Raw genomic sequence first — 117,884 nt, 5'->3', positions numbered from 1 at the left:
GACACCCAGAGACCCCCATCCCGCTCCGAGCCGGTGCCCAGCACTGTCCCCCAGCATCTTCCCTGGCTGGGTACGCAGAGACAACCCCCAGCCTGCACCCTCCCAGCTGGGGACCCAGCGCCCCCTGGCACCTTGTCCCTCGCGTACCCAGAGACCCCCATCCTGCTCCCGGCTGGCACCCAGCACTGCGCCCCCGTCCAGATACTCAGAGACTCCCGCCGTTCCCGGCTGGTGCGCACTGCCCCCGCCCCCCCGAAATTACCCTCCCCCTGGCTCTCCCAGCCCAGCCCGCCGCCGCTTGCGGCACGGAGCCCCGCTCACCCCCGCGCCGCCCGGCGTAGATTTCGCCCCTCCCTCCCCGGCATCCCATCGCCCTAGTAACCTGATGCCAAGCTCGGGCCGAACCACCCGGGAGGGGGCGCCGTGCCTGGCGTCCCGCGGGGGCTGAGGCTGCGGGGGGAAGCGCGGCCCCGCTCAGGAGGACCCGGTCCCTGTGGGGGTGTTTAGCGGGGGAGAGGAGGGGAAGGCGACCAGGATGGGAGCCAGTGGGCTGCTCCCCCCCCTCCGGCCCGAGCAGTTGGTGCAGTCCGGGAAGATGGCAGATGGATACATTGTGGCAGGTAAATGTATCAGTTTCTCTGGTTTCCTTGCGGTGCCTACCGCTCCCCGAGCCCCTTTCCTCCAGCGCCGCCTCGGGGCTGCTCTAGCTGCAGCTTCCCCACCTAGTCCCGGCAAGGCCTCACTGGCAGCCCGCAGGGCGGCAGCCCCTGCCCTGTGTGTGCCAGGATGGCCTGATCCGCCGACCCCTCCGGATTCGTGACCGTGTAACTGAATAGCAGCACAAGGGGTTACTCCAGGAATCACCAGGCTAAAGAGTCTCTGGTTGGCAGAAGCCCGGCCCAGGCAGGGCTGTAGCTGGGGAAACTTTCCTGAACAAACACCAGGCTCGGCTGGCATCAGATTACCTAAGAAACCAGAGTGCCATCTGGGTCTGGATACTCTGGGGAGTGATGGCTCAGGAACAGTTCCTAGAGCATTGTCTAGATGGGTGGATTCAAAAGCTGTGCCTTGCTTGCTGAGCTTCAGACCACTTCTCATTGAACCTAGGGTAAGATTATGGGGGAAATGAGGTGAGAAGGGGGTTGGGTGGCAAATGTGAAATTCCAGAGTTAGGGCTAAATTGTGTCTTATTTAAATTTGATTTTTAAGGGAGAACTGGCCTGAAACTGACAAGATGAAATTCATGAAAGAAGGGCAAAGTATTTCACTGAGGAAGGAAAACTCAAACACAAAATGGAGACTCAGGGGTTAGGCAGTAATCCTACAGAAAAGGGTGGGGGAGGGACTATGGTGGATCACAGATCCAGCAGGAGCCAACAGTGGGATGCAATTGCAATAGGGGCTAATTTAATCTGTGATGCATTGATTGGGGTACCATGTTACTCTGTAGCTTCACAACTAACAAGCAGTCCTGTAGTATTTTAGAGATTAACAAATTTATTAGGATATGAGCTTTGGTGAGTGATGAAAATCCAACATTGAAGAAAAGGGCCTCACCCACAAAAGTTCATGAATTAATGCGGTTGTTAGTCTCTATGGTGCTACAGGGACTGCTTGTTATTTGTAGGGTATTGGATGTGAGACATAGATGTAATTGCCCTGTTTTGTTCAGCACTGGTAAGGCCTCATTCTGGGCACCATACTTTAAGAAAGATGTGGACTTATCTGAGGGAGTCCAACAGAGAAGAACAAAAATAATCAAAGGTTCAGAAAACCTGACCTGAATATGCTTGTTTTTGAGAAAAAAGTGGACTGGGGGGGAACCAGATAATAGTCTTCAGTTGTTTTCAGGACTGTCAGTAAGGAGGACTATGATCAGCTTTTCCTCCTTGTCCACCCAATGACAAGACTTATGTAGAGTCAAAGGCCGACAGCATAACTTTCTGAAACTGTGGATTGCTCATGTCTGTGATAGCTGCCAAAAATCTTAGTAATCCAGTTTCTGTGGGCTCAGTTAGGACTCATTGTCACCTAAAGTTGACACATGCTCTAATTGTCTTTCAAAGCTCAGTCTTCAGGACGAATACCTCTTTAAAAAGTCTCTGAATTATTCTCTTTAAAATTACGCTTAATGCTGCAGGAGGCTGTCACTTCGGACATTCATTTTGTGTTGTACACAGCCATAGGGCCCTCAGTGGGGGTATAATGTATTTATTATTATTTTTGGCTGTCTGATCTTCTAGCCAAGGATACCTGTAATGCCATTCCCACCTGTATACATGATAATCAGATGACTTTCAAAGACTTGTAAGGTATGTTGTTTTAATGTCATTAAAGCTGTCTGTCTTCACCATAATTTTTCTTAAATTAACCAAAAAGAGTCCCAGGAACCTTCATTCCACCAAAGACTTTCCAGAAGGGGAAGCTGGCAAATGTGGAATAGAGATTTTCCTGAAAGCACAGTTCTTTTCTCAGGTGCACACAGATAGCAGCATATCTTACAACAATCCTTCCTACCTATGTATATCTCCCACTGATACCACCAGCAGGGAGAACAGCGTGCCAATCACAGAAGAGACTTTTGCTCAGAATTTCTAGCAATAAGGTGATCTGCCATCCAGCTGCCCCACTGGACGTTGTCCACTGAGAACTAAGTACATCTACACTTGGAGAGAGAGGTATGAGTCTCAACTGGAGGAGAACACGTGCACTTACTGTCATCGACCTTGTGTGCTAAAATGTAAACTGTAGCCTCTGCAGTATGATTCATGGGACAAGCTATACATCACAAGGCCATGCCCATCAGAGCCCCAAGGCACAGGGTCTTCTGCAAAAGCTACATTTGTTTTTAGCTCACTGGCTCTCTGAGAGCTAGCGTGGGTATGTCTCCTCCAGCTGTGAATCACATCCCTAGCTCCAAGTGCAGGTCTACCCAAACCTGCTCATCACTCCAGTATGACATGACAAAAGGAGCCGTGTCTCACAGAAGGCGATTGCACTGAGTAACTTCTCATTTGTCTAATCATATTGCCCCCATCTCTGTAACGGCTCAGCCCTTCAGGCATTAATTAATGTATGCTCACAGTCGGTGTCCCCTGGAAGCTGAGTGCTTGGGTGACCCAGCGGGTTAGCAGAGTGCCCACAGCCCTTATTTCTATTGGTTGTGCACATCTGCATATACCTTGGTGCATGTAACAACATTTATTCCACTTATGGGTGGAAAAATAGAGGGAACATTGCTCACAGTCCCCCTGAGATGCAGGAAAATATTATCATTCCTGCTTCTAGAGAGGGAACTGAAGCTCAGAGAAATTGAGTGACTTCCCCAAGGCCATGTGGTAAGTGTGTGGCTGACCTGGGACTTGAACTCCACTTGCTGGAATTCTAGTTTTTTCTATAACTGTAGGATCATCTCTTATGGTATTGCTGGTGTTTCCTCTTCAGGAACTCTTCGCTGAAAATGGAGGATGAGGTTAGCCTTTGGAATGCTGTCCTGTGTGGACCAAAGGCAGCTTCACGTTAAACTGTAAGACTGTGTTGTTCTGATCTCCAGCAGTGTTTTGTGGTTTATTGTTTATGATGTGATAATGCCCACCCTGGGTGACCATTCATGTCTGTCCTAAAGGGCTGAGAAAAGTTTGTCTTCCGCCAAAACGGATGAGACTTAGGGTTATTGTAAGTCACCCCATTCTGGTCTCTTTCACAAGCCTTCAGCACCAAGAGCATGCTGGGAGGTGGGGACAGTGACAGGTGGGGCAAATGGCACAGTTGCCTCAGGGCCTAGCAATTTAAAAGGGCCCAGAGCTCCATGTGGAGCAATCCGGATGGTGCTGATGGCTGAGTGAGGGTGGCATGGTGCAGTCTGGGTGGTAATGAGGACTGGCTGCCCCCAACCCTGCGCTTCTGCCCCAGGCCCCACCCCTTCATGGGCTCCCAGAACTGAACTTCACCTTCACTGCCCAGGGCCTAGGAAAGTCTGTTGCCAGCCCTGCTGGGAAGTTCTTGTAGCTCATGTTGTTGTGGAGAGTCTGTGCTCCTCTGGATATGGAGCCTCTCACATGGTAAAGGGCCTCTCTGGCTGCTCATTTACACCACTGGCTGTTTGGATCCCTGGGTGTTTTATTGTATTTTTCCCACAGCCCTGGGCTGCACCTTCGGTGACATGCCTCCAGGAGGCGCGGCACAGAATCTCAACTCTGGGTGCTGATGCCAGACTAGTGAGCAGCCTTTCCTACAACTCCCTGTTCTGTACCTTCCCATGGTATTCTCTCATAGGTGTGAACCCAGTTCAGCCCTCATTTCCTCAGCCATCACCCCTAAGGAGTAGAGTGCACCTGAGTGCTCTCTGGCAGATGCTCACAGATGTGCTGACTGGCTCCAGAGAGAGTCACGTCCAACACTCTTCATCTGGAGGGAATAGGGGATTGGCACAGAGCCTTTGAGGGAGGAAGAGAATCCAACAGACCACTTTTTAAAAGCAACTTGTGATTTGGATAGAAAATTTGAGCTTTTCTTAGGCTTTGGAGTTTTCTCATGCCAGCTGTGAGATGACAGGTTCTGAGCAGGCGGTTTTCTGAAATGAGTTTTATTTTCCAGATGAACATTTACTGTAGCAGACGCCTAGAGGAAGAGGTGACCTTCTCAGCAACAAGATGAGTGAATGGCAAAGGATTTTTGTGCAAAATCTGGCTATTCCTCCACACTGCCAGAGGAGACGACATCCCCCGAGGAAATCAACAGCATTTCAGTGTGCCCTGAAATATGTGGAGGGGAATTTAATTAAGCAGGTAAAGAAATATTCTGTCTGCCTTGTGGAAGTGTAGCTCCCATAACCATCTCTCGTTGACATTCTCCACTTGGATCAGAGTTCTAATTTTTAAATTTTCATAATAACTATTTAGGTTTGTGGAAGGACCTTTCCCCCATCTGGCACAATTTTCTGGTGCATTCTGGGGCCTTTTCACCTTTTCCTGGATATTAGGTGTTGACCCTTCTTGGAGGCATCTGGTCAGGCAAATCCTCCATTGTCAGCAATGTAACATCATGTTCAAATTACTGTAATTTTTTGGGAGCTGTGGGTGGGGGGATGCTGATGGGCAAGAACAGCTCCTCCCCGGCCAATAGTGCAGGATCTTCAGAGTAACACAGTTGATTACAAACAGGAACACTCATACCAAGGTAAGGTGCAGTGGATCTCCCTGCACATACCCTTTTGTTGCATCTGGCCCCAGAAAACACAATCTAATCCAGCAGTGGGCAAGCCAGGCTAGTGAGTGGGCTGCATGAGTGGCTTTCCTTCATCTCAGTGGGCTGCAAGATTGAAGTCAGGCATGTGTCCTAGCCATGACCCTGACAATTAGATTAAATACATTCAGCGGGGCTGACAGCCACTACGGGCTCAGGGGCAAGTTGTGTGTGTGGGGGGGGGGGGGGGGGCTGCTTTGTACACCACAAAGGGTGAAGACTTCGTCGGAAGGGGATGAGGCTGAGAGCAGTGTGTCCTTAGTGCCTGTTGATTCACAATGCAACAATGCTCTGGAAGTTCTAGGAGGGTTGGGGAGGAGTAAGTAAGTGCAGGGCCCCCAGTGTGTAAGAAGTGCTGTGGGAGAGGCAGGGAGGGTGTGTGTGGACCTCATCTGGAATGCCGGTGGGCTGCAGGTTGCCCAACCCTGATCTAATCTCTGTGCTAATTAAAAATGCAGCTTCAAGAGAAAGAGATTCTTAATGTGAGTTATCGGACAGATCTATCCAACTTAACTCATCAGAGCAGCTCTTACCTGTCTGCGTTGCTCTCATGAAGTCAGTGCTACTTTCACCTGAGCAGGGTAAGTAGCACTGACGTGTCAAAGTGAATGTCCTCAGGGCGTGTTTTCTCAGCAAGTGCCTCCATATACTTGAGTCACTAAGCTCTGGAAAGGGACTAACAGTTTGTTCTCGTTATTTACTTTGTAAGAAGAAATGCTCAGACCTGCTTCTGATCAGTAAAGTATAGTTTAGAAAATTAAACTTAAAAAATTCAAGAGTCAGTGTTTATAATTACTGAGCCTCACAGCAAATTGTATTTTCTTTCTTGGTCATATGCCATTTGGATTTGGTAAAGACTCAGCTTTCCCCAAGATCGGAGATAATGAAAGTGAAGGTCAGGTTCTGAAGGGCAAAATCTAGTCACACAGATTTTTGTTGTTATTCTTATCTGCTAATTTGAAGAGATTTTTTGTTCTGCTAGCTGGAAGGTTCAGCGAGGTGGGTCTGTAGTAATAATGGAAATTTTAAGCAGAATTACCATTGTCCTCCCTTTCTGAGGATTTAGAGAGGATTTTAGAACTAGACTGGAACATTTTTGTAGGTTTATATTTCAACAAGCAAATGCAGTTGGAGATGTTGTACTACGATTCTAATAATTTTAATAAAACATTCAGTGGGCTCGGGGATTGGGCCACTAAATAATGTCACGTTTGGTTTCTGTTCTTCTGAAGCTGACAGCAATATTGGATGTGAAAGGAGACTGATAGCTAAAAATCCTTTATTTTAACTATGGTAAAAAGATGACCTAGTTTTATTTTATTGTTAATATTTTTTGATAAATTCTTGGCTTCAGATTTGTATAGCTCCTTGTGTTACTGTGAAGAACAGATATTCTGATTCCAGGCCCAAGGCACTGCAGGGTGAGATTTCCAGAGCCAGCTAAGGGAAGTAGCCAGGCTTCTAGCAATATTCCTGGAAGCTGTCCCTTGGTTTAGAGCTGAAAATCTCAGCCAAATTTCACACGCTAATTCTGAACTCTGATGAGAACTTTCTTAAGGAGACATGTCTCTTGGCCAGTGGTTTTCAAATTCTAGTCTCTTGGTTAGCGTACCACCAGTGGGGCTGAGAGCCCCAGCAGACTTGGGGGTAAGGAGTGGGGCAGGGCTTGCTCCAGACCTTGGAAGAGGCTAAGCCTCAGATGGCAAGCGGCGGGGCCAAGTCACTCAGCCCTTAGCGCCACCTGGACCATGTCGCTGGCCCCCAGCCTGTGGAGCAACAGAGTGATATGCTCCCCTGGTCTTTTCAAAGGAGCCTGGAGCTCCTGGCTGCCCCCACTGCTGCTGAGGTGGTGGATGGGAGTTCTGGTCCCTTTGAAATGCTGGGTCCCTATACTGCTGTCCTACATCCCCCATCGGAGAGTCTGTGTACCACCTTCTTAAAAACCTGTTGTGAAATGAAACTCGTATACTGTCCCACCAGTATCAGAGGGGTAGCCGTGTTAGTCTGGATCTGTAGAGCAACGAAGGGTCCAGTGGTACTGGTACCACAGCTCAGGAATCTCTGCTCTAGAGGTTAAATGTTTTAACATTTGTTTAATTTCATTACTGTTTTTTATTAACTATTGTGCATTTACACCAGGGGTCAGCAATCCCTGGCATGTGAGCTGATTTAGAGTGGCATGTGGTGGGAGCTAAGCCTGCCCCTTCTCCCCCAATGCAGCATGAGGCTGGGCTGAAGCCCTTACAAGAACATGGGGCTGTGGTCAGAGTCCCCGCTGGGGAGCACCTACTGTGGTGTGGAGCCAGGGCCAGAGTCCCCACTGCACCAGGGTGCAGAGCTGGAGTGCAGGGTTGGTGCTGTCACGTGGTGCTGCAGCTTGGCCCCTGCCACTGGAGTCAGCACTTTTGTGTAATTGTGGGGGAAGAAAAATATTCTAGATCCCAGCAAGAAATGGCCTTTTATACTTTTAAATTAATCCTTGATAAAACAACACTGGGGTCACAAGCAGGCTGCTCTACCAGTCATAAGTAGGCCTGTTAGTGACTTTAGAAAGTATCATGGGCACTTGGCCCATACACAGAGATCAAAAGGTCACATTTCGGCACCCCGCCTCGGAAAGGTTGCTGACCCCTGATTTACACAATTACCAGTTTCTAAATATATTTTAAAATCCTTCTGGTTTAAAGAGATTCTCCAGTGCAGGCCTTTTTCAGTACCACCACTGTGTCTTGGTAACAGGAAAAGAAAGCACCACGATTAGAAGAACTGATCCTTAGCTGGGAGGCAGGCTAAAGTTACTGGTTCATGATCAAAGACAATAAAATAATCAAGTACTGATCTCAGGTGTTCTGAGAAAAAGCCCTTTGAAGTAAAATTCACTTACAAAATTCAAGCTTGAAAGAGGCTCCAATTGACAAGAATAGGACAAGCAGGGAACAATTTCTAAAGCAAGTGTTCCTTCCTGCTCTCCAAAAACATCCCCTTTGGAGAATATCACATCTGGTCTGTGCTTCACTTTGCAACAGGGATGGAACATAAGAAGAATTACTTTGTTCCATCTGAGGCATCTGGCATTGGCCACTGTCAGAAGACAGGACAATTGGTCTGGCTCCAAATGGTCCTTTGTATATTTTTATGACTATAAAGGACAAAACGTTTTTGAGAATTGACAAAATACTAATGAGCAGAAAAAGCCTTGTGGAACTATCCCAAATAAGACGGTTGCTGTCTGAGCGTGATAGGTAGCCAGTGTAATTGGTGTTTTTTGAGGATGAGGAAAGGGAAGTTTGAAATCATTTAAGAACTTTTTGTATGATTTTGCTTAATTCTGTGGATTGTTTGCAAAGTTTTCTGTGATGACTTGATTTGTTTGTTGTGTGAAATTTCTTGATTAGTTGTCATGAAGCAGGTAAATGGTTTGGTATTGCTGCTGTTCCATGACTGGATGAGTATCCAAGCCCTTCCGGCATGAACACTTACAGAAACAGTTTTGAGATTCACAGTCTGTACATTTTTCTGCCAGTAAAACTGGATCACTTTTTATCCTTTTTAAAATCCCAGCTTAAAATGTGTTTCTGCTGTGATGCCCACGGGTCACTCCCATCTGGCATTGGTTAGGCAGCTGTGACTCCTGTTCAACTCTGTTGCTTTTGTTACCTCACTTTCCTCTTCATCTGCACTGCAGTTGTCTGCCTGCCATGTAGCTTGGAAGTAATCTGGGGAAGGATCTGTCTTTATTAGGTATCTGCCCAGCACAATGTGACTCCTATCTTTGATTCAGGTTCCTATAGGGTACCATACTGCAAATGATACATCATAGCAATAATCATGGAAAGCTTTGCAGAATGGAAATGCAGAAGAGACATAAGTGTGACTGAATTTCTTTAAGTGAGTTGCTTTGATCAGGCGTCTTTGGTAAATGTTTTACATAATTTGCCCACTACGCATGTGCATTACACCAAATAGATGCTTAAAATTCATATGCATAAAGGTTTGCTTGCCAGTCCTGGGATTTCTCACTGCTGAGAAAAGTCACTTTCTGTTGTAGAATGACCTCAGTATCTGAGTTCACAGACAGGTGTAGCAGTACACACATATTGCAGGGTGAGACTGCCTGGCCTAGAAAAGTGCTGCTTGTCTGCACACTGACTTTATGGGTTGTATGTGCTGAACTATTGGACTGTAACTGTCAGAAGATAATGTCTTGGTGTTTTTTCTTTTTAATTATACTCAGGCTGTGGCCGCACTAGCCCCTTCATGGTAATGTGGCACTTTATAATATGCTAATGAGGCACTACCGGGAATATGCAGTGCCTCATTAGCGTAAAGGAGGCCATGTGTGCTTCGAAACTGCTGGTTTCAAAATGCACGCTGCACATGTAGCTGGGGGCCTTTCGAGACGGCCCCACTGATTTCGAAAACCCCTTCTTCCCAAAACCAAATGGGAAGAAGAGGCTTTTGTAATCAGGGGGCCATTTCAAAAGGCCCCAGCTACACAGGCGGCGTGCATTTCAAAACCGGCAGTTTCAAAGCATGTGGCAGCTGCCATTATGCCAATGAGGTGCTGCACATTCATGGTAGCGCCTCATTAGCATATTCCAAAGTGCAGCATTACCCAAGCCCCTCTGAAAGGAGAGGCTAGTGTGGCCACAGCCTTGCAGTTAGCTACTGACTATTATTCAGAGCCATTTTGATAAGACCAAAATTCTCAGTCTCTCTAATATGTGTAGGTACCTTTCAGTGCTGCTGCAATCAGGAATTCTTAAAGCTCCTCCTTAGGGTGTTTATTCTTATATTGCAGAGAGTGCTCGAAGGCTTGTCTGAGGTTGAATACCAGCTCCGCCTGTCCCTCTTTGACATCACATATCGTCATTTCTTTGGGAGAACATGGAAAAGTACCCCAAGACCTCTCAAAGTTGTGCCAGGACAGCTGCCCAAAGTGGTTTTCAATGAGGTAGGTTAAGAGCAGAGAACACAATTCATCTGAGAATGCTCAAACCTATTGATGGCACAGGGATGTTTTTCTGGATGAGCATAGGCTGTTTTGCCAGAGGAGAAGCATAGTGTTTCAGCCACAATGCAAGCAAAGCGTGACCTGCTCACCATAGCTCCAGCAACTGCCGTAAGTGGGGTATGACCCTCAAATGAGGCAAAGGGCTTGTCTACGTGGTGGAGCAATGCTTGCAAGAGAGTGATTTCTAGTAGGCCCGTGTGCTGTGCTGGAATTGGCCTGTGTAGATTGGTGATGGGCAATGTAGGCTAGTGAGTGAGCTGCATGAGTGGCCCTCTTTCATCTCAGTGGACCACTAGATTGTCGTAACCAAAACAGTCTCCTTGGGCCGAGTAGTTTTGCTAAGTGCACTTGCGTACCTAGAATTTTCAGGATTTGAACTGTAGCAGCAATGGGCTGGATACAGACGGAGCACAGGGCTCTCACAGTCAAGGTTGTGTGCAATCAGCAACCATCTCCCTTCACGCGCCCTTGCTTTAAGTGCATGCCACTTTAGTAAAACTGGTAGGAAAAAACTGACATGAATGACAAGCAGAAGAACCTGGAAACACTTTACATGGGCAACAGTAAACCAAATGTCTCATGGGCCACACATAGAGACCCCCTCATGGACCTCATGTGGCCTGTGGGATGCAGGTTGCCCACCACTGGTATAGACCCCTTTACTATGTGCAATAAATAAAAATCACACATGACTCAGTGCAGTGCTTTCCATGGCCATTTCTGCACAGGCCACTTCCTTCGGAAGTGACATGCTAATACAGGGAGTGAAATATGGTAATGAGGTGCAGATGTAAATTTCCTGCACCTCATTAGCATAATGTCATGTGATTTGGAGTCCGGAAGACCATTGTTCCGGACTCCAAGATGCCGTGTAGAAGCGCGGCTGCTGGGGGGGTGCTTCCAGAAAGAATTCTTTCTTCTGGAGGCCCCTTCTTCCTGAAAATTTTTGGAAAGAAGGGGCCTCTGGAAGGTGGATTTCCTTCTGGGGACTGCACTTCTACATGGTGTTTTGGAGTCTGGAAGAACGGTCTTCCGGACTCCAAATCACATGATGTTATGCTAATGAGGTGTGGGGAATTTGCATCTCTGTTTCCTCATTAGTGTTTTGCTCCCTGTATTGGCATGCCACTTCCAAAGGAAGTGGCCTGTGTAGAAATGGCCCATGTGCATAGTGAAGGTGCCCTTTGATTTACCCTTGGAACCTGTGTGTGTGTCAAGTACTTGATGTGCCTGCAGCCCTACCACGAGATCTAGTGCAGTCCTGGTCACGTTGGATAGAGGCTAGTGCAGGTACAAGTGCTTTGCAAGAGTAACCATGTGTTTCACACGGTGATCCTGACTTTGCTGACGTCACCTGCTCATTAATATAGAAAGACAACAGAGAGCGGGTAGCCGGTTCAGTCGCAGTCTGTCTGTCTGTCTGCATCTATGGAAATCTGCTGCAGGCTGCATGGCCACAGTTGCAAAACTGGACACTTTTTTACCAGTAACACAGGTGAAGTGAGCAGGAAGCCGTCATGGAGACATACAACTGAGGTAAAGAATTCAGGATATAGACATCAGACCCATTACATACCGTCAATAAAATACCATTGGTACCAATGGACTGGCGTAAATAATGAGTAGTAATCATGGGCTGTTATGCTCCTGAATGTTAGAAAGTAAAAGAGGGTATTTCTATCATAAATCATGCAGCTCTCTTCTGACAGTGTAACCTCAAAGAGCTGCTCTGAGTTGTAACACAAATCTGCTGGATGCTCTTCAGACTGTAATGGAAGGGCTCTTTTCCCCTTCAGAACATAATCCCTGCACGTTTTTACAGGTAACTATAATAAACTGTGAATCTCCTGCTTCATCTCTGTGCTCCATTTGCTTTCTAAGCTGGAGCTACTTCCAGCCTTGCCCAGCTCTGGCCTCCCTGACGAAGTGGGTTGTCACCCACAAAAGCTTATGCACCAATAAATCTGTTAGTCTATAAGTTGCCACAGGACTTCTTGTTGTTTTTGTGGATACAAACTAACACAGCTACCCCTCTGATACTTGGTCCGCTACAGATCCTTGGGAGGCTATTTACCTCTCTCCACTGTGGAAATTGACCATTTACTTTTACTCTGTTTATCTTTTAATGAGCTGTTGATCCATGAGAGGACTGTCCCTCTTACCTGTGACAGCTTACTTTGCTTAAGAACCTATCAAAGGGTTTTGGAAAGTCCAAGTAGACTGTGTCCACTGGATTCCCCTTGTCCACATGTTTGTTGATGCCCACAAAATATTCTAATAGATGGCTGAGGCATGATTTTCTTTTACAAAAGTGTATTGCCTCTTGCTCAACAAATCATGTTCATCTATGTGACCAATAATATTGTTCTTTACTATAGTTTCAATCACAGTACCTGGTACTGAAGTTAGGATTACCAGCCTGTACTTGCCAAGATTACCGCTGGAGCCATTTTTTTTTTAAAGAGCATCCCATTACCTGTTCCCTAGTAATCTGGTACAGAGGCTATGTAAGTGATAGATATGAAATTGAAGAACTAGTAACTGGTATGTAGCCTGAGTTCCTTCACTACTGTTGAGTGAGCCTGCTCCCTTATTGCTGGTAGGTTCCTCAATTTGTTCCCAAACCTCCTCTACTGACATGCAATTTGGGGCAGTTCCTCACATTTCTTGATGCCTTAAATGACTGCTTCTTGGAGCAGCTAGTACAGGAACCCACAAGGGGAGAGTCGATTCTCGATCTAGTCTTGACTGGAACGCAGGATCTGGTCCAAGAGGTAACTGTTACTGGACCGCTTGGAAATAGTGACCACAATATAATAACTTTTAATATTCCTGTGTTGGGAAGAACACCGCAGCGGTCAAACACTCTGGCATTTAATTTCAAAAAGGGGAATTACACTAAAATGAGGAAGCTAGTTAAACAGAAACTAAAAGGTAGAGTAATTAAACTAAAATCCCTGGAAGCTGCATGGAAACTGTTGAAAGACACCATACTAGAGGCCCAACTTAAATGTATACCCCAAATAAAAAAACACAGTAAGAGACCTAACAAAGAACCACCATGGCTAAACAGCCATGTTAAAAAGGCAGTGAGAGAGAAAAGGGCAGCTTTTAAAAAGTGGAAGTCAAATCCTAGTGAGGAAAATAGAAAGGAACATAAACACTCCCAAATTAAGTGTCATAATGTAGTAAGAAAAGCCAAAAAAGAGTTTGACGAACAGCTAGCCAAAAATTCAAAAAACGATAGTAAAATGTTTTTTAAGTACATTAGAAGCAGGAAGCCTGCTAAAAAAGCAGTGGGGCCCTTGGATGATAAAGATATAAAAGGAGCGATCAAGGAAGACAGTGCCATTGCGGAGCGATTAAATGATTTCTTTGCTTCAGTCTTCACGGCTGAAGATGTTACAGAGGTTCCTAAATCTGAGCCAGCCTTTTTAGGTGACAAATCTGAGGAACTCACTCAGATTGAAGTGACATTAGAGGAGGTTTTGGAATTAATTGATAAGCTGAATAGTAACAAGTCTCCAGGACCAGACGGCATTCACCCAAGGGTTCTGAAAGAACTCAAATGTGAAATTGCGGAGTTATTAACAGTGGTTTGTAACCTATCCTTTAAATCCACTTTGGTACCAAATGACTGGAAGACGGCCAATATAACACCAATATTTAAAAAAGGCTCTAGAGGAGATCCTGGCAATTATAGACCGATAAGTTTAACATCAGTACCAGGCAAATTAGTAGAAACACTAGTAAAGAGTAAAATTGCAAGGCACATAGAAGAGCACAATTGTTGGGCAAAAGTCAGCATGGTTTCTGCAGAGGGAAGTCGTGTCTAACTAATCTATTAGAATTCTTTGAAGGGGTTAATAAACATGCGGACAAGGGGCACCCAGTGGACATAATATACCTAGATTTCCAGAAAGCCTTTGACACGGTCCCACACCAAAGGCTTTTATGTAAATTAGGTGGTCATGGGATAGGAGGAAAGGTCCTTTCATGGATCGGGAATTGGTTAAAAGACAGAAAACAAAGGGTGGGAATAAATGGTAAATTTTCACAATGGAGGAGGGTAACTAGTGGTGTTCCCCAGGGGTCAGTCCTGGGACCGATCCTGTTCAACTTGTTCATCAATGATCTAGAAAATGAGGTAAGCAGTGAGGTGGCAAAGTTTGCAGATGACACCAAGTTGTTCAGGACAGTCAAAAGCAAAAGGGATTGTGAAGAACTACAAAAAGATCTCAGCAAACTGAGTGATTGGGCAGCAAAATGGCACATGAAATTTAATGTGGGTAAGTGTAAGGTAATGCATGTTGGAAAAAATAACCCAAATTACACGTACTACATGATGGGGTCAAATTTAGCTACGACAGATCGGGAAAGGGATCTTGGAGTTATAGTGGATAGTTCTCTGAAGACATCCACGCAGTGTGCAGCGGCAGTTAGTAAGGCAAATAGGATGTTAGGAATTATTAAAAAAGGGATCGATAATAAGACAAAAGATATCATACTTCCCCTATATAAAACTATGGTACGCCCACATCTCGAGTGCTGCGTGCAGATGTGGTCTCCTCACCTCAAAAAAGATATATTGGCATTAGAAAAGGTTCAGAAAAGGGCGACTAAGATGATTAGGGGCTTGGAAAGGGTCCCATATGGGGAGAGGCTAGAGAGACTGGAACTTTTCAGTTTGGAAAAAAGGCGATTGAGGGGCGATATGATAGAGGTATATAAAATCATGAATGGTGTGGAGAAAGTGAATATAGAAAAATTATTTACCTTTTCCCATAATACAAGAACTAGGGGACACCAAATGAAATTGATGGGTAGTAGGTTCAAAACTAATAAAAGGAAATTTTTCTTCACACAGCGCACAGTCAACCTTTGGAACTCCTTGCCCCAGGAGGCTGTGAAGGCCAGGACTCTATTAGGGTTTAAAAAAGAGCTTGATAAATTTTTGCAGGTTAGGTCCATAAATGGCTATTAGCCAGGGATAAAGTATGGTGCCCTAGCCTTCAGAACAAGGGCAGGAGATGGATGGCAGGAGATAAATCACTGATCATTGTCTTCTGTTCTCCTTCTCTGGGGCACCTGGCATTGGCCACTGTCGGCAGATGGGATGCTGGGCTCGATGGACCTTTGGTCTGACCCAGTATGGCCATTCTTATGTTCTTATGTTCTTATTTGAGGCTTAAAACGGAGTAGTTGGGGTGTGGAGCTAACCCCCCACGCCCTCTGCAGTGAAGACTGATTCAAAGAATTCATTTAGGCTTTCTTCAACTGCCTTGCCTTTCCTGAGAGCTCCTTTAGCACCTCAGTCATCCGATGGCCCCGCTGACCACATGGCAGACTTCCTGTATCAGATGTAGTTAAAGTATTGCTGTTATTAGCTAGTTGCTCATCAAATTCTGAGCTGCCCTGCCTAATTATACTTTTACACTTGTCTTGCCCAAGTTTATGCTCCTTTCTATAGGCCTCACTAGGATTTTTAACAGGTGCTTTTTTGCCTGTAATTTCCTGTTTTACTCTAGGGTGTGTCTATACTAGCTGGCTACTTCAAAGTAGCTGGCACAACGTTGGAATAGTACGCATCGCACCTACAAGTGCCGTGACCTATTTCGATGTTGAAATCGATGTTAGGCAGTGAGACATCGAAATTGCTATTCCTATCTGAAGATGGGAATAGCGCCCTACTTCGATGTTCAGCGTCGAAGTAGGGCATGTGTAGATGATTCACATCCCTCTACGTCAAAATAGTGGGGTCCTTCATGGCGGCCATCAGCTGAGGGGTTGAGAGATGCTCTGTCCAGCCCCTGCGGGGCTCTATGGTCGTTGCATGCAACAGCCCTTAGTCCAGGGCTTCTGGCTGCTGCTGCTGCTGCTGCTGCTGCTGCTGCTGCTGGGGGTCTGTGCTGCGTGCACGGGGTCTGCAACCAGTTGTTGGCTCTGTGGATCTCGTGCTGTGCAGGCCGTGTGTGTCTGGGAGGGGCCTTTTAAGGGAGTGGCTTGGGGCTTTGATGGCCCCTTATTTTGACGGGGAGCGTTTGTGTGTGTGGACACTCTGCATTTCCTTCCGGGGCAGCTCCTTTCGATGTTCTCTGTTGTTACTTTGACATTGAACATCGACAGCCCCAGCCCTGAAGGATGTGTAGATAATACTCATTGAAGTAGCCTATTTCAATGTTCTTACTTCGAAATAGGCTACTTCAACGTAGTGTGCTAGTGTAGACGTAGCCCTAATGTTTAGCCATGGTCCTATTAGTTTGGTCCTTTTGCTATATTTTGGTGGGGGGTATACATTTAGTTCAAGCCTCTGTTACTGTGTTTTAAGTGGTCTCCATGCAGTTTTCAGGTATTTCATCTTTGCAACTGTTCCTTTTAATTTTCATTTAGCCAAGTTCCTCATTTTTGTATAGATCCCCTTTTTAAAGTGAAATGCTACTGTTTTGGGTTTCTTTGGTGATTTTCTCCCTAAAAGAATGATAAATTTGATTATTTTAGGGTCATTATTACTGATTGGTTCATCCATCAGCATCTTTTGGATCAGATCCTATGCTCTACCTAGCGCTAAATCAAGAATTGCCTCTCCCCATGTAATTTCTACGACAAGCTGCTCCAAGAAGTAGTCATTTAATCTATCTAGAAATGTTATCTGTGTGTCCCTTCCTAAAGTGATATGCGTCCAGTCAATACGACTGGTTTCTATGTCCACTGGCAGTCCCTTTCCTTCTTCAGTCCCACCTGCTTCTAATGATTTTTCTTTCCCATGTCTGGATCCATCCATCCATCCATCTGTCCATCCATCATTTCTCCCTCCTTCTGTTTTTTTGAGATGAGACAGCCAAGTTGTACTTTATCTGCTTGAACATTTAATCCTAGAAGATGAACATGCCACTGTTTGCATAGGTCATAGAACTTTGTTTCATTGCAAGGTTCTTAAGCAAACTTCACTTTTAAGTGAACAAAGAAGGAATTTTTTAACAAGCATAAACTAGTTTCTGACCTTTTAGCAAAATAAGCTATTTTCTGAGCAAGAGAGGTTATATCCAGCCTCAGTCAATGCAAAAGTGCTTCCATCCCTCATGCTGCCTTGAAGGTATGGACCAAACACATGCTCTCCTGGAACAGAATAATTCAGAGCTGCAGAGCACCTGTTTTTGTGGAGACATTCACCGAAATAGTTTAAGTAAGATTGTTAGTTAGTCATATAACAATGTGACTCTTTTGATGTTTGTACTTTAATAACATGACTATATCATATTTTCTGTTATGAAATGTGACTGTTTCTTGCTCCAGGGATAACATCCTATAAGGAGGCGCAACTCCATGGTGTAGAGAACACATATACAAAGTGGATGAAGATGGGTTGCACCAGATTATTTTAAAATAACAGTGGGGAGAAGAACACTTGAAAATATAAGACAAAATGCTTCCCTTGAGTTTTAGATGGAACGTAATCCACTTTCTAGGTTCTAATTTCTATGGTTCAGTTGTGCATATATAGTATTTGATACAATCTAGCTGAGCCCAAGTGTTTATTGTGCTGGGGATTTGCTTTTCAGAGGTGCTGGTCCCACACAGCTCTAGCCACAAAGGCAGAGAGCTCTTGATGTTCAAAACAGGCCCTGACGGTTTGCAGGATCAGGTGTCTTTGGTTGTGCATGTTTTCCTCATTGATGCTTCCGTGGGGCTGTTCATTTGTCTCCATTTGGATACCTGTCATTCTTCACAGAAATTTGCACTCACTCCTATCTTTTTATACACTGAGAACAATAACAATTCTTACAAATGAAGTATTGAATATGGCTGTGATTTGTTGCAGATGCCTCATTAGGAGACAATTATGTCTCTATTATGCCAAATCAGTTTCCATTTCAATACAAAACACAGGCCTTTTGTTACTTCAGAAGTTGGACCAATAAGAGATATCGCTTTACCTAACTCTTCTCTCTATGTTCGGGAACCAACAGGGCTACAATAATATTGTGTAGTTAATTTCGTTTTGTCTTGTGTTATGTCTGAGATCAGACAACAGAGGGCAGTGGTACTCTAAGAATGAAAATGAATTCTAAAGTAAATTAACAACATTCTTCAAGCATAGCAGTGTCCTCTCATTACCTTGACAGTTGTAATTCATAAAACCAGGGTATTTCTTTATTTTTTTTTTAACAAATTAAATCAACTCAAAGAATTTTCACCCATTTGTATATTAGATAAAAATTTGGAAAATTCTGTAAAGGCAGACTTTTAGAGACATGCCTGGCGTAAAGACTTCAGTGACTTGGAGTAATAGTTGTGTTTTACAAATATGTAAGCCACTGATCCAAGATGAAATTCAGTGTCCTTTTCTCTGATGTAGCTAATTATGTTTGCTTTCCAGTGTTAATGGTAAGTATTGCCCAGGGTGCAATTTCATATAAATTAAAGACTCTAATGTCTATAATTTAAAAGAGTTTATCATCAGCTTCGATTGAGTTGTGTTATTGGCATATACATTACTTGCCTGGCTGCTTGAATAATTAATCAACTTAATGTCTTGATTTTTAAAAAAGTTTAAAACTGCACCACTAAGGCAAACATAATGCATTGTATGGAGATAAACACCACCATTTAATTCCCTAGGAGATTCAAGGTACCTTTTCTCATTGTAAACTTTGTCTCTGAAGGCTATCAACTAAGTTGCATTTATGAATTGTAACTTGGTATGTGTGTGTCTCCTTTATACAATTAATTAATTAAATGCAAAATAATAATTTTAATGCACCCTTATCCCGTAAAATCCAGCACTCATATTTTGGTACCTTATGTTGAAATTCTCCCCCCTCCAAAATAAGTAAATTATATTGCACATCCTATATACTTTACAGTAGGTACTTATACTGCCTAGATTATATGTGTACTCTTATCTTTTTAGGAATAACCTACACAGAAGCACAGTAGAAAATACTACATAATTACCATGTGACCTAATTTACATTGCGGAGAACACCTTAGATTTCCAAATTACCTTACCTTTAAGTGCTTGATTTTACAATTTTAGTATTGCATTAATGCCTCATTTATTTAACTGATGTTAAATTTAATTGACCAGTTTTTTTACCAGGGTTAAAAGGACACATCTGGCTTAGGGTTATTCTCTGCTCATGATTTACCTACTTTATTGTGCATCTGGATTTGGGGAAGAAGGCTGGGCAGTCACTGATGGTAAATTTGAAGTTGTGGGCCTGAGGGGCAGTGGAGCTGTCCGTGGTAAGGGGAGGCAGGAAAGGAGTGGGATTTTAGAGAAAAGATGGAGCAGATCCTCACCCCTTGAGTAAATTGTCCGAGCTCCAGTGACACCAGTGGATCTCTGATAGTTTACACCATCCAAGGATCTGCAACAAGGAGTTCTGACAGGGTGGTTTGACCTTAGGGTAAAGCACACTGTTTTCAGGGGATTTACCCCCTGTACTATGGATAAGACCATAGAGTCCCTCGGGCTCAGCTCTGCAGCCATGCGGAGTCTTAGTGACCTCTACAGAAGCATGCAGGGGTCACCTTGTGCTGGTCTCTCTCCAGCACTAGGGCTTTTGACAGCAGCAGCAGCCACACCTGCGGAGAGCCAGGAGAACCTTGAAGGAATGGAAGTGGGAGAGGCAGGGAGCACATCAGTGGCTCGTTCTGTCATCACATACGAGTGGTAGCGAACACCCCATAGTAGGTGAGGTCATCTGCGGTGTGAGTGCAGTGGGGGAAAATGAGGGCAACAGAGCCCAGGAGCAGAGGAGGAGGAGGAGTTGGAGCTGAGGTGCCTACTGAGGCTGGAGGAGAAGCAGAGGGTCTAAGGGTCACTTTCATTCCAGGAAATTGAGACTTAGTCCATCTGCGGAATAGAGGCCCTCTGTCCACTGAACACCTCTCTCATCCTGAAACCAGCAATCTAGGGCTCCCCTTGGGCACCTTGGCCCCTCTTCCCTGCATGTAATGCCTGGGACTCTGCAGGCTGAGGAGAGCCCTATGTCAAGGCCTGCTAAAGGAGGGGAACAAAATGGAGCTTGTTTGGGAACTTTGGGAGGTTGTTTTAAAACAAAGAGCTTTTAACACCAGATTACCGAGGGAGACATCGGAATTAGAATTTATTTTCAAGTTTAGTATCTATCACCTTGGACTCAACAAAGATCTCAATTGTCTTTCGCTTTACAAGGACAATTTGCCCACCTTTGATATTCACTGTGACCTCAGCTATCCCACTTAATAGACACTTGCAGAGTCTTCTTTTCTTCCTCTCTCCACCACTTCCTTCTGCCCTATCTAGCTGATTTATCAGTTTTTTCTTTTTTTTTTAATCTTTTTTTAAAAAATTCTCTTTCTCTCAGTTATCGGTTATCAGTATTTTCCAGATCTGAAGTGGGTCTGTCCCACGAAAGGTCATCACCTAATAAATAATATTGTTGGTTTTTAAGGTGCTACAGGACTGCTTTTTTGTCATATGAATGGGGAACCCCACTGTGCCATTGGGAGAGAATTTGATAGTCCCTGAGTTATTTCGTTTGCCTGGGAAAGAAGTGGTTTTCTTCTTAAATTGCATCTTTATTCACAAACGGGGCAGGCCTACTGATTCCCACAAGGAGAGGTAAGGTGACCTAAAACCTGGCATTCAAGAGGTCACAGACATCTGCAAGGAGGATAGGTCAAGATTTCTAAACGTCTCAGAAATAGCATGTCATCTGTTGCATACTTTAGCTAGTGCTAGTCTTGATGAAAATTGAAAGCATGGTATGTGTGCTAAATGACCCGTGTGTGTGCATAACAGGAAAGCTTTAGAATAGAGGGTGTTTAAATGATTTATTAATCTATTTACCCCGTTATGTAGTGTAACTGTCAAATATAGGTAAGCAATGATGGTAAGGTGAATTAAAATATCATCTATTCTGTTACAAGAATGAGCCCTTTAGAGAGAACTTGCTGAGTCTGATTTGAATTTTCTAATCCCGTAATTCTAACTGATGACTACAAATTCATAATTCTGAGTTTATTTAATTTTTTTTCTCCTCAGGGAACTCATCAGCTCTTCTTTATAATTGTTGCCAAGCTGTCTCAGCAAACAGTTATCAATTTTGTTCACCTTCTGGAAGTATAATTGTTTCTAGCTAAAATAAAGTACTGGTATAGAGCTGAAGCCAGTCTTCTAATGGGGGAATGCATTTCTGAATTGTGTGAACTATATGCAGTTTCTTGTTGACGTTACAAATGCAATGAGGTACAAAATACCAAAATAAACAAGTACGAGTGATGCTTAATTTGCATCTCGAGCAATAGCAGGGCACCTGCTTCACAACCCAGAGAAGTTTAGTTGGCTTCCATTCTATTAGACCAAAGGTGTGCATATGCGTGAACTGTACTTGTTTTGTCTCCCTGTACCTCCATTGTAATTCTTTTGATTACTTCAGTGTGAATCAGGAATCGCTCCACTGTGAACAAGAAGAGAATGAGTCCCTCAGTTCCTACATGATATATTTTGAACTCTTGGCTGTATGAGACAATGTCTTCAAAGCTTTTTCTCTGGCAGCAATTGCCCTCTGTCAGTTTATTAGCCTAGGAGCTGGGCATAGCTTAAATCTCTACAAGAAAATGCAAAGGGAGGGAAAAAAAAAAGGTCTAGAGAATTAGAGTGCGATGATCTCAAGGTGACCTCTCATTGGGAAGATTATTGGTACTTCATAGCAGCGTTTAAAGAAGAGGAGTGTGTTCGTAAAACTTTTATTGGCATTTAAGGAGACAGTGGTAAACTTTGTTTTATAACCAATCCACTTTAACAACTTCCTCATTTTTTGCAAGCCAAAGCATAATTCTCTCTAGCCCAGCCACCTGTCAGCAGTTAGTGGTCATTAGTTCATCATTTTGCAATAAAAGTTAATAGAATAACGATTTATTTCTCTGGGATGATATTTTAATGCCTTTCTCTGCTATCCCTGCCTGACAGTCAGTGATCACTGTAGCTGTTTTCTCTGTGATACCACGATGATGACCATTTAATAGCAGGATTACCCAGCTTTCAGTCATACCACAGGCAGACACCCTCCTGTCCCCCAGCCACCCTGCTCCTAGGTGCATATCATACGCCGTTCCTCTTGGAGAGCTTGGTTTCACGTCGGCACAGGCCTTAACTTTTCCAGGCACTTTGCTTTTCTAGCCTCCAGCTCACAATGGTATCTTCAGGTCCATTGAAACCTTTGAACCCTACTTGTGTGTAATTTGCAGCTTAAGGATAATGGTGTCTCATTGACTGGGAAAGCAGGTCACTTTCACAGTGCTGCTCCTTCGCAGAGGTGGTGGCATTTAGTAGCGTTAGCCCAAAATGTCTCAATAGAAGTTGGTGAAACTTAACCTGCAACGTGACGGGGGCTTGGTGTTGTGCCCTCAGTTCTGTAGTGCACAAATCACTTCTCCCCAGGAACATACGAGATCTGGCTTGCGAGGACTTGGCGGCACCGTTCTTGACACCTGCAAGCAAGGTCATTCCTCCAGGTCAGCAGAATGTGTACCAAAGGGGGCAGTCAGCACTCTGTGGGTCTTTGACACCTGACGGTGCTTTCATCTGGAAGGTTATCTCCTCTCCACACTGAGCACAAGCCCTGTCTTCCAGCAGTCCTAAAACCCTCTCCAAGGCAGCTAAGCAGGAGTGTAATGAGAACCTAAATAGAAGACTGTGTGTAGTCCCAGAGGTAGCTGTGTTAGTCTGTAGTTTCACAAATAACAATCAGATCTGTAGCACTTGAGAAGGGACGCAATAGCAGTTTCAAGTGCCTAGAAGAGTGTGACAGGGAGAAGGGAGAAAAATTGTTCTCTTTGGCCTCTGAGTATAGGACAAGAAGCAATGGGCTTAAACTGCAGTATGGGAGGTTTGGGGTGGACATTAAAAAACTTCCTAACTGTCAGTGCAGTTAAGCGCTGGAATAAATTGCCTAGGGAGGTTGTGGAAGCTCCATCACTGGAGCTATTTAAGAGCAGGTTAGACAGACTTCTGTCAGGGAGGGTCTAGATCGGGGGTCGGCAACCAAAACTGCAAGAAGAGCCACTGTGTCCAATTCGGTGAAAACCTCACTAATTCAGGAGCTGCAGTGTATGTGAACATTAGATGGTCCTTAATAAATAATGTCAAACCAGACTTTTTGTGACCCCTGTTTTAAGAACAGCACACACACAATGATTTGTAATGTGATACATATTTACTGCAGGATGCTCACAAACTTTTTACATGTTTTAATTCCTCACACTTTATGTACGTGTTTGTCCCACTGTCTTCCTGATTTTCACTTCCAAACCCTCTCTCTAGAGGACACAAGGGGGAGTTATCCAGCGTTTCGAGATCACATATCATTTGCTGTTTCGATACGAGTTGTTAATTTTTGGGCTTTTAGATGTTCGCCATTTATCAAAAATAATCAGGAGGGTTTTTTTGTTGTTTTTGTTTACCTTGCAATTATAGCATCTGTAGTCCTTGAAGAGCTGCATGTGGCTCCGGAGCCTCAGGTTGCAGACCCCTGGTCTAGATGGTGTTTGGTCCCACTGTAAGTGCAGGGCACCGGACTCTATGACCTCTCAAGGTCCCTTCTAGTTTTTGATTCTGCTCTGGTCTAAAATCTGTCCTGTTCTTTCCTCCCCGCAGACTCTCTATTTCCACACCTCTTTAAACCACCCCAGTATTGTTGCCGTGGTGGAAGTGGTGGTTGCAGCCAAGAAGCGAGAGGGGACCCTCCAGGATCTGTCCATTGGGTTTGGAATCCTACCCCTGTTCAACAGCAAGTCAGAACCAAGTGATGTGGCCACAAAGGACAGAGGGTAGGTGTGGCAGGCTGCAGCATGAAGGAGGAGACACACTCCCCGCCGGCCGCTGCCTCTGCCTCATATCCCCCCACCATGCAATAAGCAGGACGCCCTTTCCAGGTGGCTGCTTCTCTTTGTTTGTTGACATGGTCAGGCTCACTGTGAACACCCATTGTGGCTCCTTTTATATACTGGATCCAGCTTACCCCCTGGCCATTGCCCTGGGGAAGCTTCTCAGAATGAGTAGGTTTTGAAGGGAATATCTATGTCTGCTCCTTGGGGAATCACTCTACAGCAAAGGACCTGGCACTTCAGGATCCCACCCGCTTTCCCTGCTCCGGGCTGACAGAGCGTTCGTGCGACTGGAATGGGGCTTGGCTGTGTACTAAGCAATAGAACCATGGTGAGAAATTCACTTTGGACTGTGACCATCTAATCCACCCCATTTGGTTTGTGCTCCTCTTTCATTCTAGGCTCAAGCTGTACCATGGGACACCACGAGCACTCCTGCATCCCCTCCTCCAGGACCCGATAGAACGTAAGAGCATACAGAACCACTTCCTACTTTCCTTCCTTCCCATGTGAGGCAGTTTCACCTCTGCTCCTTTGTTTGCTCCATGTGGCACAGGCTGTTTTCTGTGTTAGTGCCTCAACCTTCTGGCTGCTCAGCTTCAGGGTTAGCTGCCCAAGATGGATCAGAAGAAAAGTCCAGAGAGAAGAGTGCTGGATGGTTGCCATGAGATGAGCCTGTTCAGTGTGCCAGGCTGATTGAGGCCACGGCCAGTTAATGCTTATGGGCAGTTGGCTGGTACAAACCAAGGCTCTTTGTCATTGCTAGGGATACCAGCAGCCTCGCTGAGGTGCTCTACAACATGGTTGTCAATGGCTGTCATTCATGCAAGGCCCCGTTGCTGGGGTGTAAGGAGAAGAGAGGCTTAATTTGTGCTGCATCGGTCAAATCCCATCTCAGGACAGCATGGAACATTTGGGTCATCCCTGTAGAGAAGGATTCCCTAACCACATCTCCCACTCACACATAATCCAGCACCGCAGTGGCTCCTATGAGGGCTGGGCAGTTGAGCTCACCTACAGAGCTCCTAGATCACTCTTGAGTTTGCTATAGGCCCTGAGGAGTTCTCTTAGTATGCTACAGCCAGAAGAATGAGAGCGCACCCAGGATTTGAATCTCTCTCTCTCTCTCTCTCTCTCTCTCACATAGAAATGAGCAGCCTTCACTACAGAGCAGGCCTGTGTGTGTGTGAAGGGTATGAATGTATCTTCCCCCTCCCCCATGCCATATCCAGTTTAATCTCCCTTCCTTCCTGCTGCATTGTGTAGGGACAGCCTGCAGGGCATGATGGGGGAACTCAAAGCACCCTGGGAGCTGTAGTTCCCTGCCTAGAGAGATGACCCTGAAGCCAGGAAGGGACTACATTTTACAGCATGCCCTTGGCCTCTAACAATAGGGAAGAGAGGCAGATGGCTGTTTTGGAATATTGCTTTTCACTTAGATGTTACAGCAAAATCCCAGAGGGTAGTTTCTATAAAACCCTTATTACTGTCTAATGTTTAGCATGTTATAGCAAAATCACTTTACCAATCTGTTTCCACTCAGATTTAACCTTTCTTAAGCGCACTCACTACATGACTATTTTCAGCTCCTTTGTGCTTAAAAAAATGCAGTCCAGATTTACAAAAAAGCAGCTCTCCCCACACACTCTGAAACTCCTTCCTACAGGCCTGCAGAGCCACCCTGCTATTTAAGTTGGAAAGAACCAGGATGGAAAAATGACTAGCCAAAGCACAGCAAAAAGCAGTTGTGAAGGAAGAAGGGATTCTTCTTCCTGTACTTGGGAAATGGTCTCGCAATGTGTCTTGTCTAGTGCCCTGTCTGCTGTCAGAGCTGGAGGAGGAGCATGCACAAGTGGTTCCAATACGTCTATGTACCATCAGGCTATAGTTCATTCCCACTTGTGTAAGGGCTAGTGTTGGATGACCCATGCAGCCCTCAGCTGACTGGCTCAATCAGGCTGGTCTGGAGACGTATACAGGCAGGCAGATGGGGAACATAGGAATGTATGGGAGAAGGATCCTGTGTGCATGCTGGCAAGAAAACCTGACGCGGCAGTTAAACACAAATGGACTTCAATTATTTATACAGACATATTGATTGAGCAGAGCTCACAACGCCTGAATAGTGCATTATAAAATATTCAGTACAAGGACAAGCTGCCTTGCAAAGCATGTAACGAGGACCTTGTCCTTCTGAACATGCCTGGCTCCTGTTCCTTTGGGCACTGGTTTCCTGAAGGTTGTTACTGGAGATGAACTATAAGCAAAGCTGGGCAGCATTTGATTGTCCTGGGAACCGTTTGGGTCATCCTAGGAGAGAAGGAAGCAGGAAGCAGGTTGAGTTGCACCATCACCAGAGCTGCTTTTATAGAACAGTTTTTTCACAAGCTCTCCAGTGCCTGCATTCTTCCACCAGGCTGTTGTCCTGTTTGCAGAGATGAAGGGTCCACTCCAGTGCTCCTTAGAGTCAGTGGAAGACTTCGCATTGCATTTCTGCTTCCTTGGCCGCATCTACACGTGCCGGCTACTTCGACGCAGCGGCGCCAACTTCGAAATAGCGCCCGTCACGGCTACACGTGTTGGGCGCTATTTCGACGTTAACATCGACGTTAGGCGGTGAGAAGTCGAAGTCGCTAACCCCATGAGGGGATGGGAATAGCGCCCTACTTTTAAGTTGAACGTCGAAGTAGGGCACGTGTAGCCGATCCGCATCCCGCAACATCGAAATAGCGGGGTCCTCCATGGCGGCCATCAGCTGAGGGGTTGAGAGACGCTCTCTCTCCAGCCCCTGCGGGGCTCTATGGTCACCGTGTGCAGCAGCCCTTAGCCCAGGGTTTCTGGCTGCTGCTGCGGCAGCTGGGGATCCATGCTGCATGCACAGGGTCTGCAACCAGTTGTCGGCTCTGTGGATCTTGTGTTGTTTAGTGCAACTGTGTCTGGGAGGGGCCCTTTAAGGGAGCGGCTTGCTGTTGAGTCCGCCCTGTGACCCTGTCTGCAGCTGTTCCTGGCACCCTTATTTCAATGTGTGCTATTTTGGTGTGTAGATGTTCCCTCGCAGTGCCTATTTCGATGTGGTGCTCCCCAACGTTGAAGTTGAACGTCGACGTTGCCAGCCCTGGAGGACGTGTAGATGTTATTCATCGAAATAGCCTATTTTGATGTCACTACATCAAAATAAGCTATTTCAATGTAGCGTGCACGTGTAGACGTAGCCCTTGTGTGCTAGGCAGAGCCATGCTTTTCTTTTGCCCAAACCAGGGATACGCAGGGGTTTACGCTACTAGGGTATTGATGGGGATTCCAATATCTGCAGCTGGCAGAGGGGGAGAAAACATACACATAAGCAACAGGTTAAATTAGGGGAAATGTTAATTTTGCAAAACCTTGCTTGGAAGGTTTTTATTTTGCAGATTGAAACCCAGGGGTGTTTGGTTCTTGGCCCCATTGAACTAAACTTGCATGGTTGGAGTGTGGGGAGCCAATGTGGATGTAAACAGGTGGCTATGGTTTTTGGCCACCTCTGAAACTGACCATTCAGAGAAACACGCTGAGCAGTTTCAGCAAATGTCAATTCACTTATTCCACAGTTTGCTCAAAGGAAACAGTCAAGGGTGTGAATTTAAAGTAGCTTTCAAAATGAACTGTAACTGAAAGAAAACGTAGGAGTTCAGGCTTGGGTGCTGTTCTACTTGTCAGATTGTTTTTACCTGAGTTAGAAGCCAGTTAGCACCTTTTGCTTGTGACATGGTCTTTGTAGTTTTATTTCCTAACAAGAAAAACAATGATCCCTGTATGAGCAAACAAAGCAAATCCATGTCCACTAATGCAGGGACTGAGCCTCAGCAGTACGTGGCAGAAATAGGTGTTGTGATTGCCTGGTGTTGCTGGTCAATAACCATGTCCGAAAAAAGATGAACGTTAGTTCAAAGTGTGACTGCCCCTTGGCAAGCTGTCTGGGCATTGATGCCTTTTATGGAGCAGGTGCCATGTGTTCATTTAAGTTTAAGAGGAATAACCTGTATGTGACTGATGTTCCTTTCCAAGTGCTCGGGATCTGGGATCTTAGAGGCAGTTATACTGTGTCACTTAGGAGGGTGTTTTTTAGGGACTGTTGTAATGCCTTGTGAGAGAAGTCCACCAGTAGCAAATGCCTCTTAGCAGCATGAGAGCAGAGACCATTGGAATTCTGGAATTCTGCTAGCACTCGGGAGATGCTGGGTGTCAGGGTGTGTAACACTCATTCCTGCGTTTCAGCTCCAGAGGAGAAAGTGAACCACCACCACACTGTGTTCCTATCAGAATGAATCTCATAATAAAAAGACATGCTTCAGAAAGAGAAAAGGGTCACCCTTTGAAATGCATGAATTAACTGCCAGGAGATGTCCTTTCGCTGTTCCCTTCTCGTGAGTTACTACAGGTTGAACCTCTCTAATCCGGAATGCTCTCATCCGGCAACATCCGTAATCCAGCGTGATTTTAGTTAGCTGGATGACCACTTACTGTGGGTGTGGCTAAGTTTCACGTGGTCCCATAAAATTTGTTTCTAGCCACCAGTCCTGGCTCTTAGTGTTCTGTGCTGTTATTTAGCTGTAATTTGCCCTTAAATGTTTTCTAAGAGCCCAATAAGCAGTGAAAGTGTTGGTAATAGGCTAGACAATATTGACCTCCTGTGGTTCGGCAAATTCTCTCATCTAGCACCAGTCAGGTCCTGAGGGTGCCGGATTAGAGAGGTTCAACCTGTACTAAGTTGATACAGGGAAGTTCAGTTACAAGCTAGTGTCCCAGGGAGCCTTTGCAAGCTCCTGTGGATTAAGCTTTTGCCTTTGACTGGGAATGAAGTTGGCACAGGATTATTATAACCCCCACCAAATCAGCTCTGTGCAGGCCTCTTCTTTTCAGAGGGGAATTCAGATGCTGGTCTTTTGAAGATATGTCTAGATAGGGACTTGCATAAAAGACACAAGATTAAGGAGAAACTTAAACAAGAGCTTGCAGTTGCAGGGCTATGGAGGAAGAGATTGGTTCTCTTCCTACTTCTTCACTGCTGAGTAGGAATAGCTCAAGTCATTTTAAGCTTAATCATAAGCTTCCAGAGCCTGTACATTGTTTCCACTTACCCAGAAGTTGCAGTGTGAGGACTTGTAAGCCCAGAACTGTTATAGCGTAGCATGACAAGTCTCCATATTAATTAATGAAGAAAACTGACTTTTTAAAAATAGGGGTTTCATTGCTGATAAAGTGGTCATTGAATGATACCTTCATTGGATTGACTTCTCCAGTGGGGAGCACCGCTGGGAAGCTGTCTCACTGTACTTTCAGATATTGCATAATGTTCTCTCTTCTTTAGAGAATAAATACATGACCATGGTTGAGAACATTCACCTTCAGTACACCTTACGGCTTCACCCACCCCTCGAGACCATGTCTCACCTCTTCCCTGAGAACATGCTGGTGTCTGGGCTGCAGAAGATTCCTGGCTTGCTGCTAACACATGGAGAAACAAGTAAGGGATCCCTCCATTCTGACTTCTGCCTGTATAAACCACCCCCTAGGGCAGTAAGGTTGGCACTGCATGCTCTAAACAATCATGCTCATGAGTCGTTCTGGACTCTGCCCAAATCTCTGCCCAAATTTGTATTATTCTGGCGTTGGTCTGCCAGCTCTGTGGTTCAATGGGACCTGATCTTTACCGGCAGTGCAGAGCCCTCTGAACTGTCTGAGAAAAGTCACAGAGAGCTCACAGAGGCAGGAGGGATATCTGGAACACACACCTACCAGCGTGACCCTTGTGGAATGGGAAGACAGGAGCCAGTTTCTGGTTCCCTGACCAGGGAGCAGGCGAGGGGTGGTGGGAATGGAGAAAAGGAAAACGGATGCTGAAGGAAGCTCGGAAGGGTTATTGCTGACCTGCTGGTCACGGAAAGCACTGCACGATACAGTGCATTTATTTATAGGGCCTGATTCCCAGCCACTGCATGGTCACACAGTGGGACCAGCTCCCTGAAGGCCAATGGGCTCATGCTGTGGCAGGCCAAGGGAAAGCCAGGCCCACTGACTTTACATGTACATGCATCTTCTGTGGCTGGTGTGTGGTCAGACCAGGGTTGCCAAATGCCCCAGCTGCTTCTCAGTACCACACAACTTGCGTGCTCCAGCTCCAGTGGTGGAGCACAAGCAATCTTCGGCACAGCCCAGCGGACAGAGGCGGATGTTTCCTTGGCACCTGAAGGAGTAGTAGCAGGGCAGGAGGCAAACGGGACCCTAGCAGGGAAACGTTATTGTTTGCTGCTCTTCAGTGCTGGTACTTCAAACGGGAAGTGAAGCGTAGCCAATTCGAGAAGTCAGGCTGGCACTGCGAAATAAAGCAGAGTGGTTCCTGGGGGCTCCATTTAGAGAATTCTCCATCTGGCTGGTCGTGTGCTCGTCCGGGGGGTGTCAGTGGGAAGGGACTGCCGGGGAATGTGGCCTGATTACATGTGTTTGCTCTCTTCTCCCGCCACACCAGCTCCATTGCCAAGGCGCTGCATAGCTGCAAGCAGTGCCTACAGCATGGAGCGCGTGACGCACAGTGTGTGCTCTTGCTGGTAAAGTGCTGGCAATTAGGGAATATCGATGAGAAATGGAGTCGTTAAAACGTTGTGCTGGCCCACAAAAGAGCCAAGCGACGCCACGTCTGAAAAATAAACAAGAGATGCAGGATTTCCACGTCAGCCCCCTCTCCCAGCGGCCATCTCCGCCAGAGTCCCTTTGACTCAGCTCCTTGCTCAGGTGCAGCCAGCGCAGAACAGCTTGCAGACGAGTCTGTTGTGCCTGCTCATCAGCAGCCTCAGGCACTTCTCCAGTGGGCATTTCCCCTGGTTTCTTATGGGTTTCAAGCAGAAGATGGAATTGTTCCGTTCCGCTATTGTTAAAGGCAGCAGCTTTGAGAACACAGTGTTTTACATTTTCATCCTTGGTAGCCCCTTTCCAAGAAAGGAGACAGTTAGGGAGTGTTCACTTGTAAAGGGCTAAGCTACAGAGCAGCTGGGAAGTGTGTTATGCAGTAATGCATAATAATGAAAGGCTGGAGCATGTCTGGATAAATCTCCATGGATTCCCTTCTCAGTGTGCCCCTTCTTCTGGTGTGGGTGGGGGTGGAGTTTGCCCCCCTTCCCACGGACAGCCCAAGGAAGGCAGCCAAACTTCATGGATCTCACCAGATACTTTCTGAGGTCAGAGCCATCAGATCAGCATCATATGTCTCTGCACCGGGTCTAGCTCAGTGTCCCTTGCATGCGCCCTGTGACACTCTTGGACTCTCCTGACCACTCCCGTGCCTGGGGCCCTTGGGCTGGGACTCTGCAGAAAAGATAATGTAACCCCAGCTGCTCATTTTTCACCCCTAGCCCCACTGGGATGGACAGTGGGACTATGTGCAGCCCTACCCACTTTCCCCTGTGCTGACCAGCGTTCATGTGGCCTTGGCACAGGTGGTACCATCTAAACTGCTGAGCCCACTTCCTTCCAGGTAGGAATGGGGTTGTGGGTAGAAAGTCACATTAGCCTGTCTGGGCTAATTCCAGCCCGTTTCAGTTCCTTTGACCTGCCAGTAGTCAAGACAGAGGCTGACTCCCCTCCGCCATGCTCCGATAAGGGTTTAAATGTTTGTGACTACGTGGGTCCTCCTTCAGTGAATGCCGCTGGACTCCAGCAGAAAAGGGGGTGATTGCGACCTGCAGCCATGACCCCAAGCAGACAGGCAGCCTGTGTTCCTGCCGGGGTCTTTTTCATGCTCCTTCCCTCTGCCTGCAGAGAACATTAGCTCAGTTTTGGCGGGGGTAGCAGAGCTGGCTAACGAACAGCACAATCAATTATTCATCTCTCACTGCTGTAATGTAGCTGATGCTGGTAAATCGAGACACTGCAATAATATTTTATCGCTTGCTGATTGAACATTGGAACTGCTCAGGCAGTTTTTACGAACCAACATCTGCTTGGGTTGCTGATGCCCGTGTCAGCAAGGCAGAGTTGGAGCTGGTTGTCTTAGGCCAAGCTATGTTATTTTATTATGAGTTATATGGGGAAATCATTGACAAAAAAAAGTCAAGTATGATGGTTTACAGTGTAGCTGAGTTCTTTGTGATTTTACAGTAAGATCTTACGTTCATTGCTCAATCTTACAGCCCTGCCCTAAACTGCCTGGCCTCTTTTAATAAGGGCCCTTTACCTTGGATGTTGGTCCAAGTGTCAAAAGTGAAGTTAGTGCTGGTTGTGACTGAGCACATGTGAGGGGTTGTCTTGCATCTCTTCATCATGGAAACAGGTCTGCTAAGTGGTGGGGTTAGACAAATGAGGTGAGTGAGGATTGCGGAAGAAGGCCTATAGGTAAAAGACACCTTTGATTTTAGTGTCCAGAGGTGTTTAGTTTTCCTTTCAGTTTGCATTTGTGGACCTGTCCTGACAAGTGCAGTTACAGAGCAGAGCCTGGCCAGGAGGCAGCCCAGGGGTCAACAGCTGCCATGGCAACTGGACTGGCTGTTCTCCGGAAACGAATGTACACCCAGCGAGATCTCCTCAGGGACAAAGGCGCCGTCATCAGCGAGGCAGCTCAAGGTAGGGCTGGGAAGAGGAGCTTTCAGCAGCCAGCCGCCAGGCTGATGACTGCCTGCCCCCGCAGTTGAGGGGGAAGGTCTGAGGGCTTCCAGGGAGAGACCCATCTTGGTAGCCTTCCTACAAAGCCTCTGAGAATGGCACACAAGAAAATAAAGCAAAGTGCTCTGCCTCCTCTTTCAGTGTGGAGGAGGATAGGAGGGAGGGAAGAGAGAATCATAATAAGTGGATAAGATCAATCATAGGACATTTTTGAGAGAGAAATGGGAGAGGCAAGAGCTCAGGTGTCCAGGGGGTTAGTCCAACAGTGATGTGTCATCATGCATTACAGCCCAGTAATGCAGCTGAGTCAAAGAGTCATAAACATACTTAACAGACTGTGCTGTTCAGATGCTGAGAAAAGCCCATCAGCAGCCTAAACGCAGAGCAGCCCCAGAGGTAGCAGCCCCATATCTGTGTGTGCAGCCTGCACTGCCCAGGCATCCAGAGCCACTTCTGGGAATGAATCGTCAGCTGGCATCTGTCTCCTCCACAGAGAGAATGAAAGCCTGGGGACATGCAGGATAAATGACCTAACTCTGGGCTAATCTCCTCTCTGGGGAGTCAGCTCTGAAGTCACAGGAATGACACAAGGGATGAGTTTGTCTCAGTTGTGTTTTAAATGACTGTGCAGAGGCCTTAAAATGAATCTACAGGAAAGGGAAAGCAAGCACCATCTTTAATGTGTGTCACACCTTTCATCAGAGGATACAAAGTTCCCAATGGATATTAATCAGCTGAGACCCTCAGTGTTTCTCTGAAATAAGTCTCATTTTCAGCTGGGTAAATTGAGGCATTAAACAGATTAAGTGATTACCAAAGGTGTCTTGGTGAGTCAGTGGCAGAGGAGGAATTATGGCCAAGTATTCCCTGTTCATAGTTCCCTGCTTTCACTTCTAGACCTATTTCCTCTTTTATCAACATATCACATCAAAGGGAAAGAGACTGTGTTGCCCTTGGGTAGTACTGCTTTGAGAAAGCTGGACTCTTCTGGTTAACGTGTGTCCCAAGCGCTGTGTTTGAAGCCCCAGGCACTGCTGCAATAGACATAAACAATCCCAGTGAAGAGCAGGCCTGTAGGAGTAAATGAGGAGTATGGTTTAAATTGCTTCACAGAAAGAGTATTGAATAAAGGGAATAAATTGCCCTGAAAGGAGGCTGAAGTGTAAATTGTTAGAGACACACCTCAATTTGTTCTGGAGGAGGAGGAGATGCAAAAAATGGGCAGAGGATTTAAGGCAAGAGAAAATAAAAGGCTTTCAGGGGCTGCCAGGCATTCCTCCCCTTTTCTTAAATGATTTCCTTTCTTAAAATCTTAAACATCCCTCAGGAGCTGAATAAGCTTGACTGACAGTGAGCCTGGGAAGTTGGACTATATTATGCTCAAATATTTACAGTAGCCATGAAATATGTAGCTTAAAAGCATTTGTGATTTCGGAGAAGTCCCATTGTGAAGCCCTGATGAGAATGAATTGTCCTTTTGGGGGTGGGGGGAAGATTTGGTAGTGTAAAGCTCACCCTAAACTCCCCAAAGCCCAAGAACATTAATTTGTGCTAATCTGAAACCTCACACATGTCTAGCAGCCCAGCAAAATGACATGCATGGAAATGATGACTTGGCTTGTTTAAAAATGCTTTTTCAATAGCTTTCTTGTTCCCAGGCTTCATGCACTGTTTTGCTTTTATATATGCCTGACTAAAAGGACCCTGGGGTCACCCTCTGAACTGGGATTTCAAAGGACAGTTTCTTCCCAAGTGTTTGATCTGCTCAGTTGGTGGACAGTTCAGGGCTGTAATTAACCATTGGAACAGCTTGGATTTCCAGGGATATGTTGGATTTTCCATCACTTGCGGTCTTTAAGCCAAGACCTGTTCTCTTTCTAAAAGAGCTGCCCTAGCTCCACCAGGAATGATGGGTTTGATGCAGAAATTAGTGGGTGAGGTTCTTTGACCTACGTTGTGATGGATTTTGGATGCATGTCATAAAGGTTGCTTTAGGCCCGAACATCTGTGAATTGTGCTTGTGGAATCTACTCAACTGGCTACTTGCTCTTATAGATTAAAAAGGTTCCGTAATGTCTAGCTGAAACTGTTCCTTTCCTTTCCTTAGATGTTTTTATGGGGTTAAGTATTTTTGTAGTATAGAGTACATTCTTTGGAATGTTTCTCTTTCGCACAAATGTATTTATAGCTGCTTGCCTCTTTAATCCTTAAAGCGGACAGAAAATCATTTCAATCTAGTCCCCTATTTTGTTAATTGCTTCTCTTCCTGAGAAATTGCTATAGATGATTGATAGACACTTTAATTAGTTGGTCAGTTAACGGAGTCTAGGTATATGTCTACAGAGCAGTCTTATTCCGAAATAGGCACCCTGGAATAGCTTATTTCGAAATCATAACACGGCTGCACATAAAAATGTATTTCAAAATAGCACTTAGCTATTTCAAAATACATAGTTTAAAGTCATGGAGCCTATTTTGAAACACAGCCATTGGACGCACTATGGCTTATTTTGAAATAGGCGCTATTCCCTGTCTTAACAACACTTTCGAAATAGCTACTTCAAAATAGGCGCTATTCCTCATGAAATGAGGTTTACCCATTTTGAAATAAGACAGACACTATTTGGAATTTATTTCGAACTAGTGGTTGCATTGTGTAGACGCTAGGTTAGTTATTTTTAAATAACATCTGTTATTTTGAAATAACTTGCTGTGTCGACGTATCCTTGGAGAAGTCTTTACAGCTTGTACCAAAGTTATCCTTATTCATGACATTGCCCTGGATAGAGGAGGTTTGGCAAGGGCAGTGGCAGCTGATTTTGATCCACTGAAGCCTTACTGACTTTTAACCATGACTTTTCAGAGCTCTGTATTCAGCGGTGGCTTTGTGCCTAAATCCATGTGATTCAGGAATGTTAAGTATCAGAGGGGTAGACGAGTTAGTCTGTGTCTTCAAAAACAGAAAGAAGTCCTGTGGCTGATGAAGTGGGTCTGCCCAGGAGAGCTTATGCTTCAAAATATCTGTTAGCCTATAAGATGCCCGACGAATGTTAAGGGATAGAGAGAAGATCATCCATTCTTCAGTGGTGACCTCTCTGCTTAGACGACCTGTTGAATAATAACGTCCCTGGATGCCTCTCCTTGAGGACTCAGCATTGTGTTATCAGAAGCTGTGAGCTCTCCAGACCAAAGGAACCCCCTGCAAGAACCACAGCCACCACATGCAGAGCATGACAACGATGGAGTTACAGTAACACCCTGGAGGCTGCCTTGTGAGTGCATTACTAATGACTAGTAAGTAGCCAGTAACCTGAAAAACTGGAGTAATGTCACTGTAATGCACAGCTCTAAGGAATGTTCTTTTCTGTTCTCTCCCGTTGTTCCTGGCTTTTGCCAGCAGGAAGGACACAGCATTTTCCAGAATCTTCAGATAACGCCTCAGTGCATCTCCCACTCTCCGAGTGCATCCATTGAGCTCTGTCTCCAGCTGAAGACCATCAGTCCCATCTTGTGGCTGATGAGGGGAACTGTGTTTTGCGTACTAGACTCACTCAGAACCTGGATCTGCCTGCTTGGTTTCATTTGCAAATTCCACTACTCATCAAACAATTGGCAGAACAAGCCATCAAGCCAGGACATTGATAAGTCTGAGAGGTGCCTTGTAAAGAAAATTCAGCACTCTGGTTCCTTCTTCTCCTTATTCCTACCCTGTACACCTGAGGGCCTGATGTGGGCCAATGGGGAACCAGTATGGCAGGGAACATCAATACTAATGCAGGGGAAGAATGGTTCTTTGCTTGGGGATGAGGGATGCATTCAGCATCCTTCTTTCAGACACCAGCTGATGACAAAGGGCTGTGCATCTCCATGGCTCAAACATGTACAACTAATCTGCAACTCAGGGTGCATCAGGTAGCTGAGTTATAACAAGGTGTTCATTGGTTTGACAATGTTAATTCTGACAACACATTGTTCTCACTCCCTCAGTACTCTCTTTGATCATGTGCCAGGCTTGTGTATCTCACTTGCCCAAACACAGTCTCCAGGAATGTTCTCTAATTTTTTCCATCCGCATGCAGAATAAATTTTTTCTGTGCACCAAGGCAGGTGAGGATGTGTACCACCAATAGAAACCCATGAAGCTGGTTGGGGGCACCCTGCAACGCAGCAGGGCAGCTTCTGGATGTCTCTTTGGTGGCTGCCCAAGCACTCAACTTGCAGGGAACTCTGTTTTCCTGCTGCTGAAAGGGAAATCCAGTGGCGCTCTGTGCAGCCTCTCCAAAGCTGTGGTTACACAGCTAACAATGCATCACCTCTAGTTGTCACACTCACACCGTCTTCAGCCTTCATCAGCCAGCATGTGATCAGCTGCAGGCTGCTGGGGACAGCCTCTGAATTCTGCTAGCAATGGGAAATGGAGCCATTTGTGGATTGAAGATGATGATGATAACAACCACTGCTTTCCTGACTGCAAGTGAGCAAGGTGCACACCTAACTTCAAGCTCATGAATGACTAACTGAATGAAATTAAATTAATTGAGAGCTGAGATGTTAAAGGCAATAGAAAGGACTTCCTGGGATTCAATCACAGTTTTAAAGTTAGGCATGTGCTTATGTGTCTGTCTGCATCGTGGCCCTGAATAATTTTAGTTAGAGATATTTGTAAACATCTGACCTTGATATAAATGCAGCAGTCATTACCAGTCCCCAAAACACAGGCATGCAGCTGTTCATCGTGCCTATTCCCTGTTGCTTCTCTTCCAGTTACTTAATCCATTCTCAAAAGCCTGACAGCATCACTGAAACAGGCTAGTGATTTCTTGCTGTTTGGTTGTCAAGAATAGCTTTGTCCTGAAAAGTTAACAAGTGCCTCTTCTTTCTGCTACTCTCCCCTCCTCGCCTTAAGCAAAAGAACTGAGCAATAAATTCGGCTCAAAAGCTAGACATAAAATAACAGGGTGGTCAAAATTGGTTTAAAACGAGCAGTTTAGATAAAATGTGCCCTGCAATTTGGTAGACTGACTCCTCGGATAACAGAGAAGATGAAACCAGGATGTTATATTTGGTTTCTCAAATTGAATTAAGGAAGATTCTGCTTTCGCTAGCACTAATTGTTTATGAACTGCCTCATTCCTTACAGGTCCCACAACTCTGACTAACCACTTTCTAGCCCTAAGATACTGTGTTATTGAATTCTATTGTCATGCACTTTATAGATTCCAGGTTTTGCTTTTCAGTACACAGTGTAGGTTTGGTAATGCTCAACTGTGAGTGGTGTGGAGGAGGCTAAAATCTTATTCAAGCGCTTTTCTCTGGAAAAAAGCTCTCAAGGAAGGTGTTCCTACCCCTTAATTTTTGCTTAGACTTCTCAAAACTTGCAGCCCACTCCAGTTCATGCCAAGTAACAGTGCTGACCATAACCAGCATTGTAACTTGCTTAGTCTTATATTTTTAGGGCAAGAGAAAACAAGTCAGTGCTGCATAAAATAAAAGGGATGGGGTTCAGAATACTTGTCAGGGGCTTGTTGGATGGGAAATATGTAGGAGACATTCACCTTAGACTAAACTGTACAAACCCTCCCCTAAAATGTGGGGGCATTGGAAGTCAGAGGAGCTAACCTGTGAGGAAGGGTTATGCGTCCAACTTTCTCACGGCAACAAAGGGATATTTATATGCCACTTAAAACAGTATCGGTCATAGTGAGGAAATGGTTCCCCTGGTGGGACTCTGTAGTACTGAGATCCATGGAAATATGCATCCACAAATGGTTAATGAGCTAGTAGCAGTAGTAGGCATCCTTCAGTCTGCATAGACTATGGATTGCGCCCTTTAAAGTTTCAATTGAGGATTTCATTTACAGCGTCTATTGTGACTATAAAGACCCACACGAGAGTGACAGTCCTTGCTGCATCTGTTGCAGATGTGGTGGGTGTCTGGCAAGTCCTTATTGTGCTTTCTGTGCGCTTGCTTCTCCTCTGCTAGCTGTCTGATCTTCATCTCGCCCTTCTGAAGGCCCTTGTGTAACCCCTGCCTCCATCTGCTGCGGTCATTTGCTAGTTCTTCCCAGTTGTCCAGCTCGATGTCTACCTCTCTGAGGTCTCTCTTGCAGACATCTTTGTAGCGCAACTGGGGGGCGTCCAGGAGGTCTTTTGCCAGAGGCTAGCTCACCATACAGGATGGCCATGTCCACAGGATGAATGATGGAAGGATTCCAAAAGGTTCATGAGCTATGTACATAGTTAATCTAGCAATGATCTCTGAATTTCTAAATTTTCATGAAATCTTTGTGTCTTGGCTTAGGTGCTTGGAAAGGTCATGGTTGTAGTTGTCAATGCTAGGGACTGTCTGTTCCCATTTTAACCATTTCTTTTCTGTAGCCTCCTATTTTGTTGGCTTTCCTGTGACCCTCGGTTCAAGCTGTGCCTTTCTTTATCACCGAGCCTAGCTCAGCTAAGTAGCATTACCACCTGCACCACTACCTGAGTGCAGCCAAAACAGAGGCAAGTATGGGGTCACCGAGTTTCAGTTTTATTTCCAAACCTTGGCTTAAAAAACTGTCTCCATCTGCGGTGTCACTTGAAGCTGTGCAGAGTCTGTGAGTGCAGCGTGGTGGAGTTGGGTTTATTCTTTCTGGCATTTCCCCTCAGGCAGGCTAGCTAAATGAAATGTAATGCTTTACAACACTGCAGCTGCTGGGCTGGATTATCTAAGGCATGTGTGTGTCTTCCTATCCAAAGGACGCCAGTGTCATCCCTCCTCCAGCAACTGCCGGTAAAGTCAAGGGGGTTGATCACAGTAATTCTGACAGGTTCTCTTAAATATCCACTATGTCAGTGCTCCTGGCTCAGAACTCTTTGACAGATTTTATTAAACTTGGGGTGGCAAACAGACAGTCTGGATTCATGGAGCAGGTCTTAGCTGTGTGATTCCAGACTCTATATTAATTCAGGTGAATGGTTATCTTGGGCTAAAGGAGTCTCTCCAGTGATATAGTGACTTTCTAGAACAAAGTCAGGAGAGAGATAGACAACAGAGGGCTGTATTCAGTTTACATCATCCTCATCTTGTACTTGTTTATTGGCTAATCGGGAGCAGAATGTAGATTTCATGGTCTGGGAGGCATTAGCAGAAGTGTTGAAAGCAGGACATCAGAAGTAATTCTTCCACATTACTCTGTGTCAGTTAGGTCTCAGAGGGAATACTGTGCCCAGTTCTGGGCACTACCTTTACAGAAAGATGTGGAGAAATTGGAGAAAGTCCAGAGAGGAGCAACAAAAATTATTAAAGATCTAAAAACTATGACCTATGAGGAAAGATTGAAAGAACTGGTTTGTTTGGTCTGGAAAAGAGAAGACTGAGAGAGGACATGATAACAGCTTTCAAGTACCTAAAAGGGTGTTACAGTGAGAAGGGAGAAAAATTATTTTTCTTAACCTCTGAGGTTAGGACAAGAAGCAATGGGCTTAAATTGTAGGAAGGGAAGTTTGGGTTGGGGAAAAAATTCCCAACAGTCAGAGTGATTAAGCCCTGGAACAAATTGCCCTGAGAGGTTGTGGACTCTCATCACTGCTGATATTTAAGAACAAGTTAGATAAATATCTGTCAGGGATGGCCTAGATGCTGGTTGGTCCTGCCGTGAGGCAGGGGACTGCACTTGATGACCTCTCATAGTCCCTTCCAGTTCTAGTGTTCTATGATGCTATGTTTGGAAGTAGTGACCTCATGCATGAGATCTGAATGTACCACATGCGTATAACAAGTGGTGGTACATCTTGATGGGGAAATAAATAACTGAGGAAGGTACTATTCCAGGGAACAAGTAAGTTTTATGGTTCCACTCTCCAGTGTTTTTGGCTGTCACATATTTCCCTCTTGTCTTTTCCTTGAATATATAAGTGCAAGTGCATTCCACCCGACTGGCACCTGAGTATGGATAAGCTGGCCTGCTCCTCCTAGTGGTGCTCTGTCTCCCTCCCAAGCAGGCACACAGGGATAATTCAATCTGTTGTGGACATGGGACTCCCCACTTTCATACCCGTTAAATGATCAGGCTGACTTGTTGGTTTTCCTAGCGTGTTAGACTCAGGATGGTCCACAGCAGATGTACGAGCAGGAGGAGGAATACAGCTGGGTTTTCTTTGTGGCTGGAGAAGAGTATAAGACGTGAAAGGAAACTAAGCTGAAGGGGTAACAGATGTTCCTTTGCCTTGATAATCTACTTTCTTTTAATGACTAGTTTGCAGAAGTTGTTGCTGGAGGCACTTTGAAGGCGAAAATAGATTTCTCCTGAAGTTTGCATTTGTTTATTAATTTTAGCTGCGGAAAGAGAAGAGCTTGTTACTGAGAGCTCTGTGTGAGAACCATGAATTTCAGCTGTATTCTCTGCTTTGGTCTGAGAACCGGATTGAAGAGCCAGGCTGGATTTTGGGATATTTTTACCTTCTGTGGATGACTGCACTGTAACAGATGTCTGGATGTCTTTTCAGATGATTTCCTTCGAAAACCCCACCTCATGAAGTCCGTGACATGGTACTTGGATAAGCTGTCCATCAACCTGTACCCTTCATTAGAAAAGTTTGAGGAAGAGCTGCTGGATTTACTCAACTCAGATCGATTACTTAAGGTACTGTAAATACCACAGCAACATTTCTAACTCCTTTGTCATCTGGGTATAGTTATCATGGCAATAACAGACACTGATAGGAAGGCTTTCAGAGAGATGCCTATTAATAGCTTTGCTTAACAAATGGATAAATCATTCCTATGAATCACTTTGCCTATCATTGAAGTGCAAACTCTGAGGTGAAACACAGGAGCTGCTGCACAGCAGTTCGGAGCCGGCGTGTGTGTGGAGTACCCTTATCTCACTGAAGGGCTGGGAAGGGAAGTGTAATATGATGGGTCAAGTGAGAATCTGGCCAGGACTAAGGGAGTAAATTCCCTATCCTTGTGGGAAGCACGTCAGATCAGGTCTTGCACCCTAGGGTTCACATCTTTTTCCACACTGTGCCAACCTCCCCTGAGCCCAGGGGTGGGCAACCTGATGAGTAATCTCATTGCAGGCCACAGGGCATTTTGCTGATGCTCGCTGTCCACAGGCACTGCCTCCTGCAGCTCCCAGTGGCCATGGTTCAGTGTTCCCAACCAATAAGAACTATGGGGGCAGTGCCTCCTGGTAATGGGGGCCCAGGGAATGTTGTCTGCCACTTCCCACAGCTTCCACTGGCTGGGATTGCAGAATCACACCTGCTGGGAGCGGGGAGGGGCAGTACCTGCAGACACTCAATGTCAACACAATGTCTCACAGACCGCAGGTTGCCCACCTCTGCCTTAGCCCAGTGGTGGGCACTGGCTCAGCCCTGGCTGAGAGCAAGTAGCATGGCCTACTGAATGGCCACTAGAATTTCCTAAAGCACCTGGACTCTCTCATACTCCCTCTAAGCTGAGCACTTGGGTGGCCGCCCAGGAGAGATGCAGGTGGTGCTCAGCTGATTAGCAGAGCGCCAAGAGCCACAGCCGGTGTTTCTACAGGTGGTGCACAGAACACAATGTATTCTGCCCATGGGTGGGAAACATTAGGCGGAACGTTGTTCCCATTGTTCCTGTAAGGTTCTGTCCCAGCCTCACTTTGGTCATGGTACACAGCCCAGGAGTCTTCAGCCACAAAGTAGAGGTTATTGGCAATAAACGGGAGCCAGGGAATGCTGGTGCTGGCATGCCTTTTTCTGGCAGGCTCCTCCCATTTGCTCTGCTGAACAGGAGGAAAAGTTACCCCTCTGTCTGACTGCAATGGCTAGCTGGGCTACAGCTGGCCTGAGACCTGTAGCCAGACAGCGGACAGGACGTGTACTGAAGAAGCCTTTGCTCTGAACAGCTGAATCAGGGTGAGGTTGGAGCAAATGCCCAACCCCTGCTGTATGTGGAGGTAGTGCAGGCAGCAGAGATGCATGCATAGCTGTCAGTTTTGAGAGCAGTCAGCAGTCCAGCGAGTGTGGTATTGGTATTGTCTGCAGCCAAGCTATCATGCAGCATTTGTGATATAAATCCTGGGAGTCCCAACCCTATTCTTAAAGCCCCAGATGGCTCAAAAGGAGGGATTAGGGACAAGTGCTGAGTCCATATTTAAACTAATGTTTCAGGGACTTACAGGTCAGCCATTTCCCCTGGTGTACAGCAGTACCCTGGCCCAGGGAGGAACCATTTCTGCAGTGCTTCCCAGACATTGACTCTGGGTTTCTGAGGTGGGTCAGAGGGCTGCCCTGAGACCTGGTCTTTCAGTCCTTCAACATTGGCTCCTGGTTTTCATGTAAAAGGGTATTGGCTAGCAGAGAGAAGCCAGGAGAAGCAGTTGCCCAGGGTTTGCCCAGGGTGTTTTCGGGCTGTCTGGCTTAGTTCAAGGGGGGATAAACTTGAAATGGTTTTTCTCCTTCTCACCATAGGCCTACCAACAGGAGGGGTCTGCTTCTGCAGTGCCCAGCGGCAGCACCTAGAGCCCTGGACCTGTTAGAATTGCTGCCAGAGAGCTGTGTGGTGCTCTCCAGAGCCCCATGCTGTGTGCTCCGGCCGGCTCTGAGGGCCGACGGGGCGTGGAGAGGGTGCATTGTGGTCAGTGTGGTGCTGAAGGCTGGCTGCCTGAGGCTCTGCCCTCTTCTGCATAAGGCCCCACCCCTTCTGCCTGAGGGCTCGCCCCTTCCAGGGGTCCAGAGCTGCCTCTGGGACATTGCCCAGGGGCCTGGCAATCCTCTCAGTTCCCTTGTTCTCACAATTTCATTTTCTTTCTTAGGGCTTCCCATGATCACTTGTTTAGGCATTTTTCTGCCTGTTTTACACACAGCGCTGCAGGGCTATTTTCTCAGCAAGCTTTCAGAAAGCCATACTGCGGAAATGTGGGACTTGCTGGAGGCTAGGAGGGGGGAAGTCACAAAACCCACACCTGGAAAGCTGGAGGGTGGAAAGCTGCTTTCCTCCCCAGCTTTTGAAGTTGCTGCTTCTGTTTAGGAGTTTTCACTCTTTATTTTTCACCCTCCTTTGCTAGATGTCTCAGCCAACTCATCGTGTTGCAGACATCCAAGGACCACACAGTGCACAATGAATTCTGTACCCTGGAGCCAGATTTGCCACCCTAGCACATGCCAGATGAAAGTCACCCCTGTGAAAAGCTCCAGACATATTCTAAGGGCATATTGGCTTTGAGCCAGCTCTCAGCATGTGGGTCAACGACTGCCGATGAGGAGCACAGCGCATGCCACGCGCCTCCTGCATCCTGCCTGCCCCCTGCATTCCAGAGGAACTGTGGCGGGAGCTGTGCCTGTATACCAGAAGCCCCTGGAGCAGGCCCCTATGCCCACTGCCCACATGGTGCAGCAACTTACAGGCCAGGCCCAGTCTGAACCTGGGTCATTGCCTTTCTGGAGTGAGTTTGCCAGCTCTTGGCACTGATCCTGGGTTACCAGAGCCCTGCCAGCTGGTGCACTGAGACACTTTGCCTGGCTCATTTCCATGGCAGTACCCATCTCTCCCTGCAGCTCAGACCGTAGCACCGCTGGCTTTTTATTACCTTGTAATTGAAACCAAAGTTTTCTTTTCTGGAGTATGCTGCAGATGAGATTAATGAAAAAAGCCATCTTGGAATAGGAGAGCTCTTCTGCACGTTGGGTATGTCATTGGCTGCTTTGGCTCTGGGGCCTCGCCTGCTTGAAGAGGTGGGCTCTGCAGTGCCATGCCTGCTAATCACTTGAAAAATTTCTGAAATAACTCCTCCTGCTCTTCACAGGCCCAGTCCTCGGAGGTGCTGAGTACCCCGACTCCCGGTACAGACAGTTAGAGTTGAGGCTGCCCAGTATCTTCTGGGATAGAATTAATAAAAGCTGATTGCTGGGCCCCAAATGCTTCTACTATTCTGATTCCGACATTCCTATCACTAGGAACCTCCAAACCATCCTTTCCTTTAAAGCAGCCAATCAAAAGCCACATTTCCAGAAAGAAGTTCTCTGTACTCCCCCACCCCATGATTTAAAATAAAATCCCTAAACTCCGGGAAGCTAAAATATTGCATGTTTGCACGATGGACTGTATTGTCCTCTATCTGTGTCCATCTTACATGACAGCAATTTACCACGTACCGTCCTAGATGACCAAGAATGTGAAAGGTTGCAAATTAGCCCAGGGCCAGGATGTTTTTGGGTTGTGTATTTCACAACAGACACAATACTTTCATTTTTTTCTTTTCCACAAAAGTATTTTGAAAACTTTCTAAAACAAGAGAGACAAAAAGCAGGTGATCACTTAAGTTTTAAGGAGCAAACCAAGAAAAATTATGTTAACTCCATTGCTTTGTTTTTGTATAGAATGGATACATTTATACAAATGGCACTAGCACAAGATTGCTTTAGGGACTATGTGCTAGTTTTCCACCATGAAGGTAATTTTATTATGTTTGAACATTTTACTTCTTCGTTTTCTTTTTCACCACCAGGCAGCTGTACTCTGTGGTTTATGTTTTGAATATTCAAACACTAATAAGTTGTAGTTAGGTCATCTTGTTTTGATTAATGGGAAGATAAAAGAACTTTAAGATTTAATGTTTGTTTTCAAATATCATATAATTTAGTAAGCAATAATGACTGGGAGGAAAATTCTTGATTGTTTGTCATATTTGCTGTGGATTTTCTGTTAAGATTAAACACTTTAATATCTAGCAATCACTGTAGGGCAGGTTCCATTTTTGTGACTTTATGATTAATTGTCTAAATTTTCCTGTCTGATCTTCCAAATGCCACTTTGTTGGCTAGAAGCATGGGAGCTGGGCAAACAGCAAACATAACTCACAAGAGAAAATGGATTTGCAGTGCTTTGCTCCATGTCCTCTTGGGACATCTCCTGTTTGAGGGCTTTATCTCCCAAGGCACTAAGCACTTCACCCCGATCCATTGAAGTACTTTAGCATGTACTGCAAGTTAAAGGCATCCACTGGATGCAAACAGTACTACTTGCATGCTCAGCCATTTGAAAAAGGAAAGGTACACATCTCCAAGGCCACGGGCGGGCATCCCTGCTGGCCAGATCTGGGAGGCCAGGGTAGATGCTGAGCACTACCAATGAAATGCATAGCTAAGCACTATGGGTGCTCACAATTTTCATGCAATGGTCTTCCTGCTGCTCCCAGCAGAGATGGAGATGGGCTGGGACTTTGGAGGCTGAGAGCTGCTACAGCCGTAACAATGGAACTTCTGCAGTATTGTTCCACTGCCATATTTTGATGGGGGAAGGGAAGTAGAGGGATTCCTTCCTCTCCCATTGCCTCCTCAGCCAGAGATAAGTCCTGCTCCCAGCCCATGGCCCTGTGTTTCCTGTGGGTTCATGACTGCAGCCTGTGGTGTAACTGTGGCTCTGTGGGCCTGCTTCCCAGGATAGCTCAGCAGTGAATGTGAGTGAAGTCATCATCCAGGAGCGGCGCCTGCACATTGGGGTCCACAACGGCCTGCGCTTTGTTCAGACACCACAGGTGGCGGTGGTAGTGCCGGAGACCGAAGTGGCCCGGGGACGCTCAGCCAGCTTCCATAGGAAACAAGGCCCCAGTGCCAAACCCAGGTAGGAGGCTGAAGGATGAGCAAGTGTCAATGAGGGGCTGGTTTTGTCTGCCCTTGCCTGCCCTAAGGTGCTCCAAGCCACTCAGATGGGCTGCAGTCCATGAGGCTGGCACAGCAGAGGCCTTCCTGCCTGCATACCCTGGATTCCAGTTCTGAGAAATCAGGATTGGAAACATGGGTCAGGCCAAGGGACCAGGTTCATGAACAAGCTCTGGGCCCCATCCTGCTTGTTGCTGAGTTCCTTCCCATCTACAGAGGGAGCTGAGGAGGTTGCAGAATTGGGTCCACTCTAGCCACTGTGGCTCAGCTGTCCCAAGGCTCTGAATGAGTTGAGCTTATCTGAAAAAGGCGCATGGTGTTTTCAAGGTGGAACAAGCGTGGGTGTTTGAGAGAAGAATGTTCCTCAGGGGCTGGTAACAGTTCACCCACATTCTTTTTGCTGTTCTAAGCCTTGACTGGGGAGCTAAAATGTTAGTGAATTAACTGACCTTATAGGAGCGTCTGTAGAAGCACTTTCCCAAGGTCTGGATCAGATTTGCTCATAGATTGCAAGATTTTCAAGGTAGGGACCATGATTTTGTTCTGTGTTTATCTAACCCCTATTATGAGGGAGTCCTGGTTCATACCCAGGGCTCCTAGATGCTTGCACAATACAAATAACTCCTAAGCATTTCTATAACTGTGCTTGTGCTGAGTGCCACCCAGTCCACACAGAGCACCAGTGAGGAATGCAGTGCATTCAGGGTCATCTGGAAGCTGATTTTCAGCAGGACAGTCGTAACCAGCCCCTGTTTAATCTGTAGTTTTGTTACGTTCCAATGCAGCATGGTAGGTCAAGCTCTGGTTTTGAGAAGCCGCATTCATCTGACTGAGATGGTCCGTCACCCGGCATTCGCAATCATCTTCCAGCTGGAGTATGTCTTTTGTGCCTCAAGTGGAGCTGACAGGAAGGTATGAATGACTGTAACACTTAGGATGAACATTTTCTGTTAGCTATTGTGTTCTGAAGGATCCAAAGAACTTACAGGCTGTGCATGTCCAGCGTTGTTGACATTCCTTAACTAATTACATATCGTATTTTCCCAAAAGGCCACAAACAGCTTCTTGACACTGTTCTGGTTGCTTGGTGACATTTTTAATTAACATAAATCTCTATCGGCTAGGCCAGAATGCTACTGCGTAACTATGTAGTCTGACCAAGTTTTCCAGTCATCTGTTACTGAGACAATAGACGAATGGCTCCTTCTGAGCTATTCTTAGCTGGTGTGTAATTAGTGCAGGTATTTCAGGCACATGCCATCTATGGAAAAGTTCCTTTTGGAAAGGTTAAGACATTGAGCCCTGTAAGGAAAAATTGAGTCATTTCTTGCTATTACCTGGCTTTTCCCGTCATTGAAAAGTTGAATTGTACAGCAGGTCATCTAGCCGGGTAGTAATTTTAGCCCCTTCAGCCCACTAAACTAGTGTTCTTGGACTAGACGAGAGAAAAAATTGAACAGACAGATACTCGCAACTCAAAATTATAGGTTACATGTATTGTAATGAAGCCATTCTTCTCAGAGCTGCATAGATATTTCATTTTATCACCAGAACACACTTAAAATCAAGCTCAGGAACAAGTGTGTAGAAAGTTTCTTAATGCAAAAAAGGCCTGAAGTGATAGGCTCCATGTTTTAGCTTGACCTTCTGCTAAAGTGCACAGAATGATTCAGATAAAAAATATATGTTGTGCGACACCTGTCATAAAGACAACTTTAATACTACAGTGTAGTTTAACCTGTTCTATACAGGAGGTGCAGTGATATTTTAAATTAGGGGAAACCTGTTTTCAAGACTCCTGAAAGAAACCTTTTGGAGCTTTATGAATCATAACTGTGTCACAAATTTCAGGTGTTACAACCTCCCCCGATAAGCATATATACACTGTGCTAAGGTCTCCAGTAGTATTTGTGATGACTTACAGCTGTTTTGAGTGTTACATACTGCAAGCAATTTGTTAAATCTGGTGGCTTTTAAGCCTTCTCTGAAATACTTAAGCCCTGGTAAGCTGTTTTGTTAGTACTGCTCCTCTTACCTTGCTTTTGAGGCTGTATAATACTTCATGAAGTCTCTAATAGAATTGTTTCACCTTAACAGAGTACTGGATTCAAATGAACAGCCAGACAAGGGTCATTCTTCTGTACAGAGGGGAAGTTGTGTATCCCCAAAAGGAAGATGTGGCTTTGCCCAGAAGTTGCTGAGATTGTAGGCCAGAAAGTTGTTAAGCCCTTGGTCAGTGTCCAAAACTCCCACTGGCCTCAGTGTGTGCAGAGCCAGCTTCTTTCTTCTTACAACTTTTGCTATTTCATAGCATGCTCTTGGTTTGGGCATCTGTGCTGTGTGGGCTTAAGAGTTCTTATCTCACCCTGCTCAATTTCTGCATGGTTCAGGGCTACATGCTTTCTTTGGTTTGTCAGCTGAACTAGAGGTTTTACTCACTGTCACACATAACTCCCTATTGATAATTATTTCTACCACAATTGATCCTTTTCACTAATACAAATGATCACGGGGTCCTAGGTGTTGAAATTGCACTTGGCAATGTTCTGGTTTTCCTCCCTTGCTTTTCCCCACAATTCAGCACTCCTGAATAGCAATCTATTTACCCAGTAAGTGCATCGAGGAAAAGAAAACAGTTTTTTAAAAAATTATTATTGCCTACAAATCTCAAATTTGCAACATAACAGACATTGAGCACAGACCTGAAGAAAAGCACCCCCAATAAAGGGGTCCTTCAAAGAGCACGCAACAGACTTTTCTTTTGGTGAAAATGCCTAACAAGACTGATATTGCTACTTATAGATTCCTCTGCTTTTATTAATTACATTATCTACTTTGATCCCTCTGTGTCTCCAGTCTTGCAAACTGGAAATTTTGACTAGATTTCTCAGGTTGGCCTTCAGTGTTCTGCAGTTAGCAGCTCTGACTTGGAGAACAGCTCTGATTGTCTCACTGTGAAACTACCTGACACTTCCTTATCTGTTTGCCCGAAGGTCACTTTGTTTTGTGACAGCAGCAATGACTTCATTCTCCTGCTGAGCATTTCATGCCCTTCTCCCTGAATCTCCAAAGCCCTCAGGTGATGGCTTCTCCTACCCTCTCTAAACAAAGGCCCAGAGGATAAGAGCTTTGGTTTCTCAGTCTTCAGTTCATTCTCTTCTGTTAACTTTATAGGCCTGCAGTTAAATGTGGAAGTGGCTTTCTAGTCTATTTTATTCTAGGTGCTTGTAGGAACAAGTCCAGTCAAGGAGCTAAATGTGCTTTGACAGCTGAGTAGCTTGTGTGGCACGCCACTTTATTCCGCACCAGCAGATTGCTGTTGTCTGTTTACCCATTGTCCTATTCTGCACCTAGGCAGTGGCTTGAATGTAGTGCTCACCTGTTCCTCGGTGTCTTGCATGGCCTTAGGAATGTCTGAGCAGTGGGACTGGAAAGGAATCCTCTGGTTGCTGATGAGCCATATATACACTTAAGCTGCTGGAAAGAGTCACTAAAGGCCACTTCCACTCTTTTGCCTAATCAGCCATCACCTCCCCCCAGGCTCTCACCTTTCGACATAAAAATGCAGCTGCTCCTTCTCCATAGGTGGCTGCAGATATGAAAATTGTCTGGTGAGGCATCCCATGAATACTTTATATCTCAGAGCATTTAGTAGTGCCTGAGTTGTCACACAGGCCATTGTCGGCTAATCAGACAGCAAGGACAAGGCCACCAGGAATAGAACTCACAACCTGGCATGGTTACCGTGTAGGTTGGAAACTGCACTAACTCTGCAGAGGAGGAACTGTCAGTGCTGTTCTGACTCTTGGGAAGCATGTGGCTTCTACACAACATCAGGAGGAATCTAGCAAGATAGAGAGTGAGCAAAGGAGCAGCATCACTAGCTCCATCCCTCATGGATATGTCTAAAATGTCCCATCCTATCTCCCTGGACCTGCCCCCACCAGGCTGTCAGGCCAATAAGAGCCTTTCTTCGCTACTGCTGAAACGAGTGCTGAGTGAGGCTAAATGTTAAAAGTGGCGGACTTATTTACCTGTTCATGTCGTTGAACGCAATAGCTGTATGCTGTTCTGTCCCCACTTTCATCAGCCAAGTAGAAGGTTGTGTGGCAGACCCGGTCAAATGGGCTACCAAAGTCTAATGGAAGGTAGATTTACTGGCCGCTGGGACTTACAGCTACAAGGCAGCCCTATTTCAAAATAAGGTATTTTGAAACAGCCATTTTGAAACTACACACAAAATGTATTTTGAAATAGCATTTCTGGACACACAGTGCTATATTGACATACTGCGTTTGGAACCCATGATGGCTCATTTGGAAATAGTGCTATTCCATGTCTTAATAGCGCTTATTTCAAAATAACGCACCCATATTTTGAAATTATTTCAAAATTCTGTGTGCACAGTGTAGACGACAGCTATGTTATTTCAAAATAGCTGTAGCCTGGGTGAATAGTTTTCTGTTCTCTGAGCAACCAGGCAGAGGCTGCTGCAAGTCCATTAAGTCAGGCAAGTACCTGGGGCTAATTTAAGAACTTGCCTGAAGCAGCTGGTGAATTAGAACACCTGCAGCCCATTAAGGACCTGCTGTGTCTAATTTAAAAAACCTCCCTTCCAGGAGGCCTGGAGGCCCAGGGCTGGGAGTGAGGAGGTGCACTGGGGAAGATTGTGTCCAGGAACCAGGAGAAAGGTACTTGGAATAATTGATTGGGGAAGCAGCTCAGGGAGAATCTTCTGCTCTGGTGAAGGAGGAATTACCACCTGCTGCTGCTGCCATTAGGGTTCCTGGGTGGAACCTAGAGCTCAGAGTCAGCTTGGGCTCCCCCCAGCCCTCCCTGCACCACTGTGGAGGCCATCCCCAGAAAGGGGAGTTTCGGACTAAAGAGGGGTTCATCCTCAAACTCGTTTGACTGGCCTGTGATGAGAATGGCTCAGTAGGCTGTGACCCTGACTGCTAGTGAAGGGTGAGAGGCTATGCTGAGGGACTCAGCAAGCTTCTGAGGCAAATACTGTCTGCCTAGAAACACAGGGCCACCCGGGCATAGCCGGACCTTTGCCACAGGAGGGTTAGTCAAATTAAGAGACATAAATCGTATTAGCTGGGAACTTAGTGGCTTGTTCTTTCCTTGAATGATTCATGCTCTTGACATCTGTGCATGAATCCATGCTTCAGTGTTCTCCAGGTAGTCTGCACAGCTTTCCACTTGTTTGATTTAGTCTATTTGCTGTTCATTCTATTGGTCACTCAAATGGTTCATTCTCCAGGTCTGGGCCACTGAGCCATCTTAAAAAGGAGTCTAGCAAATAGCTCTTCCTGCACAAAGGCATAAGTATATGAGAATCAGGCGTTCTCCAAACAATTGTGTGAGCAAAACCCACTTGTGTCCGTCTTTTCCTGGAGTGTGTAGCAAAGTGGCGGGAACATGGCTGACCTGATGAGCACTGCAGAATTTGAACACACATGCACGAACATAGCTTTTCAGGAGTCACCCCACTCTGCTAGAGAGTGGTGGTTGTTTCTTAGGGGGCTTGATCCAACTCCCGTGGAAGTCAATGGGAGGTTTCAGCTGGAGTCTGATCAGGCTTTTAATGTAGATCCCTTTGTGATAAAATCACAGCTAATTGAGAATCTGACTCCCACCTTGTGTTGATCTAAATATTTAATGCTATGCTGGAACATTATGAAACATTGAGCGAAAATTACACTTGACTATAAAGTATCTTTCAGAGTCAAACAATAGCTCTTTCTGTAGCTCCCATCTTGCTTCTAAAGAGCTGTTTCTCTGTAGGGCAGGTAGGCAAACATCGCCCACCAAAATGACAAAGTGCTTTTCAATGGTCCCTCGTGAAGTGGCACAAATGGTTTTATGCAATATTTCTAATTATATGTTATTTTTTTCCTGCTGTACATGAAGCAACTTAGCCTGCAGCAGTGCTGGAGTGCTCTGGCAAGCTCATTTGGAGAATATCAGCTTTTAAAAAGTTAATTCTTCTTTAGGTTTTAGCACAAAATTGAATTTTTGCACTATGAAAAATAATTCATCCTTCCTTGGTCTTTTGTTAGATCCCTTCACCCTATTTGTGAGTTTCACTCTGACTGTTCCTAGGAGTCCAAAATCACCGGACTTCCCCTACTTTGACTGAACCCCCAGTGCTGGTATCATGCAAGTGATCATACATTATCAGGACAAGTGCACACATTTAAATGATGGAATCCAGTTTTTGCAGTCCAGATTCTGGAGCAATAACAAACTGTGGCCAGCAGAGAGAAAGCTTGTTCATTGCCTTTGATGAATTCCGTGAGACCAGTGTTGTAATGGGGGTTCATGCAATAACTTCCTTTCCATACCAACCCCACACGTGACCTCCTTGTGCCCTAAACCATGTGATTGCCTGATCCCTAGGCACAACGTTGAATGGGGGGAACTGAGTTTATTTCAGTGGGATAAGACTTCACATATTGTGGTGGGAGTGATGGGAAAGGATCTGAACTTTTTCTCATCTGTCCCCTGAATAGCAAGCATTGGCCATTTCCGGCAGCAGGACATTGGGCACGATGTGCCAGTGATCTGATGCAGTGTAGCAGCTACATTCTCCCCTGCAGAGGTGGTAGTTTTTCATTCCTTGAAATACCGGGTAGGATAAGGCCAGTTTATGCTATATAAAAATATCTGATGTTAGGGACTGAAATGTTCCTTAGGAATGCTTTAAGCTTTGTCTTCGTCACCTGTGTTGGTTGCTGGGCCTGGATTTCATCTCTTAGCAGCCATGCTTTGGAAGAAAGGTCTAGGCTTGCAATGGGAGAGCTCTCTGCAAGGTGTGAACACTAGGATAGGATTGTGTACTGCAGTCCTCCATTTTATCCTGGTGGTCTTGAACCCTGGAGGGATATGAGTGTTTGGGACTCAGGCTGCGACAGGAGAATTTGAGCTTCATGGAGAGTGCCAGGGGGTTTGAGAAGCCGTTAGGTTTTGGATGTTTGTTTGTTGTGAATGGATTTTAAATGTGTGTGTACTTAGGACCCGTGATGGTTCATAGTCAAGATACATAAATATGTAAAATAATGAATGAGTCAATCTTTAGGAGTAAAGAAGACAAGTCTAAACTTTTTATCACAAGGAGAGGTCAGGTACAGCCCACGGTAGGTTATGTTTATAGTCTTTAAATCTGAAATAAGAACATTTTTGCTTTTTGGTGACGTATGTAACTTTTTTTTTTTTTGAGTTTTCCATCGAAACAAAGCTCACTAATGCAAGATGCCCTTTTACAAGTCCAACTTCCTGTAATAACTGTGTCTAATACCTTAATAGAAGGTAGCCACTAAAGTAGAATTATCCAGTGCTTTGCATTTCTAACTCACTGTTAGAGTGTGAGCACATAGGTTTGCATTCAAATGATCCAGCCCTGAGAACCAGCACTATCTGGATGAGCTGTTTTTGCCTTATTTAAGTAAATTGAGGCCCTAATGGCTTGGATAAAGATGATCGAATTCAGGGAGACAAGGGATTTTAAAATGGTCTGTTTTGCGTGCACTGCCTGCGGCCGACAGCAGGGGAATTTCATCATGAGGAACTGATAAATTGCTCCTCTTGCCCTGTTCAATGTATACATCCTGACCATCTCTCTCTCAATTTTCTAGCACCGGCTTCAACGTTTTGTGCAGTCTGTCACCAACAGGGATCCTTTACTATTCCAGTCATTAGGTTGTAATAAGAATGTGCAGCTTAATCGATAGCAATTGATTTGTTATGAGTCCCTAATTGTCCCGCTAAGATGACTGTGAGAGGGTCATTGATAACGCAGTAAATGTCTTCTCTCATTAGAGCTGTCCAAAGCAGAACTGGGAGGGAATGGATATTTATATAAGAGACACGTGCCCTCCTGGCAGATGGGATTTGTATTGATTGAGAGAAGAGAACCATACAATTGGAAAATTAGATATTGGCTCCAATTAATTCAAAAAGTTAAAACCTGAGGATCTGCAGAGGTCTGGGTGTCTGACTGCAGATCTGTATTTATTTATTTTTGCAGTGATAAAACCCCTTACATTTGTTTGAGCCTAAGGTCCCGTTCTCGGTGTTGGTCTAAGAAAATAAAGACTCGGCGTGTATTTCGTTCTGGGAGAGAGTGCCTGCCTGAGAGCTCTGTGGGCAGAAGTCATCTGCTGAGCTGTGGAACAGGTGTGGCACATGCAACAGCAGCATCATGCTTTTTCCACCTTGTCTCTTTCCCAAGGTACTTTAAAGCTGTCCTCTAGGGGACCTGTTGAGCCTCCGTGGCTCAGTCAGTCCGTGCCCTCCACTAAGCCTGCTAAGAGTTATGGTAGTGTGGGTTAGTGCTGTGGTCTCTTGTACAATAGGGCCTGGGCAGAGTCACGTCTGTCTGTGCATCCAGAGACATTCTCAGGTTCATCCCAGTAACTTCACAAGTTCCAAGGTGATACTCCAGAGAGCTGGGAATTGCCGCCATGTTCTTCCCACCTCTCAAGGGGAGATTTTAATTTAGCTTTTAAATAGTTTGGCCAGACTGCGTGGCTCCAGGAAGCTGGTCTTAGATCTAGTTCTGAGGGGCCTGAGGTGTGTGGCTGCACTATCTTCTAGCTGCTGAGAAAGCTGTCTCTCCTCACCCACTCCATTTTGGCTGGCAGCTGATATGGGCCAAATGAGAGGTAAAATCTTCCCAGTTCCATTCTCTGATGCCTTAGGCAACAAATGGAGATTTGTGAACACACCTGCAAATGCTGCTCAGTCTTGTGCTTGGAGCTTGCAGTCTTTGAGGATGCTGGCAAATAACAAATCTTCAACCACAGTTGCTACTCTCCCGGGGCTGTGCGGGAAGGGGAATTCATCACCACTTCCTGCCTAGGCCATAGAGTCTTGCTGCTGGCAGAATAAACCCAGTCAAAAAAATGGAGCCTCTGCAAACTTCTTCAGAGTTTCTCTGCCCTTGTTGTCATCACTGAAGTGCTGAGGCTACCTGGGGCTCTGAACAAGGCAAAGAAGGAGGAAGCCCTAAAGAGTTGTTTGCCACAGAAAAGCTTTTGCTGCATGGCCCCAGTGGGTGTATTGCTTTCAGAACGAGGTGATGGGAAGTGGTTGTTGCTGCATGGGCTTCCAACAATCCAGAAAATAAGAAGGGTGGGATTATAGCATTGGCCTAGGAATGGCTAAAGCTCCTGTTGGCTCAGGCAGGCGAAAGGTTAGGACAACGTGGGGGCTTTTAAATATGTCTTGAGCCCTTTCACATGCCCATGACAACGTCCCTCCTTTCAGCCATGACTGCAGCAAGCTCTGTAATATGGAGGCAGGTTACCTGCCTGCATCTCCCTCCTTTGCGGTGTGCCAGGACGCTGGCAGTGCAGCTCTCCCTGCCTACCAACTTCACACATATGATACAGACTGGAGCGTCACCTCATTTAGCCAACCTGTGCTATGTGGGCAACACTCTGTCCTCTGCTGCCCACCGAGAGTCTGTGAAAGGGCTTCTGAGCTTGAGAGAGTGGATTTGTCTCCAGCTGACATGCCAGTGTGTGGTAAACCATCAAGCCGGGACATCCGCGGCTTCAAAGTGAACCCAATTAACCTCTGAACTCCCTTTATGCAGAGCGGTTAATCCCCAAGCCAATCTCCATGCTAATTGCAGGGTCCTCTGTACCATGAGCAGCACTTTGCAGGAAGCTCCAAGAGGGATTTCAGACACTTGCAGACCTGTAAGCTTAATTTTTATACATACCCCTCTTTACTGCCTGATTTTCAGGAGAGGTTTTTTACACTGATTGTCTGAGCAGAACCCTTTATCAGCTTTTTTAGCATACATTTCCCCATCTCAGAGTATCTCTTCTGAAGCATGCTATTTATACTGCCATTTCCTTGCAGGAATTAACATTGTTTTTAATGGTCTCACTGATCCTTGCATCAGAAAACAAATCCCTTTGTCCATGCAGGACAATGTGTCATCATGGGGAATGTTGTCCCACTGATTGTGGCAAGGATGACAATGCCTCAGCAGCATTAGTCCTGACACGCACATTGTAAACCCTGATCTGCAAAGTTTGTGTTGTCTCTGGGTTGAAATTTGGCTTGATTAGCAGTGTTCCTTCCAGGCTGAGTGGTTGGGTGACCACCCAGGAGAGATTCAGGTGTTGCCCAGATAATTAGCAGAGCACTCACAGCTAGTCACAGGGGCAGCATGCTTTTGTATGGGTGGTGCACATCTGCACGTCATCATGCATATAACAAAATGTATTCCACCTGTGGATGCTAAAAACAGGGAACGCTGCCAGATAGCCACAGTGCAGGTGAAATGGAGCTGTTGTTTGTGAGCCTAAGGTATGGACAGTGTTGCATGCTGTTAATCCAAAAACAAAGCGGGAAAGGCTGTTTGGTCATGTGACAGAGTATGAAGTACAGTTCTCACTTAGACTGATTGCAGCAGTAACACATGGAAGAGATTTGTTACACGTCCCTTGCGGATAATGCTGTAAAATAAAACATTCTAGAGATAAGTGTGGTCCAATGGTTAAATCATGGAACTAGGAGGCAGCACTATCCCCAGCTCTGCTTCTGAACTGATATGTGATCTTAGACAGCTGATCATGTTCATGCAGATATGCCCAGGAACAAGCATGAAGATGACACAACCAAAAATTTGTGCTAAATCTAAGTGTTATAGTCTCCGATTAGCAGGAAACAAGCTATTCCCAGTTCTTCATGAGGGATCAATGGCTCCTCTTAACACAGAAAGATAATATGGGTACTTCTTATAGAACTTGCAAATTCAGTGATGTGAAGAGAATACTTTACATTATGAGCAGTGTGGGCTTAGAAAGACAGATAACTTGCTTTAAAATAGTACCCCTCAAAACTGCCTTAAAACAAAGGAAGCTGCAGATACAATATTGAAGTCACAAAGGGAAATACGTGACTACAGGGCAGAATCCTGGGATAGCAGATGATATGCATTTTCTGAATGGTGCCCTAATATTGGAGGACTGCCATTCATAGTCCTTTATTGTGTCCCTTGTGTTTATTGTTGTTCAGCTGGAAAAATTACTGTTCAATGTGGTAGAGGGGAGAATAGGGTATCTCAGCTTCCTGTAACACCCAGTGTTCACATGCAGTGATTTAGGGCTCTTCAGATATGCAATAGCAGTCTGTTCAATATCAAGAACTGTGTATCTATAACTAGTAGAGGCCTAGACATATAAAATATTTGCAAATATTTGCAACTGCAGTTGAGATGAGAGGGCAATTTCTTTTCTAATATTTATGTGTTGTGCAGAAATATATATGCATTCGTGTTCATTTTAGATCCCGGCTTATGATCTGGTATGCTGTCCATTCTGACTATTATGTGTGGTTGAAATCCAAACACACAGAAAACCGATATTTCAACTGGCCCGTCAGCTGTGATGAGGTTTCAGTGAAAGGTGGCTAAAGACAGCTGAATGTCACCATTCTGTCAGTAGAAAAATGGAATGGCCAATTCCTGTTTGATTTTGTCTTGTAAGTTTTTGACCTTCTTAGATGACAGTTGTATAGAGTGAGACAGAGATAGTCATGACACAATACCAAATGTTCTTCATCTTTGCTTATTTATGCTTTCATCTGTTTTTAACCCTAGGCATTGTCCATTTCCTCTTTGATTAAAGCAGCCTATATGCATTCCATCCGATGGGCTGTTTGGAATCCTTTGCTGGACTCGAGTTCGATGGATGTGACCGTACCATTGCAAGGAGGTGCCCAGCATAACCCCAGCCATGTGTTAGTTTATAAGATGCCTCCCGCCAGCATGAGCTCTGAAGAGGTAAAAAGAAGCTTCTTGGGGCTCTCCTTTATAAAGGTGCAAGAGAACCACCTTGCAGGCCTTCAGTGGTCTCATGACTCAGCACTTTCTCATTCTTTTAAAAGCTTTGTAGAAGAATCTTGCTAAGTTGCCCAAACCCAGTGCAACCCAGCCGTTAGGTGAACACACCTGAGGAAAGAAGTAAAAATAATGCATCACAAAAGACTCATTGTGCATTTACTGGATCAGCTGTTTAGTATTCATTATTTATGACAAGGGCACTATCAGATACTGTGTTAAGTTATTTATTTTGGTAGTGTCTGGAGGCCCTCCATCACACTTGGAGCCATTGTTGTGCTACATGATGTATGGAAAAATAGCAGGTGCCAATTCTTGCTCTGACAAGCTTGCACTTTGTTCTGTATGAACCCTCCCACCCATAGGAGCTGTTATTGGATATTAGAAAGGCCAAAGGGAAGCCACCAGTGTGCAGTGGCTTAGTAAAGTCCTGTGGTTAGGGATGCATAACAGGCAACCAGAAAGCAGAACAAGCAACTGGGGTTGATGCTGTCTGTACAGAATTCCATTATAACAATGGACTGAGCCGTTTGCAGTTGCACATTGTACAGGGGAAAAGCCATGGCGCTGCAGCCTGTGCTCTGTTTTAACTGTAAGTAGAGTGGGAAGATGTGTGCATATTACTTAAACTTTGTTACACATCACAGCCAGTGGGGTTTGGGATGGGGCAAGGAGAGTTTGCAAACATTGTTGAGTAGTTTTACTAGTCCATTCTGTTGCACATACAGTCTTTTCCCAGGACTTTTCATGGCTCTAATTGGGAAGTCTGAATGAAGATTGGTTGACGCTGCATTTAATAAGATTTGGGCAAGGGTGCAGGCTTTTGACAAATATATGTTCCTCGATGATTTTTTTATAGTTTTAACCATAATTGGGTGGAGGTATTGCCTGTGAGACTTCAGAATAGTGTAAGAATAGGTTCACTGCTAGCCGTTATTGGGAGCAAGAGCTGTGCAAGGTTCTGGGCAAAGAGAAAAGGAAACAAGTTTTACTTGACACATGACTGGCCTGTGCAACTCATTGCTGCAAGGTATCATTGAGCTCAGGAGCTTAGGAGGCACTGAAAATGCAGAAGATGATAAAGAAATTAGTTTGTCTTGTGGGTCAGCTTTTTAACCACACACACGCTGCCCATCTCCCATTTTAACCCTTCCTCCAGCATTTGAGCGTTGGCAGTTTGACAGGTTAGGAGCTAGATTCTGATCTGAAATACACCATGGAAATCCATAGGAGAGTCTGCTCCAGTTCATCAAAATACAGTAGCTAAAGAATGAATGTTGTGTGCTGCACAGCACAGTCACACCCATCCATTCGAAATGGAAATGGAGAAACAATAGAAAAGAATTGTAATTAGTCAACACAGTGCGGGCCTTGGAAGGGAATGCCTGGAATGTGATTGTGTGCCTCAGGAACTAGATGAGAATGAATCCGTTCCGGCTGGGGGCTGAGTGCATTTCACTAGCTGCGGATGGAATGATTCATGAGAGAGAACAAAGTAGCTACAGTCTCCCCTTCCCTTTTTCTTCTGAGCGAGACAGGACTCATGCTCGTTGCTCAAAAGGAGATTTGAAGGCTATTTTACATGTAGAAAAGGTTTCCCTTTAAAGGGAGTTTTAGATGCGGAAGACTTTGGTCTGTTTTATTACAAGAACACAGCAGCATTCCAGTCTAATTAGCAGGACCACCCTGGGAAATGTGCAACATGCCTTTTTGGGGTCCAAAGTGTTTTTTGTGTAATGCAGTAATGGGAGAACTGCTGCCCCTTTTTGGTAACTCCACTGGTGCCAGGGACTGTTTGGGGAATCATGCTGTGCATTAATAAATTTGTTCCCCAAAACACTTGCCAACATGTTGCTTACTTCTGTGTTTATCCAGCCCTGTTTACTAGAGCTCTGTCCAAGCGGTGGTCTTGTAGTGGAAAGCCAAAGTTTACTCTTGCTCTAGAGAACAGGTTCATGAACCGACCAGCGTGTGTGAAAAAGTACACAAACAACATTGTGATGCTGTAACATGGCCAGAAACCAAACCAACCCAATTGTACATAAAGTTGTTTGTATAGAGGAGACTTTTCTTTCTTCCAACAACTCCAGTTTGTAGAATCAGAGTTACAGTTTGGGTCGTGATCCCATCCTACCTGAGATTTGGAGGACAGTTTGATAATTTTAGAGTTTAGTGTCATTTCACAACCCTCTTTCCTGAAGAAAAATAACTTTCAGGCAGAACTCAAGCTTTCTAGAAACCCTGTTTCTTTTTTAAAAAATAATCTATTGCTAGTTCTGCCCCCAGTTGCATACCATCAATTTTTTATTCTAACTGTTGGATGCATGGCAACAGAAGTCTTTTTGTTCCAGAAAGCAGGTATAAAGGATAGGCAGAGACCATATTTTTTTTCTGAATCTGTTTAAATTTCAGGTGAAGCAGGTTCAGTCTGGCACTGTACAGTTCCACTTTTCCACTGATGCAGAGGAACATCTTGGAACGTTTACAGATTCCCTACGTAACATCAGAGAAGAGCCAGTACACTCAGCGAAGCCATCCACACTATCTCTGAGTGAGTGTTTTCCAGACTGGTAACTTTCAAAGCACATTGCATGGCTTCAGTCTCTGCTCAAAAGAAAACACACATGCATGCACAGACTCCACAGCAGTGACTGAAGCTGATTTTCATGTCAGTTGTCTTTCTGGTATTCTCACTTTCTATGCTGCTTTTAAATGTGCAGAATGCAGCTGCAACAGTATAGAACTTGGGAACATATTGCCTGTGAAACTGCAGGATAGTGTGGGAGTTGGTTCCTTGCTACTCTCACTTGCAGGAAGAGCTGTGCAAAGTTATGCACAGGCTCTGGGTGGAGACAAATGGCAATACTTTTTACTTCACACATAACTGGCCTGTGGAACTCACCGTTAAAAGGTATTGTAGAGGCCAAGCGCATAGGAGGATTTTAACAAAGGACTTGGCATTTCAATAGACAATATGAACATCCACGGCAGGGTAAAAACACATTGACAGGGTATAACCCTACATGCGTCAAGACATAAAACCCCCACAGTCTGCTGAGCATTAGGGAACAACAGGTTGTTCCAGGGTGTGTCAGCATGCGGTCTCTTGCATCTTCTGCTGAAGTGTCTGACCTGGCTCCTGTTAAGGCAGGGTACTGGGCCAGGTGGGCCATTGGGGCCATTTGGCAGGGCACATTGCTACATTGTATAAAACTGGGTGAGCCTGTTGGGGGCTGCTTGGTGCAGAGACAAAGGACCAAATCTCTCCTGCCTAGCCCATGCCTGGGAATGAGAAGTTTGGGCAAACTCTCACTACCAGCTCAGCCACCATGAGGCCTGACCACAGCTGTGCGACGGACATGAGCATGTGTTGGTCATTCCCAAGCCCTAGGCCAAGAGGTGACACTACCTTCAGGCAGGCCTCCAATGCGGGAGGAGGGGAGTATGGCCAGTTGCCTGGGGCCCAGTGATTCAACAGTGCCTGAAGCTCCAGGCACATTGAATCACAATGAGAGCGCTATGCTCTGCGTGGGTTGGTGAGGGAGAAGGGAAGAAAGAAGAGGGCAGTATAGTGCACTCCAGGTGGTGCATTGAGGCTGGATGGTCCAGCCCTGCCCCTTCCATCTGAGGCCCCGCCCCTCCCAGTCACTGGGGAATAACTAGTCTGTTGAGAACTTGAGGTTTTTATGAATGTGGGTGACTAGGGACTATCTCCTGTTGAACTTGGGAGAAGGAATCTGCAGGGCAGGAAGTCTGTGCAATAAAGTTTCCATCCCCAGTATCTTCAGACCAGCATGGGCTGTGGAGATGTGAACGCTTGCAGCCTCAAGGAGAGGCCTTCTGACAACTGCCTGAATTGTATCAGTCCTGTGTAACAGCAGGATTTATTTCTTTAAACCTTGGCCCTCCAGGTGGTTTGAGTCATTGATGTAGGCTGAATAAACAACCTCATTTAACGGTGCTTGATAAGATGTGAAAACACCACTTACTTAATCAGCAAGTACCTGTGATGCAAGTGTATTCCGTTCCAGGGTCTAGCTGAGAAAAAAAATGTGTAATTATGATCTGTGAACCCTCTTTTCTTGTCACTTAAACACAGGGATTTTACCTTGAGCATGAATCAATTTAACAAAGAAGGAAAGACATCCAACCTTTTCTAGATAGAGGGAGGGCCTCACTGTTCATTAGGAACACAAGATAATCTGGAAGAAGTGGTACCCTAGAGATATTGGGTGCACATATATGCAGCTAAAATAGACTATCGGATAATAGTTTCAAAATTATTCTGCCACATTTCTCCTATTGAAGATGGTGGTAAAATTCCCTTTGACTTCACTGAGAGTTAGGTCCATTGTGAGCATTCTGAACCCTGGTCCCTCTAAGCTCCTGTTTTCTTCCACTGCTGCTCTTTTTTCTGAGATTGGCTCAGCAGAACGCAAACCTAATATGCTAGAATTTGAGCTGAACTTTCAAACCCACAGTATTGGACTGGGTTCAAAATTAGGCAAAATGAGCATGCGCATTTCAGCAGCGTCTCCTTATATGGAATGATGTAATGGATAGTTTCACCATGGGAAGTACTGTAAAACATTTTCCTCGTTCATTGAAAGTCACTCCTCTCTGCTGTTTGGAATCTTTTTCAATTTATCTATGGGTGTGCTAAGCAGATTGTGCTCCACTGAGCTGCCTGTTTAAACAGCAATATGTGAGTTTATTACCTTATTAATATGGTGGTGTTACTGATGTCTAAAAGACTATTTGTATTTGAGGAACTGCCAGAAAAAGTCATCTGTTAGTAAATGTTTTACAGCATAAAGCATCAGCTTTAACTTGTTTGTGCCTGTAGGGTGGCTAGCTCTTGTCAGGGAGGGTGGCTGGCCTTCCCTGGAAACAGAGGCATGTATAATCTGCAACAGCTGCTGAGTAAAGTAAGAACTTGTGCATGCTTGAGAATCTCTCCTAGCCCAAAAGACCACTGAGTGGAGACCTCTTTTTCTTCCCTGTCTTCTGGAGGCTCTATTCAAAACCAAACCACATTGTCATGCTTTGGCACCTGCTGAAACAGGGACATATCCATATCATATCTCAGAGCTGCAGGGGGGCCTTGAGAGTTCATGGAGTGTGGTCCCCTGCTCTCACAGAAGGACCAAGCACTGTGCCAACAGATACATTTTTTCAAATCTAACCTGTCCCAGGCCCTTGAAAAGCCCTCTGAAGGGTTGAGCTCACAACCCTGTGTTCACAAGGCCAATGCTTTAACCACTGAGCTAGACCTCCCCCTTAGGTGTTGGTGTTGGTGTTGGTGTTGGTGTGAGCTGGGCTTCAGAGCAGCTTCCCGTTGCACTTGGCGTGGGGACCCAAGAGTGTTCATCGCAGGTGTGTTGTGAAAGACTCTCTCCCATTGAACTCAAGCTGGAGGTTAATCTTCCCTTGGGAACAGCACAGCCAGACCAGCAGCGTTTCTACTGTCCCCCAGGGTCAGGGAGAAGGGTGTTGAGTCATTGCCCCTGCACACAGAATACAGGAGTCTGTTACTGAAATAGCATGACAGTATAATGTAGCTGATTCATCTGTTGGTACCTCACCATGTAAATATATATAATGTGCCTGTACAGCCTGACTCTGCTGTATGCATTTAATTTGAACTTATTTCGTCAGGGTCCCTCTAGAGCTTTCGGTTAAACCTTTTCCCTGCGTTCTCCCTCAAGATTCAAATGCTGTTACGTGTTTCAAGTCTCTTGTTAAGTTATGACTGAAACCCTCTCTGCAGGAGTATTTTACAAGCTGCTGTGGCTCCTTCGGTAACCCTAATGATATTGTAGCTGTCAGCTTACGCGATGCACTTTGACTCACAAGTATGACTAATGCTCCATATTGTGCAGTAGCATTAGAGCAGGGGAAAAGTGGGCCAGGGTGTGTGTCATGAGATCCACTAGAGGGCAGTCGGGCCACGGGTTTTGCCTGGTGAAGAAGCTGTAGAACTCTCTGGCATGTCACAGGGGGGTGGGCCGGCATTTAATAGGTTTTAAAACAGAAATCTTGAAAGGGTCGGTGGAAGCTTTTTAATTGAGGTGTTTTCTTGGGTGCATTGAGTTAGGTTCTCCTGCACATAATCGCAGGCCTTTGCTTGAAGTCTCTTTTTATAAAGGCAACTAAGCTGGCATTAATGGGTATAATTAAAGGGATGACATTGTGGAAAAAGGAGAGGTAAATTCATCTGAACATGTATTTCCTGGGCCATTTACTGCAGGGAGCAGAATGTGAAACAGCGCCATGCTGCTGATTGGACAGGACCATGCTCTAGCCCAGGCGTGTCCAACCTGCGGCCCAGGGGCCGCATGCGGCCCTGGACAGCTAGTAATGCGGCCCCACAAGATCGTAAACTTTTAACATTATCATGTGATTTATATACATTAACTATATTATATATTTTGTACGCGGCCCAAGACTATCTTCACTCAATGTGGCCCAGGCAAGCCAAAAGGTTGGACACCCATGCTCTAGCCAAAAGTCTGAAAAAGCAAAACAAACAGAAAAACCCAACCTAAACCAAAACAAAAGCAAAAAAAAAAAAAACAAAAACCAAACCTACCACCTGGCAAGTTGGATGACCTCAGAGCCGCAATGATAGCACAATATGTAACCAAGTGAAAACCCAAAGTGCAGACCCTGGGACAGCTCTCTCTCTCTGTGAGGGCCTTGTGGGAGTGGCATGACGTGCTTGTGAAGTCTTCATCCGGGCCGATGTAGGTAACATTTTGCTGACTGGGCAGAGTTGGCATAAGCCAGATTTCCTCTTGCCTGAAAGAGGGTTCTGATGCCTGCCAAGTGATCAGCTCCCATCAGGTCGGCATTAGTGGTGTTCATTGTGTCAAGGGAGTGCCTAGGAGCCTTTGTCATGAACCCCGCTGTGCTTGGTACCTCATCAGTCAGAACAAAAGGACAGCCCTTGTTCCAGAGATCTTGCAGTCCAGGTCAGGGATGGGCAACCCTGAATAGTGGATGGGCCATGGTCCCTCCTCTCCCTCAGTGGGCCGCAGCAACTCACAGCCCTCTTAGGCTCCACCTGTGATCCCCTGGCTGCCCCCTTCCCCGTGTGCCTCTCATGTACCTGGGCTCCACAGTCCTGTACTCCCAGCAGTTTCAGAGTGTGCAAATTGTGTGGTTCCACTTCGTCCCCTTTCCTTCCCCTCCCTCCCAGAGCTGGAATGATGCCAACAGCTGATTCATGGTGTTCCAGCTGTGGGATGGAGGGTGAGGAGCAGGTATGGAGCACAAATCAGGCGATTCATGGCTCCAAAAGCCCTGGTAGGGAGGGGGAGGCGTGGGAAGTGCAGGGCTCCAGTCCCCCAGTGCACAAGAGGTGAGTGGGGGACAGCATGCAGACATGGGGCCCAGAGGTCACAGGTTGGGGCCCCAGTAGGCCGCAGGTTGTCCACCACTGGTTTAAGTAAATCGAACACGATTCTTGGTAGGAAGAGGTGGTCCACTGAGATGAGGTTGTCTCATGAAGTTTCTACATACTTCTGCCTGGGGTTTGCACATTAGATCCCATGCAAAGGGTCAAGGTGCCACCCTTCAGGGTGACCACAGTTTGGGGTAAGTTACTTTGCAAGACTGTACCCTTTGTGGCTGATGGAATAAGGCCTCCCCAGGAGACCCTCACAATTTGTTGGGGAACCAGGAACTGCCAGTGAGAATTCTTTCAGAACAGGAAAGACCCTCTTACCCTTAGTTTGCTACATACCAGGACAGCAAGCAGTGCTGTGAGGGTAGCATTCAGGTGTCCTCACAGAAGCCTTCCCATCAGTTATGCAGAACAAGTGTTCAGAAATCCCACTGGCAGATTTTAGCCAAGAAATACAACCTATCCCAGCACCTGTAGATTGCACTGACTTCCCCCATGGGCCTGGGAAAGGCCACGTATCGTTTGTCTCAGCCAGGTGTATGTGTCTGTCTGACATGCTGAGCATGGATCTGAAAACCTTGTAGACACAATGCGTTGTAAGTTAGCTTTGGCTTGAAAACCTGCCAAGAGTTTTTAATAGAAGCAATTCTAACTTCTGGTGTCTCAGGAAGAACATGAATCCTCCTGCTTGTTTCCTTCAAATTACTTGTGTCCTGAAGCTATTGGCATTTATCAGGCACAGGCTTATGGTTCTACAGCCCTAAAAATGCATGCCTTCCCTGTTCTTGCTTCTCAAGAGTGCTTTACTTGTGCTCTGAGCAAACCTAGTGACTGGTAGGGAAATAGATCTTGTTCTCGTACACAAGGAACGTGTGCTGGGTACTCTGCAGTAACTTCCCTGCAGGGGGTTGGTGATGCAAACTTCCACCCTAGAATGCAAATGGGTATTGTTAGACTATGAGCAACATGTGCATTGATCACATCCTCTAATGCATGTCAGAATTCCACAGTTTCAGTCATCCCATCAGAATATATTCCCCAGTCCCTGTCCTTCCGAGCTTTGCACCTTGAGCGATCACTTGACTTTTAAAGGAGACTAGCGCAGACCTTTGGAAAGTATTGTCAGGTTGTGCAGCTCTTGACAATGACATTTACTCTAAAGAACACTGTCAACATTCTTACAGCTCCGTGCCTTTCACGGCTAGATTTTGATAATGTCAGTTGAGGATCTGGTTTCTGCTCAGTCAGCAACTATAAAGTAGCAGTAATAATAATAAACCTGGCCTAATTCTGCAGTCTGTAAACTCCCATTGGGAGTTTGGCTTGATTATGAACGGCCAGATTTGGCCCTAATATGTTGTATTCTTCCTTCCACCTCCAAGGAGCCCTGCAGTCATTTCCAGAATTAAGAATTATGTAAGAAATGTTTCACCTGTCTCGAAAATGCAGCCACTTCTGGGGTTGAGTGCAAAATCTAAGAGCATATAGTATCCCAACATGACAGCCTGGAATGGCGAACAGAGAAGCATCCCCTATCTGATAGAAAAGGGACAGCTTAGCATGCATGTCTGTCTTCATCTCGAAGACACAGCCCCAGAAATTAGGCAGAGTGACTTGTAACTCAAGGATACTTCATGCAGAGACACCAGACCCAGTCTGGTCCCCAGAAGGGCTGTACCCACCCTTACACTTCTGCTCTCTGTATCCGTCAGCTCAGTGTTCGGCAGGTGTAAATGTGTCTTTTGATGTGAGTGGGTCCCTGGCTTAGAAACTTTTGTGTTTCAGGCAGCATCCCAAGACTTGTTAACCTTTTCCCTCTCCCTGTCTTAACTGTGTGTTTAGAAACCTTTCCCCACTGTGCTCCTCTGTATTACTTGCTGAGAACCTTGTTATTTGGTCTCCTGAGCTTTTCTTAGTTGCTTGTAGACTATGTCTGGTTATGTATAGTAATGAGACCTTAATTACATCTATTCAAGGAGAGTGCTGCCTCCTAAACTGCAACTAAGGAAACTGGTTCTACTGCATTGGGGCGGTGGGGCTGGGGTTGGGGTGATCACAACTATTTGTAAGTTGTTTCAGTACACACTTCTGGCTGCCTCTAAAACCATCACCATCCTCAGCCCTAACTTCCTTTCTTCAGTGCCCTGTGGTGGAACCTGACTGGTACAAACACAATGGCCCAAGTCTTTCCTGCCTTATGCACGCCTCCGAGAGCTGAATAGGACGTTGTTGTAAAAGGGCCTTAACATAAAGCCAACCTTGTTCTGTCTGATTCACACTCTGGTTCTGATGTGGTGCCCATCCCTGGGGACGCTGATTGGTATTTGTGTTCAAACCAAGCTGAGACATTTATTTTATTGCCTTCCCATTAGTGGCATTCCACCGTTTCTATGCTCCTCCCCTGCGTGAAAAGCATGGGAGCGTTCCCTCTTGTGCCTACTTGGACTGGCTCAGTAGTCACTTTCTCTAGCTCTACAGCAACATTTGCTCAGCTTCCTTGGATCAGGCAAAATAATTTAGTGCTGGTCACAACACCCAGGTGCCCTGGAGAACTTTCAGACCAACAAGCTGTTTCAAAGTCTAATACAGAACATGCAGGTTGTGTGATGAGACGTAGTTGCCTGTGAGGTGCACTTACATCAGGGGCAGATTCTTCCTCTATTTCCTGTGTAAGTTTGCAACCAGGTTCTGATCTCTGCTGTTTATCACTCACGCTCTGCAGCTCTGCCATTAGCACCTGAACCTAGAGGTCTGTTTGCAGGGGCTCGCCTTTAGTCTCCAGGTTCTGCAGCCACGGGGGAGAACCTGCCTTGAAAATGGCTGCAGCAGTCTCTCTTCTGTTTGCTGTTGCTTCACCAGTTCCTATTTCCTTCCTGCCAGTGGCAAGATACATTTGGGCTGATAGTTTATAATACGGAGGAGGTCCTTTCTGGTAAGGTGAGTGAAGAAGGATGAGGGGCCAACATGATGAGGCTGTTGCTTCCATAGCAACTTCTGAGGCATGTCTGAAAAATGCCTAAATGCTCAGAGTCACTACAGTTAAAAATCAGGTGCCTGGGGCAGAGTTATTGTGCCAGAGTTTTCGCAGAAAGGAGGTGCTGCCGCCTTAGAAACCCTGGCTGCCCTGGGGTTAGGAGAAGCTGTCATGCTGGGTGGTGTGGAAGCTAGGTCTACTGCCCTGTTAATGTCCTAGCGCTGAACCACCTTTCTCCCGGGCAGGTTCCGGTTTGGACCAGTCTCCCAGCCGCAGTGAGGTGCAGAGCCCATTTCTCCAGAGTTTCACACCGGTGATACTTTTGGGTACCCAGTGGAGAATTGATCCCTCCTACACTAGTTCTTTCCACAAAATGACCCTCTTTGGCCTGTGACTCCTCCTCCTTCACCTCATCCTCTCCCTGCACAGTCAGCTGCTTGGGCTCCATTTCTCCACCCTCATTGTGCAATCCAAACCCAACACATTGCTCTGCCTGAACAGCAGCCGGTTACTAGGCAACAAGCTCATCACATTGGCCCCTCATCCTTCTCTGCTCACTACTTTTCAGGTTGCTAACAGATTCTTTCGGTTCAATATGAGCAGGTACCTTTCTGCATCCCATAAATTCAGCAAACTTACTGTGCATTTCTCATGTTGGTGGCTTTCATTACACATTATGCACATTGGCTTTTTCATCCTTGAGCAAACTCCTCAAGTTTGCACAATTAACATTAAATTCCTATTAGCATTTATTGAAGCTGAGGCGTCTTTACCCACAATAGACTCCAGAGTCTCTGTTGCAGCACAGCTCTCCTTCCATACAGCACCTGTCTCCTCAGCATAGACAGGAGGAACATTGCAGCTCTGCAGGCTTCCAGCAACACCATTGCAACCCCCAGTTTATTAATATTCCCATCACTAGCCCTAGTGTAGTATTGCAGACCCACCTTCATACCCCTAGCTGTGCCTAGAGAAGCTTCTGAAAAGGTAAGATAGATCATTGCGAGATGTGAGAGACTTCAGTAATACCCCAGAATTGTGTCACGTAGGGTGGAACTGCCGTAATCACCCAGCAGCCGGGTTCCCTGTAAGCAGAGTGCTTGGGTGGCCGCCGAGGAGAGATTCTGATGCCACCCAGCTGATTGGCAGAGCACCCACATGTGGTGCACAGCCTCACAGGCTCAGTGCACGTAACAAAATTTATTCTGCCCAGGGATGGAAAAATTAGAAGGAACGCTGTCCAACATGCATGTATATTGCAAAGCGGTACAAGATTCAAACTCTGTCTGCCACTCCTGCCACACTTATGTAGGCAGTGCTGCTGACTCACCATGTCTCTTAAACTTGTGTCACCTCAGTTTCCTCTCCTAGAAAGTTTGCCCATTTCTCAGGGGTGCTGAGGGCCACAATTAGGCAGCCGTTAGCAATAATACCTGATGTATGTTTCTATAGGAATTGGGTGCTGGATTTCTTTGAAAAATCTGGCCCCCTTGTGTTGGGGTGTTGGATGTGGGTGGAACAGAACAGAACATGTTCCCCCTCCCTTCTCTGCCTATTGCAGCTGCGTTCAGGCCATCATATGGTGGGGGAGTTTTTTACGTGTCGAGTAATGATGCTCTGCTCTGTAGTGCCAAGGGCAAGGTGCCAACAGTAGTTCTGGCTGAACATGCATTCTGAGCTCTTGTGCCCTCTTGCGAACAGCTCGCTGCATGCGCAGGACATACTGTGCACCCAGCAAGCAGACAGACCTGCTTGGACAATCTTGGTTTTTAGAGAAGGGCCTGGCTGGGATATTTGAACAGCTGGCCCCTTCCCCTGGAAGGGCACCTAGACATCCCCTGCCGTGTTCATGTCAGACAGAAGCTGGAAGTTGGTGCAAATGACGTTGATTATGTGAGGCAGCACAGGTGGCAGTTTTTCTGATGCAGTGGCTCACGGTGTAAAGCAGCAGAAGATGGAAGAGACCACCACACAAACAGACTTGGAGAGAGAACCCACCAATCAGCTTCAGCAGTCTCCAACCTTTGCCTGAAGCCCAAAGGCATGCTGAAGCTCTTAGTAGAGGTTTTTTTTTTTTTTAAATCCCTCCTTGTTCCTTTTAAAAAGTAACATCTGATAGCAGCAAACCCCTTTCTCCCGAAACAAGGTAGCAAAACAACCGACAGAGACATCCTTAAGGTGCCTCTTTGCCTTGGGCTTAAAAGATACAACTCTTTTTGTCCCAGGGCAGCTTGCGGGATGAGTCCCCAGCAGTGGGAATTATTGCATAAATAAAAAGGACACTCTGTGCTCTGATGTGCTACCTAAAGGGCTACCCAGTCATTCCAATGCGTGGGACTGAGGGGCACTTAAAAGGGAATTCTTGCCACCGGACTTAGCGACCTTTCCTTTTTGAAAAGATCAAGGGGACATCCTCATCTGAAAGAGCTAGTGCTGTGCATGGCTAGAGCCCCAGGGTTGCCTATAATGGCCCACAGGACGGCTGCTGTTTTCAGCTCATTTATTAAAAGGGACATTAAGATTAAGCATGCTGGCAAGCATCCGTTGGATTAATTCTTCAGCAGTTCATTGTAGGTGTCTCATGGCTGCAGCCCCTGTTCATTCACTGTAATCAGACTTGATGCTTGTTTTACCTAGTTAGAAGCTGATAGTAATTATAAGTGCACAGCAGCACTTAGTACAATCTGTTGGGTTAGATCTGTGTTAAAGATAATCACTGAGGCAGCATGTCCTTCTCTTAAGCCTGAACTATGTTTTTTTCCTAGCTATTCTTGGAGGCAGACTGAGCAGATGTTGCACATAAGCTTTGAAGTTCTCAGAAATACAGTGCTTTTACATGAAACATTAAAACGAACAGTTGTGAAAGAGGCTGTGTGGAAGAGATAATTCTGCCTCCTAAACTGGGGCAAAGACCTTTCTATTCTTGTCCTTTTTACCTCATTGGATGTTTTCTCTCCCTCTGAGACTCTCCTCAGAACTCCATGGTCAAAGAAGGGTGGCCAAAACTCCCATCAGCCTGATTACATGTTGTGCCACAAACGGATGTCTTTTGCTCCTTACGCGATAGATGCAATATGAAACAACCGACTCAGGCATATTGAGCAAAGTCCAGATACCAGTGCTGCGCACACAATACAGCAAGGCCCAGCTAAACACCAGCTGCTCTGGCTAAGCCCTGCTGGTTTCTAAAACACAGAATACAGTGAGAGCCACTAGAGGGCTCACCAAAGCTACGGCTACACTACAGAAGTCTTTTGAAAGAAGAATGCCCCAAAGATCTCTTCTGAAAGAACTTCTTTTGAAAGAGGGCATCCACACACAAAAAAGCAGATTAAAAGAGTGATCTGCTCTTTTGAAAGAGAGCATCCACGCAGCCTTCACTCTTTCGAAAGACCAGGCCAGGGATCGAAAAATCAGGCCCCATGAGGACTGCTCTTTCGGAAAAAGGGGTCTGCAGAATGTTTACACGTGTTTCCTTTCAAATGAAGCCTTTGAAAGGGGGCACTCTTCCTGAAGTGGGAAAGAAAGAGCAATTTAAAATTTTGAGAAAGAGGGGGCTTCTGGAAGGCTAGTTTCCTTCTGGAAGATCCCTGTGGGCTGTGCGTCTACACATGTATTTTGGAGTCCAAAAGAGCTGCTTTTGGACTCTGAACCACATGCTTATATGCTAATGGGGCATGGGAAATTTACCTCCACGCCTCATTAGCATCTTCTGGATGGCTCATTACCATGCCACTTACACAAAAGTGGCACATGTAGACACAGCCTTTGTGTGTAGACACTGTGGGATCTGTCGAAAGAGACCCCTTCTTTTGAAAAATCTTGCTAGTGTAGATGCAGCCCATGAGGTTAACAGGTTGATGTCCAGGTCCTATAGACCACCCCATCCCTGCTGTTTTGGGTAGCGACAATCAGACCGCTGAAATTTAACTGAGCTCTCACCTTTGCCATTGCTAGAGGCAGGCCAACAGACCTGGCTGCATGGAGGACTGATGGGAGACGCTCTAGCTTGCACTGGTGGGGGTGGCGGGGGTTGACATTCTCCCCAGGTTTTGTTTCTCTCCCTCCTGGTACTGGCATACGGTAGAGGTTGCAAAATGCTGTAAGTGAGGCTCTTCCTGGGGTGTATGCAACCCACCCAGAGCAGGAAGAGCAGAAATCCCCCATGCAGGCCTGTTCTCCTAAGACTTGCAGGGCAGTCTGACAAACCTAATGGCTAAGATACTTCAGATATGATGTGGAAGAACAGCAAACGCTTGTTACTAAGCCATTACCAGTAATTGCAGAGCTCCTGGGCAGACTTGGTCCTGCTATACTATGTACCATACTTGTTTCCTCCTATGTTTATCGGGTGTGCAAGGTTAACAGCTGTTAATATAGTCTCCGTATCTCAGCTCTTGCTACGCAGCACTATCCTTAAGGGGGTGCAGAACCTGGGACAGTCTTCCCTCCCCACCCCAGGTCCTGCCTTTTCCTGCCTCTGCCCCTGTCCCTGCCCTGCCCCCCTCCACCTGCACTCCAGCCACTTCCTGTCCCTGTTCACCCGCTTTTGGCTCTCACTCTATCTCACCTCTTCCTGCGCCTCTGTTTTTCCTTCCCACCATGCTCCCTTCCCCCAAGCGACATGGCCCGGGGATTACCGGGCTAGTGTCAGCAACAGGGTCTGAGCCCCCCTTCCCGCCCACTCACCACCGTGGTGGGAAGCAGAGTGCCCACTTTGCTCCCCCAAGTCTGGGGGAATGGAGCAGGCCGGGGTGTTTAGCTTCTTGCTGCCGTGGTGAAGTGGAACGATTCGGCTGGGAGAAGACAGAGCAGAATGGAGCAGGCTGCTGGGTGGCTTCATTTTCTGTGGCTCCTGCTACTGGTGAGCTGCAGGCTCAGTCCCTGCAGGTGACGCCAGGCCCCACCAGAATCCCCCAAGCTGCTCTGGGTCCTGCAGGGCCCCTGGAAGCACAGAGTCTATAGCAACCATCCTGAACTGACAGCTAGAGGTCTGTGTCGCTGATCTAGTGGCTTATGAACTGTTTAGCAAGAAACCTCTTCCACTCCTTTCACATGTTGACGACTACTGAGCCTCGTGACTTCTAATAACAGCCCTCTTTCATGGCCAAATCCATTGTCATCAGAAGAACACAGTAATTTAGGCCTAAGGGAAACTCGGTAGTTTCTTTGGGAAATGTTCCCAGTTAAATAGTTTGGCTTTCTCTAATTCACACATTCCAGCTAAGTCTCAGTGTCTCTAGAAAACATCTGTGCTTGGAGTCTATATGGAAGCATTTCTTATTTAATAGAATGGCAAGTTCATCTACTGCCACAGAACAAGTAGACCAGCCAAAGACAAACACAGCAAAACTCAGGTAGTTTCAGGGCATGAATGTACAAACAGATGAAAATAGTGACAAGAAATAATAGAAGAGACCTGAAAAACTCAAGCATCCCAAAATGTTCACATCTCATTAAGCAATCCATTTAGCCAGTATCATATCTTCAAGGGAAAACTCAGTATTGACTAGCAATAGACAAACTATGTTTTACATCAGGAAAGCACTGGCAGATTTAGCCAAATTCTCTTAAAAACCTCAGTGAATCTGGAGAACTGCTACATATTTTTTTCAGGTGACAGTCCTGTTGCAAAAGTAAGTAGCCAAATGGCTGAAATACAGAATTTCACATACCTGAAATTAAGTGGCTTCACCAAAAAGGAGGAAGAATTTAATCAAAATAAGTGAATGATAATTAGGAATAATTTAAAACAATTTACTAGATGCACAAAAAGCTGCAGTCCCACAATTGTGGGAGAAGCTCATGCTAGTTAAAAAACTGACCAGTTTACAGAGAAATTGAAGGTAGGTATAAAAAATAATATATAACACATTCAAGAAGAGGGAAGTAGGTAGTTATGAATATAAATCAGAGGCTAGGAATTACAGAAAATTGATAAGGACTCCAGGGAACATTAGGAGCAGTCTATGGCCAGTACAGTTAACAACAATAACAAGGATTTAAAAAAAAATTTGCAACACAAAAAATATCTGACAATGGTGTTGGTGCATTACTAGATGGAAATGGTAGAATTTTCATAATAAGGCAGAAAAGGCAGAGGTGTTAATAGATATATCTTGTCCTGTATTTAGAGGAAAAAAACAGATGATCTAGTTTCATCATATTGTGATAATAACACTTCTCTCCATTCTGCTGGTGTCTCTGAAGGGTATTAAACAAAAGATGCCAATTTTAGTTTAAAATCAGCAGGCCCAAGTAACTTGCATCAAAGAGTTTTAAAAGAGCACATTAAATGGATTAACAACTGGCTAACTGGTTGGTCTCAGAATGTAACTGTAAATAGGGAATCAGCATCCAAGAGGTACCTTTCCAGTAAAGTGCCTCAGGGTATGGTCCACACTTTACCTTGTCTCTGCTTCCCTATAGGTGCACCCTCTTCACCCCAGCTGTTGGCTTCCACTCAAGACTATCCTCAAGGACCTGGGGTAAGCGTCTGATGGTGCAACATGTGCCCTCTGCAGTTGCCTTACTCAGAGATTAGATTTAAGCATCAATTTATTTTGGTAGAATGAGTCTTTTATTCTTGGAAGGGAATTGGGGGAGGGAAATGTTGGAGCTGATTTATTTTTTAATATTTATATTTGCAAATTGGGTTACATGTGAAGGTTCTGAAGGTGCAGTTCCCTCTGGTGTAACTTTAGGTAGTGAATGGAGTGCGACCATATAGGAACAGGGTCCAGTCACTACTGATAAATAAAGGGAGTTGAGTCTGACAGAGAAGAGTCAGGAAGCAAAGCAGGGGGCTCAGGAAGGGTAACGTGATTAGAGTGAGGGTGTCAGCTGGGGTTATTTGAGTAGCCCAGTAGAGGGGGAGAGGAGAAATTTATAGTCATCTGCAGAGAGAGATGACCAAGATTTAGGCTACCGTAATCTACTGTTGAAGATCACTCAATGAAAAGTCAGCATTGCAGAAATCGTATCTGCATATAACACTGCATGAGAGACTGGTGTTGGAATAGCCAGTTCTGCTGCTCATATCTCTTTTATCGTGCATTTACTTTGTAATGTAATGGTGCTTGAGAATAAAAATTATAATTATAATAATATACATTGTAATATAAATAAAATAATATAATATAAATTATTCTTTTATGGGTGTTGGTTTGTTCCAGATCAATTTTTTCCCCCATCAATAAGGCCCTGAAAAATACTGTTGTGGAGAACTGCCTAAGTCGGTAGTAACATGTGAAATGTCCACCCACAGACATGATTAGTGAGCACACTTGGAGAAGTCCAGCGGATAGCAGCATTTCTTTGAAAATAGTTGTTTTCATGTAGTGAGATCCAGCTCACTGAGTTATGCTGATATCCCACTGGGTCTCATGTTCTATGGTCTTTGTAGCCAAACTATAACAACTTCCTGCTATAACCTATAGCCCCCTCTAACCTGAGTCTCTCTCTAATGTGCTGGACAGAAATCTGTGAGCTGTGCTTAGTTCCTAGACTTTTTATTCTTCAGGGAGTCATTTGCTGTTGCCTCAGTTTGCAGGGTTTTGTTCTATTGACAATGACAGAGAATATTTGCATGGATAGTTGTCAGTGTTTAAGGCTACATCCAAACATCAGAAGCCTGCTTGTTGTTTTCCTTCTTGTTAGAGAGATCTCTACACAGCGATCTTTCTGAGGAAATTCAGTACTTCATGGGTGCGTCTTACTAGATTGTTTGATCTTCCCAAACGTTTGCAAAACAACATAAAGCACAATGCAGCATCAGCAGCTAAATTAGGAAGCATACTTCAGGAACCTCTAGAGCCCATAAATGTCTGAGCTGTGCTCGTGACTGACCAGAACAGGGGCAAGTCAGTGCAGTATAAATGTGTGTCATTCCTGACCACTCACATTTGCCCAGACCATTTAAAATAATCTGCCAACACGTCTTGGAGTTTGTGGTGCTCCTAATCCAGTGAGCTCTTCCACAACCCAGGTTGCATCATGATATTTCATCCTCCAGCCGCCCCATTAATAGAGTTAACATCAGCAGCTTCATTATGATTTTTTTTTTTCAGTTGTCAATGTCACAGTTGTCTGCATCACCACGTTCTCCTCCCGTAAGCCCCTCAACCAAACCCCCGATGCAACGGCAAGCCGGCTTTCCGGTCCCCCGCTCCCCCGGAAGGGGCCAGCATGGATGTGCAGTACGGGCTCTTATTCAGGTTTGTGTGGTGGCCCAAGCATTGTCTAGCCTTTGTTGAGAGGAATACACACTCTGCGTGTGCATGTGCCTGTGCGCGTGAGGTGTGCATGCTTGTGCACAGATACCTCTACAAGAAACACTAGGTGAGTTTCAATTCCTATAGATTTTGTAACCAAATATTGTGTGTGTGTGTATGTATGCGTGCACGCACGCACGCTCAGGAGCACTTTCCTTTACAGAGAGGCCCCCCCAGGCTCTTGTGGTGGGGAGGAAGAACTCTGGGGTTCTGTCCATTGCCTGTGTGTGCCCTGCCCAAGACCTGTGCATTAGAACACATGTGAGACAGGAAAAGTGCTGCTCATCTTCTGCTCGGCTGAGCAGGGCCATGACGACAACAGATGGGGAACTGGCCACCTGTCCTGCATCTGTTTACGCCCCTGCTGCCCTGCCAGGAAGAAAAGTAGTCATTGGTGCAATTGGAGCAGCCTGGCCAGGGCAGCTCCTTCCATGAGCACTGCCGAGCGCTGACCCTCTGGAGACTGTCAGTTTCACAGGGGCACCCTTCTTTGTCAACAGGAGCTCCCAGATGGAGGTGGTGGCATAACTCACCTGGAGGTTGACCTCGGTCACAGCTCCTTGGCCCTGGATTCCTCTGCAAGTGACCAGCTGCAGGAGCTGCCTTTCGCACCTGTGCATGCTCCGATTGTTGCCATGGGAACACAGAGTGGGAGGTGAGGTCCAAGGCAGGGGTCTTGGTGGCTGGAGTGGGAGCAGGTGACCTCTTGCCTGAATGATGCTGACACACGGGGCTAGAGTTCAGTGATGTTCAACAGTCCTGCACCTCATGTGGCCTAAATGCATCCGACTTGCAGCAAATCCACTCTGGCAGATGCTCAGACAGCAAGATGGACCTGGCAGAAAGGATCCGGTTTTCAACAGTGTCTGGGTCTGCAAACTCAAAGCCCTTTCTCTTTCAGCTCCAGCTCTGTCCTCACTCGGGCCTCACTATCACGCTTGCATGCTGCTGGTTTTCCGGAAATCCTTGATTGTAATAAAGAGCCAGCAGAAGTTGTGGACCCTACTGACCCTGTGAACGTCAACCCCCAAAGGGAAGAAGCTGACTTCTTGCAAAGCAATGAAATCATTTTGCAGTTCCTTGCCTTTAGCAGGTAATGCCCTGAAATCCCACTGCCCCATCTTCAGGTTGCATTCATGTCATCTGTCACAAGAGCATCCATTTCCATGCTGCTCTTTGACTCGATGAATCTGGCGAGACACATACCTATCTCCCATGCCTTTTCCTCAGGACTTTCACATTGGTTGGCCAAGGCAAGTGTGAGCAATTGCCACAGTAACAAAAGCACCAGACGTGACTGTGAGAATATGAACATTCCAGTTTAGATGTTGTTTTTTGCGTTGGGCCAGTTCCAAATTAATTTTTTAAATTTACATTATCCAGATTGTCATTTAAAACTAATTACTGAGTAAGTCCTTATTTACAGAAATGGAAGCTTCACTTGGGAAGGTTTTTCTCTGATGGTGGTTTTATCTTGATTATACATCCTTTGTATATTTACCAGCGACTGCAGCATAGTGTAATTCTGAGACTAAAATACTGTTCCCACCTGGTCTTGAAGCTGGGAATTCTGTGCCAAAGAGCAGAAGTCATATGTCCTACCAGTTTACTGAAGGCAAAAACAAATCTTGTCCTTCCCATCATGGTGGCTTCAAAGGAAGCCTTCCAAACCAGCTTGAATACACTTTGTATCATGGACTTTCTGCTTCTCAAATGGTTTACAAACACTTGCAAAGCAAATACAAATTGCTGGGTCTGTTACAAGTGTACTTAATCCGGAAATGTTTTTTGTCTTTTTTGGTAAAGGATTTCACAGAATGGCCTGGGGACCACGTGGCCAAAGACCATGTATTTCACCTTCCAGTTTTACCGTTTCCCACCTGTCACAACACCACGATTGCAGCTGGTCAAGGTGGACCAGTCTGGGACAGCCAGTTCAGCAGCATCTTCCTATATCTTAGTGCAGATCAACAAAGATGGAACCCTGAAGAGTGGTAAGCAGTGGTGGCAGAAGGGTGTTTGAAAAAGCAGGAATATTTCACCCCTTACCAGATGGTATGTCCTCTGTGAAAGTCTTGGGGGTTATAGAATCATAGAACTGGAAGGGACCTCAAGAGGTCATCAAGCCTAGTCCCCTGCACTCCCAGCAGAACCCATCACCATCTGCAGCAGCCCTGATAGATGTTTTTTCTAACCCACTCCTAGGTACTTGAATGTTGTTATTGTGAATACATTTGAGACCCCAACAAGAATCCATCTCACATCCCTTTGTTCATAAGGCTAGTGTGCTAACCACGGAGCTATTCCTCCTCCTCTAAGGTTCAGTTATTGGTTGTAGCCAATTGTATGGGAGTTCTATGAGCTGTCCAAATACTACACAGTGTATGCTTGGGCACACAAATACCGGCTGTTGGCCAGATCCAGTTCTTCTGTGTTAGCCGCAGGCAGGCCACAGGCACTGTATTTACCTGAACCTCCACAGGTATGGGTGATCGCAGCTCCCACTGGCTGTAGACTGTTGTTCCTGGCCAATGGGAGCTGCGGGAAGCAGTGTCCCAGTCCATGCCACTTCCTGCAGCTCCCATTGGCTAGGAACAGCGGTGCAGGTAAACATAGCGGCAGCCCACCATAGGCTAACCCTGGTGAACCTCCACCATTTTATTGCCCACCCCAGTCTATGCAATGTGATAGGAGACCTAGCAGAGCTGTATGAAATAGTGAACAGGGCAGAGAGGGTGCATACGGCACCTGTTTTACCTCTTATCAGCACCCTGGATCAAGGGGCTAATCCATGAAATTAAAAGACAGCAAATTTAAAAAATACATCAGGAAACCTTTTTTATATACAGTGCATTGCTAACGTGTGAAACTCATCGGCCCAGTAAATCATTTCATCCAAGAGTGTAGGGGGATTCCAAGCTGGAAAACCAGAATTCTGTCAGAGGCTACAGATTTATCTGGGGTATAAATAGCCATGATAACTCATTTGGGCTAGAAAAAGCCCTCCCTATGGCCTGCTCATGAGTCAGGTGTTTACTGAAGAAGGAAGAAGCCCCTTCCTCTGAAGTGTCTGCCTCTTGGAGAGGGGATCCTAGATCAGCTGGATCGTAAACCTCTCAGCTCCATGCATAGGGTGATGAATTCTTCCAGTCTGGTTCTGGGGTTTCATAACGAATACTGAAGCACGTATCTACCTTTTAAACCTTTCTTGCACTTTATCAGCAAATTTTTTTTTTCTTGCTTGGCTAATGTGATATGGTAACAGAAAAATCCACTGGGAGACTTAAATTACATTTTTAATAGTTCAAATGGGGTTTTTGTCAATCAGATTTAGGCTTACATCCAAGTTAAGGTAATGGACTAGTATCTACTGTAATATCAAGTTTCCATTAGTTTATATACCATATAATTAAAAGTATTCAAAATGTCAAGGCATAAGGCAAAACATCAATAAGTGTCCGTGACACGATTCAGAAGTCTCGAGTGCTGACTCCAGCCATAGCTAAGCCAATGGAAAGAGAAACAACACATCTAAGCAAGCAGCATCTAGTAGTACAATCAGATTCTCTTAGAAAAATGTTTTTTTTTTAAATATCTTATTAAATTTTTGTCCTGAGAGATGTAAAATGTACAGCCTGCCTCCTATAGAGCAGTTTTAGTTTGTACAGTTCTTCCCCCATGTGGAATAGTTAATGAAAATTAATAAGGAAAGTCCGTATTAATTAAATTTGGGAGGAGGAGTGGATGTCACTCCCAAAGTGAATTTAAAATTCGCTGATATCGGTAGTTCATAAATAGTTTGCGGATTGAAATTACAGCTATAAAAAAAGGAAAGGTGGTCCAGAAATTGGGGCACGAGTGTGAATTGGCAGACATGAATTCAATTCCTGCTGTGCCACGGACTTCCTTTGTAACCTTGGTCACAGCAGTGTGTGCCTCAACTGCCAATCTTTAGAATGGGGATAATCACTCTAACTCGCAAGGGCATAGACGGCTATAAATGTAGCAAAGAAACTAAGGTTCTCAGAGACGGTGGTACTGGGGGCCACTGGGTTCCCTTAGATAGCTAGAATTCTCCTGAGAAGCAGTGGAGGGTTAATTTACTTTGTCCTCTTCCTTCAGGATCTCCAGGGTTTCAACTAAAGTATATGGTAGATCCTGCTTTCCTGAAGCCAGGAGAACAACGCTGGTTTATACGTTATATAGCTGACCATAACCTGCAGATTGATATTTGGGATGGAGATTCATTGCTTCTCATTGGATCTGCTGCAGTTAAGCTGAAGGTCTGAAACTTTTCCCATTACTAAGTCCATAGCTGCTGACAATGGGGAAAAAGGCCAGAACCTCCACTTACCCACTACAAGAACTCTGGGGAAGGAACCATCTTTGGTTGTGTTTGTAAAGCACCAAGTACAAGGGGGATGAGCTCTAGGCTCTGTTGTACTACAAATAAATATCAAAGTAGTCCCCTGCTGTAGCTGACAGAGTTGGCTCCTGGATAGGGTAAGTTCAGGATGTTGCTTTTAAATGTGCAAAATTTGAACAGCTTTTCATAGCCTGTAAAATGTTTAGCCACATTCTTGTTCTGGAGAACCACCATCTGCTCTATGCGGTTGGACTGGTCTCTGTGAATCGTAGAATCGTAGAATCCCTGGGCTGGAAGGGATCTCTGGAGATCATCTAGTCCAGCCCCCTGCTTCAGGCAGGATCAATTCCCACTAAGTCATCCCAGCCAGGACCTCGTCAAGCCGGGACTTAAAAACCTTGAGGGATGGGGAATCTACCACCTCTCTAGGTAACCCATTCCAGTGCTTCACCACCCTCCTGGGGAAGTAGTTTTTCTAATATCTAACCTACACCTCCCCCTCTTCAACTTCAGACCGTTAGTCCTTGTTCTGCCAACTGACACCGAGAACAATTTCTCACCCTCCTTTTTAGAGCTCCCCTTCAGGAAGTTGAAGGCTGCTATTAAATCACCCCTCGGTCTTCTCTTCTGTAAACTAAACAAGCCCAAATCCCTCAGCCTCTCCTCATAGGTCTTGTGCTCCAGACCCTTAATCATTTTTGTTGCCCTCTGCTGAACCTGCTCCTGCACATCCACATCCTTTTTATACTGAGGGGGCCCAGAACTGGACACAATATTCCAGATGTGGCCTCACCAGTGCCGAATAGAAGGGAATAACTACTTCTCTAGGTCTGCTCGAAATGCTCCTCCTAAGGCACCCTAGTATGCTGTTATCCTTCTTGGCTACAAGGGCACACTGTTTACTCATATCCAGCCTTTCAGCCACCATAACCCCTAGGTCCCTTTCCATCGTACTGCTGCTGAGCCAGTCGGTCCTCAGCCTATAACAATGTTTGGGATTCTTCCGCCCCAGGTGCAGGACTCTGCACTTCTCCTTATTGAACCCCATCAGATTTCTTTTGGCCCAGACCTCCAATTTATCCAGGTCATAAAGAGTTGGCCCCTTGACTCCTCTGCTTCTCTAGGGAGGTTGCCAACAAAGAGGGAAAGCCAGCGCCAAAAGGCAGGAGGTGGTTTGTGGTGTAGACACTGTTCCCAGGGAACTGGTCTGGGACACCCCGATTTCCTACAAATGGGCCACACAAAAGCCCCACGGGAGTAGAAGTTTCTGTCATTGCTAAGCTGCCTGGATTCAGGTCAGTGGTGAAAGGTTCAGATCCTGCCTTGAGTCACAGATGGCCTCCAGTCCCTCCCATCCCTCCTGAATTCAGCGAAACCACAGCTAAATGTCTTCTGTCCACATGGCCAGATCAAGCCTGTCCCTTTTAGGGCTTCATTTTAATATTACATGATGCTAAGTAGGCACCTGGCCAGAAAATGTGACTCCCCTGTGTGTGGTGGGGGTGGGAGTCTTTTCTCCTCAGGTTTAATTGCACAGTCATTTACATCTCTGATGGAAGTTCCCCCAATTCCTGCATGATTCTCAGGCCAGAAGGGACTGTTGTGGCATCTGATCTGACGTCCCATGTAGCACAGGCTGTCCCCACATTACCTCGTCTCTGAACTAGAGCTGATCTTTCACAAAAAACAGATTTAAATATAGATTTAAAGATTTCCATGGCTGGGAAATCTACCACACCTGGGGCAACCCAGGGGGCTGTGCCCACTAACACCACGGGTGGTAGGGGTGAGGAACCAGCAGTCTGTGGGGCCAGAGCCTCTGGGTTGCCCAGGGGACTACTAGTAGAGTGGGTTGGCACTGGCAGCAGGGATTGCTCCCTGCACGCTGGCAGCAGCTGGGGAAAGAGGGCCACATGGCCCTGGCTCGCTCTGCTGCCCTGGCTCATTGCTTGCGGAGGAGGTGGGACCACCCCTGCACTCACTGGCAGGAAGCAGAGAAATGTGGCTGAGAGCTAGAGGGGAGGGCTGGGGACCCTGCCAGCTCCAGGCCTCCAGCCCCACTAGTACCCCAAGGTGCATGGCTCATGGGAGGGGGCTTAGTAGAAGGGACGTGGGGAGGGGCTGGCCTGAGGCAGAGAGGTGATTGTCCTGAGCTAGGGTTGTTGTGGGGAAGAGTCGTGTGGGCAGTCGCATGGCCAGTGTCCCTCCCACATCCCTCGTCAGCATCCGCCCTGACCACTACCTTGTTATCATGTTTTTGACCCCTACTTGGCTACCCACTGTGAGTGAGTCAGCTCTTCACCTTCTTTGTGACAAGTTAAATTGATAAAGCTCTTTGAGTCTTCCACTGTACGTCATGTTTTCCAGTTCCTGAGTCATTCTCATGACTGGTTTCTGACCACTATTTAGTTTTTCAACATCTTTCTTGAATTATGCACAGGGGGCTGGAAGTAGTGGGGCAGGTGTGGGGCTTTGGAGGAAGGGCAGACTGGATACAGGGCCTTAGGTTGAGTTGAGCACTGCCAAAATTAGAAGCTGGCTTGTAGGGCCTTGAAAAATTTTAAGCCAAACTATGAAAACAAAAAGCAGTCAAGTAGCACTTTAAAGACTAGCAAAATGGTTTATTAGGTGAGCTTTCGTGGGACAGACCCTCTTCTTCAGGTACCATAGCCAGACCACAACAGTCTGGCTATGGTCTGAAGAAGTGGGTCTGTCCCACGAAAGCTCACCTAATAAACCATTTTGCTAGTCTTTAAAGTGCTACTTGACTGCTTTTTGTTTTGATAGTGTACGGACTAGCACGGCTTCCTCTTTGTTACTATTTAAGTCAAACTGTGCACAGTCAAACTGGATTGCTGAAAAAAACAAAAAAGCAGTCAAGTAGCACTTTAAAGACTAACAAAATAATTTATTAGGTGGTAAGCTTTTGTGAGACAGACACCTCCCATGAGCCATGCACCCTGGGGTACTAGTGGGGGCAGGAGGCCTGGAGCTGGCAGGGTCCCCAGCCTTTTCCTCTAGCTTTCAGCCGCATTTCTCTGCTTCCTGCCAGAGAGTGCAGGGGTGGTCCCACCTCCTCCCTGAGGAACGCGCCGATAGCTGGGGCAGCAGAGCGAGCCAGGGTTGCTGAAGTTTGAGAATCGCTGGCATAGATGTAACAAACCATTTGCAAGATAAAACAATCATCTCTTCTGGGCATGTACCGTTCTGGACAGTACCTCCTGACAGTAACAACAGTGGAATAGGTTCCTCTTGTCCTGCAGCACTTGCTTCGCCAGAGTCGGACAGCAGTTCAGGTCCTTCATGAGCTGGAAGTGATGACAACCGAATACGAGCAGGACACAACTGTGATGAGTGGGGACATTCTCAGACATGGCACCGTGAAGCCCATAGGAGTCTACACTGTTGTGAGAGGCAGGCTTCACCTGAATTTGGCCAATGTCGGTAAGAATCCTTGTTATTTTAGCTGCTACATCATGTTTTCTGGTGAAAGTTTGTTTTTAATGAAAGTGAGTAACTCAAGATGTTCTATGTATGCCTCAGCATGCTCATTAGACGCCGAACTCCAATGTTTTTCCTCCTCATTGCTATTCTAGCATCATTCTGTGGCATAGCTGGGAATCTCCTTGGTGGCTGATTTGTCGCCTTCCTTCCTCCATCACGTATCATCCTGCAAAAGAGAGAGGGATGCTTTTACCTGTCCCAGGATGCACTATTTCTTAGCACGGGCATAGAGTTTTTCAGCTGTATGAAAGCACTTTGCAAATGTAGGAGAACCAGACTGTCCCCACTGCGTAGCAGGGGCTGCCAAGGAGCTGAGTTTTCAGAGGTGTTGAGTGAGAGTCAGAAGGATTTCCAGGTGACAAGCACCTTTGAAAATCAGATGAGCTCAGGGTGAGAGACCCTGGAGCAGAGCCCCATTACAGAGCCCGGTTTTCCAGCTCAGCACTGTTATGGACATTTAACAGTGTGTTCACCAAAGATCTGTTGAGAGATGATCCCAATGTGAGTAGCCATGAGAAGTTTGTCCTTCTGGCCCTCAGGACTGCAGCTAAGCCCTTGTGGCATTCATGGGTTTGCCCTGAAGCCTGCAAAGCCAGGTCCACCAATGGGGAGGTTGAGGGGGAAAGTGCCACAGCAGTGCTGCTCCTCACGGCTCTGACAGGGGAGGGGGAAAGGTGGTAGTGCCACGCTCTGGATGGTGCTACAGGCTGACTGCCCTTGGCCCCACCTCTTCTGCCCTTGGTCCCACCCCTTCTGTGGGTGCAGAGTTGGGGTCCCCTCCCATCTTGCCCCTGGGCCCACAGTGGCAGTTGGCCCCATTGTACAAGCTTAAGAGCCTCACACAAGGGAGGAAGAATCCTAATGTTGCAGCCCCTTGGGACATATTGGGTGTCTGGCTAACCAAGAGTTTCAATTAGTCAAACATCAGCATTTTAGAGTTGCATTGTGTCTGTTTGCCAGCCACGAATTGGGAGCTGGGAATGACGTGATGATGGTGCTAGCGGTTTGTCTAATTTCAATCATTCTGCTAGTGCCTCTGTACCTTCTGCTGAATACTTCTTCTACAACTCCGTCAAACAGCCATTCCTCTTGCACCCATGCTGTACCCTGCCTAGAACAAACTGCTGTCTCCCTTCTTGGTAAGCAGGTGAGCATCACAGAAGGCTGGCTCAGAGCGGTCTGTCCACTGCTATCAGTGGGTTCTGCACTTAAAATGCTAAAAATGGCTGTACCTCTTCACAAAATGTGTGCTTTTTTAAGCAATTGAAAATTGTGTGCAGGGTCTCAAATAAACATTTTCAGTCCTCAGATGAACAGAAACCTGAAGGGCCAGATCATCTGCTCCACAGCATCAGAGATGTGATTTTCATTTTACCAGAAAAAAACGAAGTTCTGAATGCTAGTCTTGTATTATCCTGAACGCACCCTCCGCCTGGAATAAGTAATAACATCAGGCGACAGAAAGAGGAGGAACTGCACAGCTCATTACTTCTGTTTTGAGTTTTCTGCCTGCTTGTTTACAAATGTAGGAGCTAAGGCAGCTTTGAAAGAGACAATATGGAAACAGTGACACTGCATTAGGTGCTAGCAAAATACTCCGAAACGTGGAAGAAACAGACAAGGTGCATAAAGCTGTACATATAAGAAAACCAAACTTGTGAGAACATTATGCTTCCTACAATTTATTAGGTTCTTTTCATATATTTAATTCACCATCTTAAAAATGTGCAGTGAGTCCAGGTTTTAAAATCTTATCTTCAGAAGAAAGATTAGCTCCATTATATGATATCTTAAATTGTCATTTTCATACTTTGCCTGCAAGAGTATGATAAGCCCCTGGGAAAGAGAGTCTGAGATTCATAACCCAGAGAACAGTTCATCATAAACCCAGCAAAGGAAACTGATTAACAAAGGACAAATACTTACAAAAACCACTGCCATCCTCAATAAAACCCTGCCCAACGTACTTTATCAATAAAGCTGTTGCTCTGATTTCTGTGGAAATATTTGATTTCAGAGTAGCATGAGTATCTTTTAAAAACTTCTCATAAAATTGGGCCCTGCAGTGTTGAACAGCAGGCCTGTTCTGTAAAATGGACCACACTGAGACAGAAATGGGTCTAAACAGAGTCAAACATGGGCATTCTTTACCTTCTACATCCAGTTCTGCTCCATGCTACATCATCAGTTTGAAATCTAGTCAGAGTATGACCTCAAAGCAGTTTCAGATTTTGGTCCTGTACCCTGAGTCTTATTGCAACCTCATATTCCTGTTTTTTAAAGATGCTCTTTCCCCATTTGCTGTGTAAAAGACCCACACAATTCATAAAGGGAAACTACGCTTAGTCAGTATTGCGGCTGCCCCTGGAGGGTCAAAGTGCCGTCATACGCACTGTAAACAAATGGGAAAAGATGTTTTAAATCTCCTTCAGTTTAAGTAATCTTGGTGGTTACTCATAACATTTTCCATCAAATAGCAGAGAGGTAGCCATGTTAGTCTGTAGCTTCGAGAATAACAAGAAGTCTTGTGGCACCTTATAGACTAACAGATATTTTGGAGCATAAGCTTTTGTGGGCAAAGACCCACTTCATCAGATGCATGAATGAGGGGGTGGTTTCAGAAGCGTATTTAAAGAGTGGGGTCCCAGTAAGAGGAAGGGCCAGAGTTGACAAGGTCTATTCAGCAAGGTGGAATGGCCCAGTATCAACAGTACTTATCAAAAGAGGAAAAAACAAGTCAGATCAGACAGGGGGATGTGAGCCTATTGTTAGAGTCTAATGGGGAGATATTAACACCCAGGGCAGAGAAACTGCTTTTGTAAGCTGCGAGCCACTCCCAGTCTCTGTTTAATCCATGGTTAATGGAGTCAAATTTGCAAATAAATTGCAGTTCAGAGATTTCTCTCTCCATTTGATTTTTGAAATTTTCCATTGAAGTAGCTCTTATTTTTTTTTTCAACTTGATGGTAACCCTTTAAACTGAGCTGCCGACAGAGGAGCTTCTGCTGCTCATAGTGGCTAATCCTTCTATTTCCATTCATGCTGAAGTGCTCGGAGGGATTATCTATAACTGGAGTTAAAATGGCATTTTTGTAGCAGGATATTTTTCTGATTTTTGGTGGAGTAGAAGTGATCCGCAAGGCGATTTTAAATAAAGTTCACCTCTCTCACAGGTGGGTTCTGGAGGGCTGTAGGTTTCCATTGGGAGAATGTGCGAACTGCTGTAAGCCCAGAGGCAGTGTTTTCAGCTGAGCCGGCAGAGGCTGTCTCCAGACCAGAGTTTCATGGGCATTGTCCTTGTGCGAGCTTCAGGGCATACACCTGGGTAGATACCATTAATATTTTGACTGCCCATGCCAATATTCTTAGATGCCTGAATAGCTGGAGCTATTTCTGCTAATGGCACATTAGCAGGAGTTGTACATGCGTAGACTTGGTTTGCCTGCTTATTTCTTTGTCTTCTGTGAAAGGAACCGGCCTGAGGTTTGCAGAGAGCTGAGAGAGGGAAAGGAAAATACACAGCACAAGGCAGAAGAGTCAACTTTAAAAAGAAGACTTTGAAAAATGGAATTTGCCAAATAAAATTGTAAAAAAAGCGGTCGCTCTTTTTCTCTTTGACAGAGAATTGGTTAGTTGTGGACCAGGGTTGCGATAGAAGTTAGAGTGGGCCAAATTCTTGATTTCAGTGGAGTTTTGCTAATTTGTAGCAGAAGGGAATTTGGTAGTTGGTATTTTCCTGCATGTTGTGAGCTACTATCTGAGTTCTGCAGTGACGCAAATAAGCTAGACAAGTACACACAGGATGCCTCTAGGTGGGAGGCACCTACAGAGAAATGTCATCTGTAGGCGGAGTGTGAGATGAGACAGTGGTCTCAGTCAGGCTCCGTTACTACGGATGCTAACTAGCCCTTTCCTAGAGATACTGATAGAGTGTGGACCTTGCAAACCAAACACTCCTGGCTCCAAGAGGTGGTCCAACACAGGCAGGGCTGAAGCATGTTAACCCTGTGTGGGGGTGAACTGTGCAATGCTGCTGTCTCTGCTGGAGATGAATAGAAGGTGTTGGGATTTTGAAATGTCTATCTGGCGCTATCCTGAGCACTGAACTGTTATTTTTAAACGTTTTTCGGGGTGCTGAGTGGTTTAATGGCCTGGGTTCTATTCCTGGCTCTGCCACTGGCATGCTGGTGACCGCTGGCAAGTCATTTTACTTTTCTGTGTCTCAGTTTCCCTGTTGGTAGAATGGGGATAACACTCCTGCCCTACTTTGTGAAGTGCTGTGAGACCACAGTGGGCATGTTCCAGAGAAGTGCTGGGCATTGCTGTGAAAATTGCAGTGGTGGTGAATGCTCCCTTTGGCCGTAACGGAAGTGAGGTTAGACCAACAGAGCACTTTAGCAAATCCTGCCCTCAGGGTCCAACCTAGCAGCTCCTCTCTCCTCTGGCGGCTGGGGATCGTCGCTGGGCCTGAGTCATTCTGATTCCTTAGCAAAGGGCTTTACACTGGGCATGGCAGGAGCCCCTCTGCCCATCATCACCAGCTCTGTGCTTCCACGGCAGGTCACCTGTGTGAGCAGAGGCTGAAGAAGTCAAACTCCTTGCCACCTTCCCGCTCTCGTGTTATCTCCTCGCATGATGGGACCAGCAGCTTCCATGGAGGCAGCTTGTTATCCCTCAACAGCCCTGGTGGTAAGTCCCGTTGGCTCTTCCCTCACCATAGGCTGGCAATATTTGGTCTCCTGGGTGTTATTAGAAATGCCAAAGGAGTTTTGCTCAAAGACACAAATACCGTGTGTGCTGGATCTCTGACCTCGGCGTTTCCCCTCTCCCCCACAATACCATGTCACAGACAAGCTGCAGAGGGGTAGCCAAGTTGGTCTGTGCCAGCAAAAACAGTGAGGAATCCTGTGACGCCTTAGAGACTAAGAAATTTATTTGAACATAAGCTTTCAGGGGCAGCAGTCCTCGACTGGGTGGGGATTTATACATACACACAAAGAGGTGAGTGTTACATTACTTGTGGGGGGGGGGTGGGCAGTGCTAATGAGGCTAATTCCATCCAGGCGGATGTGACCGACTTCTAACATCTGATAAGAAAATGAGAATCCCAAAAGGGTGAAAATTCTTGCTGTAGAGAGCAAGCTGCTCCTGGTCCCTATTCAGATCCCGCTTGATGGTGTCAAGTTGGCATGTGAATTCCAGCTCCGCAGTTTCACCTTGAAGTCTGGTTTTGAAGGTGCTTTTTGCTCAAGTATGGCAGGTCCATTAGTGAGCATCCAGGGGGGCTCAAGTGGTTTTTGAATGTTACCCCTCTTGATGTCTAAGTTCTGTTCTAGTCTTTTACAAAGAGACAGTCTGGTTTGGTCAGTGTACATGGCAGAAGGACATTGCCTGCACATTGCTAATTTATGTGCAAACAGATCTTTAAGGTGCCTCAGGGCTCCTCGTTGTTTATGTTACAAACGTGTTCTGTCAGTGTGAAGTGGTCCCTCTGCTGGAGTTTCTGGGGGTTTGTTCCCAAAATTATCAGACCTCATGGCTGCAGCCTGATTAGCCCCCTGGGGCTGTGAATGTTCAGAGCCTTATGTTTGCTCAGTGGATGCTGACAAACAGAAACCGAGAGGCTGAGCCACAGTCAGACTCTGCTGAACATCACCAGCATTAGGTGATGGCTTTTCACCAGATTTGTCCCTGTTCCCAGATACGGCTGAGTCTGAAGGCACATCCTTAGCTACTGAGGCAATCCCATCCATCCTTAGTACCCTGAAAAGCTATCCGCATGCTTCTGTGCTGGCAGTGAAGCTGTTGTCAGAAAAACCCTTGTATGAGCCTCAGTCAGCTGAGTTGATGATGCACAGGCCATATTCTCTCACCTCCTTAATCAGGCAGAGTGTTTGCTGAGTTTGGCTCTGTTAACATCAGCCTTCACTCTGCAGCTCTGGGCCTGCACAGCTGGGTCCTACAGGTTGTCTGTAATTGATGGGGCTGGGAGATGGCTGATGATTTTCAGCTTAGTGGTGGTTTAAACGTCTCTCTAGTGGAGAGCAGCAATGGCCCTTGTATTCAGAGATGTGGGAAATCAAGTTGACACATCTGTTCCTTTAAGGAATTATTGAAGTTTCGGGGCCTGCTTTCCTTCATGCAAGCCTGGACAATGCATCTTGAGCTCAAATTTAACTCCTTCCTGTGAAGGTGTGCATGTCGCATCCTGGAAATGGGAATCCCTTAGTATGTCCAGATTCCCATGATTTAACATACAGTGCACCCAGCCCTGCCATTCACGGTCACCAGTGCCTGCATGGGTGGTGGGTAAACCTAAGGTTAGGGGGGAGGAAAGACTCCAGCCTTACTTCTGTTGTCATGAGCCAAGGCCCCTCCCCCCGTAGGGGCAGGCCATCTCTCCTGCAGCTGAAGATGCATGTCCTCAGCCTTTCCCGGCACCGGGGTGGGTGGTGGCAGCCCCAGGAGCACAGGGAGGGCGCCCAGCCTTCTCTGCCCAGGAGCACGGGGAGGGCGCCCAGCCTTCTCTGCCCAGGAGCACAGGGAGGGCGCCCAGCCTTCTCTGCCCAGGAGCACGGGGAGGGCGCCCAGCCTTCTCTGCCCAGGAGCACGGGGAAGGTGGGCAGCACATAGCTTCAGGCTCTGGGAAGATGGGCAGCTCAGCCCCAGCCTCTGCAGGGCTGAAGCTGAGGCAGCCCCAGGAGACTGGGGGAGCTATGCTGACATGGGGACATGTTGGGGCAAAGTGTGGGCAGAGCCAGCCAGCCAGTTTGGGAAGCCAGTGCCCTCCCCGTCTCTTATACCTGCCGCCACTGAGTGCTAAACACTTTGGTCCTGCTTGTCATTTCCCTGGAGGCCCCTTGACATGGCTCTGGCAGCATACGCCCGAGCGTAAATTAATTAGATAAGAGAGATTCGTTTCTCTAGCTGTGTGTCTGGGCTCTTGCACACAACTGTGCTAGGGTGCAGATGCACAAGAGCCCAGGCACACACCTAGCTACACTTTCCCTTCCCTGGGCAAGCCAGGGTGCAGCTGTGCAGCTGGAACTGGGTATATCTTCTGGAGTCAGAGTAGTTGAAATATTTTACCAAATTAAGCACCTGGTCCTAAAGAAGATCCAGCTGGGGTGTGGAATGAAATGAAATGACCTGGATGAGGGGCTGGGTTGCACCTCAGCAAGTTTGCGGATGACACAAAACTAGGGGGAGAGGTAGTTTCATTGGAGGGTAGAGAGAGAATCCAGAGGGACCTGGATAAATTGGAGGACTGGGCCAAAAGAAATCTGATGGGGTTCAATAAGGAGAAGTGTAGAGTCCTGCACCTGGGGCGGAAGAATCCCAAGCGTTGTTACAGGCTGGGGACCGACTGGCTCAGCAGCAGTACGATGGAAAGGGACTAGGGGTTATGGTGAATGAAAGGCTGGATATGAGTAAACACTGTGCCCTTGTAGACAAGAAGGCTAACGGCATACTGGGGTGCATTAGGAGGAGCATTTTGAGCAGATCTAGAGAAGTAGTTATTCCTCTTTATTTGGCACTAGTGAGGCCACATCTTGAATATTGTGTCCAGTTTTGGGCCCCCCAGTATAAAAAGGGTGTGGATTTGCTGGAGCAGGTTCAGCGAAGGGCAACAAAAATGATTAAGGGTCTGGAGCACAAGACCTATGAGGAGAGGCTGAGGGATTTGGGCTTGTTTAGTTTACAGAAGAGAAGACTTAGAGGTGATTTAATAGCAGCCTTCAACTTCCTGAAGGGGAGCTCTAAAAAGGAGGGTGAGAAACTGTTCTCAGTGGTGTCAGATGGCAGAACAAGGAGTAATGGTCTAAAGTTGAAGAAGGAGAGGTGTAGGTTAGATATCAGGAAAAAAATACTTCACCAGGCGGGTGGTGAAGCACTGGAATGCGTTCCCTAGAGAGTTGGTGGATTCTCCATCCCTTGAGGTTGTTAAATCCTGGCTGGACAAGGTCCTGGCTGGGATGACTTAGTTGGGGGTTGATCCTGCTTGAAGTAGGGGGCTGGACTAGATGACCTCCTGAGGTCCCTTCCAGCCCTGTGATTCTGTGAGAGCCTCCCACAAGCAGAATTCCCAGGGGACATGGGGGTACAGAAAGACTGTTATTAAATGCTGTTGTAAAGAGGAGACTGATAAATGATTCTTCTTAACTGCTGAAGACAGGACAAGTAGTAGTGGGTTTATTGTTTATTGCAGCAACAGTGACTTAGGGAAAATATTTTCAACTCTAATGGTTGGTGAGCACCACAACAAAGTATCTAAGGAAGTTCTGGCATCTCTGTCATTGGAGGGTTTTCAGGACAGGTTAGACAAACTCCTAGTGGGGTTGATCTAGAGAACACCTAGTCCTGCCTCAGTGCAAGGGACTGGTCTGGATGACCTACCAAAGTCCCTTCCAGTCCTGACTTTCTGTGATGAGTGGTTTAAGAACGTAATGCAGAAAGAAGAAGAAGAAGAAGAGACTTTAAGAGCAGAAGGGACCATAGTCTGATCTCCTAGTTCAGAGGTCAGCGACCAAAAGGGCAGCAAGAGACATTTTTTTCAAATTCAGTAAAAAAGCTCAATAATTCAGGAGCCGCAAGGCATGTGAATATGAGATGGTCCTTAATAAATAATGTCAAACTGTTCTTTTTATAACCCCTGTTTTAACAACAGCGTATGCACATATCCCACAATGTGCTGCACATATTAAAGGGAGAATAACCAGTGTTTCAAGATCACATATTATCTGCTGTTTAGATACAATTTGTTCATTGTTCAGCTTTTAGAATTTCACTAAAATATCGAAAATACTCGGGAAGATATTTTTCCTTTGCAATTGTAGCATTGGGAGCCACAAATAACTCCTTAAAGAGTCACGTGTGGCTCCGGAGGTTGCAGACCTCCATCCTCGTCTGATCTCCTGCCTAGCACAGAAATTCTTGCATCAAGCCCACATCTTTGGTGGTTGGGCCAGAAAACATTTTGATGGTGTGACTGTCTCAGGGAGTGTGTATGTGTGTCAAGGTGCATTCGAGTGTGTGTGTCTGTTGAGTGAACAACCTCTCAAAGGTCAATTCAGAGAAAAGTCAAAGTTTTAGATTTTGATCCAGATTCTAGGACCTGGAAATCCCTCAGGAACATGCTCTCACAAGCTCCCCACTCATCCCTAGTGGGCAGACCTATCAACAAGTGGTGGGCAGGGAGCAGGTCTGGGGAAGGGAGACAATTGCATAGGGGTTTGAAGTTTCAAAGGGGCCCAGGGCTCCGGCTGCTGCCACTACTATGTCGGCAGCAGCGGTGACCTGAGCTCCGTGCCTCTTTGAACTGCTGCAGGAGCCCCACTCCATGTGATTGGGGGTGGGGCCCAGCACTGCAGTTTGGGCAGCTGTATGGCCATTAGCCCCACCCCTTCAACCTCTGGTCCCACCCCTTTTGCCATTGGCTGCACCCCTTCTGGTGGTGTGGTGCTGGGTCTCCTCCCTCTGAGATCTGGGGCCTGTGGTGGCTCTTGGCCACACTGTTGGCGGGTCAGAAATTAGTTCTGAAACCTCTCTCCTGCGGTCCATCTTCTTCTCACTCAGCAGGAGTGGGGAAGCAGAGAAATGGGAAATTTAAATGCCTGGCTGGATGTCCCAGTCCCAGGTGGAGTGCTCCATGTTGCTGAGTGGTGCATGCTGGCTTCATGTGGCAGAGAACTTGGGCGAATGGCCCTCCATAGTTTTGATAACAGAATATTCAGCTTCTGATTGCAGAAGCTCCCCTCCTGAGACTGGCTTTCCCATACAGGCTTCCTCCTTTCCCATTTCAACATGACCCCTAAAGTTAAACTTCAGGGACATGTGCTGAAATACGATTGTTGCTAAAACATGAGCATTTTGACTCAAGAGGTCTACTCCAATTGGCCACGCTTGGGAAGCAGTTAAATGGATTTAAAATTACATTCAGGTGGGTAATCTGCAAATAACCTTTGTCTACCCAGATTTTCAGAAAACGTAACATGGCAAGATTCAGACTGCCTGTGTGTGGAGTTGCCTATCACGTAGAGAGTTTAATCCCAGACATCAAACGTTTGGTAGTGGAATGTATTTCGCTTATTAAATGTTTGGCTTGCACTTCAACTGGGAGCTGCTCCCATGGCAGTTTTGTGGAGAAATGAGAGGAGGAAATGGGGAAGGGGAGTGAAAGGGCATTTTCAGTGTAGATGTGTATAGCTACAGCAGGAAATAGGCACGATTAGAATTAAGGGAGGGGAACAGAATTCTCTTTTGCAACGTTTGGTGGCTTGAGATTCTGGTGAGTGTGAAAATCAAACAATATCTAGAGGAACCCAGAGGCAGAGCCCCATAAATCCCTGATACTTGTTATTTAATCCAGGCCTTGTAGCAGGGCTGCTGTTGGGGAAGGTGGGGAGAGAGAGGCAGCTTCGCCAGGGCCTAACGATTTAAGAAGGCCTGGAGCTCCCAGCCGCTGCTACCACAGCACTGGCAGCTGTTTCGTGCCTCAGGCCCTGTTAATCACTACCAGACCCCCAGGGGCAGGGGCCAGGCAGGCTAGCTTCCAGCCCTGCGCCACCACAGGAGGCTCTGTCCCTTCCGGGGCTTGGAGTCAGCCCCACCCCCTTGCCCAGAAGCCCAGCAGTTCTGTTGGCAGCCCTGCCTTGTGGTTATGTTGTCACTACTCAGAAGAACTTTTGTTGGCTAGAGTTGGGATCACTGTGGATCTCCCGACACCCATAGGCCAGAGAGAATTAACATTGCCCAATACATCCCTTGGCTTTCCTCCATCCTCAGCGCTGGTGTGATGCTCACACATCAGGAGAGCAGTGACTCGTTTGCTTCTGAAAGCTTCAGAAACTGCGTAATACAGCCGCACTGCACAGCCCTGGGCATGTTGCTGTTGCTGCTGAATTCAGTGCCAGGCCTGGGAGAGAGACTGTGGTATGAATTTCACCTGCTATGCAGGCTCCTGCTGGGACAACTTGGCTTTAACCGTCCCCATTCGTCCAACAGAAGCTTGGTCAAGACAAGAATAACATGTTCCTCAGAGTGGCTGCTCCATGACTCCCCTTCCAGTTGGTTACCATGTCACGTAGCCTGCCAGCTTGGAAGATTTCAAACAGCCTATCTGCCTGTTTGTCCAGACACAGCTGGCACAGCCCAGGCACACTGCTCCCCTCGGGGTCACACGCCAACTCTCTCAGCTTGTTTCCTTTGCACCCCCAGCTAAGAATGTGTGCCAAGCCCAGAAGCTGGCGGACTTGGACAGCGAGCTGGCGGCCATGTTGTCCAGCCGCCTTCAGGAAGTGAGCACAGCCTTCCAGCACACCAGCCGTGAGGCCAGCGCCGTCCGCCGGCGGAAGATAGAGCGGATGATGATGGTGCGGCAGCTGGAAGCCAAGGAGGCGGGTGTCAATGGGAGGAGAGCCAGCCTCATGGTGAGGAACCCAGAGCGCTGCCGGAACGGCCTTGGGACCAGAGAGGGAGCCTGACAAGAAGCCATGCAGCCTCTCTCACATGTGGCGTGTGTCGGGTTCCCTGGGCTGAACCCTCAGATGTGCAAAGAAGGGCCCCTGTCTGGGGATGGGTCTCAGGTGTCTCTTTTCCATCAGGGCCGGCGCGAGGAGCGCATCCAGCACTCCCGGGACCTGCAGATTATTGATGCCTATCGGGAGCGCATTAAGGACGAGAGCATCTCTAGCATGCTGAGTCAGGCCATCACCACCAACTACACGCTCTACGCCATGCTGGGCACGGCAGAGTTCTTTGAGTTTGCCCTGAAAAACCCATACAACATCCAGCACACGGTGACAATCGAGAGCGACCACCCGGAGCTGAGGTAGGAGCCAAAGGCACTCTCCCCAACACCATACAGCACCTAGCACTTGGGCAGGCAGCCAGGGCAAGGAGGCACCTACAGAAGTGTGGGACTAGTGGTGGCTTCAGGATCCAGCTTGTTGCTTTTCCGTCTCGCATTTGAAGGGAAATCAGTATGTAACAAAGGCTCCAGCAAGATCGGTATATAACAAGGGCTCCATCACAGACCAATAATCTCCCCATCCCAGAGATTTAACTTTTCTGTTTTCTTCCCACTTCCCGTATTTCCATCTAAAGTGGGAGGGTGTGAGCTACCAACTGAGAAGCTAATTGTAGAGGAGTTGCCACACTAGGTCAAATCTACCCTTGTTATCTTGCCTTTTGCAGTGACCGAAGGCCGTCAATTCAGAGAAATGCAACCACCATCCGTAATTTACTTCCCTCTCTGTGCAGAGTTTGGACAAGTGGGGGCTGAGGCCGTATAGGGGGAGAGGACAGGCCTTAGTTTCCCAAACTAAAGGTGTGGTTGATTTTGGAGTTTTTTTTTTCTATTTAACGTGTGCGTGCACATTCCAGCCACCATCTTTGTACCAATCCCCCTTCCCCCTGCACCTTGAGATCTAGGTACAGCTCTCAGACTTACTCTGGGATGGGGGGTGGAGAACTGCAGCTCCCAGGATGTTCTGTCCTCAGAGTAACTCTGCCTATGATTTGTTTCCCAGTGTTATTGTGGACAGTAGAGAGTGGAGACACTTCAAAGAGTTGACCCAGACCATTACCACACCAGTAGAAGAGGACATGTTCCATCTTCAGGGCAACCTCATGCCTCAGGTCTACCTGCGCCCCAAAGAGACCATTCACATTCCATTTAAATACCAGACCTTCTCTGTAGAGCATGCTGTCATGATGCAGGTATACTAACACCCTCTATCTTCTCCTATATGATGATGTAGGATAAATAAAACAATGAAAATAGGATCCATTTGCCTACCATCATTATCTAGAATTTAACATGATACTACTTGTATAAACTTGTATAACCAATGCTCTTTCTAGCTGGTGATTGGTAGGAAGTCACATTGCTTCATCTCGCTTATTCTTTGTGTTGCTTTCTATACCATTTCCTCTTTTCTGTTCCTGCTGTATCACACCAAGAAATTTGCAGAAACATGACTTAGTTTTAGGGCTCTCCTTGGCTACATCTACACTAGACCAAAACTTCGAAATGGCCATGCAAATGGCCATTTCGACGTTTACTAATGAAGCTGAAATGCATATTCAGCACCTCATTAGCATGCCGGCAGCCGCAGCACTTTGAAATTGGCGCGGCTCATCCAAACGGGGCTCCTTTTCGAAAGGACCCCGGCAACTTCGAAATCCCTTTATCCCTATCTGCTGTTAGGAATAAGGGGATTTCAAAGTTGCCGGGGTCCTTTCGAAAAGGAGACCCGTCTGGACGAGCCACGTCAATTTCGAAGTGCTGCGGCTGCCGGCATGCTCATGAGGGGCTGAATATGCATTTCAGCACTTCATTAATAAACTTTGAAATGGCCATTTGCATGGCCATTTCAAAGGTTTGGGCTAGTGTAGACACAGCACTTATGAGCTATCCAGTCTTTGCTGCAAAGAAGCAATGGCTGAACATCTATGGGAGATGTCAGAAATTTCTGAAGAGGTTCTCCTACAATGTGGTTTTTTTCTGGCCCTAGCCACGTCCAGGAAACAACAAAAACACAGAGCTGGCCTTAAAGGTTGAGTCCCATTGTATGTTCTCTAAAGTGGCTCATCCATCTGTTGTGAATGAATAATAGCAAACAAACTCATTATGTGTGTGAAGCTCATGTGAGGATTATTAAAAATAGGGCTTGAATTTTAAAGACAGGGCACCGGCTTCAGGGGGAACAGTCCCCTGTCCCTTTGGAGCTGCCCTACATCCACCTGTGCCTCTCAGTTCCTGATATGTTAAAATTCAGGACTAAATTCCCTGCTGGTCCCACTCCATCAATAGGAGCAATGCAATCTTCAGTTTGCTCTTTGGAAGCATAAAACTGGCTTTGAAAATGTGGTTGTATCCAAATTGTTCCCTTTTATTCGCTTCTCAGCTCAGTACCACAGAATTAATGAACAGTCTGGGTGAACCTGCTGGGTGCTGGGAGAATTCAGAGAGAGTAGGCCAGAGGTCCGAGTCAGCTCTGTCATCCTAGAATGTTCTTTTCATTCTCATCATCTGAACCCGCTCTCCTGTTGCATTGCTAACAGGCCTCTGCCCAGTTTCTTGATGCTGTCTGCAAGGCACTGCACTAGTTTATTGATTTTCACAGATGTTAGCAAAACCACCAATGATGAGAACATGCAGAAATGTAGAAAAGTAATGCCCACTTCCTCACTAAACACTTCCAAGAATCACAACACATTTGCTATTTCCAGTGCTTTATAATTGGGCTGTAATTCCCAAGTGCAAGGAGAGCTCTTCTGGAGCAGAGGAATTTGTCTTTTGCAGGGCAGCATTATCTTTCCAATCCAAACAGGGGCCAGTAGTCTAAAACGCCATTCTCCCAACCTGTATGGTACTGTCATTCATCTGTGTATGTAAAGAGCAGCTGATCTAGAGCAGAGGGACAGCTGGAGACTCTGAGAGCAGAATATTACCCTTACTAGTTTTCACTGTGTTACAGTTTCTTAAACATTATAGATCTAGATTGAAGCAGTGATGAAAATGCCACTGAATGCGTTCGTGATGTGATGTACACTGCTGCTTTGCATGATTACTGCTTTGTTATTTTTAGCAGGGCCCAGCTGAGCTGGGATTCAATAAAGGCACAGAAGCTGCATCACCCTGGAAGTCCAGTGCCATGCTGACAAAACGCATAAAGGTAACAGGCAAAAAGAAGTGGTGTCATTGAGGTGGAGTGCAATGGATTTTACAGCCTGTTCGAATGACCAAAAATCTGTGGCAAAGAATGAGCCTGCACCCATGTAACTGCACATGTATGGCAGGCCATAAGGGTTTTCATCATTAGCAATTAAACATTTATGAATGTCATTGGGTATCTATTGTAGTATCTACAAATGGGGTAGTATCCCTTGAAGTCCTTTGTGAGCTCTCTGCTGATGCTTACTGTGTTCTCTGTTGTAAATGCCATCAAAAACCAGTACAGCAGGGTAGAGGTAACTTGGCCTTATGTGTCTGGGTCCCAAATAGCCACATTCACTAAGGCTGCATCTACACTGTGAGATAAATTCAAATTTAATTCAGTTAGTTTGATTTTCCCACATGGCTGTCATACCTGTAAAGACCATTAGCTCAATTTTGGGTGCACTAATCTTGAGATTACAAAATCGCAGTTACCTGACGGGTGTAGTGTCAAGCTCTAATTCAGAAGTTCGATTACAGGCCAATGTGGAAGTGCCATGTCTTAAAATCAAATTTATTAGTCTTCAGAGGTGTCCGGTATGTGACACACAAAGCCTGTCTCACTGATCCGCTCTGGCCGCTGCTCTCCAGTAACAGGAAGAGCCTGATTTTTCCGAGAGGGAGCAGCAAGCCTTTAGCTGTGGGCTCATGTTAGTTTATGACAGCCTGAAAATTGGCTTCTTTCCTTCTATGCTGTTAGTGGGGTGTGTGCATCTGCCCATTCAAATAGTCCCTGCAAGGAGTTCGCAACTGCCTGTACACTTGTTCTTTTTTTGTGCGCTGCCTGGCACCAGCCCCTGCCCCGCCGTACCATGTGTCAACAAGGCTATGCTGGGGGTCATGTTTGCGTAACACACAGAGAAACTTCTTCTCAGTGGTTTACATTTATGTGCGAACCCCCTTCCCTCCCCCACAGGCTCCACACAGACTGGGTCTTTCCTGCGCTCAGGCACATCACGTGGGTAGCCCCCAACCCAACCCGGTAAAAGGATGTGCCTGCCGCTTGGTGCTGGCAATGCTGCTGGTCGTGCAAGAAAGAGAGGGCTTTGCTGCTGCTGCTGTGGGAAAGTCTCCCCCAGTGGCTAAGGGGCTTGCTGCCAATGGGGGAGAATACTTCAACTGGTCATCCAGTGACACCCCCTGACCTTGGCCCATACTTGGGCTTGCCGTTGTGAGGGGAAAACCAACAATTCTGTTTTCTGCGATGATGGGAGGTGGGATGGGAGGTGGAATGGATGGCCAGTTGTGAATACAGTCGCTGAACCCGTGTTGTCAATATAGTATAGGGGGAGCCAAAAATTCTTTCCTCATTCTTTCTTCTCAGTCTAACATTCTGGGCCCCTGCATGGTTTTCAGGGATCACATTTTGATAGTGATGGCAGGTGGGATGGATGGCCAGTTGAGAATATAGTCATTGGCAGAAGCCTTATAGTGCCGTGGAAAGCCAAAAACCCTTTCCATTCACAATAATGTAGGGGGAAACAAATATATTTCTTTCTTCCTACATTCTTCCCCCTGCATGATTGAGGGATTACATTTTGGCAGTGATGGGAGGTGGGATGGATGGCCAGCTGAGAATATAGTCGCTGAACCCATGTTGTCCATATAGTGTAGGGAGAAACCAAAAATTCTTTCCTCATACATCCTTCTCAATCTAACATTCCAGGCCCCTGCATTGTTTTCAGGGATCACATTGCAGCAATGATGGGAGGTGGGATGGATGGCCAGTTGAGAATACAGATGCTGCATCCATGTTGGCAAGCTAATGTGTGGGGAAATCAAAAATTCTCTTTCTTGTAATTTTGAGTGTCTTCTGCATTATTTCCAATGGACTGACATATTTTCAGGGATTGGGAGGAGAATGATGAAAATGCAATGGGGGAAGATGATGTCAAGACCAGCAAGCATACCCAGAATGCTGCGGGGATGAGGGAACTGTGGGATAGCTTCGCACAATGCACTATTGCAACAGTTGATGTTAGCCAATATGTGTGTGGCAGCAATGACTCGACTTTGTGGGGAGCAAGGTGTGAAGTGAGGATGGTCAAATTGAACTTATAAATTCCAAAATTAGAAAATCGATGTAAATAAATTCAAAATTTATCTCATAGGGTAGACGCAGCCTGAATTCACAGTCAAGTCTCTGTGGCTTCTCATGCAGAATTTTGTTATGAAAAGAGAAAAAGACAATGACTTTACAGCCACAGTGAGCACTGTTTTTAAAAGGATTTTGTTTGCAAACATAGCTGTCACCACCCTGTGCTTAGTTTTGTTTTTTAATTCCTCAATCAATTATTGATTTAAAATGACTCCCCTGAAAATACATGGTTCGAATGCCCTGGAGTTTTCTTTTACAGCTTTAGATTTCACCATCACATATGTTTTTAAATTGAATTCTCTTAATAGCATCTTGGGTCTCATGCTAGTCAGTGGTAACTGCTCCTGAGCTGTAAACAGATTGGGAATTGATTTTGTTCCCGTTATTGATCACAGGGAAAGCCAGAGATGTTCCTTTCTCTTCCTGAGGAGTTGCTGACAGTCTCTTTTCTTTCTCTCTTAAATTCACTGGGAGAAAAATTATTCTCGTTAACCTCTGTTGATAGGACAAGAAGCAATGGGCTTAAATTGCAGCAAGGGAGGTTTAGGCTGGACATTAGGAAAAAATTACTAACTGTCAGGGTGGTTAAGCTCTGGAATAAATTGCCCTAGGGAGGTTGCAGCATCTCCATCACTGGAGATTTTTAAGCACAGGTTAAATAAACATCTGTCGGGGTGGTCTAAGTAGTGCCTGGTCCTGCAATGAGCTCAGGGGACTGAACTTGGTGACCTCTCAAGGATCCTTGCAGTTGTGGTGGATTCTTACGATTCTAGGATTATTACTTTTTGTTTGGCACAGGTCTCCTTTAAGGCAAATGGTGACAAGCCCATTGCAATTCTCAGTGTTAACGTGGAGCCTCAGCCCCACGTGGTGGATCAGACGTTCCGATTCTATCACCCAGAGCTCACCTTCCTGAAGAAGTCCATACGGTTACCTCCATGGCACACCCTGCCAGGTAACTGTCTGCATCCAAATGACAACTGGACTGCAAATATTTGGCCTCCTGCTTGTGGCTTCCATGCTTTGCTTTGCAGGGTTAAATGAGATTCATACTTAAAGATTTTCTGGCTTGCAAGCCTTCCTGCTAGCGAGGGCATGGCGGGAGGGGCTAGGCCTAACAGCTTGGAGAGTGGTCATCTTATGCTCTTCTCCCCAGGTGCCCCAGCAGGCATGCCAGGTGGGGAACCCGAGATGTACGTCCGCTGCAGTGACCCCAACGTCATTTGTGAGACAAAAAATATGGTAAAACCTTTAAAACCTGCTTGCCAAAATAAAATGGCAATCCAGTGGAGTGTCCTTCTCTTTTCTACTGATTGCTGTATCTAAAGCAGAGACACCATGCCCCAATGGGTCACTGGTCTGCAATGGCACAGTATTGGGTGTGACTAGGTTGTGACTGCCTCACTCCCCTGCTAAAGAGGGGCAAAACTTTTCTTGCCTGCTCATCATTTTTGCAGTGTGGATTTAATACTGCAGCTTATACCATGATTCCTCATGCCACACTGCATCATACGCAGAAAGGCCAGATTTGAAATGCTGGTGGGAAGTGTCATTTTTGGACACCCCAGCTCTCCAGGTAAGGGTCACAGATAAATTCTTCTGAAATCAGAGGTTCTAAAACCAGCAGGAGGGAAGGAAATAAAATTGTATCCTTTGGATAGTCTGTCAAATCTAACCAGGATTGCTCTGCTCTTCTTTGCAGGCCTGTATGCTGAGGGTGGTGGTTGTGGGAGATGTGAAGGGTGCAAATGCACCCTCCATTGTCTGGTTTCTCTTCCTTCCTCCCTGCTGTGTTGTGCAGGGGAAAATCTACAGGGCACGATGGGGACCCCAAGGGACCCTGGCAGCTGTAGTTCCTTGGCCAGCTCCCTGCCTACATTTCCAAGAATGTTCTTGGCCACAAGTGACAGAAAGGCAGGGGGATGAGGGATTTTTTTTCCACTTGCAATATTACAGCAAGATCCCAGAAGGTAATTTCTATAAAAAGTTTATCACTGTATAAATTTTTAGTGTGTTATAACAAAATCATTTTACCGATCACTGTTTCCACTCAAATGTTCCATTAACCTCTCTTATGCACACTTGTTGCATGATTATTTTGAATTCCTTTATATTTAAAAAAAATTGGCTGTCCACATTTACCAAAAAAGTAACTCTTCCCCCTCCCTGAAATTCCAGGGTTTGAGCCATGACAGCATCCAAGAACTTACAACTTAGATGTTACAAGGGTGAGGCCATACAATTGATTGTTCGATAAATGGATCAATCTAACTTCTGACCCCTTTCTGTTCAGGCAATTAAATTTCTGCATTGTTTGATCCACTCCCACCTTCCTATTTCTCTCTATGATGTCCTGATCGAAAGCCCATTGCCAGTCAAAACCTGTCATTAACCTCAGTTGGCTTTGGATCAGGGCCTAAAAGCGTCGCAGTTATAAAGTAGTTAATATTTCCCCTGAAGTGCAGCTCATGCTGTGCCCTGCGTTGTAATTTTTAGCACTGATTCCAAGTTTCCTGGGTTTTATTTTCAGCCAGGTGAGATTTAAATGAAAAACAAACTCACACACATAAGTGCGGATGGTAATGAAGGTGCTTGTTAATTGCTGCTACAGAAATCTGCTAGCACAGTAATTGGATTATGGCTTGTTAGAAAACTTGGGGAAAAATTCTGCAAAATCTAATTACTGAAACAGACCCAGAATGTGAGAGCCATTTGTATCCTCTTTTGTAATTAAACATGTTGGAAGAAGCCACGCTGTATAATAATTTAATAGGGTGGTTTAGGTAGATTCTGGAGCTTTCGGCTTGTGGAACTGGAATGGTGCAGGGGTTTAAAATAAAGGGAAAACAAACCACAGGGGCACTCACTTGGCTGGTTGGAGCTCTTGCTTACCTATTCTAAAGATGCTTTCTGACTTCTGTATTCAGGGTCCAGGAGAGCCACAAGATGTGTTTTTAAAAGTAGCTGGAGGACCAAGCCCACAGATCAAAAGATTTTTTGTTGCTATTTACACGTAAGTAGAAGAATCCAAATGTAAAAGAAAATTCTCCAGCAACCTTGTTAGAGCAAATAACGAAAAACCCGGGAACACTCCTAGTACGAGGGTTCCAACACATGACTTATTTTGTGGGCAAACAAAAACATGGAAGAAGAGTGGTATGATTCTTTTGGAATATGTCTGTTTGCAAACCCCAGGCTAGGATGGAGGGTTCTGAAGCTTTTTGTACAGGAAACTATGGGGAAACAACTGCGCAGTGAGGCCCAAATGAACCCCCACAGTAAAGAAGCCCACTTTCTGAGATACTGTTCTTTGCAGTGATCTGTGTTTGTGGCAGATGATGTCTACCTGAGTGCTGAAGGAGGGCTCAGGTGAGACAAAAGAAGAGCAGCTCCCTCTGGCAATATGCTTTTCATTTAGTTGCTTTAGAAAAATCCATCTTGTCTCACTTAGCTGATTATTTCCCCACTGTGAGCTCTGTGGGGTTACCATGTACAGCTGGGAGGAGTGAGCATGTAGGTAGGGAGATGATTTTCTCCCATTCAAATGATTTTCCAGACTCACTCCATTCCTCTCTGATCACTGGTGGGTGTGATACTGTGTATCCCCTGGCCTGCCTGGGTCTTGGGGAAGCAGCCCAACTTGACTTTCAATGAGACTTAAGCTCCTGAAACAGGAGGTGCTTTTGAAAATTTCACCGCTCATGCTGGTGTGCAGGATTGAAGTCAATTCACACGCTCAGCCAAACCCATCTCCTCTGGAATGACGTGGTTTTTAATTGGTGTCTGAGTGCATGTGCAAAACCGTTCTGAACCAGATGCGCAGTTCCCCCACTTCCACCTGCAGTTGTTCATTTTTGTTCACTTGGAAATGCCTCCTGAGCCAGCGTCACCTTTTCCTTAGCATCTCTTCTCTCTACTCCAGGGACTCGTGGCTTGCTGCTCCCATTCAGATCTGGCAGTTTTACCTTCACTCCCTGCATCGTGTGGATGTCAGCTGCATAACTGGCCAGCTGAGCCGCCTCTCCCTGGTTCTCAGGGGCACCCAGACGATTAGGAAAGTCAGAGCCTATACTTCGCATATGCAGGAGCTGAAGGTAAGCTCTGCAGCCAACTCCTCCCTTCCCCACCACAAAGAGCCTAGTAAGGGGTGAGTTGAAAATTAGCAAAATCCTTCACAATCACAATTATGAATGGACTTACACTGATGGTCCCAATGAAAATACGCCTCCAATAGCAAACCAATCCCATTAGGAATTATGAACAATTTACTGCCATAAAGTCTTCATTATAATTATCTTTTGATTAAAGTAGTCATGTGTAGGATCATTGGTACAAAACCCCAGAGGGCAAATTATCTGAATTAATGAGATTATCTGAAGACTAATAATTTCTTTAGAATTCATTTAGTTGTAATTATAAATGTGAATAAGAAAAGAGACACAAACTTCATTGCCCTTCCATAGATTAAAAAAATAAAGAAATCAGGGTTTGAAGGTTGTCCTCTCTGAGGCAGAACTTGGAGATGAATCCCCTGGACAGTGTCCAGAACAAATTCAGCTACCACTATAGGCTACTTTCATTGCAGTGGCTTGACTGATGTCTTGGAGATGCACAGCTTGAATTCTGGGTTAGTTTCTGATGGTGTAGGTCTGAAGTTAGACAGACTGGCAAGTGAAACTGTAACCCATTGCAGGAAAGTATGTGTGAGAAGGCAGGCCCTGCCTGGAGTACCCTTCTAGGGGAGGCCATGGACTGGTGTGCCCTAGTTTCCTCTTTCTGAGTCCTCCAAAACCATCCAGTCTTTCTTATTTGATGTATAGATCTTGTTGGGCGCATTCATTACAAAAGTGCCCCCACCGTAGTCCAGACTTTCCCCAACATAGTCTAGCCAGTACATGTAACATACAGTTTGAGAATCTCTTCCCCATCCCGGTTCTGCAATGCAACCCTGGGGTCCCTCCTCATGTTCTATCTTTCCAGTGCAGCCCTCTCCTGGTCTTTGTACCAGGACAGCATCCCCTTCCAACTGGAATGGAAAACTTCATTTCCCAGCAGGAATCTCCTGCCCCTGGCTCTCTCCTAGGAATACTTTTGTCAGGGGAGTTCTCCTCATCTCCCCAACCTTCACAGTTGCTCAGGGTCATGGAGATGTCAGTGTGTCAGTCCCTTTGCTGCTTCCTGGCTGCCATTTCCCACCACTGCTCCTCCTGGTGCTCTCAGCCCTCCAGGCTGGCTCTCTGGCTTGGGAACAACAGCCAGCAACACCTCTTACTACTTGCCTTCCTTCAGCATTTCCAGGAATCACCTTCTGCTTCCTGATGGGATCTCCTTGGCCTGACTGAACTGGTCCACTCTGACTCACTGTGCCTGTTTCTGGCCTGGTATAAACACCCACATGCCAGCCTCCTGCCCCCTTCACTGGACAAATGGGGACTACTACTCTGGCAGAGGGGAGCTAGGCCTACTGCACAGGGGCCAGCCACCCTGCGACCAAGAATATCAAATTGTTAGTGCACCTTTAGACCAGCCCCTTCCAAACCCTCTCAATGCTCCATGAGCTTTGCTCCATCAGTGTTAGTTCCGGACCAAGTGTTCCTGGACTGTGGCTGCTGCAACTTTTAGAGGGCCAGCTGGAAACCCCCAAAGCCTGCCTGTGTGTGGCACTGAGCACTCATTACTCATCCTGTTGCCAGCTGGAAACTGGTGTCCTTGCCAGCTCAGGAAATCAGGCCCTGTGTGTCTGAGAAAGTGGCCAGCAAACAACAGAGTCGTGGAACATGGGCCTCATCTCCCAGCCAGTGCTAAGCAAAGCAGGGTTCTTTTTGAGGCATTATATGGCCTTAGCAAATGGTTTTCCTTGAACTGTTCAGACGAGGTCCAGACTCTTTCCCAGAGCAGGTTGATCAGTTTCTCCCTTTTGCAGCATAAATCCCATGCTAATGTTAAGAAGCTGAGCTTGTGAGCAGTTGAGGAAAGAGCCAGGTCCTGCCAGATACAAATCTCTCTGGGGCCTCTCTTAGGGGAGTAACCCCTCTTCTCCTTGTTTGCTGTGTAAAATCACATGGGTCATTTATCAGGGTTACAAATCTCTTTGGCACCTAAAATGGAAGAGTGGGTTACTCTGATATGTCAGAGTACCTTTCCACTTCAAGTAGAACGTTCCAGCTGTACAGATAACCTGCCCTTCCCTTCCAGCCCATCAGACTGTATTCTGGTAGTAGATATCATATTGATAGGGCTCTCAGAAAAGAATTTGTAAGTACAACACAAATGCTGGAACTGTCTTTGCCAGTTGTGTGTGTGTAAAATAAAAACGATGGCTGTAGCATTGACATACATAACTTAACAAAACCAAATGCCTTCAGAGACCATCTGGTTTTCACATGGGATCTACTGACTCAAACATAGCTTAAATTTAGAGCCCAGTTCTATCGGCAGTGCTTTCTGGATATTGCATCAGGCACCCCCGGGGCAGTAACAGGGTTAACATTTCTAGCCGAGAAGAGCACTCTAGACTGGTGGTGTCCAGTTGAAATTTACCTGATTACCACAGCCCCCACTCCAAGACAGATTACTCATGTGGTGCAAGTTGCCCAGGGTCGAAGCCGCACCGTGCTACCGCCCCACGGCTGGAGCTCCTTCTGCCTCTGCCGGCACGTACTTGTCCCACCATGCGGTGGGGCGCGTGCACAGAGTGGCTGGAGGGGAACCTCACATGTGCAGCTCCCCTAGCTGCACTTGGCCACATTGCGCTGCCCTGTTCACTACATGTGGTGAATGGGAACATATTGGATACCATGGCTCTAGATGTTGATACTACGTTTTTCTTATTGAAATTCATTCTGCTAAGCCAAGTTCCTCTGCAGACAGGCTCCAAATATGCGACACAGCCAGAGATTTTACAAGGAAGCTAGAACTTGGTTTATTAATCCAGCCAGCTTTAATTTCTTTGTCTGAAGCCCACACTTCTTGACATTTGATCAGGGTCTACTTTATATTCCAAACTGGAGTATGGAAGGTACAGTAGATTAGCTCCCTTTCTGGCTCGATCAGAGGGCACCAGCTTGGTGCCTCTAAAAACAGCCGTCATGGTACATTTAAAAGTTTGTTTTAATTTCTTCTCCACTGTCTCTCATGCTGAGACTGCCCACTAATGGGTGCATCTACACCTGTATTCCTCTTTCGAAAGAGGTGTGCAAATGGAGCAACTTGAAAATGTAGATGAGGTATAAATTTGCCTATTTGGCACCTCATTTGCATATTCTAATTTTGAAAGAGCTTCTTTTGAAAGAAGAAAGCCAGCGTAGACGCTGCTCTTTCAAAAGTAAACCCATCTTCGAAAGAGTTGTTCTTCCCTCAAGGGAAGAAATGTGGGCTTTAGACAAAGAAATTAAAGCTGGCTGGGTTAATAAACCATGTTCTAACTTCATTGTAAAATCTCTGGCTGTGTCGCATATTTGGAGCCTGTCTGCAGAGGAACTTGGCTTAGCAGAATGAATTTCAATAAGAAAAATGTAGTTATCAACATCTAGAGCGTCGGTGTCCAATATGTTCCTATTCACCACATGTAGTGAACAGGGCAGTGCAATGTGGGAAGAACGATTCTTTCAAAGATGGGGTTTACTTTCGAAAGAGGAGCGTCTACACTGGCTTTCTTCTTTTGAAAGATGCTCTTTCAAAATTAGAATATGCAAATAAGGTGCCAAATAGGCAAATTTACACCTAATTTGCATTTTCGATTTGCCTCATTTGCATACCTCTTTCGAAAGAGGAATGCAAGTGTAGCTGCACCCCGTATGTTAGATTAACAGCACTAATTACTTTAACCTCACTATGCCGCCATTCCTAGACAGTCTTGGTTTTTTTCACAATTTTTTAATAAAACAATTTGAGCTGGAATGGGCCAGGTTCAGACCTAATATCCAGGACTAGAGAGATGCATCTTTTGGGGATTCTAATTAAAACTTTTGAACTTCTTTCCTGAGAGACGGAGAGGCCCCATCTGCATGTGCGGAGTTAGTTCCTACAGCTGGGTTGCTGCACTAAATTGTGGGTATTCCTGCATGTTTCCTGTAGGTGGATCCAGAAGGCGTGTTTATCCTCCCTCCAAATGGGGTGCAGGACCTGCATATTGGTGTGAGGCCCCAGAAAGCTGGCAGCAGATTTATTTACCTCAATCTTGTCGATGTGGAATACCACCAGCTTGTTTCGTCCTGGCTGGTGTGCGTCTCCTGCCGACAGCCTGTCATTTCTAAGGTACTGGGATGCACCCACCTAACAACGCTCCAACCTGATCACACTGTGTCTCACTCAGAAGCTAGAATGCTGTTGAGTCAGTGTGCAGTGGTGAAGAGAGCTACAGGCGTAGCAGAGAGTTCCTTTTGTTTAGAATGTTACCAGGTTCTGTCCTTACTAGGATTCATGGTCTGTTACCATCCCATTTTTAACTTCTCAGCCATGTTGATCCTACATATTACACCTGTGCAACAGCATGGGCTGTTAGCTGCTAGTTACATTTTATTTTCATGAGTGTAAAGTGAGCTGACTATTTTTACTGAACCGGTCACTACCAACTGTAGCAATAGACAGCCACAGGAATGGATAGCTATGTCACGATAGCCTTTAGCCAGGACTTCTTGTAAGAAATCAATCCCGGGCATTAAGTGTTAGAAACTTGAAAATCATTCATTTTGCGGGAGCGGGCAAGACGCAAGCTGTGTGTTGATACAACTTCAGGATGCGTCTAGACAATTTGTTATTATTTTGGACAGCCTTTTGCTTTCTTTGAAGTCTCTTCAACTTTAAAAGATTCTTCCCTTCACCAGGGATCTATTATAGGATCATAAAATGGATTTCTAAACATTTAGGACCGATAATGACAATATCAACCTGTCACTTTATTCATTAATCCATCCCTTGAAAGTAGCAGTTTTCTTAGCAGAAGCCAACACCAAAGTACTTGACTTCACATAGGGGCAACTGAGTACCAAGGACATAGGGGGAGCGCCAGTCATGTAATTACCGCCCCCCCACCACCACATGGCCCCTTCCCTTGTCATTTTGCGGGAGGACCAGGACAATGCCCCACCCCAGGCCCCATCCTTCTCATCTCCCCTCTTCCCCGACATGAAGCAGCCAGGAAGCAGAGCCATGTTGCTCCACTTCCCCGTGAAGCTGCTGGAGAGCGAGGGGAGCTGCCTCCTGCTGAAGGTGCCAAGCCCCCCTCCTCCCCCTGGCTAGTCCCTTTGAATGGCCAAGAGACTCTGGTCCCTTGCCACTCCTGTCTGCAACATTTGGTGGTGCCCGACCCCGCCTTATGCATCGCCAGTGCCTTCACATGCCATATACAATCCAATTGCTGTATGAATGACAACAGTAACGTTCACAGGGGTGCTCATGTTAGTCAGTAGCTACATCTACACGTGAAGCCTACATCGAAGTAGCTTATTTCGATGTAGCAACATCGAAATAGGCTATTTCGATGAATAACGTCTACACGTCCTCCAGGGCTGGCAACGTCGATGTTCAACATCGACGTTGGGCAGCACCACATGGAAATAGGTGCTGCGAGGGAATGTCTACACGCCAAAGTAGCACACATCGAAATAAGGGTGCCAGGCACAGCTGCAGACAGGGTCACAGGGCGGACTCAACAGCAAGCCGCTCCCTTAAAGGGCCCCTCCCAGACACAGTTGCACTAAACAACACAAGATCCACAGAGCCGACAACTGGTTGCAGACCCTGTGCATGCAGCATGGATCCCCAGCTGCGGCAGCAGCAGCCAGAAGCCCTGGGCTAAGGGCTGCTGCCCACGGTGACCATAGAGCCCCGCAGGGGCTGGAGAGAGCGCGTCTCTCAACCCCTCAGCTGATGGCCGCCATGGCGGACCCTGCTATTTCAATGTTGCGGGATGCGGATCGTCTACATGTGCCCTACTTTGACGTTCAACTTTGAAGTAGGGCGCTATTCCCATCCCCTCATGGGGTTAGCGGCTTCGACGTCTCACTGCCTAACGTCGATGTTAACATCGAAATAGCACCCAACACGTGTAGCCGTGACGGGCGCTATTTCGAAGTTAGTGCCGCTACTTCGAAGTAGCATGCACGTGTAGACACGGCTAGTCTCAGCAAAAACAGCACCTTAGAGTCTAACACATTTATTTGGGCACAAGCTTTCGTGGGCTGGAACCAAACCCACTCCATCAGATATCTGTATAATAACTTTATCTCTGGCCATCTGCCTTAGATACGGCCACAGGTTTAAGCAGAGGAAGCGCTGTTGGGTTTTCCCTTTGTACATAGAACTATTCCTTCTCCCTCTTTTATCTACGTAGCACAAATCCATGCCTGTTCAGGAAAGCACGTGCTTCACTGCCCCTGGAGTCTGTGGGAATACACACACGTTTAAGTGCTTTCCTAAATCAGGGCTACAGTGGCCTGATGCAATTAAGCATGTGCTTTACTTTCAGCATGTGGACAATCCCACTGAAAACCCTGCCATAAAACCACATTTGACCTCTGTTCTGCAAGTAGCTCTACCCTTGAGAACCCTTGGGACAAGTCAGTTCTGAAATTTAGTCACAGCAAAGGTATTTCCTATTAGTGCTGACTCTAGTCTGCTCTGGGATTTCAAGCCAAGGTGGTAAATTGGATTTCTCATGTAACTGTTGCTCATTTTTTGAATGCTTCCCTGAAATACCTCCATACTGGGGGAAGTTAAGCGCAACATTACAGCTCTGCTAGACTTGCCCTGGTAACAGCAGACTGACTCCAGTGTGCTGTGGGATGGGAATTAACATGGGGGCTGTCCTAATGGAAGTAAATTAGCTGGCTGGCAAAGCAGCTGAGCTAGAGCCCCAGTGGAGTCCCTTTGTATTAGGGCTAATAACCCCGCCTGGAAAAAGGCCTTGCTGCAGAACTCAGTCTGTGGGAAAGGCTTTTCCCTACTCGACCTGGGGCAAAAATGAAAGCAGTCTGTGCTGCCTGGCAGCTGAGAGGAAAGCAGGGTGACAGGCGGGGGTGAAAGTCTCCCCTGTGCAAGGCGTGTGCAGCATCTCAGTCATCAGCAGAGGGCTTTGAGCAGGGCTGCCAACCGTGGAAAATGATTTTATGGACAGTAGAAAAAATGAAGGACAACAAAACGTTTTCTCCCAACACCTTCTTACGTAATTGACAGATGGCTCACAAGGCCAAAAGCAAACAATATTCCACAGCCAACTGAACATGCTCCTATTTCTATTATACTCCCCAGCCCAAACTGTCCCCCCCAGCTTCTCTTCCCATCCTGTGAAGGGGAGTCCCAGGAGTCAGCTGCCTGTCTGGGATCTGGGGCCACCACCAGTGACTGCCCTGAAGTGCTTTACTGTCAGGGAGTCTGTAGGAGCCTCCTGTGCCCAGTCTGTGGCAGCCCGTTCCATTTCCCTAGCCACAGGGAGTCTGGCAGGGGCGTGTGCTGCACAAATGCCCACCAAATGTTGCTGTGCTGATGCTAGGGACACCAAGATAACAATAGCCTGGAGGACCCCCCCCTCCTTATGGTTTCTAGTCGAAACATTTTGAAAGGGATTTTCAGAACCCTGAGCCTTGGCCTCGGGAGAGTTCGACTGTTGGCTTTGGGGAAGCAGAGGCAGGCCAGACTTGAGTACTGTGGACCCATCTGTCCCTTGTTCCTATGAAACAGGGTCCTAAGAGATGTGAATCCAGTTTGCCTGACAATGATAGACAACTGGGACTAGAACAACAGAGAGTGGGGCCTGGGTAGGTCTTTATGGATCTTCTCATCCATATGCTTGGCAGCAAGAACAGAAGCATCTCTTTTATTCCTTCCGTAAATGGCCTGACAGCATCTACATTTGGGTTCTAGTCACTTTGCTTTTATGTTCTAATAACTCATTGCTGGGTTGTTATGAAGGAGTTTTCCTTCTCTGCAAACTTACTGAATATTCTGGTAGTAATTCCAGAACAAAGGGAGATTTTCCTTTGGGTGTTTCCTGCACCATTGGGAAACCATTGTGCTTTTCCTCCAGACCTGGCTTGTGTCAGGACTGAAATGACAACACTGTGACGATTTCTTATATCTAAACACAGGCATTTGAAATCGCACTCCCTGCTGGTGGAGGGAAAGGCTCCAACAAGCGGATCACATACACGAACCCTTATCCCTCCAGGAGGATGTACTTCCTGCATACCAACCGAGCAGACCTGCTGCAGTTCAAGGAGGACTCCTTTGAGGTAGCAAACCAAACAAAATGTCACCCACTCAGCAGGCCCACAAGTCTTTCTGGTTTTCAAGTCTCAGGGGTTTTCTAAGGTTAATGATTTTCCCCAAAGCTCAGTGGCTGCCTTTCAGAGATGCTGCTCTCATGACTTCAGCAGGAGTTATGGGAGGCAAACACATTTGAGAATTACTCCCTAAATGTTTTTTCTGCATGTCATGGTCTGATATGGCCCATTTGTTTTTTTTACCCAGAATCCTAGAATGCAGGCCCCACTCACAGCAAAATGACACCTTTTGCTCAGGGAGCCTGAACATAGATTAGTAAGCCCAAGTGGTTTGAGAGCATTAGAGAGTCCTTTGTAAGAGTTCGTTAGGGAAGGGTGGTGTTGTGTGAACTCAGTGGCTTGGGATGTCTGACAACAGGACCAGGCAGAAATCACGTCATGTTACTGTCACCACATTTCCCACCTGCCATGCCTGTTTTGTCAGCTGACAGACCCCTCTTGCAGCTTGGTGCACGTGTTTGTTAGCATGAGTCACACCGGTGTCAGGAGAAGGGGACACTTAGCACTGTCATGTTGCTCTTCTTGCAGATTGGAGGTGGGGAGACATACACCATTGGCTTGAGGTTTGCACCAAGCCAGAACACCGGTGAGGAGGAGATTCTGATTTACATCAATGACCATGAAGACAAGAATGAAGAAACCTTTTGTGTGAAGGTTGCCTATCAATAAAGAGGAGGTTTTGTGCCAGAGGATCAGTAGAATGACATGTTCCTGGAGCGTCTGTCAAAGCTTTCATCTTACCACACCTCTCAAGAGAGACAGCCCTGTTATCATCAGGTTTAGAGACTTTTCCCTCCATAGATTTTCTATTTCTGAATTCTCCTGGACTGTGTTTTTCTACAGACAGAAAACCGATCGAGCTGCTCTGTCAACCTAGCTCACCTGCTGGCAGGATGTGTTTTCTTTCTGTTTGCTGTTTGTCTCTATCTAATCAAGCCATGGCCAAGTCACTATGATTTATTGTCTGACTGAATTCTTGGCATATTACCACAACCTCCAATGATGTAACATAGCCATATTATTTACTCCTAAGGTGGGAAATGAATCCCTATGTTTTTATCCCCTATGCCTGGTCCAGATGATTGTCACGGTTTCTGTTATCCTTTGCTGGGCTGTTGGCTTGTTTGGATTTTTATTTTTTAAAATTCTTTTGTAACTGATTTTAAAAAGCTGCGTTTCCTGGGAGCTCGTTTGTAGTATTTTTAGCTGAATTTTGTACACCATGTTATGGTACTTTCTACTCATTCTAGTTCTTTATCTAAATTATTGCACAGAACCCAGAGAGTGCAGCACAGAGTTTTCTGTTACATGTCTTCTAATGTCTGCCAGTAGCTCCCCCTTGCATGCTGGAGCAAACATCTGGGTTGTCCTTGCTCTCATTAATCCCTTTAAATAACAAACAGATGAGAAGCTCTCCATGATCCATCCCATCACCTGCATTTCTATGAACTGTCCCAGAGGCTCAGCAGGTTCTGTGTGATTTCAAATCACGCAGCTCAGAGCTCAGGCATTGTTTGAATTGACAGAAAATAATCTCTTCTAAAGGTGAGCACTGGAGATGTCAAAAGTGTCTGAAGCTGGAGTTTTATTTAATCTGTGAGCAGATGGCATCCAAATCAGGTATTGCTTTCAGGACAGACATCTCAGAGAGAGGCAGGAGTGGGTAAGCATGATTCAAGCAATACATGTATGAATAAAGAGCTTAATTGTGGCCACAGGTCAAGGGATAGAACTGGGCTAACTGTGCTCCATATTAAAAAACAAGTCAAAGGGATTTAACGGTGAGGGTTGAAAATGGACAAGATTGGGCACTGACTCACCTGCAGGCCAGGGAGTGGCAGAAGAGTAGATGCATTTGCAGCGGCCTACATGAAACAAGTGGGTGATCTCAGTCCATCAGCGGGTGCCCAGGTGCCAGGCGGACCCCCCGGCTGCCAATCTCAGTGGGGAGCCCGTGAGAGGGAACTGCCTTTTCACTCACTGAGATCGTCCTCTCAGAACACACAGACATGGGGTGTGGCAGTGGCAGCTGGTACAGACCAGGCCCCGTTGTGTGTTACAGGCTGCCGCTCTCCTGTGTTGTATTGCCTTCTGCCTCTGGAGCCCAGCCAGCAGGTCACACTCCCACTCCCCCTACGGTGGATGTGACAACAGGCAAGGGGCCACACCTGGCCTCAGACCCTATCTCCCTACCAGATACTACATCTAGCCTAGGCTTGAGTCTCTTCTTAGGGCTTGTGTTTATATGCAGTGCTACACAGGTGCAGCCATGCTGCTTCAGCCCTGCAGTGCAGATGCTCCTGTGCTGGCAGGGGGGCTTCTCCCAGCTGTGTAGTTAACCTGTGTCCATGGGAGAAGCTTCCCTGCATGAACCGAGTGCTTTCGACATGGGTAGGTTGGTGAGGGGTTAGTTTGCTGTAACTACTGGCTCAGGGATGTGGAGTTTTAAATCTCACTACTGGACAATACTGAGTTGGGTCTGTAGTGCAGACTTGGCCTCAGCTAAACCAGTGTGAATCAGGAGGGGCTGTGGTGAACTCCATGGCGTTCCCTTGCCTTGAGGGCAGACTCAAGTCTCCAGATGATACACTGCTTGATTAGGGATAGTCTCTTGACCTTTTGATGGTGAGCTGTGCACATTGATGGTGCCTTGTATTAATGAACCATAAGATCTTTGGGTCACGGCTCTATCGATGCATTTGTAGGGCTGTGGCCATATAGAGCATGTGATGGTATCTTGATGGGGCATGGGGATGGGTGCTGTGCGAGCACCTGATACAGATAAATGGCTTGGGGAGGGGTTTGTTGAATGCCTCATGCAGTGGGAAGCAGGTCCATGACAGGGATTCCTAGGTGCTACCTCAATAGCAATGAATAACAACATGGGGGAGCATGACCCAACAGCAAGAGCTGGGGAGAGGTGTGCTGCAAGCTTGGGAAAGCTACTGGGAAGAGGAAGAAACAAATGTCTCTTCTATAGTTTTAGGCTTCCACCAGGTTTTATGGCTTCTCTTTGAAACCAGCTACGAAACCAGTGCAAGTGTAAATCAAGCTCTGTGGGGAGTTCCTTCCAGCTGTGAGCTGGCTGCCAAGCAAGTTCTCTGTGGAGGGCACTGAGGTTGAGGGAAGCATTGAGTGCAGCGAGCCGGTTGGATCAAGAGACAGGTGGCAAGGCTGGTTGAGCAGATTATAGTGCTGCAGAGTGAGACTCCAGATCCCATTTTTCTTGGAACTGGCTGCAGCATTGCAAGTCTCAGCTCGCAGCGGGGTCTGAGGAAGCTGTTGCCTTTAGGGAAGGTGCAGAAGGGGAAAAGTGCTTTGTCCCAGGAGCTGATGCCCAATCCTAGTTGGTGTGAGAAGGAGCAAGGAGAGCCTGTGGCACAGTCAACACTTCCCTGCACGCCCAGCTTGCTATAGACAGGCATGGGAAAGGCCGAGAAACCAGCCACACGGACACCCAGTGGGATTATTTTCTCTTCTTTTCTCCATGTTTGTGCTTGGCTGCATCTCCTCACTTGTAACAGGAACATTTTGCACACAGTATCAGGCTGCGCTTTCCTTTGGGATCTGACAACCTTCCCTGCACGTGATGGGAACACACGTAGCATAAAAGCAGCATACCTAAGGTGAGCAGAGTGCAGCTGAAGTGCATTAAGAACTCACTGACAGACACAAAAAGGAGACTGACCTAGGCTCATTTAGAACAACCGTGTTTTAATACAGCCAAGTTCAACATTAAGACTTCGAGGAACAAGGAATAAAGGCTGCACCGGCAGACTGTGGACTGTATCCGGGACAGCACTTACTCCAAAAGAAACACAGGGGTCACTGCAGACAAACAACTGAACACAGGCTCTCAGTGGGCTTGTCTACACTACCTCTCTACTTCGAAGGGAGGGTGGTAAGTAGGGTGTCAGGCGATTATTAACGAAGCGCTGCGCTGCATATGCAGCACTTCAGTAAGGTAATTCTCCCCCGTGGCAACTCTGAAGTGTTAAACTT

The 117,884-nt window shown here is 46.2% G+C and overlaps 1 protein-coding gene across 2 annotated transcripts; it reads left to right on the top strand.

Moving 5' to 3' along the window:
• Positions 1-3,441: 3,441 nt before the first annotated feature.
• Positions 3,442-115,428, top strand: NPHP4 (nephrocystin 4). 2 transcript variants are annotated; one of them, XM_075018163.1, is made up of 30 exons: positions 3,442-3,526; positions 4,597-4,787; positions 10,046-10,198; positions 23,904-24,076; positions 24,535-24,599; positions 29,481-29,636; positions 41,252-41,388; positions 46,174-46,355; positions 47,179-47,305; positions 58,017-58,199; positions 60,669-60,807; positions 75,068-75,126; positions 76,708-76,854; positions 77,412-77,566; positions 77,813-78,004; positions 78,718-78,905; positions 81,034-81,194; positions 84,541-84,721; positions 89,342-89,470; positions 95,999-96,210; positions 96,385-96,611; positions 97,312-97,501; positions 99,379-99,462; positions 102,400-102,556; positions 102,758-102,843; positions 104,529-104,614; positions 105,524-105,695; positions 109,678-109,857; positions 113,688-113,831; positions 114,411-115,428. In XM_075018163.1, exons 2-30 carry the CDS (start codon positions 4,653-4,655, stop codon positions 114,549-114,551), a joined length of 4,341 nt encoding a protein of 1,446 aa, XP_074874264.1. In that variant the 5' UTR covers positions 3,442-3,526; positions 4,597-4,652; the 3' UTR covers positions 114,552-115,428. The 2 variants fall into 2 exon arrangements, with proteins under 2 accessions (XP_074874264.1, XP_074874263.1); XM_075018162.1 differs by having other exon boundaries at positions 99,376-99,462.
• Positions 115,429-117,884: the final 2,456 nt, after the last annotated feature.

Source organism: Carettochelys insculpta, chromosome 23, assembly GCF_033958435.1.
Source record: "Carettochelys insculpta isolate YL-2023 chromosome 23, ASM3395843v1, whole genome shotgun sequence".
NCBI classification, from domain to species: Eukaryota; Metazoa; Chordata; order Testudines; family Carettochelyidae; genus Carettochelys; species Carettochelys insculpta.
This window is presented reverse-complemented; position numbering and strand designations above follow the sequence as displayed.

What these genes read in the sequence shown, in the direction of transcription:
- NPHP4 (XM_075018162.1), top strand. Translation starts at nt 4,653, where the DNA reads ATGAGTGAATGGCAAAGGATTTTTGTGCAAAATCTGGCTATTCCTCCA. An exon ending in CCAGCATGAGCTCTGAAGAG is followed by an intron (nt 58,200 to 60,668) that starts GTAAAAAGAAGC and finishes TTTAAATTTCAG; the next exon opens with GTGAAGCAGGTTCAGTCTGG. An exon ending in GACAGCCTGTCATTTCTAAG is followed by an intron (nt 109,858 to 113,687) that starts GTACTGGGATGC and finishes ATCTAAACACAG; the next exon opens with GCATTTGAAATCGCACTCCC.